The 137,506-nt window shown below is 42.7% G+C and overlaps 5 protein-coding genes and 5 pseudogenes across 5 annotated transcripts; 7 read left to right on the top strand and 3 right to left on the bottom strand.

The window, feature by feature from the left end:
* Window positions 1–3,106: 3,106 nt before the first annotated feature.
* Window positions 3,107–4,089, bottom strand: LOC101559213 (olfactory receptor 148-like; annotated as a pseudogene).
* A 5,730-nt stretch (window positions 4,090–9,819) lies between these two features.
* On the bottom strand, window positions 9,820–10,747 carry LOC101558951 (olfactory receptor 148-like; annotated as a pseudogene).
* Window positions 10,748–28,620: 17,873 nt separating this feature from the next.
* Window positions 28,621–42,268, top strand: LOC101558413 (von Willebrand factor A domain-containing protein 5A-like). The gene is made up of 17 exons (XM_055132187.1): window positions 28,621–28,700; window positions 28,781–28,983; window positions 29,192–29,414; window positions 29,491–29,666; window positions 30,015–30,129; window positions 31,774–31,940; window positions 32,173–32,261; window positions 32,694–32,838; window positions 32,940–33,019; window positions 33,699–33,813; window positions 34,370–34,534; window positions 34,707–34,807; window positions 34,888–35,141; window positions 37,904–37,936; window positions 39,041–39,171; window positions 39,785–39,911; window positions 41,614–42,268. The coding sequence occupies exons 1-17, from the start codon at window positions 28,658–28,660 to the stop codon at window positions 41,691–41,693; spliced, it is 2,247 nt and encodes a 748-aa protein (XP_054988162.1). The 5' UTR covers window positions 28,621–28,657; the 3' UTR covers window positions 41,694–42,268.
* Window positions 42,269–49,823: 7,555 nt separating this feature from the next.
* Window positions 49,824–50,807, top strand: LOC101558681 (olfactory receptor 8G1-like; annotated as a pseudogene).
* A 4,366-nt stretch (window positions 50,808–55,173) lies between these two features.
* Window positions 55,174–68,504, bottom strand: LOC101557328 (von Willebrand factor A domain-containing protein 5A-like). Its single transcript, XM_055132186.1, has 17 exons — window positions 68,416–68,504; window positions 68,133–68,335; window positions 67,700–67,922; window positions 67,448–67,623; window positions 66,967–67,081; window positions 65,076–65,242; window positions 64,755–64,843; window positions 64,222–64,366; window positions 64,046–64,125; window positions 63,254–63,368; window positions 62,534–62,698; window positions 62,261–62,361; window positions 61,927–62,180; window positions 60,069–60,248; window positions 58,804–58,934; window positions 58,065–58,191; window positions 55,174–56,353 (listed from the first exon to the last, which is right to left on the bottom strand). Exons 1-17 carry the CDS (start codon window positions 68,456–68,458, stop codon window positions 56,274–56,276), a joined length of 2,394 nt encoding a protein of 797 aa, XP_054988161.1. The 5' UTR covers window positions 68,459–68,504; the 3' UTR covers window positions 55,174–56,273.
* Window positions 68,505–81,112: 12,608 nt separating this feature from the next.
* LOC101558142 (olfactory receptor 148-like) lies at window positions 81,113–82,045 on the top strand. The gene has a single exon (XM_004605116.2). It carries the CDS (start codon window positions 81,113–81,115, stop codon window positions 82,043–82,045), a length of 933 nt encoding a protein of 310 aa, XP_004605173.2.
* Window positions 82,046–100,015: 17,970 nt separating this feature from the next.
* Window positions 100,016–100,948, top strand: LOC101557868 (olfactory receptor 148-like). Its single transcript, XM_004605115.2, has one exon. The coding sequence runs from the start codon at window positions 100,016–100,018 to the stop codon at window positions 100,946–100,948; it is 933 nt and encodes a 310-aa protein (XP_004605172.2).
* Window positions 100,949–105,332: 4,384 nt separating this feature from the next.
* On the top strand, window positions 105,333–106,263 carry LOC101557600 (olfactory receptor 148-like; annotated as a pseudogene).
* Window positions 106,264–124,617: 18,354 nt separating this feature from the next.
* LOC101557330 (olfactory receptor 148-like) lies at window positions 124,618–125,550 on the top strand. Its single transcript, XM_004605114.2, has one exon. It carries the CDS (start codon window positions 124,618–124,620, stop codon window positions 125,548–125,550), a length of 933 nt encoding a protein of 310 aa, XP_004605171.2.
* A 9,433-nt stretch (window positions 125,551–134,983) lies between these two features.
* Window positions 134,984–135,916, top strand: LOC101557051 (olfactory receptor 148-like; annotated as a pseudogene).
* Window positions 135,917–137,506: the final 1,590 nt, after the last annotated feature.

Raw genomic sequence — 137,506 nt, 5'->3', positions numbered from 1 at the left:
AGGTTCGGAAGAATTCACTAGTAAATCCATCTGGGCCAGGACTTTTGTGCTTGGGGAGACTTTTTTACCATTTCAATTTCCTTGATGGTGATAGGTCTGTTCAGGTATACCAGGTCTTCTTGGTTAAGCCTTGGGAGGCTATACAAGTCTAGGAATTATCCATTTCCTCGAGGTTTTCAAGTTTCATGGCATAAAGATTCTCAAAGTAATCTCTGCGAATCCTTTGACTGTAATTTCTGTTATAATGTCTCCCTTTTCATTACTAATTTGGTTTATTAGGGTTTTCTCTCTCCTTTTTTGTGAGTCTTGCTAGAGGTTTATCGATCTTGTTTATTTTCCCAAAGAACCAGCCCTTGGTTTCATTGATCTTTCAGATTGTTTTTTTGATTTCCATCTTTTTTTGCTCTGAGTTTTATTATTTCCTTCACCTATTCGGATTGGGCTCTTTGTGTTGGTCATTCTCCAAGCTCTTAAGCTGTGAGGTTAGGTTACTTATGTGGGCTCGCTCCTCCTTCCTGAGGAATGCTTGTAGAGCTATGAACTTCCCTCTTAACACAGCTTTTGCTGTGTCCCATAGGTTTTGGTAACTCGTGTTCTTATTGTTGTTTGTTTCCAGGAATCTTTTGATTTCATCTTTGATTTCCTTTCTAAGCCACTCATTGTACAATAGTAAGCTGATTAATTTCCAGGTATTTGATTTAGTTTTCTGTTTGTGTGTGTGATTTATTTCTAATTTCAGCACATTGTGGTCTGAGAAGATCGTTGATACAATCTCTATTTTTTTCATTTTATGGAGGTATGTTTTATGGTTCAGCATGTGGTCTATCTTGGAGAATGTACCATGCACACTTGAGAAGATTGTATATTCAGCTTTTTGAGGATGAAGTGTTCTGTATATATCTACTAAATCCGTTTCTTCCATTTCTTCCCTCAGATGCTCTATGTCCTTGCTAAGCTTGAGTCTGGTTGATCTATCAAGAGGTGATAAAGCAGTGTTGAAGTCTCTCACTAGTATTTTGTTGCTATCGATGTTTTTCTTCAAGTCTATGAGTAGTTGTTTTAAGTACTTTGCTGGTCCTTCATTAGGTGCATATATATTTAGTATTATTAGTGGTCTGATACTGGATGACTACCCCAGATTTTTTATAGTTGTTCTCCTGTAGGATTGTTTTCCAGCCTTTGACTTTGAGCCTGAGTTTCCTCTGACTGTTGAGATGTGTTTCTTGCAAGCAGCAGAATGTTGGGTTCACTTTTTTAATCCATCCTGCCACTCTGTGTCTTTTAATTGGTGCGTTTAACCCATATACATTGAGAGAGATTATTGTTATGGGGTTTTGTCTAATTTTTCTGCTGAAGTTTGGTGCATTTGAGGGTCCTGTCTTGTCTTACAGTAGCCCATTCAGTTGTTCGTGTAACCATGGTGTCGAGTCTATGAAGTGTCTGAGCTATTTTTTATCTGTGAAACTGTGTGTTTTTCCTTGTTATGAATGAGAGTCTAGATGGGTAAAGTATTTTTGATGAGGCATTTATGTCATTGGGTTTTTTCACTATAACCCACCACTATTTTCGGGCCGTGAGGGTTTTATCAGACAAGTCGGCTATGAATCTTAAGGATGCTCCTTTATAGGCAATTTCTTTCTTTTGATCTTGCTGCTTTCAGGATTTTGTTTCTATCTAAGGTTTTGGTCATTTTGATCAGGATGTGTCTTGGGGTATTTTTATTTGGATTTCTTCTAGCTGGTACCCTTTGGGCCTCCTGAATGCCGTCACATGTTTTCTTCAGCTCTGGGAACATCGTAGCAATGATGTCTTTGACAGTTTCTTCTTCATCAGGGTTTTTTTCCTGTCCCTCTGGGACTCCAATAATTCTTATGTTACTCCTTTTGGCTTCAATCCTCTCTTGTCATCTGTTCCTGGATTGTCAGTTTCTTTTCCAATTTCCGTTGTTTTCTAGAGTATCTGGACTTCATCTTCGAGCTCACTGATTCTGTCCTCAGCAGCTGTTACTCTGCTGCTGAGGCTGTCGACTGAGTTTTTTAATTTGCCTACCAGGTTTTTCAGGTCAGACATTTCCGTTTTTATTTTCTGCATCTCTACCTTCAAATCTTCTTGTATTTTATTGGTATTGCTTTCCATTGTTTCTTTTAGCTCCCTAAACATCCTCAGTAGCTCCTTTCTAAATTCCTTGTCAGAGAGGTTGTATAGCACTTCATTGCTGTTGGGGTCTACTGGGCTAGCCTCTTCAACAAATAAGCTTGGTGAGGATCTGCATTGCTTTACCATTGTGACCTATGTGGATCAGCCCTTCTCACTGACTGAAACTCTTCTGTTATGATGCAATATTAATTTAGGTGGGCTTAATGAGATATTGGCTAATGTGTTTCTGTTGGTTAAAAGCTAACATAGTGAAAGTTCTAGCTAAAAGGGTAACTTCTGGTTCTTGTGGGATATGGAGGGAAGACAAAAACTCATGGCCCTGTAAGTGTCGCGGCTCCGGATAGGAGCCCCGACCCGGGCTGGTACCTGATTTGAGTGTCGAGAGTGTGCGGAAGTATTCAGCTTTGGATGCAGCACGGTGTCCTTCAATTCCCATCCCCAAAAGACCCGGGGTGAAAACCGGCTTTCCAGGGAACCCGGTAAAAATTCGGCTCTGGGCAGGAGCCCCGACCCGGGCTGGTACCTGAATTGGGAGCAGAGAGTGCATGGAATGATTCTATCATGTTATATTTGATTAGAATTTATTATCGGGAGATTAAAGAAAACCTTGATAAGCATGGAACTAGTGTTGATGAGGGTCTCCATGCTGGTTTTCAAACAGCTCTTGCTCTTTACCATATATACCATGTAGTGCTGATTTCTTTTCATCCTTCTTGCTATGCCACTTTGCTTTCAAACCCAGTAATAATGCGATGAGAATAATATTCTTTACAGATATATTGTCAGTTCCCAAGGAGAGTAGAAAACACAAATGTAGATTATCTGAGCCAAACCAAAACCCCAAAACTTCAGAGGAAACATTTTAAATTATTTACTAATTTCCATAAGGAGAGGGAAAAGGAAGATGATATTAAAAAACAATTTCAAAAGTTGTTACAAAATCCATAGTTTATTCTTGAGGAGTAAATCTTATTTTGCGAAGCACTCTTCTTAGGGAACTCTTTACTTCTTCGTTTCTCAAAGAAAATGTTAGTGTGTTCAGCATGGGGGAGCCAATGTTAGTAAAGATCTGCACGATGGCATCGAGCAAGGGGTTGGGCTCGGGCTGCAGATAGATGATGATTTCAGGCCCAACGTAACAGCACAACATCGAGGTCGGCACTGCTGGTAGAGAAGGCTTTCTTCCTGCCCTCTGTGGACCAGATCTTCAAAATAGCAATCCCGATGCGCATGTAAGAGAGGCAAATAGTGAACCAAAATAGTAGAGCCAGAAAGACAACAGCTGCGGAGCCCACAGTTTGGGCCAGTGAGGAATCAACAAAGCCAAGGGCAAGACAGCAGGGATGTCACAGAAGAAGAAATCCACCTGATTCGGACCACAGTAGGTCAGTCTAAAAGTGAAGGAGATCAGGATGGAGCCATTAACACAGCCCAGCAGCCAGGTCACAGGAGATCCTGTTCATGTCTGTGTGTGAGTGTGGACCCACAACTTAATGTGTGGGTCCAACCCCACGACCAACCCCACACAGACTTCAGGTCTCATGATGAGTGAATACCTCAGGGGGTAATAGATGGCCACAAAGCGGTCATACGACATCACAGAGTTTCAGCAGACCCCAGCAGGTGGTAGAAGAAGAGCTGTGTGGCGCAGCCCTCGTAAGAAATGGCCCGGCTCTGACCAGAGAGATAGAACAGCATCTTGGGACAGGTCACAGCGGGCAAAACGATATCAAAAGTGGCCAGCAGTCCTAAGAAGAAGTACATGGGGGTGTGAAGGGCAGGGGAGGAAAGGATTGCTATGAGGATGAGTAAATTGCCAACCAGGGTGAAGAGGTAAATGAATAAGAAGACGACAAAGAGCACAGTCTCCACTCCCTGGGTCTGAGGGATTCCCAGCAGAATGAACTCCCTGATCTCCATGTGGTTCCTCATGTTCCTGAAGAGCATGGTCTGGGGAGAGACAAAAACTCGTGAAAGCATGAACATGACAGCTGTTTTGAGACACAGTATGATAACATGGATCATTTTTACCATTGTTCTTTGTTCAAACATTAAAAAATTAGAAATTCCAGAGTCTTTTATGTGTCGGTAGCGCAAATCTATGCCTTCAGGTCACAGGAGATCCTGTTCATGTCTGTATGTGAGTGTGGACCCACAACTTAATGACGCATAGCACAGGTATGTCACGCTGTGAATGCTGTGAATAAAGTTGTGCACAGCTTAACCGCCACCCATCACCACTGATAACACCGTGACCTAAAATTGAGCGATCTGACGTCTGTGTCCTGGTTTCTTTGAGAACATTTCTATGTGACAGAGCATGTAGATTATGTTGTCTGTTACACTATAGATCCCCCAGCAGCAGAATTTGATACCCATATCTCCAATGAAATTTTGACTGGAGAGAGTGCAGCATACCTTAGGATTTGGGTCCTATTTTTCTGATTACATTGGATACATACATTTCTGTGAAGATATTTATAAGTGACAGTTTTTATCTCTAAAACAATTATAGTTGGATATTATCATCTATTTTAATACTGTTTTCAGGTTAAGTTATATAGGTGGCATATTTTTATTTAATTTATGCAGTAAACAGACCTTTAATATCTAATCTTTGTTAACAATTGTCATTTTTCAATCTTGTGCAGTTTTCATTTTTATTTACTCTTTTAATTTTTTTCTGATTCAAAAATATTTTTCTGGGGCCGGAGCAATAGCACAGCAGGTAGGGCGTTTGCCTTGCACGCGGCCGACCCGGGTTCGATCCCCGGCATCCCATATGGTCCCCCAAGCACTGCCAGGAGTAATTCCTGAGTGCAAAGCCAGGAGTAACCCCTGAGTATCGCTGGGTGTGACCCAAAAAGCAAAAAAAAAAAATATTTTTCTTCTTATATGAAAACTTATATTAGATCTACCCTACAATATTTTAAGTGGATAATATATAGTTTCTTGTAGACATTCTGCTTCAGTATATCCTGAAATTATTAGATGAATAGTAACACTTGGATCACTTGTCATCCCGTTGCTCATCAATTTGCTTGAGCAGGCGCCAGTAACGTCTCCATTCTTCCCTGTCACATGCTAGTGTAGCCCAATGGTGTCTGCTAGCTCCAGGAACACGAAGGGCATCAAACCTCTCTTTCAGGGTCTTGATGAAGTCTAACCACCTCATAGGCGGGTGTCACATGTTCTTTTGACGTCCCGTGGAATCCAGTAGGTAATGCTCTAATCCAGCAGTCATGTCCAAATCGCATTACATGTCTGGCCCATCTGATTTTCGACACCTTGCCAAACAAGACAGTGTCCCTGATTCTTGATCATCGAGGGATGTCAGAACTCAGGATTTCTTCTCTCACTTGAGTGAAACATGATACTCCACACATAGCTCTTTGGATTCCTCTTTGGGAGACCTGAATAGTGTTCTCATCCTGTTTTCATAGGGCCCAGGTCTCTGAGGCATATGTTAGTGCAGGAATAGCTGTGGAGTCGAAAAGATGTGCCTGGATCCAAAGATTTTTTGTCCTCTTAACAACTTCTTCGACAATCTTGAAAGCATTCCAAGCTGGTCTCTTCCTCCTGCTCAGTTCCGGCGCCAAGTCGTTTGTCAGGTTGAGTTCTCGGTCCAGGTACACATTGGGTACAAACCACTGGGTACTCCATTCTTTATGCCAAAAACAGTAACAGTAACAATAATGGTTACATTCATTAGATGAATTAGTGACTTTAAAACTGAATAGCAACACCCACTTTCCTCTTACATTTCCTAGCAAATGCCATAGATGAGAATTGGAAATTCTTTAATTTAAAATAAGCCACCCTAAAGTGAATGTCAGAGAACTTGTAACTGCTTTGAGGCATTAGCAGTCAGTCTCTGCCATAAAGCTTGGCTTTAGGGAATATAGTGAATTGCCAGTTCTCCTTCCTACTCTCCTTCCTTCCTTCATTCCTTCCCTTCCAACCTGCCTGCTTTGTACCTTCTCCCCCCTAAGTGCTGTACTGCCGAGCCTCATCCCCAGCCTCTTAATTTTTCTCAGTGACAGCACCACCATTGGCCAGGTTCTTATCAGTTCATCTAAAAGGCAAAAATAACAAGAATAGTGAATTTTGGGGCCAAAGAGATAATATAGAGGGTAGAGTGTTTATCTTGCTGCATCCAACCCAGAGAATTCAATCCCCAGCTTCACATATTTTGCCCAAGCCCTGCTAGGAATAATTCCTGAGCATAGAGCCTAAGAAAGTCCTAATCATACCAGCTGTGGCCCAAACAAAATAAAACAAAATGAAACAAAACCAAAAAACAATCTGTATCTGTATCTATATCTATCTATCTTTGTACACACACACATATATGCATAGTGAATTGTGGAAAGGAGTGCTTTTATTTTATTTTTCAGTATTCCAAGTATAATTCCTGGTTAATTCAGATTTTATACAGATTTTATGTTGATAATTTTATCTCATAAAAATAATTGAATTTGGATATATTGCTAAGTACATTGAACTGAGGTAATTATGATGGAATAAAACTTGGGTTTTATTAGATTTCAAGATCCCTGAAAGCAATACAGACATCTGTGATTAAATTAGTAATGTTATAGAAACCCAAAAAACAATCTGAAAGATCAATGAAACTAAGAGCTGGTTCTTTGAGAAAATAAACAATATTGATAAAACACAAGCAAGACTCACAAAGAAAGAGAGAGAGAAGCCTAATAAACCAATTCAGAAATGAAAACTGAAACAAAGAAGATTTGGAATACCTGAATAGACCTATCACTATCAAGGACATTAAAAATTTAATCAAAAGTCTTCCCCAAAACAAAAGCCCAGGTCCAGATAGATTCAGTAGCAAATTCTTCCAATCATTTAAAGAGGACCTACTGCCAGTTCATCTCAAGCTTTTCCAGGAAATTGAAGAAGCAGAAACTCTCCCAAACAGTTTCTATGAGGCACATATCTCCCTAATACCAAAAGCAAACAAAGACAGCACAAAAAAAGAAAACTACAGGCTGAAATCCCCGAAGAACACAGATGCGAAGATCCTCAACAAAATATTAACAAATAGAATCCAACAACTCATCAAAAAGATCATACACCACATCCAAGTGGGATTCATCCCGAAGATGCAAGGATGGTTTGACATTCGGAAATCAATCAACACAATCCATCATATCAACAAAGAAAAGATAAAAACCATATGATTAGATCAATAGATGCAGAGAAAGCATTTGACAAGAGCCAGCACCCGTTTATGATGAAAACTCTCAACAAATTGGGTTTTGAAGGAACTTTCTTCAATATAGTCAAAGTCATCTAACCACAAGCCTATGGCAAGCATTGTTATCCTCAATGGGGAAAAATTAAGAACCTTTCCTCTAAAATCAGTGACAAGACAAGGTTGCTCACTCTCACCACTTCTGTTCTAAGATTTAAAATTTGTTATTGATGCTGGAAACAGAACATTTATTATTTTAAATGAGTTCCAGTAATCTTTACTTTTTCTAGTGAAAAGTTCCCTTTATCCATTAAATTTTTTATCCTTTTTTAACTGAAAAGTGAACTGTATTGCTTTTACTCTTTATTTTATCCATCCCAATTTTTAATAGTTTAGGGTTTTGATTTTGTATTTAAGATCTCTTTGGTTGTTCATTGTTTGGTTTAAATGCTAGTAATTAAAAAAAGATTAAGCCTCATGCCACTGAATTGAGAAAAAATATTTAGATCTCAGGGATCTTTTCATCATAATAGCCTATTCTGTATAAAATTAACTTTTTTAAATTGGTAAGGATTCAACATCATCAATCTAATGATAAAGTGAAACAAATAAGTGGTTTATTTTTAATATTAACTTGTAACACATGGGATAAATGTCAAACTTTATTAAATTGTGCAACACAGATATAGAGGAGTGTTGGTGGTATACAAATGACATGAATCAGAATTTTGTTGTTTTCTGAACAGCGCATAACTATTATGAAACTGAGGCCAGAACTGAGCTGCTGAAAGGAAAAAGAAATAAAACCTATGGTCTATCCATTGATTTCATTTTTGGAGACTCATTCATAAATTTTTTATAGTTGTTACCCCTTATATGGCAAGGTATCCTTACCAGTTTTCCAAAGTTGGCAACCTTGAGCTTACCCACACCTCTCCCTTTTTATACTTGTAATGCTTCTGAATTCCCCAAATTGTATTTCATTATGGTTAATTATGAGCAGTTCAGAAAAAAAATGACACATAAAAAATTGGTATTTGATGACAACCTTTATTCTAGTTTGAAAACAGCTGTTAGTTATAGTATGTCAAATACTTAGCACAGGTTTCTGTATCTTCCTATTTGCTATATCCCTTGATTTTCTTTTTTTTTTCACTCTCCACCCCCCACTTTATTTAAACATTGTGGTTTACAAAGTTGTTCACGATCATTTGAAACAGGTATTCAATAGTCCAACACCAATCCCACCACCATTGTCATCTTCCCTTCACCAAAATTCTCCATTTTCCCAGACATCCTTCAAGCCAGCCCCAGTAGTAGACCCACAGAGATTTATTTTATATAGTTTGTTTTCCATAACTGGCTAATAGAATGATCAAAAAATATTTCATTGGAATAAAATTTGTGAAAATTGTCGAATCTCACCATGAGGATGTTAAGGCCTTGACCGAGGGTTTACTAAGCTCTCTTGCAAGTTAAACCTTCTGTGTTAATGTTTCTTTGTTTTAAATTTTTTGACCCTTACAAAGCTTTTCATGATTAGGCTTTAGCCATACAGTGTTCCAAAACCCATCTCTCCCCGGGTGTATGTTTCCCAGCACCAGTGTCCCCAGTTTCCCTCCCACAGCGCCCCTCCCCCAGCCTGCCTCTATGGTTCCAGTTCCCAAGGAATACAGAACAACAAGAACATAAATCATACTGGATTTTATCATTGCTCTGATTTTCCACCTTACTACTTACCACAGGAATTTTAACAGCATGAAATTTTGAGTAATTATGGAAATCAAAGTAAAAGAAGGCTGATATAAATATTTCAATATTTGTTTTGTTTTTGCTTTTGTGTTTTTGGGTCACACAAGGTGATGCTTAGGGTTACTCCTGGCTCTGAACTTGGGAAGTTTTCCTGGCAGTGCTCAGGGGACCCTCTGGGAGTCCAGAATGGAACCTTGATCAGCCACGAGCAAGACAAATGCCCTACCCACTGTGCCATTGCTCTCACCCCAAATATTTAAGTGTTTAAGGAAACAAAATTAATGATGTAACTGTAGGGAATTGAAAGTTTGAAATATTTTTAGAAACCTAATAAATCATGTATGCATAAAAAATATAAATCATCTTAGTCAAACAATAAAGAACTCCTTGGAGGGAGCATTTTATTATTATTATTATTATTATTATTTGCTTTTTGGGTCACATCCGGCAATGCTCAGGGGTTACTCCTGGCTCTGCACTCAGGAACTACTCCTAGCATTGCTCAGGGGACCATATGGGATGCTGGGAATCAAACCCGGGTCAGCTGCATGCAAGGCAAACGCCCTACCTGCTGTGCTATTGCTCCAGCCCTTGGAGGGGGCGTTTTAAATTATTTGCTAATATATTAAGAAGACAGAATAAGAGGATGATATTAGGAAGCAATTTCCAAAATCCATTACAAAATTTATAATTTATTCTTCAGAAGAAAGAATTACTCTCTGAAACACTCTTTTCAGCGATGCTTTCACTTCTTTGTTTCTTAAGGAATAGATGAGTGAGTTCAGCATTGGCAAAACGATATGAGTAAATATTTGAACTATGGCATCAACCAAGTGGTTGGGTGTGGGCTGCAGATAGATGATTATTGGTCCAGGGGCACAGAGGATGGCAGTGAGGTGGGCACTGCAGGTGGAGAAGGCTTTCTTCCTGCCCTCTGTGGACCGGATCCTCAAAATGGCAATCCCAATGCGCAGGTAGGAGAGGCAAATAGTGCACCAATACAGTAGAGCCAGAAAGCTGACGGCTATGGAACCTACTGTCTGGGCCTTCGAGTTGTCGTCACAAGCCAGCAGAAGGACAGCCAGGATGTCGCAGAAGAAGTAGTCCACCTGATTCGGGCCACAGTAGTTGAGTCTAAAAGTGAAGGAGGTCAGGATGGAGACGTGAACACAGCCCAGCGACCAGGCTCCTATAACCAAACCCACGCAGACTTCAGGTCTCATGATGAGTGTATACCTCAGGGGGTGGCAGATGGCCACAAAGCGGTCATAGGACATCATAGAATAAAGGCAGCCTTCAGTAGCTCCCAGGAAATGGTAGAAGAAGATCTGTGTGGCACAGCCCTTGTAAGAAATGGTCCGGCTCTGGCCAGAGTGATAGAACAGCATCTTGGGACAGGTCACTGTTGGCAATACTGTATCAAAAATGGACAACAGTCCTAATAAGTACATGGGGGGTGTGAAGGGCAGAGGAGGAAAGGATTACTATGAGGATGAGTAAATTGGCGACCAGGGTGAAGAGGTAAATGAACAAGAAGAGGACGAAGAGCACAGTCTCCACTCCCTGTGTCTGAGGGATTCCCAGCAGGATGAACTCACTCAGCTCTGTGTAGTTCCTCATGTTCCTGCAGGGCTAGTCAGGGGAGAGACAAACTCTGAAAGCATGAACGTGGAGGCCGAACATTGACAGACACAATATGACACATTGACTATCCAATCATATGTTCATGTCGGTGGTGTCTGTATAAACAGAAACAATGAGGCCATCTACCAAAGTTAGTTACAGGTCCAGAGGCTTGTAACTACCGTCATTTGTTAGATATCCTATTCTTTTATGAATTTAGACCCAAAATAAAATTAAATATAGTGCTACTATATTTGATATAGTGTCTACTGCATGAGTTAAATTAAGGTCTGAAAATCTCTTCATCCAATTTAGTTCTGCTACCAATGATGTCACAGCTCTAATCTGGAAGCATGGTTTTGGTTTCTTTATAGTTTGTTTCCCTGACCGTGGATGTCAAAGATGTGATCCTCTGCTCTCTCCATCCCTCTATTCTACACTCAGGTTTATACACACACAAATCTAGAGATATGGGTTAGTGAAGGTGTAATGATCCTTAGATATAGATTATATTTCAGTGGTTGTGTTTGGTAAATTTTTGCTGTGTGAATTTTATTAATAGTAATGTTCATCAAAAACTTTACAGCAATATAATTGGATATGGTGATGAATTTCATTATTTAAAGGTGAATTTGTGCTATGTAGATGGTCAGTTTTCATTGAATATAATATCTGCATATTTAGGTAGGGGACATTTAACATTTTTTAATAATTCAATTTTTGGATCATTAGCTCAATTAAATCTTTTAATTCTGTAACTTTGCTGGTTTTGTTTTAGATAATAATATTTAGGGGCTGTAGAGATAGTACAGCTGGCAGGACATTTGACTTGCATGCGGCTGGCCTGGGTTTAGTCCAGGGCACCCCAAATGGCTCTTCTGAGCATGGCTAAGAATAATCTCTGAGCTCAGAGCCAGAAGTAAGTGCCAAGCACAGCCAGCTGTACCTTCAAAACAAAACAATTAATTTTTTAAGATATACCTTCTTAAATTTTAAGGATTAGCTGTAGGCACTGTTTTGCAGCTGATCTCCCAAAGTTATTCATTTTGTACCGGGAGCCAATGCCTGGGAACAGCCAGGAACCAATGCCTGGGAACCACTATGTCAGTACAAACTGGCCTGTAACTAAGGAACAGCTGCTTCTTGGGAAAAATATCAAAGTAGCTTTTGAAAGTTGCATAACAATACCCAGGGTAACTGCCATCAGGGCCCACATCCAGTTTTGTTAAACGTTTGCATTCTGTGCTTTTCTCCCATTCTCCCCACTTCCTCATATAATCAATTATAAAAGACTAGCTTAAGAGAAATAAAACTGGAGCTTGATCCCATTCTTCATGTTTCTGTCTCATTCTTGTGTGTCTGTCTGTGTCTGTCTCTTTCTTCTTGAGTCTGTCTCCTTTTCACTCGAACACCCTCTCCCAGCTACCCACATTAACCAAGTCCCATGGGATGGGACAGTTTTACATTACTGTCTTTATACTCTTTAATTAGAAACCTCCATTCTAGATTCTACTCCTGTAGAGTAGAATGGCATCCTGTGAGAATGCCATTCTACTCTTGTGAGTTTGAAGTTATTTTTTTTTCTGAAGGATTTCTCTCTACTCTGAATGGATTGACTCTAAAATGCTCTGTGGTCTGCAGTGACCTTCTCTGTTACAGGCTGAATTGAAAGAATGTTGTGAATTGTCAAAAATAAATTTTTACTTAAATTTTTAATTTGCATGATTTTTGAGGTGAAAAGTATATGAACATTTCTATTTACAATCACCTGGCTTCTAAATATATTCTGACCAGTTTCAGATCCTTCTACTAGAAATAATGGAAGTTATACCTTTAAAAAGTAGTTGTTGTTGCAGCAACTACCAGCATTTACCAGCAAATAAAAAATTCTGATGGAATGGATTTTGCTTCTATTAGAGTGCAAACCCCCTTGGAAAAATGTACAGAGATCAGTGATTGAATCTGTGGTGATCACAGTGCCTGCCATTACCTGGCAGGTTAACACTGTTCCATAAAATAAACAGTGTTCCATGAACAGACCTGTTATTATGACCAGTTTATCTCCAGGAATAAGAAATATTTAACACCAAGTAAATATATTCACTCGAATAGAAATTTAGGATTTTCTGAAAAAATTCTAAAATTGCCTTATATGGAGGCCTGCCTCATGAGCTGGGGGAGAAGGCAACTGGAATCGAAAAAGGGATCACTAAGACAATGATCATTGGAGGGATTTCTCGGGATGGGAGATGTGTGCTGAAAGTAGATAAAAGACCAAACATGACGGCCTCTCAGTAGCTGTGTTGCAAACCATAGTGCCCCAAAGGAGAGAAAGAGGAAGAGGGAAATTGTCTTCCATAGAGTTAGTGGGAGTGGTGGGATGGAAATGGGGTATGCATACTGGGGACATTGATGTGGAAAATGTACACTTGTGGAGGGAGGGATGGGTGTTTGATCATTGTATGACTGAAACTCAAACATTAACAACTCAAACATTTGTAAGTGTATCTCATGGTGATGCAAAACATAATCTATTGTCACAGAAAAAAGAAACTTCCTTAGAAAGTGATGATTATAGTGAACCTATTTTCAGCTTGACCTTACGTGCCTCATGAAAGGGACTTAACATTGTGTAACTGCTAAGAATGAATCACTTATACTTGAAGTGAAGGAAATTATGGATGGAGAATGGGCCCCCTCCCCTCTGCCGTGCAGAAGAATATTCATAATTAATAGAAAATGCACCAGATAATCCCCTCATGGCCACCCTCCAGATCTCAATAGCTGCTCCTCCCAGACAGGAGTATAAAATGAAGCCCCCATAGCCATGCCAGCAGACTCTGCACCAGGCTTTTTTACTCAGGGAGCCCCAGAGCAGGGCGGATGAGAACCCTCCCTACCCCAAGGGACCCAGCCCCGGCAGGGGACCCCTAGTACCCCACCGCCACCATGCGCCAGGCTGTTTTTGGACACATTATAAGAAACTTTCCTACCCATTTTCCATAATTAACACGCCATATTTGACAGTAGGCAACAAATCATATACCTCTCAGAGAGCCTGGCAAGCTACCTAGAGTATCCTGCCCACACGGTCAGAGCCTGGCAAGGTACCTGTGGTGTATTCAATATGCCAAAAACAGTAATAATAGGTCTCATTCCCCTGACCTTGAAAGAGCCTCCAATACTTGGGAAAGACAAGTAAGGAGAAGCTGATAAAATCTCAGGGCTGGGAGGAATAGAGATATTATTGGTGCCTACTTGAGTAAATCGATGAACAACGGGATGATAGTGATACAGTGATACAGCTGTAAGAAAATGACACATAAAACATAAAAATATCACTAGGCTAATTGCAGCCATAGGTTTTCAACTGAGGTCATGCATGTGAATTCTTGGGAGAATGAGGACTGGAACCATCTCCTCAAAACTATTGATTCACTTTGCAGTTATGCTTGGATATATCTAAAGAGGTTTTACTTGTTTTATTGGGTTCTTAGAGTCTTGTGGGGCTGGAGTGATAGCATAGAAGGTAGGGCGCTTGCCTTGCATGCAGCCAACATGGGTTCAATTCCTTTGCCCCTCTCGGAGGCAAGCTAATGAGAGTATCTAGCCCACAGGGCAGAGCCTGGCAAACTACCCGTGGCGTATTTGATATGCCAAAAACAGTAACAACAAGTCTCACAATGGAGACATTACTGGTGACCACTTGAGCAAATTGATGAGCAACGGGATGACAGTGACAGTGACAGAGTCTGGGGATCCCTTGGGATTCATGTTGGGACATAACTAGTTTTCATCTTTTCACCAGGTTCCTTTAATCTGCTTTCAGGGGTTCTGGGACTCAAACTGGAGACTCAGTTTGTGCTTGTGTGAGCGTGTTGAGGAGGGAGCATGGCTGAGTGCCATGGTCTGCATTAGCGTCTCTCTCCTGGGGATCCTCATGGGCTCAGCACAGATTCAGTCAGACTCAGGGGAGAGGGTACTGTGGGGTAACTTCCGTAGGGGCGTGGGTGGTGATGCTGAAGAAAGGAAAGGGTTTTCTCATCAGTCAGTTTTATTTTGAGTGTAGACCCCTGCTTTCTCATTTTGTGACTTTGATGTGCTTCATTTTCTGTTTTTTAAAAGGGACATTATTGCAGTTGAAGGGTTGAGTAGATTTGACTGGAAAATGCAGTAGAGCACTTAAAAGGTGACATTTGTCATCTTGCAGGTACCAGGAACTGTTATTTGTTCTTTTGGGCATGTGTTTGAAGACCCTGTTAACCTTTAACAATAGTAGAAGGAGTGTCATAAATAGAAAATTTTTACAGTGTCTGGAGAGAGTGTTTGCAAATCCCCGTGTGGAACCATGGGAATCTCTTCTGGGTTATGCTAATCCCCAAAGACGCCTTGTTATGGAGGAATCAGAACCACAGCTTCATTAACTGTCTTCACTCCGCACCCTGCATGCCAGCCTGCAGCCCTCTGAACCATCCCAGGTGCTGTAAAACGTGAGCCCGCTTAGGAGCCTCTCAAGGGGACTCCAGGGGAATACCAGTCACTTTTCTATTCCTGTTGCAGGATGAGTCTCATTTCTCCTCGATTTAAAAAGTGAAAGCAAGGAGATAGGGGAAATATATCATGAAAAAAGCAGAAATTCAGATAGATTTTTTTTCCTTGTTTAAACAAACATGCCCCTTCTCCTTTCTAACATTTTAATATTACTATTTAGATTCCTAACCATCTTTGGACTAGCAGGCAGCAAGTTCCTTAGTCATCAGACATCATGAAACCTAGAATAAGAATTAAAATAAGAATAAATGTGTAGTAATAGGGTAATAAGGCAATAAAGTAATAACAGGGGCTGGAATGATAGTGCAGTGGCTAGGGCATTTGCCTTGCATGAGGTCGACTCATGTCTGATTCCCAGCAGCCCATATGGTCCCCTGATCACTGCCAAAAGTAATTCCTGAGTGCAAAGCCAGAAGTAACCCCTGTGCATTGCTGGACATGACCAAAAAAGCCAATAAATGAATAAATAATAAAATATTTATTACTTATAAGATTTTTATTACTAATAGAAAAATGTGTCTCTGATTCAAGGTTCAACTCAACTCCTGCCATATAATTTGTTGAGAAGTTACCATAAGACTATCACAGTAGATATCTTAAATCTACTGGTGGTCATGAGAAAAGGGAACAAGAGAAGTAAATGTGGCTTCAAACCAGACTTTGAGAAATATTCCACTTTTGGAAAGTAGCAGGGACATTAGCCATTGAAGATGAAATTAGCAATCTTCAGAGAATAGGAAGGGACCAGAAGAATGAATTTCATAGCTTTGTATACTAAGGTCATGTTTTCAATGAAGTAGAAGTAAATCTTCACCCTCCTGGGTCAGGGATATAACGAACTCATTTTGTGTTAGTTCCTGTTTTTGTGTCTATATATGTTGCTAGGAGGAAACACAGGATGCCGTGTGTCCTAGGCAGGTGCTCTGCCGCCACCCCACATCCCTACCGCCCAGTGAAAGTTTGAATAATACTTAGCTCTCTGGTGCCTAGACAGAAACAGATACAAAATAGTAGCTCAGAATACAAGTATAAATGAATGAACTTTTACGTGATTTGAACTCAGCAGACCTTCATTTGTTGCATAAAAAGCAGATGGAAGGGCCTAGTTTCCACGGTCCTGGCACCTTAGACTCGATTGGAGGGAAAAGTATAAGTTGAGAAAGAGAGCGATGCTCTGAGCACTCACGTGGCCCACGGGCTCTTGACTGGCTTCAGGAAGGCAAAGCAGCGTTTTTCCTCCTTTGACCTGCAGATTCTCTATGTTTCATCTTTAGCTCCTGGGGGCCAGGGAATTTGGCTTGGTTTAAGAACTCCAGACTCCAACTGTCTTCTTTTTCAGTCGAAAAACTCAGTGAAAGGATGCTGTTCATCTGATCTCTGTCTTCTCACCTGGCACGATTTGTCAGCATTTAGAAGCAAAAATCTTTTCTCTCTCTGATTTTTTGCAGGATTTTCAATGATCTCATCATCTCTCTAGGGCTTATCCTTGATTTATCCCAGGATGCCGAGAGCAGGTGCTTTCTGGGTATAGGGAACAATCAAGTGTCAGATATTCAGGGAACTCAGGGATGGCATGATAGTACACAGTACGCTTGAGTGTCAGCGGAACATACTGGGAATCTCTGAGGTTCAGTCCTGCCAACCAGCCTGTTTTTGCCAGTGGACATAAACCTTAGGCACACTGACTTTCTGGCCATGTTCAGGGTGGCTGTTACCTGCCATCTTTCAACTGTCAAACTCTCTCCTACCCTCACCTTTCGTGGAAGAAGCCGTAGCCTTATTGAGAGGGCCACCCCTGAGGACAGGAAGGTTCTGCTCTGAAGTTCTGTCTTCCTCATCGGCTCTGTTGTCCCAAGCATTTCCCTGGTCTTGTCTGGATTAATATCATAGTCTGTGAGTGGAAATATGTACACGGGAAAACATCAACTAACAATATTGAAATCACACAGTAGATAAATAATTAATAACTTTTAAGTAAAGAAAAAATAAATGGCATTGTAATTGTATTACAGAGAAAATGCGAAAATTTATGAGATAATGTTTATAAACTCCCTGACATTTTCTATTATGGTATTTATTACTTTTTGAAGGTGGAGGAAGTACACATTTACCATATATCTTTTTTTTGGTTTTTGGGTCACACCCGGCGATGCACAGGGGTTACTCCTGGCTCTTCACTCAGGAATTACCCCTGGCAGTGCTCAGGGGACCACATGGGATGTTGGGATTAGAACCCGGGTCGGCTGCGTGCAAGGCAAACGCCCCACCCGCTGTGCCATTGCTCCAGCCCCTACCATATATCTTTTAAGAGACACTGTTTTCAGAAGTCATTACTTCTCCTCCATTACCTGATATTCTTTATAGTTTTACAATGAGTTAGGGGTTTTTGTTAAGTAGCTTTGCTCTTGGGGTTGTTCAATGTTTACTTTAACTGCTGATAATAATAGGGGAATTTCTGATAATGATTACATGAGAGTAAAATATCATTAAAAAGTTAATAAAATATCATTAACTTTTTCTTAATAATAGCCAATTGCATGTGAACTCTAAATGACACACATTGTGTGTACTCAGCCTCATCAGTTATGAGGAGGAAGAATTGGGGGTCCACTTGTGAGAGAGGATGTAATGTGTAATTTTGCCAAAATTCTACAACTTGACAGTTCTACAAGGAGTATACAAACTCACAAATATAGATTATATCAGTTCGTCCAAAAAGGACACATCAGAGAAAGCATTTTCTAAAGTTTTTGTACTTAAGAAGAGTGAACAGGAGAGGATGAATATTAAGAAACATAATTTTTTAATTCCATTATAAAACCCATAATCAACACCACTCTGTGAATTACTCTGCTGTGGGACTTTCTTAGAATAGATTAGGGGGCTGGAGCGATAGCACAGCAGGTAGGGCATTTGCCTTGCACACGGCCAACCAGGGTTCAATTCCCAGCATCCCATATGGTCCCCTGAGCAATGCCAGGAGTAGTTCCTGAGTGCAGAGCCAGGAGTAACCTCTGAGCATCACTGGGTGTGACCCAAAAAGCAAAAAAAAATTAGATTAGGGAGTTGAGCATGGGAGAGGCAAATGTTATTTCATATCTGCACTATGGCACCAAACCCACACAGACTCCAGGTCTCATGATGAGTGTATATCTCAGGGGGTGGCAGATGGCCACAAAGTGATCATAGGCCATCACTGAGTAGAGGCAGCTTTCCATAGATCTCAGGAAGTGGTAGAAGAAGAGCTGGTAGAAGAACAGCCTTCGTAAGAAATGGCCCGGCTCTGGTCAGAGAGATAGAACAGCATGTTGGGACAGGTCACGGAAGGAAGAACATGTCGGATATAGGCAAAAGTCCCAAGAAGAGTACATGGGGGTGGGGGAGAAAAGGATTGCTATGAGGATGAGTAAATTGCCGACCAGGGTCAAGAGGTAAATAAACAAGATGAAACATGCACAATCTCCACTCCCTGGGTCTGAGGATTCCCAGCAGGATGAACTCACTCAGCTCCATGTGGTTCCTCCTGTTCCTGCAGGGTTGGTGTGGGGAGAGACAAAATTTATGAAAGTGTGAACGTGGAGGCTAACCATTGACAGACACAATATGACAAATGATGTCTCATGCCTCATATTATGTCTGTCAATATGAGGCACTCCCATTCCTCTGTGTTTATCTTCAACCTCTGCTTCTCCTATCTGTTAATCCCTGTTAATCATTTATTGTTTAAATATGAAGTGATAATGCAATGAAGAACTCAGAATTTGATTAGACACTTAAGTTTTAGTAAAAACATATACTGGCTTCAAATTTCAATGTATAATTTTTATTTTTTATTTATTTATTTATTTTGCTTTTTGGGTCACACCCAGTGCTGCTCAGGGATTACTCCTGGCTCTGCACTCAGGAATTACTCCTGGCAGTTTTTGGGGGACCATATGAGATATCTGGGACTGAGCCTGGGTCGGCCGTGTGCAAGGCAAACACCCTACCTGATGTTCAATCACTTCGGCCCTCAATGTGTTTTGTGTTTTTTTCATTGTAAATATGAACCCAAACAAAATAAATGTCTGTATGATTCAATATGGGAGAGGTAAAAGAGCAAAGATTATTCAGTATATGAATGTAGTTAATGTTCACAACCAATTTTATGCAACAATACTCTAAAATACACAAATCTGGAAGCCTTGTCACAGCATGATCATGATGAAAAATAGTCCAATGTTCCACATATCTGCCAGAGTTTGTGCAAACCCTACTCTGATGAGAAGAATAGGTTACAATTCACTGGTGTGGCAATTCACTGCAATTCATTGGCATTTCTATAGGCATCTGCTTCTGTTCTATTGTTTGGAAATATTTCTTTATTTTTGGATACTTTTAATGTGGCTTTATTTTCCTAACTGTGGATGGTGGATCATGGACTCTCACACATATTTGTATTTAATTGAGTTACTGTTAGATAACACTGGTTTGTCCTTTCTCCTTTCGCTGCAAGTGAGTTTATTGGGCTACACCCATCACAATGCTCCCAAGGCACTCCCATTCCTCTGTTTCTCTTTAACCTCTCCTTTGTGCTCTGCTTCCCCTATCTGATGATTACTTACATTCCCAAATCAGACCCTGTGGCTTGTAAAGACAGATTCTTCTGAAGACTCTAGATTTTGTATATGCAAGTGAAATATTGTTTTACTATTTCTTTATGTCCTCTGCATCATATACTTTAGAGCAATATCCTTTCTGTGTAGAGACAGGAAGACAATTCATGCTATGCTTTTGTAACTTGGGAGTTAACTGACTCCAAATAAAATTTACTCCTTGGCACCTGTCGTATTTACTCAACCTAACCCTCAGTTGCTCTTAATTCCTAACACCTCAAAAGGAGGGTCCCACCAAGGGACTTCGATGGACCCAGGGCATCGAAAAGAGATGAACTGTAAGCTACCCTGGCATCAAAAGGTAAAGGTCAAGCGCCATAGAACGTATAATAAGTTAAGAGCACAGTTAGGGACAAACTCTGCAATGACTCCAAAATAAATAACTGGATAAGGATCCTACTGTGGTTAGGAAAGACTAACCTGGACAGAGGAAGATTATCTGGGATACATAGCAATATGCTCACAGAAAGAGCCACCTTTATGTTTAATATATTACTTACTGTGTCCATATAAAATGACTAGAAATATTATTAAGAAACAAATTTAAGATTTGCTTTTAAATTTTAAGTGTCTATAAACTAAGGAAAGGAGAATATGCCCTTAAATGGAATTCTGCCCTTGGGTGGATCGCCTACTAGGATGAGATTCTGCCCTAGAAGAGCTAATCCTGAAGGAAGGGCTTTACATCTCTTCATTGTGCCACAGCACATGGGTGTAAATGCTACCCCAAACTCCTTAGGATTTGGTCTATAACTAAGGCTGTGGGATGGCACAAGGAGACTGGAATAAACTGATGACCAACCAGCCTGAAGCCTGGCTCTCTCACGCGCAGTTTGCTGTTGGTTGTCTGGGGTGGGGAGGTGACTCTTGGCCATGGAACTCATGTATCATTCACTCACATTCTGAACTCACAAGTTAATATTCACTTCCCATGAGCCTTTGGTATACATATGTGATTGCTCATAAAAGATTGTGTTACATAGTACTTGCTATATATGATTTATTATATTTCCTGTAGAGACATCCAGGTAACGTATGAAGTATTTACCTGAATGAAGATGCCAGCTGCTGATGGGGGTTACATGGAAAAGCGGGGATGTGTAGGACTGGAGACCAAAGCTAAAGAGATGCTTTAGTTTAGGGAAAAAGAAGAGAGCGAAGCAGCTGAAGATAAAACTCATATATTCTCCTAGGATATCACAAGAGACTCTGGAGAATGTGTTTTATAAGTCTCTGCTTCATGGAGATGATTGTATTCTCTGCGTCATAAAATTACATTGCTCCACATCAGAGAATAAAACTAAGTTTCTAATTGTAAGGAACAGATGTGTGGTACAAGGCATGTGACAGATGCTGAACTATGATTAAGACTAAGAAACAAAGAATAAGTGAGTGAGTTTCAACATTCTATTTCATAGAGGGAATGAATAAAGAATTCCAGTCTGCACATGAAATTCAAAGGAAGCCCTTCTCTGATCACTTCCTTGGTGAAAGGTCATGCTTGGGTCCAAGAATTAAATCAGACATTTCTCTCTCCTCTGCTCTTCTGCAGAATTCCGGGGCTCTCCATCCCAATGCTGGACTTCTCTCAGCTTCATGGAATTGGTCTTGGGGTCTCTAACCACTGCGCTTTTCCATGCATAGTCACACACTGCAGAGGTGCTGTTGTAATCTCATATCTCTGCCCTGTCACGTGGGGTGGCTTCCTCAGCGGCTGCAGAATAAGACCATTTCCTGCCGGTGCAGGATTCTGAATGAGTTCACAGTCTGTTCTGAATGAGTCTGCACTCCCTCAGAAGTCACACCCATCATATAGCCCAGGACACAGCCCCTGAGCAGAGGGAGCACTGAGTGCTGCCTGAGCAGGAGGAGAGAGAACATACGCCGGTGAAGCCTCCTTCTGAGATCCCGGGAATCGGTGAGCTAGTGAGCCCCAAGGCTGCTGTTTTCCATGCTCTGCATAGGCATCCCAGGGACCACTTTTGTTCTTTGTGGATCATAGGATTTGACTCAATTTTCTACCTAGTCTGTTATCTCTACCTATTTCCTTACTTCTTGCGTGTGGAAGAAATTGTAACATCGTGGGGAAAGTGTGGCATTGGGTTCGGAAGTTTCAATATGAAAGAGAAAATTTCTCATTGATTATATGTCTGGTTCTATTGGTCCTTAATATTTATTTCAATGTCAGATTTTTTTTGCATAATATAGGGTGATCGTGACATTTAAAGCAGTAGAACTGTTTTCTAACACATTTTAGTGAAATAAAATGAATGAGATTGCTTTTTAGTGTTAGATTTTTTTTTTTACCTTTCTAAGTCAAAGAATTTTTTGTTTCTGTTATGCTACCTTTTGGGTCCTACCTAGAGGTAATTATGGGCAAAGAGATTGTGAGACAAAAATAATACTTAAGTAATTTGAACAATGGATAAGAAATACAAGGATCCTTTATGGTTTTTTCTTTCTTTTTTGAGGAAGTGGTTGGGCCATGCCTGGCAGTGCTCAGGGGTTACCCCTGGCTCTGTGCACATAGATCACTCCTGATGGTGCTCAGGGACCATATGGGATGCTGGCAATTGAACACAAGAGGACTGAGTACAAGGCCAGCACCGTACCTGCTGTATTATACTTCCAGCTTCAACACTCCACCCCCGACCCTGCATCTCCACTTAATTTTTTTATAGTTTTTTGCCAAACATCCAGCTGTGCCCAGGGCTTACTCCTGGCTCTGCACTCAGGGGTCATTCTGGAGGGGCAGAGGGGGTGCTAGGGATCAAACTTGGGTCATCTGTATAAGAGGTAAGTACCCTCCTCACTGTGCTATCACTCCGGCCTCCAAGGTTCTTTCCTTGGTAGTCTTTGTTCTTTTTGAAATCTAAATAGCATGAGATTTTCCAAATTCTTGGGATATATTCAGATCAATTCAAGAAAGCAAAAGTGAAGTCTGGAGAGAGTACAGGGGCTAAAACGCTTGGTTTGGATGTGATTTGATCCCCTCAATATATATATACATATATATGTATATATATACACATATATATATACATATATATGTAAAAATCCCTGAGCACTGGCAGGGATGATTCCCTGAGTACAGAGCCAGGAATAAACTGGAATAACACTTTGGCTCTGGCCTAAGCTCACATCCTCCCAACCCCACCCTAAAAGAGAGAGAGAGAGAGAGAGAGAGAGAGAGAGAGAGAGAGAGAGAGAGAGAGAGAGAGACCAGTTCCATTTTTGAGAACAACCCAGGGAAATGAGTATGTTTAATATCCCCATTTTATGGGGAAGTCCAGAGATGCAGAGAGCGTGGGAGGCTGCAGTGGGCCCATGGCTGAGACCCCAGCCCAGCTGGCTCTTCACACATCCCACCCTCTCCCTAAACAGATTCTCAACAGTGGTGTTCTTTTGGAAGCCTCAGCTTTCATAGATCACTTTGAAATAAGGCAAGTAGGAAATGCAGTTTCCTTTACCACTTCACCCAGGAAGGGAGCTCACGTTTCAGGGTCCGGGTTTCTCCCTTGCTGTGGAGACAGTTAGGAAAAATGACTCAAAGCAGAGTTGAGGACTCAAGATCACAGCTAATCTCCACAGGGTTCCCTGATGACAGTGCAAAGTATTATTAGCAGGGACCCAGGACACAGCAAGCATCTCTTGCATAAGAAGCTGGTTTTTGATGCTATTGTTTAAATTGTTTTGGCATTTTCTCTGCTGGTGAGGGTGTATGACGGTCCTTCTCTTTTCCCATCTCGGCTCTGATTTTTCCTTGGCCGAGGCGGGGCAAAGGCAGGACAGTGAACATTCTAGCACTGGAGAGTTCTGGCTCACCCAGCGAAAGTGAAAGTATAATAGCTTCAGAATTTCTCACCGATCCCTTGATCACAGAATCGCTACTTTAGAGTTGGTCCCTAGAAGAGGGTGGGGTATTCCCAGAACAACTGACATCCCTTGTTTCTCTTGGCTGTGGCAGAGCTGGTGGCTGCAGGAGAGGGTAGGTGAACTGCTAGCCTCCCTTGTCCAATTCCCTGCTCTCTCCACACTGGATTGTTGGGTTTGTTGACCCCACCCCCAGCTGTGCTTAGGTCTGCAGTTCCACTTCAGTACCAAGGCCCAGAAGGATAAGCCATTGGGTCCGACAGTGCTCAGGATGCCTGGGACACTTTCTCCAGGGTGGCACCCAGGGCTGCTCTGGGGGGGCCATGTGATGCCAGGAACTAAACCCTGGTCAGATACATGACTGGTATGCACGAACAATTGTACTATCCTTCGTACCTCTCTTATTTTCACTGCAAGTTCCAGGGCAGGGATTTGGGTGCTGTTGAGCGTTCACTCAGCTGGAGATTCCTACAAGCATGGCAGTTAGGGCATCTTGTGAGATGGAAGAGGAACCCCGCCATGGCCTAGTCATCTCTCTGTCCCTCTTCCTATTTTCAACTGCAAAATTAATGCTTCTCTTTCTCTTTCCCTCCCTCTCTCCATCTCCCTCTTTAGCAGGGCCTCACCCGCAGTGTTCAAGATCACTCTAAGGCTTGGGGAAACATTTGTGGTTTCAGAGATCAAACCCTGGGCTGCCAAAGGCAGAAAAAGTGCCTGACCTTGCTCTCGGACCCTTGCTTTCTTGGTCTATGTCAGGAGATGATGCTTCAAGAACCACCAGCCCTGTTGGGTGAAGCCCCTAAATCCTTCTAGAGAGAACGACCAGGGTCTGCCCCGCCCGCTTCCATTATGGTCACTCCTTGAGGGTTCCACCTGTTTCTCCAGAGCTCCAGTGTCCCACCGCGCCCACACAGCCTCCTTCTTGGGGTCCCTCTTCTCCTGGGCTGCTGGCTGGCTACTCCTGCTCCCCCCAAGTGGCTGAGCCCTGCAGTGGCCTTCTGGGAGTTCCCAAGAAGCTACTGAACAGCCACTTCACTGGGGATTTTTTCCAACTGTGTCAGATTCAAGGCTTGAAATGTGGTTGCAAGTCTGGGCCATGTTGTGGTTTTATTTGTTTATTTTCAATGATAGAAGATCAGCAGCTGCCTGGTACTTTAAGCTCAACTCACAGCTGGCTGCCTGCTAGGTTGTACATATGGGGGTATCACCCCAGGGAGGCATGCAGAGGAGGGCCCTGATGTGGGCTTGCAATCAGGGAGCTGGAGACCCCCCCCCGGGGACCTTGTCCGCTGGAGGCCAGCCCAGTGAGGGGCCCGACAGTCCTGCTGCTCTGTGCTCCCAGCTGATGCCGATGTGATTCTGGCACACGATGGCCACCCACGTCTAATGCCAGCCTCTCCCTCAGCCTCCACCGCCCTCTGCTGAGTCTCACCACGAGCCTTTTGGTCAGCTCAGTTTTATTTATTTTTTAGTGAATCAGCAGGCTGGAGCGATAGCACCAGGCTGGAGCAACAGCATAGCGGGTAGGGCGTTAGCCTTGCATTCCTCTGCCCCTCTCTGAGAGCCCAGCAGGCTACCGAGAGTATCTTGCCCGCAAGGTAGAGCCTGGTAAGCAGCCTGTGGCCTATTCAATATACCATAAACAGTAACAACAGGTCTCACAATGGAGATGTTACTGGTGCCTGCTCGAGCAAATCGATGAGCAACTGGATGATAGTGACAATGACAGTGACAATGAATCACCATGAGATATTTACAGACCTACAAACTTTCATGATTATGTCCCAGTCATACAATTATTTAGTACCCATCCCGAGACCAGTGCCCTTTCTTTACCATCATGTTCCCAATATATCTCCCACTACCCCATCCCTTCCCACCCCCTGCCTCTGTGGCAGGCACATTCCCTCTTTCTCTTTCTCTTTTTGTGTGTTGTGGTTTGCAATACAGGCAGGAAGTGGCCATCATGTTTGGTCTATAGCCTACTTTCATCACGCATCTCCCATCCTGAGATGCCCTCCAAGCATCATTCACTTAGTGGTCAGCTCAGTTTTAACCCAGTGCACAGAAGAAAAAGCACAGACAGGAAAAAAGTTCCTTTTTCTGGTGCAGATTTGAGGGGCGTGGATGTAAGAAATGGCTTTTCTTGGGGACTGAAGAGGTCACACAGGGGTTAGCGCATGCCTGGCATGTGGCCATTTCTTTTTTTTTTAGCATGAAAGCATGTGCTCTAATTGCTATATTATAACCCTAGCCCCTCACATTTGGTTTTTAAGTCATTAAAACTGCAATTTCCACAGTCAAGAATTACAGTATAGTTTGTGATCTTCTTTAAATCTGTTTCTTTTTTTAATTAATTTATTCTTTTATTCAATCACCATGTGGAAAGTTACAAAGCTTTCAGGTTTAAGTCTCAGTTATACAATGCTCGAACACCCATCCCTTCACCAGTGCACATATTCCACCACCAAGAATCACAGTATACCTCCCACTTCCCCCAACTACCCAGCCCCCCACTCCGCCTGTGTAACTGATAATTTCACTGTAATTTCACTTTACTTTGATTACATTCAATATTTCGACAAAAAACTCACTGTTATTGATTTGGAGTTTCTCCCCCATAAAGTTGGACCTGCTGAAAAGGAAGCATTTGATAATTTGTTTTCCATTGCTGAGAATGAAGAGATATGAGGTCAAGTGGCCGCACTAGCGGCCACACAGTTTTGGATTTCAGTATTTTAGTATTTTAGTAACTAAGTCCAGAGAAATATTTGACAGAAATTGCTTGTACCTCTCAGCTACTTTATATTCCACATATGAGTGCAATTTTTCTATGTCTGTCTCTTTCTTTCTGACTCATTTCACTCAGCATGATGCTTTCCATATTGATCCACTTATATGTAAATTTCATAATTCATGTTTTCTGACAGCTACATAGTATTCCATTGTGTAGATGTATCAGAGTTTCTTTAACCAGACATCTGTTTTGGGGCATTCTGGTTTTTTCCAGATTGTGGCTATTGTAAAGAGTGCTGCAACGAACATAGAAATGCAGATGTCATCTCTACTATACCTTTTTGGCTCTCCGAGATGTATTGCCAGGAGTGGTATTGCTGGGTCAAATGGGAGCTCAATTTCTAACTTTTTGAGAATTGTCCATATTGTTTTCCAAAAGGGCTGATCCAGTCGGCATTCCCACCAGCAGTGAAGGAGTCCCTTTCTCCCCACATCCACGCCAACACCAGTTGCTTTTGTTTTTGTGGATGTGGGCCAGTCTCTGTGGTGTGAGATGATATCTCATTGTTTTTTTGATCTGCATCTTCCTGATGATTAGTGATGTTGAACATTTTCTCATGTGCCTCTCAGCCATTCAGATTTCTTCTTTCGGAAAATTTCCGTTCATTTCATCACCCCATATTTTGATCGGGTTGGAAGTTTGCTTCTTGTGGAGTTCAACCAATGCATTGTATATCCTTGATATCAACCCTTTATCAGATGGGTACTGTGTAAATATCCTTTCCCATTCTGTAGATTGTCTTTCTATTTTGGTCACTGTTTCTTTTTTTTTTTTAAAGAAATATTTTATTGAACCACCGTGAAAACAAGAAAAAAATACAAAGCTTTCAGGTTCAAGTCACAGTCAAATACTGATTAAACCACCATCCCTTCACCAGTGCACCCGTTCCACCACCAAGAACCCCAATACACCCCCCTCCCACCCCACCCCCTATTTAAGTAGCTAATGATATTCCCATTATTCTCTATATATATTGAGTACATTTCATATTTCCATACAGAACTCACTATTATTCATTGGAAAATTTCCCCAACAATCAGGCCTGCCGAATAGGCATCATCTAATAATTTCTCTTCATTGGTAAGAGTGAAGACTTTGAGTCCGCGCGGTTTTGGGTTTCTAATATTTTAGCTCAGTTCACAGTCAAAATGGATGGCTGCAAGCATCCGCTCTGGTGCCAAAATGGGTTAGGAGACCTCAGGATCACAGTCAATAGGCGCGGAGGCTCTGCTTCTCGTGCCGCGGCTCTCGGTTCATCTCTGGGCGGAAGGCGCGCCGGGAACACCCCCCCTCCCAGGACCACCTACAGGCTACGTCACTAAAGAAAGTCCTACCTCCTGGTGGAGGGGTATTAGAGGGTGGCTCTCACCGCGTGGCTGCTGCCGCTGCCGCCATTTTCGCTCATGTCACTGTTTCTTTTGAGGTGCAGAAGCTTCTTAGTTTGAGATAGTCCCATTTATTTATCTCTGTTTTCACTTGCTTAGCCAGTGGTGTGTCAGCTTTGAAGATACCATTGGCTTAAATGTCCTGGAGGGTTTTGCTGACCTTGTCTTCAATGTACCTTAGGGAAACTGGTCTGATATTGAGGTCTATAATCCATTTTGATCTGACTTTTGTACAAGGTGATAAGTGGAAGTCTAAGCCCATTTTTCTTGCATGTAGCTGTAAAGTTTTGCCAGCACAAATTGTTAAACATGCTTTCCTTGCTCCACTTCCATGTGGCCATTTCTGGTAAGATTCCTGGCATCAGAAGTCATCCTCTGAGCATCCTGACTACAGAACACTCCAAGCCCCTAATGTACCCGCAGCATCCTAGGACCCTTTCATTGAACCCTGGCTCATTTGAGAACTGCTACTTCAACCTGGGCCCTTCTGAGGACCCATTAGAGGCCCTTGCCCTCAGAACCCTTCTAGGGAAGCATGTGGGCACACCCCACTATGAGCTAAGGTCAAGGTGCTGGACCAAGATGTTTCTATGTCCCCAGTGACTTCTGGTGCTCATCTGCTGTTTCCACGGTAACCCGCCTCACCATGAATTGTCCCTGTGGCCTCCTCACCCTGAAGCAGGAACCAGGTAAGCCTGACCCCTGCTTCTCACTGGCCCCTGTGACAAAGGGCCTTTCCTGACATCAGCTGCGCCCCATCTCTCCCCAGTACCACTGAAGAGCATCGCCGTGAGCGTGTCCATCTTGGAGTTTGTGGCCGACGTGGCCGCCACGCTGAACTATGAGAATGAGGAGACAGTTCCGGTGGAGGCCTTCTTCGTGTTCCCCATGGATGAGAACTCCGCTGTCTACTCCTTTGAGGCCCTGGTGGATGGAAGGACAATCGTGGCGGAGCTGCGCGACAAGGAGAAGGTGCTGGGAATCAGTGCACCTGACCCCTCTCTTGCTCCCTCGAGGAACATTCTAGTGGGACTCAACCAAATACCGCTGCCTGGGACATGCTGGGGGCACGAGCTCCTCCCGCAGTGCTCCTTCTAACTGATGCGAGGTGTTCAGCGCGGCTGGGGGTGGGGGGAGGTGTGCTTGCCTGTGATGCTCCCTGTCCTCCCCTGACCCACAGGCCCATAGCGACTATGAAGACGCCCTGAGCCAGGGTCACCAGGCCTTCCTCCTGGAAGAGGATGCACTCTCGGGGGATATTTTCTGCTGCAGCGTGGGCAACCTGCCCCCGGGCTCACGCGCAGCCCTCACGCTCAAGTACGTGCGGGAGCTGGCCTTGGAGGCCGACGGGGCCCTGCGCTACGTGCTCCCGGCTGTCCTGAACCCGCGCTACCAGCTGTCAGGTGAGGGGCCTGCTCCAGGCGGTGGGGGTGCCAAGGCCATGGGGAGGGATGATGGTACCACGGCCACTGTTGGCAGGCTCGCCGGACAACAGCCTTCTCAGCATGCAGTTCCCCAAAGCCCCCGAGGGGTCTCCACCCTACACGCTCAGCCTGGCTGCCTCCATCCGCTCCCAGCACACGATTGACAGGATCCAGTCTAACTGCTCTTTAAGTGCCACCAAGTACCTTAGGGATGACAGGACTTCTGCTGAGGTAGGTCGGGGTGGGCTCGCTTGTGGCCAGCGCTGGGTCTTGGCCAGTCCTGGGTCCTGACCCGGACCCTCAGACTTTTCTAGAAGTTTCCTATTTTTTTGTTTTTTGGGTCACACCCAGTGATGCTCAGGGGTTACTGACTCTGCCCTCAGGAATCACTCCTGGTGGTGCTTGGGGGACCCCATGGGATGTTGGGGATTGAACTCAGGTTGCCCGAGTGCCACCTCCCTGGAAATTTCTTCTGACCCCTTATTAATGTGGGGAAGAAACTCATTGCCCTCAGCACCCACCATTGCCCTAAGTGATCAGAGAGGGTCCTATGTGACCTTTGGTCCTCTCCCACCTCAGGTTTCCCTGACTGATGGTCACAAGTTTGACCGAGATGTGGAACTACTGGTCTACTACCAGGAGGTGCATACCCCCAGTGTGACCGTGGAGATGGGAGATCCCAACGCCAAACCTGGTATTTCCTTCCTTCCTGTGGGGAACTCTCTGCCCTGTAACCAGCCATACGTCTTTTGTTTACCCAGCATATTGTATAAGTGATAAAGCTATTTACAAACATGTGACAAAGATCAATTTTGACAAACAAAAAGGAATGTGTGACATTGTCACAGAATTATCCGAGGTTCTCTCCTTTGCCCTGTGGGGCATTGTCATGCTAGTGATCTGCTTGATGCAAACATAACTTCTTTATATGTGTCAAAATGATGACTTGGTTGCGTTTTCTTTGGAGAATCTTACATATAAAACGAAATCTAAGAAAAATATGCACTGAGGATTTTCTCTGCCATTTTAATATCAAAGATTTTTTTTTCTTTTTAGGTCACACCCGGCAATGCACAGGGATCATTCCTGGCTCTGCACTCAGGAATTACCCCTAGCAGTGCTCAGGGGACCATATGGAATGCGGGGATTCGAACCTGGGTCGGCCGCGTGCAAGGCAAACGCCCTACCCGCTGTGCTATCACTCCAGCCCCTTAATATCAAAGATTAATGAGTGACCAAACTCTGACAGCAGTCATATTGACTCATAATGTTTTATCAGTGATGAACCAATATGACTGACTTATAATTTAGTAATGATACTGCCACTAAATTAAGGTACATTGACAGACTAAATAAAATGGGGGAGGAGATCTTTCAAAGAATGTTAAGAGAAAAAGTTGGACAAATCTTTTGAATTAATTTTATTAAAAACATTGTTATTTACAAAATTGTTTATCGTACAGTTGCTTCGTGCTCCTACCCCACCATTGTGACCTTCCCTCCACCAATATCCCTGGTTTCCTTCCCAGTTCCAACTTGCCCCTATAACACATTATAGATTTACTTTATATTTCTTATCTCAACAAAAGTTGAAGAATTGACAGATTAAATGATTACAACAATAAATCAGTAAGGGCCATTTAGTGATTATAATGTGATTTTGATCTATATACATAAGTTAAAACCATGTAATACAATATACAGAAATGTCAATTTTCACTTACATATAGACATTTTCAACTCTGGAATTAAAAGTATATTACATTAAATTTTATTTTATACTTGGATCTCACTATGGCAATAATCATGTCTCACCTGTCATTAATAACACTTTTAAAGCAATTCTGTTCATATAGTTTTGAGTTAACAAGGAACAGGTAAGGCCTAAATATGTAAAATTTTTCCCTTACACTGTGTAAACAGTGGTTTACTAAATTGTTCGTGATGATTTCTTAAAGTCATTCAGTGTAAATTGAACAAATTTAAGTTCAAGTACATTCAACTATATCAACTGTAAGTTCCAACTTTATTTTCTTGTGTAATGTGTTTTTCTCATTTGCCCGGCTGCTAGGAAAGTAACATGTACTTATGATGCTTTAGTTCTGCAGGTGCCCATTGTCCTGTCCTTGCATCTTTTCTGTGTGTCTATTCCTCTTTTCTGCCTCCTATTTCTATCACTCTTCTCAAACTACCTGCCCACAGGTAGAATATATGCTCAGGCAGTGTTTTCAGATGTGTTTCCTTAGCTCTCTTTGGGACAAATGACAATTGACTCTGGGTGGCCTTCAGGGGTCTTGAGTTCCTTTGTGTCTTATGGTGCCCCTCTGCTTTCCTGTAGATTCTCTGATGGGAGCTCCATCTGCAATGGTGAGTTTCTACCCAGATATCCCAGAGACTCAGACCTCAAAAGCCTGTGGAGAATTTGTCTTCCTCATGGACCGTTCAAGGAGCATGGGTTGCCGTATGAATAAGGATTCACCTCAGACACGCATTGAGGCAGCCAAGGTAAAGCAATTTCTTTCTTCTTCACATGCTCAAGGAAGAATAAATCTCAGGGGCCAGATTGGGATCTGTGGCCTCCCCTCGGGCTACAGCTTATACAACCACTCCGAAGCTTTGTATCACAGTCTGGTCACCAGAGGTGGTGAAGGCTGGCCCTCAGGAATGGCATTTTGAGCAGCAGACATTTCTGAAAAGACCTCGCTCTACCTGTCGCCCTCATGTTCTCTTCCTTTAGGAAACATTGATCTTGCTGCTGAAGAGTTTACCCTTGGGGTGTTATTTCAATATCCACGGATTTGGATTTTCCTATGAGGCATTCTTTCAGTAAGTTTCTAGAAATACCACAAGGTGTCTGAAAAAGAGATTTTGAAGGGGCCTGGAGAGATAGTACAGTGGGGAAGGCGCTTGCCTTGTACGTGGCCGAGCCAGCCAGGAGTAAGTGAAGAGAGCAGGGTAGAAGTGGCCCATAAAACACACACATAGAGAGGTGGGGGGAGATAGGAAGGTAAGGAGAGAGAGAGAGAGAGAGAGAGATGGAGGGAGGGGAGAGAGAGAGAGAGAGAGAGAGAGAGAGAGAGAGAGAGAGAGAGAGAGAGAGAGAGAGAGAGAGAGAAAGGAGAGGATTGATTGAGGATAGGACTTGGCTACTGTCCAAGTCAGGGGCTACTCCAGACCTGCCTGGGATTTCAGGAACAGGTGTTCAGGGGCAGGCATCTGAAGTCAGGGACCGACTGAACTGACAGGTGTTTTCCTCAGGAACAGTGTAGAGTACACACAAGAGACCATGAAAGAAGCCCTGAAGAGAGTAAAGCTTTTGAAAGCTGACCTGGGGGGCACGGAGATCCTGAGCCCACTCGAGATTATTTACCAAGCCCCTTCTGTCCCAGGCCACCCTCTCCAGGTAAAGGGGTGGAGAAGGAAACAGTTGTTACCCCACATCCCTGAACTTCCTTAAAACCAGAGGACTGATGAGCCTTTGTCTTTTTTTTTTCTCCCCTACAGCTTTTTGTCTTCACAGATGGAGAAGTTGCTGACACATCCAGGGTCATTGAGGAAGTCAGAAAAAACAGCTCAAAGCACAGGTAAGAAGAGAAGGTGGCTTCTCCGTAAGACCAGCCACAACCACACAACCCAGTCACCACCCCATGTTCCTGTGAATCCAGGAGGGAACCAATAAATAATACAAGTTAAAAACAGAAAAAAAAAAAAAAAAAAAAACAAGAAACCCTAAACATGCTGATAAAGTAAAACTTACTGTAAAGTCACAGCAGTTAGAAGTCTCTGCTGCATGAATGGTAAGGCCGCCCACAGCTCCTAGCAGGTGTGTGGGCCCACAAGGGTTTCTTCCGTCTACACTCCTGCCTTTCGGGGCTTCAATGAAGGCATTAAAAATCACAGCAAAAAACATTCTGAGAGAGAGTGTATGCTCGTTCAACGGTTCCGTTAGTCCTAGTGTCTGGAAAGTCAATCACCTTTAGGTATTTATTTATTTATTTATTTATTCATTTATTTTGGCTTTTGGGGTCACAGCACTGATGCTCAGGGGTTACTCCTGGCTCTGCATTCAGGAATCACTCTTGGAGGTGCTCAGGGGACCATATGGGATGTGGGGGACTGAACCTCGGTCGGCTGTGTCCAAGGCAAACACCCTACCTGCTCTACTATTGCTCTGGTCCCTCCTTTAGGTATTCTCAAACATGCTGTGGTTCTATCACCTCCCCCTAGGACCCACCTCTGACCACTGAGCTTTGCCTACTGCAGGTGTTTCTCATTCGGCATTGGTGAAGGCGCCTCCACCAGCCTCATAAAAGGCATCGCCCGGGCATCTGGTGGCGCTGCAGAGTTCATCACGGGCAAAGACAGAATGCAGTCCAAGGTAGGGGCTGTGTGTGTTCTCCACCAGGGTTCCCTCTGAGGCCCCATAAACTCTGTGGGAACACTCCTCTCCCTACACAGGGTCCACATGTGTCTAGGGCCTAGGGAAATGGCAGCGACACTCAGCACTGGGCTGTCCAGACAAGAGGTTTGGAGCTTTCTTTGAATAACTCCTTTTATGGCCCATTTGCATGAGAAGAAATCCTTTAAATTGAGAGCATCTGGGCACAGCTTGGCTTTGGGGTAAAACTCACTCAAGGGAAGACCTAGGGAGACTGGAGGAGGCATCTCCTGTCTGACTTCCCACCTCTGTATTATTTCCCAAGGTTCTAATCCAGAGGGTGGGGGCTGCAGTCAGAGATAAAGGCCGAGGAACCAGTCTAATCTGCGCTGGGGCATCCTTTCCTCCTGCTCTCAGACCTGTGGCTTCAGCTTCTGTGCCTGTAAAGCCATAGTGATGAGGACGGTGTCTCACTTGCTGCAGGGTTCCAGTGCAGAAAAAAGGTGCAGGGATAAACCAGCTTTATTTTCTCTGCTGCTTCTCTTTTTCCCACCAGGTTCTGAGGTCCCTGAAATGTGCTCTGCAGCCTGCTGTCGAGGGGGTCTCTCTGAGCTGGGATCTGCCCTCCGGACTGTCTGCTCAGCTGCTTTCCCCACCAGAGACGTCCGTCTTTCAGGGCCAGCAGTTAATCATCTATGCCCAGTTGTTGGGGACCATGCCGGTGAGTTTCCAGGCCAGAGGGGCGGGGGTGTCTCACTTTTCAGGAAGTGGTAACCCTTGCTTCCCGGCTCACCCACTCAGGCCTGGTCCTTGATTTCTCCTCACAAGCGTTTGTGCATGGGGCTGGGCAGCTGCTCTGATTCTAACGCCATTCCCTCTCTTCTCTCTTGTAGCCAGCGGAGGTGACGGGCAAGGTTTGCTTCAAGTACACATTCCAAGGCAAGAGTGTGGAGAATAAGGTGACGTTTCCTCTACAAAGCCAGCTGGACCCCAAGTGAGAACACCCCTTTCCTCCCCTCTCTCGTCTGTCCCCCCATCTCTGTCCTTGATTCTATAGCCATGTTTTCTTCTCAGCTTCACTGTCCACCGCCTGGCTGCCAAGGCCTTCATTCAGGCCAAGGACATGGGCCGCTGGAGAACAGACGAGGCAGACGTGAAAACCATCATCCAAGCCAGCCTGGAGTGTGGAGTCATGAGCTCCCACACTGCTTTCATTGCCATCGACAAGGCCCTCAACCAGCCAGTTCAGGGGCCTCTGGCTCAAAGGAACATCCCAACACCAATGCTCTTTAGTTACCCCATCACAAATTTATCCTTATTTCAAGTCGGTAAGTTTGATCCTATGCAGACTCAGATGGACTTGGGATCCAGGATGGCATATCATTTCATGGGAGAGTTTGTGAAAGGTCTTCTATGGCATTGCCCCTTCTCTGCCTTACAGCTAGGATTTCTGGCTGGTACAACAGCCTCATACAAAAGTATAAAAGTGTAGTAGAAAGCTCTATAGAGTTGAAAGCAAGCACACAACAAATAATAAAACACTGAGTTGTCCTGTAGTATAATTTTTTTTGGGGGTCACATCCGGCAATGCTTAGGAGTTAATCCTGGCTTTGCACTCAGGAATTACTCCTGGTGGTGCTCGGTTACCATAAGGGATGCTTGGAATCAAACCCGGGTTGGCTGCATGCAAGGCAAATGCCCTATCTGCTGTGCTATCACTCCAGCCCCTGTAGTATAAATTTGAAGCTGATTAATAGTGAACATTCTGGTGGTAGAGGGAAGAGAATGTGTGCTGACCGCCAGGATGGCACCAGTACAGGTCCCTGGGGACTCATATCAAGTGAGAAATTCCCTGGACTGGATCCTGAGGTTGGGTGATGTTAGTTCTAGCAAGGAGAGGCTAGATGGGGCACATAATGGTACCAATTTGAGTTTAAAAGTGTGTCTGTGTGTTTGTGTGGTTGCAGGAAGCAGAGAAATAGTACAGTGGGTAGGGCACTTGCTTTGCATGTGGCTAACCCAGGCATACCTTCCCCCCTCAATATTGGAGCTTAAAGGATCCTATATTGAAGTATTTTTGAGTATTTTTAATTTAACATGCTTATAGAATATGCATATGAACTGTAGACATACGTGTTTGGTATTGGAAGAGCAGTCAGAAGGAAAATAAACATTTGATCCTATTTACATCAAGGTCATGACTAGTCATCTGGAGGAATGAAACTATTCAGAGGGGAAGTATAAAGTGAGATAAAAAGGAGGAAAAATATATTGTAGCTAGGAAGGGGTCTCCAAGGACCATGGGGCCAGAAATATAGTGGGAAAAGTATAGGCTATATATTTTATACATAGATAGACATAAGGATGTTTTTATGTGTGGAGGAGCCTGATTTGCTCCCTGGCAATCCCTTAGACATTTTTTTGGAATAGAACTGTTGTGTCTCTGGAGATCCCTTAGACAATGCTAAGTGTGACACCACTCCTCCACCCCCTTTCCAAGAAAAAAGGATGAAGTAGAAAGAAAAGTGAGTGAATATTCACAGAAGACATCTGTGACAGAATAAAGGGGCAAAAGAATCAGAGTCTACAGAGAAGTCAAAGGGGGAATGGGTTCTTGGTTAATAATCATCACTGTATCACTGTAACACTGTCATCCTGTTAGTCATGGATTTACTGGAGCCAGTGCCTGTAACAGCTCCATTTGTCCCAGTTCTGATATTTTAGAAGCCTCTCCTTACTCATCTTTCTGAATGATTGCAGGCTCTTTCAGGGCCATGGGAATGAGACCCATTATTGATACTGCTGTTGGCATATCGAATATGCCATGGGTAGCTTGCCAGACTCTGCTGTAGAGTCAGCAGTAGGCTCTGAAAATGGTCAGATCGTTAATAATCATAATAATGATTTTTTAAAAGGCCCTACCAAATCTAATCGAGCCATTTGGCTCAGATCAAGAAGAAATCTCTAGACCCACCATCAATGGAAAAGGAGCAGGCACGCTTGCTCACCTGGAGATGAGGCTGCCGTTGTGTGTCTTGGCTCTGTAGACTGTTAATAGGAATGTCCACACAGAGGGCTCAGACTGCTGGTGACCAGATGGAGGCTGATGAGGAAGAAAGGGTGAGGTCCAGGCCCGGGTCTGCTTATGAGACTTAGGACAGTCTCCCCAGCTCCCAGCCCCCATCCAACAAAAAGCTTGAAATGAATTCTTAGATGGAAGGGTAAGTTTTTGCGATTCTCATAGTCTGAGTGACTGAGTCAGATATGAAAATGACAGCAGGGACTCTGAGGCAGAGCTAGATGAGCATCTGTGGGCACAGACCTTCATGAGGTCCCATGATTCCAGCCCCTCTCTGGCACAGTTCGGGGTGAGAATGGAGTCGAAAGTTGGCCCACGTAACTCATATTTGGGCTTTGGCCTGGTGGATGAGAGGGAAAGGAATCTAGCAATGTGAAACTGAAGATTCTGATGGAGAGGGGAAAAGTCAAGAGCAAAGAAGAAAGACCATGTGCTCCAAGGTAGCACATCTCTGAATTAGACAACTGAAGAACCAGACTTTGTGTTCACAAGGGGATTCGGATTGGCACAGGTGATCTGCCTGAGCTTCAATTTCTCTTTTTATGCCATACCTCATGATGAGAGAGGTCTCACCTTCATGGCCACACACAGCAATGTGCAGGGGGGAACAGTTGTTGGCGACAGAAGATTTAGTTTGAAATTAAGAGAAACTGCTGGAAGAAGTTTCCCATCATGAGTCACAGATTCCAGAGAGCACTGTGAGATGAGCTCCACTGTGCTCAGGGTGGGAGAAAGGGCATGGAGGCTGCCATGGATTGGGGACTGTGCATTTTGGATGGGCGGGTTCTAACCCATCGAATACCAATGGACCATCCAGGGGAGCAGCTTTCCAGGGACTTTTCTCACCAATGTCTGCCCTTCACAGAGTACCCCCACCAAAGCTTTCTGGTAATGTCTGTAAAGGGTTTCTTAAAGCATTTTATGCTCTGAGGAGGATCAAATCTAGCCGTTCATACATAATCGAGGAGAAAGACCCTCCAATATTTACACTTGGTTGTCTGTCTTCTCCAGGATGTGTAGTGTTTGAAGAACAAGATGCACAAGGTGAGTCTCACATGCGCTCCCAGTCCTCTCAGCCCAGTCAGGCCCTGGACACTTAAGCCACCACTCTGCACCCTCTGAATGGGCTCACCGATGTGGTGAATGCTTTCATGCCACTGTTTGGACAGGGCCAGTTTAGTTCCTGTACATCCCTCTCAGAACCAGTCTTTGTGGTCTCCAACTCACAAAGTGGCGATTCCTACGAATGATGACATTTTGAGTAACAGCTGAGATTTAAATTAAGGCAGTTGAGGGCCGGGTGTTGGCTTGGCCTCAGGCTGAGCCGTGTTCGAGCCCAACACCCTGTATAGTCCCTTGAGCCCCAGCAGTCGTGGCCCCAAAACAAATAGATAAATGTTTACTTCAGAGCAGTCTCTTTACCCATGAAAACAGAAATGTTTTTATCCTCTCGACTTCTCTTGCCTACTGATTTCTACTCCACCATCCCATTTGAGATGGAAGTTTCTGTGAAAATATAAGCAATTTTCTTTGTGGCACAGACTACGTGGAGGGCTTCCTTTGAATCTACTTTCCTTGGAAAGTTTTTTGGGTTTTTCATTTGTTTTGGGGCCACACCCTGCTCTGCTCAGGGGTTATTCCTGGCTCTGCACATAGGGTTTACTCCGGGCAGTGCTCAGAGGCCCATGTGATGCTGGACACTGAACTCAGACTGGCCATCTGCAAGGGTGGCTCCCTCCCTGCTGTCTCTCCAGCCCCTCATTGGATGTCCTGAAAATCGAGACTCTATTTCTCTAGAAAGTTAAGGTACCAGAATCCCTGACTGCACTGGGTGGGATTCCCCCCAAAGCATTGTCCTGTAGGTTCCCTGAAAACCATGTACCACAGGAGGCTTCTAGAGTCCCAGTGAGGTACTCTCTGTGGAAGGGCTGAAATGAGGCCCTAGTTGACAGGCTGGCCTGGGCGTGTTCCGCCAGAAATGGTCATTGTTGCCACAATGTTGTGTTAGCTTTCGTTTGGTGCCCGATGGAGAGAGCACAGCTTACAGTGTTGGCGCCAACATGCAGTACCCACTTGAGCCCTATCTGGTGCCAGCCAGGTCGAAGGCCAGGACTCCTCCTTCTCACCCTGCTCTCTTCCTCCCCACAGAGCCTGAGACTGATCAGCTCCTGGAGTTGATTATGCTCCAGAAGGCCAATGGCTCCTGGGAGCTAGATGACCAACTGGCCGCTATCCTCGGAGTGAGTCTGCCAGACATGCAGACAGCACTGACTGTCAAGGTAAGATTCTGAAGAGGGGGAGGTGGAGTGATTGTGATTTTGAGATACTGGAGTCAGAAATGAGAACCGGGGTGAGTCACAACCTACTTGTGGAAGGAGAGCATTCGAGACTAGGGTCTAAATTTCTGCAAAGTATGGGATGGAGCGATAGCACAGCTGGTTTAGCACTTGTCTTGCACATGCCGATTCAATCCCTGGCATCCCCTATAGTCTCCAAGCACCGCCAAGAGTGATTTCTGACTGCAAAACCAGGATTAATAAATTTCTGCAAAGTAGAGGCTAATGGGGATTTCTGGGGAAATTAGAGCAAAAAGAACAAGCTACAAGGGGTAAGGTAGAAGCCAATGATTTAAGGGTGATGGTCCAGAAGAAGGGGGTAGAATACTTTTACTCCCCCCTCCCCCCAATCACTCCAGATAGAATTAATTTTACGGAACAGTTACCTGGTACTAAGCACTGAACGTACAAAGAGCAGAGAGTTGCTGCCCTGAGATTGAGGCTCAGGCCTGGCATTGTGGCGCCCCTGTGGTAAAGTGACTAGAAAATCCCATGTGGCAGTTTGGAGGGAGTCACCAAGGACCAAGAGTTCCAGCAAAGTCTGTTTGCCATGCAGGACGTGGAGCCTTCCTGCTGGGCCACAATCCTGGCATTGACCTGGCTGAACACGAACGGTCAGGGCCGGAAGTGTGAGTGGGAGCTTCTGGAAAGGAAGGCGGTGGCCTGGATTCACAGCCACTCAGGTAGGAGCACTGTCCTGAGACTCCTGCTGCTTGGTGAGAAGAGGGGGTGGGAGGTGTTGGATATCCCTAAGTGCTTTAGGTTTTATCCGTGAATTGCCCCTTTCTTTCTCCCAGAGAAGCTTACCATGTCCTTGCTAACATCCTTAATTTAGTCAAAGTCTATCTTCAACTTCCCCTTTGTGTTGGATATTAACCCTAAGTGCTCTAGGCTTTATCAGTGAATTGTCCCCTTTCTTCCTCCTAGAGAAATTTAACATACCCTTGCTAGCATCCTTAATTTAGTTAAAGTTTATTTGTAACATTTCCCTTGTATTTTATATCTCACTGGCACATTTCCCCATGTCAATCTTGATTGCTTGTAAAACAAAACTTTCTGGTAATTCTGAACTTGTATTGATACGCTTTGTATTTGAAGTGCTATATATTTGTACTTGCCTTCAGTTTCCCCTATAGCCTTTGTATACATTACCATAGAGCAATGTTCTTTGATTAAACACAGAAAGACCATTAGTGCTATGCTCCTAATATTTGGGAGTTGATTGACTCTGAAATATATCTGCTCCTGGGCATAATTACTTGGTCATAACTACTTAATTCAGGCTTCAGTTTCTGTACTTCCTAACAGCCCGAAGGGGTGGTCCCGCTGTGAGACTGGGATGGTCCTGGGGTGAGTGGCAAGACTACCTGGCAGCGAAATGGGACATTCTAGAAGGCATAAATGCATGGTTTTCATGCAAACTATTACAACTTTAGAGACAGGACAACCCCCCCCCACACACACACTCCTCCCTGGGAAGGACTAGCTGAACTGGCTTGAGGACTTAGTCTGGGATTTACGGTAAAAGCCTTGCTTGCTCTCAGAGCCCAGGCAACCAAGTGTTAAAAGCCTTGTTTGCTCTCAGCCCAGAGGATTAATATTGGGATCTTTGTCTCTTACTGTGTTTACCCAAACAACTGAAAGTATTGATAACTTATACAATTAGAGGGAAATATAAAAGCAATGTAGCTGTCTCTGGGAGACAGGTCTACTTGAGTTGATCTCCCTAAAAGAATTTCCTCTGCCAAATGCTTATCTATGTAAATGACCAACCACACCTGTGCTTACCTCAACCCCCCTTCAGATGTTCTATAAGTATGCCAGTAACTCTACATTAAATGGGCCATTCTCACCATCAGATGGTGGTCCCCAGCCTCCCCATCTCCCCATCTCTTTGTGTCTCTGTTGGGGAGCCCTGGGGAGGTGGGGAGGTGGAAAGGCATCTCAGGGCCACTGAAAGAACACACATGTCCAGCAGCAGCAGAGCCCCCGAGGATAATTTTTTGTGTTTACACAGGGGGGCACATCTGTTCTCCCCATCTCAGTGTCAGCTGTGCCATGGAAGGGTTGTGTCTGCAGAGTGGCCCGCTATGGAACCACAGCTGAGCATTGTGGGGACTAGAGAAGCCAGGGATGACAAGGGAGGTTTAATGGAGATGGAGAGTAGAGCGGTTGTTCCCATTATTATTTAAGAAGAATCTCAACTTTTTTTTTTTTTAATTTTGGGCCCCTCTTGTTGGTTTTCAGGGGTCATTCCTGGCGGGCCTTAGTGGACCATAGGGTGTGAGGGATTGATCCTGGGTTGGCCACATACGAAGAGAGTGCCCTACCCACTGTACTATCCTTCTGGCCCCCAGAGGCTCAAATCTTGTTTTCTTAACACAGGCTCTGTCTTGCAAACACTTGTGGAAGCTGCCGCTGCTTTCCTGAAGTCATCGGTGGATGTGGCTGTCTTTGCCCTCTGAGCACACTGGGCAAGACCCCGTCCACTTCAGCGTGTCTTCATGCCTGACATCTACCTAGCCTGTCTCTTGTCATCAAAGTGCTGCCCCATACTGCCTCGCTCCTGGTTCCCTCCAGAGAAAATCCTCCTGTCCCCAGCAGGAACCCTCTGCCAAATGTTAGTGGGTGGAAGTTCTGGAACAGATACAAGGAAGTCCAATTAGATAGCTATTTGCAACAAAATTGTGCAAGTGCTGGGAAGAGTAATTAGCAAAGAAAAAGCCATCAAAGGAATCCAAATTGCAAAGGAAATAGAGAACTACTGCTATTTACCAGGGAATGACAGTAACCAACAGTATTCTAGAAAACCCTAAAGACACCACAAAATATCACTTCAAGTGTCAAGGTAAAAAAAGTTACATTTCTATAGGCAAACAATGTGATAGAAGAAAGAAAATAATCATCCTTTTTCATCACACTAAAACATGAAATACCTGGCAATAAAACCTAACAAAAAGGGTGAAAGACCTGTACATTGAAAACTGTATGATGCCACTAAAAGAAAATGATGACCTATAGAAATAGAAAATTGCTTTTCTGCAGCCGCGCGAGATCGACCCCGGAGGCAACTGAACCACTTTGGACACGAGCAGCGCCCCCAAAATGCCTCCAAACTGTGTGCTCGGAGCTACTGACCCAGGCACCGCCAGCGAGTGATGCAATTACCAAAAGAATTTTCCCTGGACTTCATATAGAAATCCAAAACAATAGCAGCCGCGCGACCTAATATCTCTTGATTGTCAGCAACGTGTAAATGTTCCTTTTTAGCAGGGCTTACCGTGGGGGGAAACTCCAAACAATAGTACTGAGTTTTTTGTTGAAGGGTAAAAGATTGTAGCGATAGAATTTTAGGCAGAATTTTCCCTGGACTTTATATAGAAACCCAAAAACGCGCGGTCGCAGCAGCGGCCACTCGACCTAATGTCATCTAATCATTAGCAATATGAAATGGTTCCTTTGTAACGGGTTGGACTTTGGGGGGACCATAGTAGGGTTAAATTTTGTAGTGACATGTAATTTCTGGCTGTACTTTCCCTGGACTTTATACAGGAATTCAAAGCCGCGAGGCCGCTGCCATGGCCGCGCGACCTAATGTCATTTATTTCATCACCAATATGAAATGGTTCCTTTTTAACGGGTCGGACTTTGGTGGGAAATCCTAACAAGAATAGTAAGTCTTTTGCTGAAATATTGAAGGCAATCAAAGTGGTAGCCATCTCTATAGACTGAAGTAAGCCATATCCCCACATGTTGGATATCATTGGTTTGTCCTTTCCCCCTTGCCACTAGGAGCTTAGGTTTATCAGTCACACCCATCAAAGTGCTCCCGAGTCACTCCCATTCTTTTGTTTATCTGTAACCAATTCTACCAGTTTATCTGCTCTTCCCTTAATCAAACTCTGTTAATTGGTAAGGTCAGAACTTCCTAGGACACTGAATATTATAACATTGCCTTTCTCTCCTCTTTATGCCTTTTGAATAATTTACTTTAAAGCTATGTCTTTTTTGTATAGACACAAGAAGACAATATTATGTTTTTATAACTTAAGACTTAATTGGCCTCGATATTCCCTCCTGGGCATCTGCTTTCTCCACTTAAGCCTCAGTTGCCCTCAGTTCCTAGCACCCCAAAGGAGGGTCCCCGACGTGGGACGGGAAGGATCCAGGGCAAGCGGTGAGTTATGTGCTACCCTGGCATCGAGATGGGCCTGGCCAAAGTGCCTAATTCTTAATTATAAGTTAAGAGCTTGATCATAGACAAATGCTGTCATGATCCAATAGTAATTATGAGACTGGGACCCTGCCAGGGATAGGAAAGACTGATCTGGCCTGAGCACTGTAGTCTGAGATTGAGATGGCCCCAGGAGAGCAATTCTATAAGCTTTAATGCATCTCTTATTGTGTCCATACAAAATAATTAATATTATGAATTCTTATATGTTTGCTGGCTGAGGAGAAGAGAAACACATTCATGGGACTCTGCCCTTGGGTGGATCCTCCTGCTGAAAGAGAATTAAGTCCTAGGAGAAGCATCCCCTGAGGGAAAGGAACCTTACCCTATTGCTGACCACACCTATGTGTATGCCCCAACCCCCTCATGGTGTGGAGATTTAACTAGGCTGTAAGAGTGGGTTGGGGGCCAGAGCCAGACCCACGGAGCCAGATCCACGGCGCCAGATCCACCGGGGCCAGATCCATGGGAGCCAGATCCACGGGGGCCAGATCCACGGGGCCAGATCCACAGATCGAGAGAGAGACCGAGAGCCGGGAGAGAGGCAGAGAGAGAGAGAATGAAGTAGGATGGGGGAGAAAGAAGCAGAAGGAGAATCAGAGGAGAATGGAGATGGACATGAAATAAACCGATCGAGCAACCAGTTTGGCCTTCTTCCTTCCTTCGCCTGCCTCGCCACCTGCGCGCCCTTTCTTTTTCTTTTAATTTTTACACACCCACACCGGCTGAGAAGAAATATCCTTCTTTCTCGGGAAGAAACGTGGTGTGGCGTTAACCATAGTATGATGTACATTAAGCTGACATGGACCTGGTGGCGTGGGAATGGGATACAAGGGAATAAATTATTATGTACTTGGAACAGCGGGACGCTGGTGGAATCTCAAGCCGGGGCCGATACCAGCGTATTACTTTTGGTTCCAGAAACTGCTTGCAGACATTCTACCAGACTATCAACTAAGCCAGAGCCCCAGGCCAGCTGATGACGGGAAATAACCATCTTTTTCATTTTTTTTTCCCTTTGTCAGGCAGGGTGGTGATTACTAAACAGGCGTGAACTCGGTGGCGCGGGACGAGGGCTGAAAAAAATAGAAAAGTATGTAACAAACAGCGGGACTTAATATCTCTACATTCTCAGCAATGGAGAGCTATCAAATGCTTCCTTGACAGTAGGACTGTCTTTTCTTTTTTGGGGGGAAACCCTAGCAACAATAGTGAGTTATGTGTTGAAACATGGAATGTAACCAAGATAAAGCGTAAACAAAGTGAAACTTATCACTTACAAGGGCGGGGACTGGGGGGGCGGGAGGGGGCGGGAGGTATAATGGGGTGGTTGGTGATGGAATATGGGCACTGGTGAAGAGAAGGGTGTTTGAGTATTGTATAACTGACATAATCCTGAGAACTATGTAACCCTCCACATGGTGATTCAATAAAATTTTTAAAAAAAGAAATAGAAGATGATCTGTATTTGTGGGTCAGAAGAATAAGCATTAAATTTATTATCTGAAACCTTCCAGAATTGCATGTCCTTCTCTCCAGGAAGGGAACATAACATGACACATGCCGTAACCATGCCTCTGACCCCTGCATAAAGCTATTTCATTCGGGGTGCCCCAGAGTGGGGAGTGAGACCCTTCCCCATGCCAGGGACCCAGCTCCTGCTGCCAAAAACCTCCAGAACCCAACCGCCGCCATGCTCACGGCCACTATCCACAAGCTCAAGCCAACCCTCACTCACGAGTGAACCCTACCCATACCCCAAGATTACCACACCACATTGACAGAGTTAAAAGTAGGAGGCAGCTGCCACTGCCGAGATGTGACCCCGGGGGCCGCATGCATGTGCGGCCCCTCCGCAGCTGCACGAGCGTGAATCCAGACCCAGCTAAACCACTTTCAACATGGGCAGCTACTTGCAGAATGTCTCCAGCCTGAGAACTAAGCCACGACCCCATGCCCGCCCAGGAGGGGAAAGGTATTTCTCTCTCTTGCCTGTCCCTTCCTGGGGATGAAGTGCGTGGGGACCGCCATGTTGTGAGGACCACAGATGGGGTTTACAAGCTTGCAATGACCCAATATCCGGAAGAAATCTCCCTGGACTTAGTTGTTAAAGTAGATAAATCTAAAACCTCATTTCTCTTCACAACAGGTCTGACTCTAGTGGGGTACTCCTAACAACAATAGTGAGGTTTGTGTTGAAATGTTGTATGTAACCAAAGTAAATGGAAGGTAAAGTGAAGTTTATCAGTTACAAGGCGGGGTGGGGGGGTGCGGGGATGGGAGGGATGGGAGGTGTACTGTGGTTTTTTTTTCAGTGGTGGGATATGGGCATTGGTGAAGGGATGGTTGTTTCAGCATTGTATGACTAAGACTTAAGCCTGAAAGCATTGTAATTTTCCACATGGTGATTCAATAAAATAAAATTCTTATTTAAAAAAAAAGTAGGAGGCAACTAATCTTAGAGGGAAATTTTTTAATAGATAATATATATGTATATATATATATTTATATTTGTATACATATATATACAAGCACAACGGCTCAACCTTTAACAACATGTTAGTGATCTCTTATTAGAAAGGCTTAATGGCCCCCAGGTGAAATACAACAATCTTTACACTCTTTTCCCCAAGGAAACGTTTTTGTAGCATTTTCAGCGGTTTTTCATAACAAATAATACAAAAATATTTATTTCAGATCTGCTTTGGGGCAGGGGTTGGGGTACAAGATAAAAACATCCAAAATATGGTGGTGGGAAGGTGTCATGGTGGTGGGATTGGTGTTTGAATATTAAATGTAATCAAATACTGTGAACTACATAAAATTAAAAAATTTTAAAAAGTCACTGAGGATTTACTGAGCTGTTTAGTGATAGTTGAGACTTCTGTGTTATTGCTTTCACTCACTGAGTTAAGTGGACTTCTATGGTGGTGTGTGGTGGCCGATGACGAGTTTATCTGGCACCAGCCTGAAGTGACTTATGGGCATGACTGCTGAGATGCTGGAGACAGGGGGATATGGGTGGTGGATCCCCATTCCTGGTCCCGTTGAACCCAGACTTCTCAGTCACAAAGTCACGCAAACCAATCCTCAGTGACCTTAATAACACTATTGTGAGAGATATATTGTAACACTCTATATGAAGTAAATTATTTTGTGCCTGCTAAGGGGGCTGAGTCTCTTGCCCACGCGCTGGCAGTCTTCCCCCGGGACACTTAGACGGGGTGAGCTCCCGCTTCCCTCCCCAGGTCGAGCAGAGCTTCTGCGGCCAAAAATCTCCAGAGCCTAGCACAGCCATGCTCAAGGCCCCTCTCCACATGTTTGGATGAGCCTTACGCATGAAGCTACCAGCAGAGGAACCTACGTGTGAAGGACCTGGGGCTGAGACTTCCAAGCCTGCTCCGATCAGGACTGGGCCTCTTTCTCCCAGATTTCCTAGTTTCCAGTTGCTAGGCGTTCACACCCAGGGACTGCCCCCAGCATCATGTAATCCCTCCAGCGGCCAACATCAGGAGACTTAAAACCAAGCTCCCAGCCTGCCGCTGAGATGTGATCCCGGGGGCCGCACGTGTGTGCGGCCTCTCCACAGCTGCACGAGCGTGACTCCAGATGCCAACTAAACTACTTTTGGTATGGGCAGCTCCTCGCAGAATGTCTCCAGCCTGAGAACTAAGCCTCGGCCCCATGCCCGCCCAGGAGGGGAAAGGTATTTCTCTCGCCTCTTCCTTGCCGGGGGTGAAGGGCGTGGTGACCGCCATATTATGACGACCACAGATGGGGTTTACAAGCTTGCAATGATCCAATATCTGGAAGAAATCTCCCTGGACTTAGTTGCTAAAATACAAAAATCCAAAACCGCTCGACCTCATATCTCTTCACAACAGGTCTGACTCTAGTGGGGTACTCCTAACAACAATAGTGAGGTTTGTGTTGAAATATTAAATGTAACCAAAGTAATTAGAAAGTAAAGTGAAATTTATCAGTTATATGGTGGGGGGGGTGCTGGAGGGCGGGATGGGAGGTATACTGTTGTTGTTTATTTTTTTGGTGGTGGAATATGGGCACTGGTGAAGGGATGGTTGTTTCAGCATTGTATAACTGAGACTTAAGCCTGAAAGCATTGTAATTTTCCACATGGTGATTCAATAAAATAAAATTCTTTAAAAAAAACTGTCATTCCCCCCCAAAAAAAATGTCTGACTTGGTGAAAATTATGATGGTCACCACAAGAAAAGGGAGGAGTAGAAGCAAGAAAAGGGAGGAGTACAAGGAGAAATGGGAAGTTCATCTTGGTGGAATGACACTGGAACCTTAGTGACACATCCATCATTAAATGATATTTACCATCACAAATGATATACACATGTAAAGATGTAAAGTTAAATTTCTCAAATTCAACAATATTATAAATGCATGATAAATCAATAATAAAAATCAGAAATATGACTAATGTTATGATTTAAAAAGAACTCAACTGAAGACACTTAGAAGGCCTAAAGAAAATAAAATCTCTCTGTTAAAAAAAATATCCTTTATGTACTTTTAATGGATGGGAGGGAACATGGGGACACTGGTGCTGGGAAATGTACACTGGTGGAGGGATGGGTGTCAAAACACTGTATGACTGAAATCCAATCATGAACAGCTTTGTAACGGTCTATCTCACAGTGATTCAATAAAAAAAAGTTAAATTAATAAATAAAATAGAACTCAAAAAGAAAATAAAGACTATGAATTTAAAAAAATGAAACAAAACCTTTTGCCAGGGATCAGACCCCAGTGAACAGGCCTAAAGCAACTATGCCTGTGAGGATTAAGAAAAGAGATAGATCACACAAGTGAGTCTAATCATTCTACATCTATCTCATTTCACTTACCATGGTAAACATAATGTGAGACCAATACTCAAGGACAAGGGCCCAGGAGGATTGGTCCATGGTTGGAAGTCTGCCTCAAATGCTGGAGGAGAAGGAAGTTGGGATGGAGAAGAGAGCACTATGATAAAGAGAGTTGGAAATAATCACTCTGGATAGGAACTGTGTGCCTAAAACATGTACCAGAACAGGTAATCTCTCAGTACCTGTATTGTAAACCATAATGCACCAGAGGGGGCTTGGGGGGGAGAGACAGACAGACAGACAGACAGACAGAGAGACAGACACAGACAAAGACAAAGACATACAGACAGACAGACAGACAGACAGATACAGAGAGACAGAGAGAGAAGGAAACTGCCTGCCATAGAGACAGGCTGAAGGGAGGGTGGGGGAGGGAAAACACGGACATTGGTGGTGGGAAGTATACACTTGTGGAGAGACAGGTGTTGGAATAATGTGTGACTGAAACCTGACCATGAACAGCTTTGTAACTGTGTGTCTCAGAGTGACTCTAAATAAATAAATCAATAAATAAAGTAAGCACCAGTTCTCAGTTACAAAAAAGAAAGGAAAAAAAGAGATAAAATAAGAGAAAGACTTGTGGTGTAAGGAGGCTCACTGTCTCCTGGACAGTAAGTGCAGCGCTTACTGCCTAGACATCACGCAAAGGAGAGCAACAACATTCTTTTTTGATGCCTGACTATCTTAGACTTTGTCACACTTAAGGGCCTTAATTTCTGGTAATTATAAATCACATCTTTGTAAAAGGCCTACATGACCAGGAAGGACTTTGTAAAAGATTTTCATAAAAGGAAGTTCTTCCAAGGGAGGGAAACAAATAGAACAGATCCAGGACCCCTGTCTGGGCCAGCGTTCACCTCCGGCTCTTGCTTCTGGACTGAGAGCTCCCACAAACTGCCCTTACTGTCTCCTTTAGCTAGATAGTTCCCAACAAGGAAGCCATTTTTATTTAATTTTTTTATTTTGGACCACATCTGGCTGAGCTCAGGGCTTACTCATGGCTCTTCACTAATGAATTACTCCTGGTGGGTTTGGGGTTCTAGCACTTCCCATGTGCTGAGGATTGAGCCCAGTTTGACCCTGTGCAAGGCAAGCACCTTACCTGCTGGACTATCTCTCCAGTCCAGGAAGCTGTTTTAAAAAATAGATTCTTAACTATCAGACATGAATTTTTCAATTTGCCTTCTAAGTCTTGGGAAGTTCTTTTAATTCTGAATCAGTGATAGAAAAGTTCTGTTCAGAACATGAGCAATACTAAGATTCATCCTTTAGTAAAGAGCTAAGAAGGATAGAGTTTCATCTGATATTTATTACACATCCTGCACTACTGAGATCTGAGATCTTCACTGGGAGTGACTTGCTTGGAAGAACTTGAGGTCTGTTACACATTTGAGTGCAGAATGGAACAATTACCCCATCTTGCCATCTTCTCCTCTCTTCGTACATAAAATTCTCAGAGGAATATGTCAACAGGAAATGATTCCACAGTGACTGAGTTCATCCTCGTGGGACTGGCGGTACGTCCTGAGCTCCAACTCCCACTCTTCCTCCTCTTCCTCAGAATCTTGTGGTCACCGTGGTGGGGAACCTGGGCATGATCACACACGTAGATCTCAGCACCCACCTCCACACCCCTATGTACTATTTCCTCTGCAGCTTGTCTCTCATTGACCTGTCAATCCACTATCATTTACCCCCAAAATGCTGGTGAATTTTGTGGCTGAGAAGAACACCACCTCCTACCCGGAATGCATGACTCAGCTCTACTATTTCCTTGTTTTTGGTATTGCAGAGTGTCACATGTCAGCTGCCAAGGCATATGACCACTATGTTGCCATATGTAATCCCTTGCTTTACAACATCACCATGTCCTATCAGGTCTGCTCTTGGCTGGTTATCGGGGTGTACAGCATGGGTGTCATTGGAGCTACAGCTCATACAGGCTGTATGCTAAGGCTACACTTTTGCAAAGTTGATAGAATCAACCATTACTTCAGTGACCTTTGCCCACTACTGGAACTCTCCTGCACCAGCACTTATATCAATGAGGTGATGGTTTTGTGCTTCGGTGCTTACAATATTTTTGCTCCGGTGCTTACAATATTTTTGCTCCTACCCTGGCCATTCTTGGCTCCTACATCTTCATCATTGCCAGAATCCTCCGGCATTCACTCCACAGAAGGCCCAAAGCCTTCAGCACCTTCAGCTCCCACATCTCAGCCGTGTCTGTCTTCTTTGGCTCTGCCACCTTCATGTACCTGCAGCTGTCATCTGTGAGCTGCAGGTACATGAAGGTGGCATGTACCACCATCATGGACCAAGGGAAAGTGTCCTCTGTGTTTTATACCATAGTCATGCCCATGCTGAACCCCCTGATCTACAGTGTCAAGAATCAAGATGTCAAAGTTGCCCTGAATAAGATTCTTAAAAAGAGGTGTACCCAGTGAAAAAAAATTATTTATAATTTTCTGAGAAATTTTGGTAAAGATACTGAATGATCACAATGAACGAGATTGTTACTACTTCTGGTTACTTGGAGAAAAGAGCAAAAGCAAGATGAGTATCACAGTGTAGACACAGTGAGAGCAGCCGGGTTCTGAGATACCAGAGTCCATCTGCCTTTAGCAGCCCTATCCCGTTCATTTTCTAAGTATTCCTTTAATCCTCCAAAGCTTTCATCAGACTCCGCATACCTAGTATGCATGTTGTTTATTGCATTAGACTTGTTGTCTTGATTCATGAAATAAATCCTTCTGGTCAGTATCTTTTTTTTTTTTTAGTTTGATTCCTCCGCCCCTCTCGAAGAGACCAGCAAGCTATTGAGAGTATGGAGCCCACATGACAGACTTAGCAAGCTACCTGTGCGTATTGGATATGCAAAAAACAGTAACAATAAGTCTCTCGATGAGAGACGTTACTGGTGCCCGCTCGAACAAATCGATGAGCAACGGGATGATAGTGACCATGATTTGGGTCACATCAGTGTTGCACAGGGGTTACTCCTGTTTATGCACTCAGGAATTAGTCCTGGCAGTGCTCGGGGAACCATATGGGATGTTGGGAATTGAACCCAGGTGAGCTGCATGCAAGCAAACGCCCTACCCACTATGTTATCACTCCAGCCCAGGTCAGTATCTTTTTATATTCCCAAATCTTATATGCCTGACCTTGTTCAATGATAGTGAGCAATAACAATATTTATAAAAGTACAGTCTCTAATATTAATCATTTTTAGCTGTTACAAATCTACACAATTTATTAAATCATTAATACCAAGTGCACAGATTAATTTAGAGAATGTTGGGACATATGAAGAATAATAAGGTAGCACTTTGCACTGTAGCACTGTAGTCCCATTGTTCATCAATTTGCTCTGTGGGCACCAGTAATGTCTCCATTGTGAGACTTGTTGTTACTGTTTTTGGCATATCGAATACGCCATGGGGAGCTTGCCAGGCTCTGCCTTGCGGGTGGGATACACTCTCAGTAGCTTGCCGGGCTCTCTGAGAGGAACGGAGGAATCAAACCTGGGTCAGCCACCTGCAAGGCAAATGCCCTACCCCCTGTGCTATTGCTCCAGTCCCAATAATAAGGTATTATTATCATTTTATATTACTATATCACAAGTGGTTACACTGGTGGAGAAGAGCCTGGTCTAATAAACAGCCCAGGATGCATTATGTGCATCTGAATATATATGTGTTTTTGTTGTGGGTACTACACTTAGCAGTGCGTGGGTGAACTGATGGTGCTGATGTTCTCACATGTGACATTTCAAGAACAGGGGATACAGTACAGGGATTTAAGGTACTTGCCCTACATACCATCAACCATGATTTGATCCAGGTACTACATATGGTTACCTGAGCCCTGCCAGGAGCAACCCCTGAGCAGAGTCAGGAGTACCCCCTGTGCACTGCCAGTTTGGGCCCCAAAAATCAAAAACCCAAATAAAACCACAATATAGGACACCTCAGTGGCAGCCTTTATCTCGCTCCATCAAAGCAGAACTTAAGGTGAGGGAGGGGAGGCCATTCTTCTCCGTGAAAGTGACAGGAAATGTCCTTCTTGACTTTCTAGATAATATTGGGTTAATCTTCCATGGAAACATTACTGTAGTGGATGGATCTGTCTCCAGTGCTCATAGGTATGCACATTTTCAGGTGACTTACATGCACATGTGCTTTATACCAATATCCACTTTATTATCTCAATGTTTTTCCAGGTTTATATGTAACTTTCCTTTCTAGCATTGAAAAAACATCTACTACATTTTGTATTGTATTTATGGCCGGGAGACAAAATAACTATTTGAGAATATTTGGTAATGAAAGCACTCCTTTGTCAACAGTAACTATTAAAAAGGATAAAAAAAAAAACATCTCTATGGGAGTCAGAGTGATGGGACAGTGGGTAGGGTGCTTGCATCACACTGGCTGACCTAGGTTTGATCCCCAGCATCCCCTATAGCCCCCTAAGCACCACCAGGAGTGATCCCTGGCACAGAGCCAGGAGAAAGCTCTGAGCACTGCCAATGTGCCCAAAGGCCAAAAATCATACAAATTCAAAACAAAAAGAAAACATCTGCACCATCTGTCATCATTGAGAATTGGAAAAGACTTGCTATAAAAATATTATAATAAGTCTTAGATATATTTCAAAATAGAGCTGGAACTCTATGATCTGTCCCCTTAGATCAATCTGTTTTGTTCCTGAACTACAATGATGTAAGGTTGTATAAGTCAATAATGAAATGCCTAAACTTTTCTCTCTCTCTTTCTTTGGTTCCTAAGAACATCTTTTATTCTTTTCAAATTAAGAATATTGCCTTTAATCTGTAGGGTTGTTTTAGGGTTAGGGTTTCAGAACATCATCATCATCATCATCATCATCATCATCATCATCATCACCTGTTGATCTTCAAATTTCTCGAGCATTCTCAGAAATGTCTCCATTCGACCTAGTCCTGAGATTTTTAAAATTTTTTATTTTTAAATTTTATTGAATCACCGTGAGATAATTACAAGCTTTCATGTTTGGGTTTCAATCTCACAGTGATCAAACACCCATCCCTTCAACAGTGCACATTCCCCACCACAAATGTCACCAGTATACCCCCCACTTTTCCCACCCTCTCCCTGCCTCCATGGCAGACAATATTCCCCATACTCTCTCTACTGTTGGGCATTATGGCTTTGAACACAGACACTGAGAGGTCATCATGTTTGGTCCATTATCTGCTTTTCTCATGCATCTCCCATCCCAACTGGTTCCTCCAGCCATCATTTTCTTAGTGATCCCTTCTCTATTGCATCTTCCTTTTGCCCTCCGCTCATGAAGTAGTCTTCCAGCTATGGGGCAATCCTCCTGGTCCTTGTATCTACTGTCTTTCGGTGTCAGTCTCATATGATGTTATTCTATACTCCACAAATGAGTGCAGTCCTTGTATGTCTGTCCCTCTCTTTCTGACTCATTTCACTTAGCATGATACGCTCCATGTCTATCTATTTATAAGCAAATTTCATGACTTCATCTCTCCTAACAGATGCATAGTATTCCATTGTGTAGATGTACCAAAGTTTCTTTAACCAATCATCTGTTTTAGGGCACTAGGGTTGTTTCCAGATTTTGGCTATTGTGAACAGTATCCTGAGGATGCAAAAGAGCACCGTAGAAATGACATCTGTACCTACATATTCATTGCATCTCTGCTCACAATAGCCCTGAGATTTTAGAAGCCTCTCTTTACTCGTCATTCCCAAAGATGCCGCATTGGAGGCTCTTTCGCTGTCAGGGGAATGAGACCCAGCATTGTTACTGGTTTTGGCATATGAATACACCATGGGGAGTTTGCCAGGCTCTCCCATGTGGGCAGGAAACTCTCGGTAGCTTGCAGGGTTCTCCCAGAGGGAGAAGTAGGCTATGACATGCTTCTGGGAGTTTGATTTTAAGTCTCTGGATGTTGGCCACTGGAGGGATTACACGATGCCTGAGGCAGTCCCTGGGTGTGAACGCCTAGCAACTGTAAAATGGGAAATCTGGGCGGAAGAGGCCAGTCCCGATCAGAGCAGGCTTGGATGTCTCATCCCCGGGTCCCACATACCTGGGTTCCTCTGCTGGTACCTTCATGAGAGAGGGTCGTCCAAACGTGTGAAGATGGGTCTTGAGCATGGCTGTGTTAGGCTCCGGAGGTCTTCGGCCGAGGGACCTCTGCTTGGGGTGGGGAGGGAAGCTGGAGCCCTTCCCCGAAGGGCCCTGGGGAAGACTGTCAGGTGCGTGGGCAAGAGACTCAACCCCCTTAGCAGGCACAAAATAATTTACTTTATATAGTGTTATAATATATCTCTCACAATAGTGTTATTAAAGTCACTGAGGATTGGTTTGCATGACTTTGTGACTGAGAAGTCTGGGTTCAACGGGACCAGGAATGGGGATCCACCACCCATTTCCCCCTGTCTCCAGCATCTCAGTAGTCATGCCCATAAGCCACCTCAGGCTGGTGCCAGATAATCTCATCATCGGCCACCACCCACTACCCACCACCATAGATGTCCACTTAGATCAGCGAGTGAAAACAATAACACAGAAGGCTCAACTAGCACTAAACAGCTCAGTAAATTCTAAGTGGCATTTTTAAATTATTTTTTAATTCATAAAGTAGTTCACAATATTTGATTACATTTAATATTCAAACACCAATCCCATCACCATGACACCTTCCCACCACCATATTTCAGATGTTTCCATCCTGTACCCCAACCCCTGCCCCAGAGCAGAACAGAAATAAATATTTTGTATTGTTTGTTGTGAAAAACCACTAAAATGCTACAAAAACGTATCAGTGGAGAAAAGAGTGCAAAGATTGTTGTATTTCACCTGGGGGCCTTTAAGTCCTTCTAATAAGAGATCACTAACATGTTAAAGGTTGAGCCGTGTGTGTTTGTATATATATGTATGCAAATATATATATGTGTGTATATATATTTATCTGTAAAAAAACAATTCACTCTAAAATTGGTTGCCTCCTACTTTTAACTCTGTCAATGTGGTGCGGTAATCTTGGAGTATGGGTAGGGTTCACTCTTGAGCTTGTGGAGAGTGGCCGTGAGTATGGTGGTGGTTGGGTTCTGGAGGTTTTTGGCTACAGGAGCTGGGTCCCTGGCATGGGGAGGGGTCTCACTCCCCCCTCTGGGGCACCCCAAATGAAATAGCCTTATGCAGGGGTTGGAGGCATGGTTTTGGTGGATGTCATGTTAAGCTCCCTTCCTGGAGAGAAGGACATACAATTCTGGAAGGTTTCAGATAATAAATTTAATGCTTATTCTTCTGACCCACAAATATAGATCATCTTCTATTTCTATAGGTCTTCATTTTCTTTTAGTGGCATCATACAGTTTTCAATGTACAGGTCTTTCACCTTTTTTGTTAGGTTTTATTGCCAGGTATTTCATGTTTTAGTGTGATGAAAAAGGATGATTATTTTCTTTCTTCTATCACATTGTTTGCCTATAGAAATGTAACTTTTTTTACCTTGACACTTGAAGTGATATTTTGTGGTGTCTTTAGGGTTTTCTAGAATACTGTCGGTTACTGTCATTCCCTGGTAAATAGCAGTAGTTCTCTATTTCCTTTGCAATTTGGATTCCTTTGATGGCTTTTTCTTTGCTAATTACTCTTCCTAGCACTTGCACAATTTTGTTGCAAATAGCTATCTAATTGGACTTCCTTGTATCTGTTCCAGAACTTCCACCCACTAACATTTGGCAGAGGGTTCCTGCTGGGGACAGGAGGATTTTCTCTGGAGGGAACCAGGAGCGAGGCAGTATGGGGCAGCACTTTGATGACAAGAGACAGGCTAGGTAGATGTCAGGCATGAAGACACGCTGAAGTGGACGGGGTCTTGCCCAGTGTGCTCAGAGGGCAAAGACAGCCACATCCACCGATGACTTCAGGAAAGCAGCGGCAGCTTCCACAAGTGTTTGCAAGACAGAGCCTGTGTTAAGAAAACAAGATTTGAGCCTCTGGGGGCCAGAAGGATAGTACAGTGGGTAGGGCACTCTCTTCGTATGTGGCCAACCCAGGATCAATCCCTCACACCCTATGGTCCACTAAGGCCCACCAGGAATGACCCCTGAAAACCAACAAGAGGGGCCCAAAATTAAAAAAAAAAAAAAAAGTTGAGATTCTTCTTAAATAATAATGGGAACAACCGCTCTACTCTCCATCTCCATTAAACCTCCCTTGTCATCCCTGGCTTCTCTAGTCCCCACAATGCTCAGCTGTGGTTCCATAGTGGGCTGCTCTGCAGACAGAACCCTTCCATGGCACGGCTGACACTGAGATGGGGAGAACAGATGTGCCCCCCTGTGTAAACACAAAAAATTATCCTCGGGGGCTCTGCTGCTGCTGGACATGTGTGTTCTTTCAGTGGCCCTGAGATGCCTTTCCACCTCCCCACCTCCCCAGGGCTCCCCAACAGAGACACAAAGAGATGGGGAGTTGGGGAGGCTGGGGACCACCATCTGATGGTGAGAATGGCCCATTTAATGTAGAGTTACTGGCATACTTATAGAACATCTGAAGGGGGGGTTGAGGTAAGCACAGGTGTGGTTGGTCATTTACATAGATAAGCATTTGGCAGAGGAAATTCTTTTAGGGAGATCAACTCAAGTAGACCTGTCTCCCAGAGACAACTACATTGCTTTTATGTTTCCCTCTAATTGTATAAGTTATCAATACTTTCAGTTGTTTGGGTAAACACAGTAAGAGACAAAGATCCCAATATTAATCCTCTGGGCTGAGAGCAAACAAGGCTTTTAACACTTGGTTGCCTGGGCTCTGAGAGCAAGCAAGGCTTTTACCGTAAATCCCAGACTAAGTCCTCAAGCCAGTTCAGCTAGTCCTTCCCAGGGAGGAGTGTGTGTGTGTGGGGGGGGGGGGTTGTCCTGTCTCTAAAGTTGTAATAGTTTGCATGAAAACCATGCATTTATGCCTTCTAGAATGTCCCATTTCACTGCCGGGTAGTCTTGCCACTCACCCCAGGACCATCCCAGTCTCACAGCGGGACCACCCCTTCGGGCTGTTAGGAAGTACAGAAACTGAAGCCTGAGTTAAGTAGTTATGACCAAGTAATTATGCCCAGGAGCAGATATATTTCAGAGTCAATCAACACCCAAATATTAGGAGCATAGCACTAATGGTCTTTCTGTGTTTAATCAAAGAACATTGCTCTATGGTAATGTATACAAAGGCTATAGGGGAAACTGAAGGCAAGTACAAATATATAGCACTTCAAATACAAAGCGTATCAATACAAGTTCAGAATTACCAGAAAGTTTTGTTTTACAAGCAATCAAGATTGACATGGGGAAATGTGCCAGTGAGATATAAAATACAAGGGAAATGTTACAAATAAACTTTAACTAAATTAAGGATGCTAGCAAGGGTATGTTACATTTCTATAGGAGGAAGAAAGGGGACAATTCACTGATAAAGCCTAGAGCACTTAGGGTTAATATCCAACACAAAGGGGAAGTTGAAGATAGACTTTGACTAAATTAAGGATGTTAGCAAGGACATGGTAAGCTTCTCTGGGAGAAAGAAAGGGGCAATTCACGGATAAAACCTAAAGCACTTAGGGATATCCAACACCTCCCACCCCCTCTTCTCACCAAGCAGCAGGAGTCTCAGGACAGTGCTCCTACCTGAGTGGCTGTGAATCCAGGCCACCGCCTTCCTTTCCAGAAGCTCCCACTCACACTTCCGGCCCTGACCATTCGTGTTCAGCCAGGTCACTGCCAGGATTGTGGCCCAGCAGGAAGGCTCCACGTCCTGCATGGCAAACAGACTTTGCTGGAACTCTTGGTCCTTGGTGACTCCCTCCAAACTGCCACATGGGATTTTCTAGTCACTTTACCACAGGGGCACCACAATGCCAGGCCTGAGCCTCAACCTCAGGGCAGCAACTCTCTGCTCTTTGTACGTTCAGTGCTTAGTACCAGGTAACTGTTCCGTAAAATTAATTCTATCTGAAGTGATTGGGGGGGGGGGGAGTAAAAGTATTCTACCCCCTTCTTCTGGACCATCACCCTTAAATCATTGGCTTCTACCTTACCACTTGTAGCTTGTTCTTTTTGCTCTAATTTCCCCAGAAATCCCCATTAGCCTCTACTTTGCAGAAATTTATTAATCCTGGCTTTGCAGTCAGAAATCACTCTTGGCGGTGCTTAGAGACTATAGGGGATGCCAGGGATTGAATCGGCATGTGCAAGACAAGTGCTAAACCAGCTGTGCTATCGCTCCATCCCATACTTTGCAGAAATTTAGACCCTAGTCTCGGATGCTCTCCTTCCACAAGTAGGTTGTGACTCACCCCGGTTCTCATTTCTGACTCCACTATCTCAAAATCACAATCACTCCACCTCCCCCTCTTCAGAATCTTACCTTAACAGTCAGTGCTGTCTGCATGTCCGGCAGACTCACTCCGAGGATAGCGGCCAGTTGGTCATCTAGCTCCCAGGAGCCATTGGCCTTCTGGAGCATAATCAACTCCAGGAGCTGATCAGTCTCAGGCTCTGTGGGGAGGAAGAGAGCAGGGTGAGAAGGAGGAGTCCTGGCCTTCGACCTGGCTGGCACCAGATTGGCTCAAGTGGGCACTGCATGTTGGCGCCAACACTGTAAGCTGTGCTCTCTCCATCGGGCGCCAAAGGAAAGCTAACACGACATTGTGGCAACAATGACCATTTCTGGCAGAACACACCCAGGCCAGCCTGTCAACTAGGGCCTCATTTCAGCCCTTCCACAGAGAGTACCTCACTGGGACTCTAGAAGCCTCCTGTTGTGCGTGGTTTTCAGGGAACCCACAGTACAATGCTTTGGGGGATCCCACCCAGTGCAGTCAGGGTTTCTGGTACCTTAACTTTCTAGAGAAATAGAGTCTCAAATTTCAGGACATCCAATGAGGGGCTGGAGAGACAGCAGGGAGGGTGCCTCCTTTGCAGATGGCTAGTCTGAGTTCAGTGTCCAGCATCACATGGGCCTCTGAGCACTGCCCGGAGTAAATGCTATGTGCAGAGCCAGGAATAACCCCTGAGCAGAGCAGGGTGTGACCCCCAAGACAAATGAAAAAAAACCAAAAAACTTTCCAAGGAAAGTAGATTCAAAGAAAGCCCTCCACGTAGTCTGTGCCACAAAAAGATAAGAAAGAAAATTGCTTATATTTTCATAGAAACTTCCATCTCAATATCAAATGGGATTATGTAGTGACATAAAAATCAGTAGGCAAGAAAATTCAAGAGGATAAGAACACTTCTATTTTCACGGGAAAGAGACTGCTCTGAAGTAAACATTTATCTATTTGTTTTGGGGCCACACCCGCTGGGGCTAGGGTGTTGGGCTCGAACACGGCTCAGCCTGGGTCCAAGTCAACACCTGGCCCTCAACTGCCTTAATTTAAAGCTCAGCTGTTATTCAAAATGTCATCATCCATAGGAATCGCCACTTTGTAATTGGGGATGACAAAGACTGGTTCTGAGAGGGATGTACAGGACCTAAACTGGCCCTGTCCAAAGGGTGGCATGAAGGCATCCACCACATCGGTGAGCCCATTCAGAGGGTGCAGAGTGGTGGCTTAAGTGACCAGGCTCTCCGAAGGGCATTGTCAAGGGCCTGTCTGGGCTGAGAGGACAGGGAGAGCTTGTGAGACTCACCTTCTTCATCTTGTTCTTCCAACAGGTCATCTTCTGGGGAAGACCTACGACCAAGCCGACCAAGCCAGTTCATTGGAGCTTCTTCATCCTCGTATAAAAAGCTAGAATTTTTCCTCCCCGTAGCAGCAAAGTTCATCAAAAAATTCTCACCAAATTGATCAGAAAGCGTTGGTTCAAGTCCTGTGTGAAGGGCAGACATTGATGAGAAAAGTCCCTGGAAAGCTGCTCCCATTGATGGTCCATTGGTATTTGATGGGTTAGAACCCGCCCATCCAAAATGCACAGTCTCCATCTATGGCAGCCTCCATGCCTTTTCTACCACCCTGAGCACAGTGGAGCTCATTCCACAGTGCTCTCTGGAATCTGTGACTCATGATGGAAAACTTCTTTCAGCAGTTTCTCTTAATTTCAAACTAAATCTTCTGTCACCAACAACTGTGTCCCATGGCAGAATGCTGTGTGTGGCCATGAAGCTGAGACCTCTCTCATCACGAGGTATGGCATAAAAAGAGGATTTGAAGCTCAGGCAGATCACCTGCGCCAACCCAAATCCCCTCGTGAACACAAAGTCTGGTTCTTCAGTTGTCTAATTCAGAGATGTGCTACCTCGGAGCACATGGCCTTTCTGCTTTGCTCTTGACTTTACCCCTCAGATTCACATTGCTAGATTCCTTTCCCTCTCATCCACCCAGCCAAAGCCCAAGCGTGAGTTATGTGAGCCAAAGCTTGGCTCCATTCTCACCCCAAACTGCCCTATAGAGCGGCTGAAATCATGAGACCCCGTGAGGGCCTGGGCCCACAGCTGCTCATCTGGTTCTGCCTCAGAGTCCCTGCTGCCATTTTCACATCTGACTCAGTCACTCAGACTGTGAGAATCGCAAAAACTTACCCCTCCATTAAGAATTCATTTCAAGTTTTTCGTTGGATAGGGGCTGGGAGGTGGGGAGGCTGTCCTAAGTCTCATAAGCAGACCCGGGCCTGGACCTCACCCTCTCTTCCTCAGCAGCCTCCATCTGGTCACCAGCAGTCTGAGCCCTCTGTGTGGACATTCCTATTAACAGTCTACAGAGCCAAGACACACAACGGCAGCCTCATCTCCAGGTGAGCAAGCGTGCCGTGCCTGCCCCTTTTCAGATTTCCCCCAGTCATTGACAGTGGGACTAGAGATTTCTTCTTGATCTGAGCCAAATGGTTCGATTAGATTAGCTAGGGCCTTTTAAAAAAACATTATTATGATTATTAATGACATGACCATTTTCAGAGGTAGGAGCTTGATAGGAGCATTTAAGCTCCAATATTGAGGGTGGGAGGGTATGCCTGGGTTTGCAACATGCAAATCAAGCGCCCTACCCACTGTACTATTGCTCTGCTTTCCCCCACCCTCACACACACACACACACACACACACACACACACCACATACTTTTAAACTCAAATTGGTACCATTATGTGCCCCATCTAACCTCTCCTTGCTAGAACTAACGTCTCTCAGCCTCAGGATCCTGCCCAGGGAATTTCTCACTTGATATGAGTCCCCAGGGACCTGTCCTGGTGCCATCCTGGTGGTCAGCACACATTTTCTACCGTCCGCCACCAGAATGCTCGGCTTTAAATTTATGCTACAGGACAACTCAGTGGCTAATTATATGTGTGTGTGTGTGTGCTTTCTGCTTCATGCTGTATAGAACTTTGTATTACATTTTTATACTTTTGTACTAGGCTTTTGAACCAGCCAGAAATCCTAGCTGCAAGGCAGAGAAGGGGCAATGCCATAGAGAACCTTTCACAAGCTCTCCCATAAAATGATATGCCATCCTGGACCCCGAGTCCATCTGAGTCTGTGTGGGATCAAACTCACCAGCTAAAAAGCATACTGCTTGTGGGGTGGGGCAACTAAAGAACATTGGTGTTGGGATGTTCCTTTGAGCCAGAGATCCCTGAACTGGCTGGTTGAGGGCCTTGTCGATGGCGATGAAAGCAGTGTGGGAGCTCATGACTCCACACTCCAGGCTGGCTTGGATGATGGTTTTCACGTCTGCCTCGTTCATCCTCCAGCGGCCTGTGTCCTTGGCCTGGATGAAGGCCTTGGCAGCCAGGCGGTGGACAGTGAAGCTGAGAGGAAAACATGGCTATAGAATCGAGGACAGAGATGGGGGCACAGACGAGAGAGGGGAGGAAAGGGGTGTTCTCACTTGGGGTCCAGCTGGCTTTGTAGAGGAAATGTCACCTTATTCTCCACACTCTTGCCTTGGAATGTGTACTTGAAGCAAACCTTGCCCATCACCTCCGCGGGCTACAAGAGAGAAGAGGGGGAATGGCGTTAGAATCAAAGCAGCTGCCCAGCCCCATGCACGAACACTTGTGAGGAGAAATCAAGGACCAGGCCTGAGTGGGTGAGCCGGGAAGCAAGGGTTACCACTTCCTGAAAAGTGAGACACCCCCACCCCCCTGGCCTGGAAACTCACTGGCATAGTCCCCAACAATTGGGCATAGATGATTAACCGCTGGCCCTGATAGACAGACGTCTCTGGTGGGGAAAGCAGCTGAGCAGACAGTCCGGAGGGCAGATCCCAGCTCAGAGAGACCCCCTCGACAGCAGGCTGCAGAGCACATTTCAGGGACCTCAGAGCCTGGTGGGAAAAAGAGAAGCAGCAGAGAAGATAAAGCCAGTTTATCCCTGTGCCTTTTTTCTGCACTGGAACCCTGCAGCAAGTGAGACACCGTCCTCATCACTATGGCTTTACAGGCACAGAAGCTAAAGCCACAGGTCTGAGAGCAGGAGGAAAGGATGCCCCAGCGCAGATTAGACTGGTTCCTCGGCCTTTATCTCTGACTGCAGCCCCCACCCTCTGGATTAGAACCTTGGGAAATAATACAGAGGTGGGAAGTCAGACAGGAGATGCCTCCTCCAGTCTCCCTAGGTCTTCCCTTGAGTGAGTTTTACCCCAAAGCCAAGCTGTGCCCAGATGCTCTCAATTTAAAGGATTTCTTCTCATGCAAATGGGCCATAAAAGGAGTTATTCAAAGAAAGCTCCAAACCTCTTGTCTGGACAGCCCAGTGCTGAGTGTCGCTGCCATTTCCCTAGGCCCTAGACACATGTGGACCCTGTGTAGGGAGAGGAGTGTTCCCACAGAGTTATGGGACCTCAGGGGGAACCCTGGCTGAGAACACACACAGCCCCTACCTTGGACTGCATTCTGTCTTTGCCCGTGATGAACTCTGCAGCGCCACCAGATGCCCGGGCGATGCCTTTTATGAGGCTGGTGGAGGCGCCTTCACCAATGCCGAATGAGAAACACCTGCAGTAGGCAAAGCTCAGTGGTCAGAGATGGGTCCTAGGGGGAGGTGATAGAACCACAGCATGTTTGAGAATACCTAAAGGAGGGGCCAGAGCAATCGCACAACAGGTAGGGCATTTGCTTTGGATGCGGCCGACCCGGGTTTGGTCCCCGACATCCCATATGGCCCCCTGAGCACCTCCAAGAGTGATTCCTGAGTGCAGAGCCAGGAGTAACCCCTGAGCATCACAGGTGTGACCCAAAAGGCCAAACAAAATAAATAAATAAATACCTAAAGGTGTTTGACTTTCCAGACTTTAGGCCTAACGGAACCCCTGAACAAGCAACCACTCTCTCTCAGAATGTTTTTCCTGTGTCTCTTATTGCCTTCATAGAAGCCCTGAAAGTTAGGCTCCTGCTTCATTTCACAGAGAATTGAGGACGAAAGAAACCTGTGTGGGCCCACACACCTGCTAGGAGCTGAGGGAGGGCTGACCACTCATGCAGCTGAGACTTCTGACTGCTGTGACTTTACGGTACATTTTATTTTCATCAGCATTTTTAGGGTTTCTTGTTTTTGTTTTTTTTTTTCAGTTGTATCGTTTACTGGTTCCCTAGTGAATTCAGGGGAGCATGGGGTGGTGACTGGGTCGTGTGTTTGTGGCTGGTCTTACGGAGAAGCCACCTTCTCTTCTTACCTGTGCTTTGAGCTGTTTTTTCTGACTTCCTCAATGACCCTGGATGTGTCAGTAACTTCTCCATCTGTGAAGACAAAAAGCTGTAGGGGAGAAAAAAAGACAAAGGCTCATCAGTCTTCTGGTGCTAAGGAAGTTCAGGGATGGGGGTATCAACTGTGTACTTCTCCACCCTTTACCTGGAGAGGGTGGCCTGGGACAGAAGGGGCTCGGTAAATAATCTCGAGTGGGCTCAGGATCTCCGTGCCCCCCAGGTCGGCTTTCAAAAGCTCCACTCTCTTCAGGGCTTCTTTCATGGTCTCTTGTGTGTACTCTACACTGTTCCTGAGGAAAACACCTGTCAGATCAGTCTGTCCCTGACTTCAGATGCCTGCCCCTGAACACCTGTTCCTGAAATCCCAGCCAGTTCTGGAGTAGGCCCTGACAATCAATCCTCTCCTCTCTCTCTCCTCTCTCTCTCTCTCTCTCTCTCTTTCTCTCTCTCTCTCTCTCTCTCTCTCTCTCTCTCTCTCTCTCTCTCTCTCTCTCTCTCTCTCTCTCTCTCTCTCTCTCTCTCTCTCTCTCTCTCTCTCTCTTTGCTTTTGGGCCACTTCTACCCTGCTCTCTTCACTTATTCCTGGCTGGCTCGCCACATACAAGGCAAGCGCCTTCCCCACTGTACTATCTCTCCAGGTCCCTTCAAAGTCTCTTTTGCAGACATGTTGTGGCTTACTGAAAGAATGCCTCATAGGAAGATCCAAATCCATGGATATTGAAGTAACACCCCAAGGGCAAACTCTTTAGCAGCAAGATCAGTGTTTCCTAAAGGAAGAGAACATGGGGGCAACAGGTAGAGCGAGGTCTTTTCAGAAATGTCTGCTGCTCAAAATGCCATTCCTGAGGGCCAGCCTTCACCACCTCTGGTGACCAGACTGTGATACAAAGCTTCAGAGTGGTTGTATATGCTGTAGCCAGTGGGGAGGCCACAGACCCCAATCTGGCCCCTGAGATTTATTCTTCCTTGAGCATGTGAAGAAGAAAGAAATTGCTTTACCTTGGCTGCCTCAATGCGTGTCTGAGGTGAATCCTTATTCATACGGCAATCCATGCTCCCTGAACGGTCCATGAGGAAGACAAATTCTCCACAGGCTTTTGAGGTCTGAGTCTCTGGGATATCTGGGTAGAAACTCACCATTGCAGATGGAGCTCCCATCAGAGAATCTACAGGAAAGCAGAGGGGCACCATAAGACACAAAGGAACTCAAGACCCCTGAAGGCCACCCAGAGTAAATTGTCATTTGTTCCACAGAGAGCTAAGAAACGCATCTGAAAACACCGCCTGAGCATATGTTCTATCTGTGGACAGGTGGTTTGAGAAGATTGATAGAAATAGGAGGCAGAAAAGAGGAACAGACAAAAAGGAAAGACACAAGGACAGGACAATGGGCACGTGCAGAACAAAAGCATCATAAGTACAGGTAACTTTCCTAGCAGCTGAGAAAATGAGGAAAACACATTACACAAGAAAAAGAAGTTGGAATTTACAGTTGATATAGTTGAATATACTTGAACTTAAATTTGTCCAATTTATACAGAATGCCTTTAATCAATCATCACAAACAATTTAGTAAACCAGTGTTTACACAGTGTAAGGGAGAGAATTTACATATATAGGCCTTACCTGTTCCTTGTTAACTCAAAACTATATGAACAGAATTGATTTAAAAGTGTTATTAATGACAGGTGAGACATGATTATTGCCATAGTGAGATCCAAGTACAAAATAAAACTTAATGTAATATACTTTAGTTTCCAAAGTTGAAAATGTCTATATGTGAGAATTGACATTTCTTTATATTGTATTAAATTGTTTTAACTTATGTATATAGATCAAAATCACATAGTAATCACCAAATGGCCCTTACTGACTTATTTTTCTAATCATTTAATTTGTCAATTCTTCAGTTTTGTTGGGATAAGTAATATAAAGTAAATCTGTTATGTGCTATAGGAGCAGGTTGAAATTGGGAGGGAAACTAGGGATATTGGTGGAGGGATGCCATACTGTTGGGGTTGGAACACTAAACAACTATATGATGAACAACCTTGTAAATAACAATGGTTTTAATAAAATTAATTCAAAAAATTGTACAAATTTTTCTCTTAACTTTCTTTGAAAGCCCCCTCCCTCATTTAATTTAGTTTGTCAATGTACCTTAATTTAGTGGCAGTATCATTAAAAATTATGAGTCGTATTGATTCATCATTGATAAAAGATTATGAGTCAATATGAATGCTGTGAGAGTTTGGTTGCTCATTAATCTTTGATATTAAAATGGCAAAAAAAATCAAAGTGAAAGTAAAGTGAAATTTATTAGTTACACAGGCGGGTGGGGGGGCTTAGGGTGGGGGGGCTAGGGGTGTGGGGGGGTTTGGGGTGTGAGGGGGCGGGGTGGAGCTATACTGGGATTCTTGGTGGTGGAATATGAGCACTGGTGAAGGGATGGGTATTCGAGCATTGTATAACTGAGCTTTAAACCTGAAAACTTTGTAACTTTGCACATGGTGACTCAATATAAAATTTAAAAAAATAAAAATAAAAATAAATAAAATGGCAAAAAAAATCCTCAGTGCATATTTTACTTAGATTTTGTTTTATATGTAAGATTCTCCAAAGAAAATGCAAACAAGTCATTATTTTGACACATATAAACAAGTTATGTTTACATCAAGCAGATCACTAGCGTGACAATGCCCCACAGGGCAAAGGAGCGAACCTCGGATAATTCTGTGACAATGTCACACATTCCTTTTTGTTTGTCAAAATTGATCTTTGTCACATGTTTGTAAATAGCTTTATCACATATAAAATATGCTGGGTATGATTGTAACGTAAGAGGTATGATTGGTTACAGGGGAGAGAGTTCCCCAAAGGAAGGAAATACCAGGTTTGGCGGTGGGATCTCCCATCTCCACAGTCACACTGGGGGTATGCACCTCCCTGTAGTAAACCAGTAGTTCCACATCTCGGTCAAACTTGTGACCATCAGCCAGGGAAACCTGAGGCGGGAGAGGAACAAAGGTCACATAGGACCCTCTCTGATCACTTAGGGCAGTGGTGGGTGCTGAGGACAAGGAGCTTCTTCCCCTTGTTAATAAGGGGTTGGAAGAAACTTCTAGGGAGGTGGCCCATGGATAACATGAGTTCAGTCCCCAGCATCCCATAGGGTCCCCTAAGCACTGCCAGGAGTGATTTCTGAGGGCAGAGTCAGTAACCCCTGAGCATCACTGGGTGTGACCCAAAAAACAAAACAACAACAACAACAAAAAAAAATAGGAAACATCTAGAAAAGTCCGAGGGTCTGGGTCAGGACCCAGGACTGGCAAAATCCAGCGCTGGCCACAAGCGAGCCCACCCCGACCTACCTCAGCAGAAGTCCTGTCATTCCCAAGGTACTTGGTGGCACTTAAAGAGCAGTTAGACTGGATCCTGTCGATGGTGTGCTGGGAGCGGATGGAGGCAGCCAGGCTGAGCGTGTAGGGCGGAGACCCCTCGGGGGCTTTGGGGCACTGCATGCTGAGAAGGCTGTTGTCCGGCGAGCCTGCCAACAGTGGCCATGGTCCCGTCAACCCTCCCCGCGTCCATGGCACCCCCACCACCTGGAGCAGGCCCCTCACCTGACAGCTGGTAGCGTGGGTTCAGGACAGCCGGGAGCACGTAGCGCAGGGCCCCATCGGCCTCCAAGGCCAGCTCCCGCACGTACTTGAGCGTGAGGGCTGCGCGTGAGCCCGGGGGCAGGTTGCCCACGCTGCAGCAGAAAATATCCCCCGAGAGCGCATCCTCTTCCAGGAGGAAGGCCTGGTGACCCTGGCTCAGGGCGTCCTCATACTCGCTGTGGGCCTGTGGGTCAGGGGAGGACAGGGAGCATCACAGGCAAGCACCACTCCCTCCCCCTCAACAGCCATGCTGAGCACCTCGCAGCAGTTAGAAGGAGCTCTGTGGGAGGAGCGCGTGCCCCCAGCATGACCCAGGCAGCGGTGTTTGTTTGAGCCCCACTAGAATGTTCCTCGAGGGGGCAAGAGAGGGGACAGGTGCACTGATTCCCAGCACCTTCTCCTTGTCGCGCAGCTCTGCCACGATTGTCCTTCCATCCACCAGGGCCTCAAAGGAATAGACGGCGGATTTCTCGTCCATGGGGAACACGAAGAAGGCCTCCACCGGAACTGTCTCCTCATTCTCATAGTTCAGCGTGGCGGCCACATCGGCCACAAACTCCAGGATGGACACGCTCACAGCGATGCTCTTCAGTGGTACTGGGGAGAGATGGGGCGCAGCTGATGTCATGAAAGGCCCCTTGTCACAGGGGCCAGTGAGAAGCAGGGGTCAGGCTTACCTGGTTCCTGCTTCAGGGTGAGGAGGCCACAGGGACAATTCATGGTGAGTCAGGTTACGTGGAACAGCAGATGAGCACCAGAAGCAACTGGGGACATAGGAACGTCTTGGTTCAGCACCCCGACCTCAGCCCATAGTGGTGTCTGCCCAATGCTTCCCCATACCACCAGAAGTGCTCTGGGGGCAGGGGGCTCTATGGGGCACTCAGAAGGGCCCAGGTTGCAGCAGCACTTCTCAAATGAGCCACAGTTCAATGCAAGGGTCCTAGGATGCTGCGGGCACATTAGGCACTTGGGCGGGGGGAGGGATCTGTAGCCAGGATGTTCGGAGGATGACTTCTGATGCCAGGAATCTTAGTAGAAATGGCCACATGCCAGACATGCGCTAACCCCTGTCTGACCTCTTCAGTCCCCAAGAAATGCCATTTCTTACAGCCACACCCCTCAAATCTGCACCAGCAAAAGGAACTTTTTTTCTGTCTGTGTTTTTTCTTCTGTGCACTGGGTAAAAACTGAGCTGACCACTAAGTGAATGATGCTTGGAGGGCATCTCAGGATGGGAGATGTGTGCTGAAAGGAGGCTATAGACCAAACATGATGGCCACTTACTACCTGCATTGCAAACCACAACACCCAAAAGGAGAAAGGGAAAGAGAATGTGCCTGACACAGAGTCCGGGGGTGGGAAGGGATGGGATGGTGGGAGGGATATTGGGAACATTGGTGGTGGAGAACGGGCAGTGGTGGGGGGACAGATACTCAATTATGTATGACTGAAACATAATCATGAAAGTTTGTAGGTCTGTAACTCTATCATATGGTGATTCCTTGTCACTGTCACTGTCACTGTCACTATCATCCCATTGCTCATCGATTTGCTCGAGCAGGCACCAGTAACATCTCCATTGTGAAACCTGTTGTTACTGTTTATGGCATATTGAATAGGCCACAGGCCGCTAACCAGGCTCTACCTTGCAGGCAAGATACTCTCGGTAGCCTGCTGGGCTCTCCGAGAGGGGCAGAGGAATGCAAGGCTAACGCCCTACCCGCTGTGCTGTTGCTCCAGCCTGGTGCTATCGCTCCAGCCTGCTGATTCATTAAAAAATAAACAAATAAAACTGAGCTGACCAAAAGGCTCATGGTGAGACACAGCAGAGGGCGGCAGGGGCTGAGGGAGAGGCTGGCATTAGACGTGGGCGGCCATCGAGTGCCAGGATCACATCGGCATCAGCTAGGAGCACAGAGCAGCGGGACTGTTGGGCCCCTCACTGGGCTGGCCTCCAGCGGACAAGGGCCCCGGGTGGGGTCTCCAGCTCCCTGATTGCAAGCCCACATCAGGGCCCTCCTCTGCATGCCTCACTGGGGTGATACCCCCACACGTACAACCTAGCAGGCAGCCAGCCATCTATGAGTTGAACTTAAAGTACCAGGCAGCTGCTGATCTTATATCATCGAAAATAAAAAATAAAAATAAAACCACAAAATGGCCCAGACTTGCAACCACATTTCAAGCTTCGAATCTCACTCAGCTGGAAAAAATCCCCAGTGAAGTGGCTGTTCAGTAGCTTCTTGGGAACTCCCAGAAAGCCACTGCAAGGCTCCGCCACTTGAGGGGAGCAGGAGGAGCCGTGCAGAAGCCCAGGAAAAGAGGGACCCCAAGAGGGAGACTGTGTGGGCGCGGTGGGACACTGGAGCTCTGGAGAAACAGGTGGAACCCTCAAGGAGTGACTGTAATGGAAGCGGGCGGGGCAGACCCTGGTCTTTCTCTCTAGAAGGATTTAGGGGCTTCACCCAACAGGGCTGGTGGTGCTTGAAGCGTCATCTCCCGACAGAGACCGAGAAAGGAGGGGTCTGAGTTCCAGGTCAGGCACTTGTTCTGCCTGTGGCAGCCCTGAATTTTATCTCTGGAACTACATATGGTCCCCCAAGCCTTAGAGTGATCTTGAATGCTGTGGGCGAGGACCTGCTAAAGAGAGAGAGGGAGAGAGGGAGGGAAAGAGAAAGAGAAGCATTTATTTTGCAGGTGAAAATAGGAAGGGGGACAGAGAGATGACTAGGCCATGGCGGGGTTCCTCTTCCATCTTACAAGATGCCCTAACTGCCATGCTTGTAGGAATCTCCAGCTGAGTGAACGTTCAACAGCACCCAAATCCCTGCCCTGGAACTTGCAGTGAAAATAAGAGAGGTACGAAGGATAGTACAATTGTTCGTGCATGCTAGTCATGTATCTGACCAGGGTTTAATTCCTGGCATCACATGGTCCCCCCAGAGCAGCCCTGGGTGCCACCCTGGAGGAAGTGTCCCGGGCATCCTGAGCACTGTCGCACCCAAATAGCCTATCCTTCTGGGCCTTGGTACTGAAGTGGAACTGCAGATTTGAGCACAGCTGGGGATGGGGTCAACAAACCCAACCATCCAGCCTGGAGAAAGCAGGGAACTGGACAAGGGAGGCTACAAGTTCACCTACCTTCTCCTGCAGCCACCAGCTCTGCCACAGCCAAGAGAAAACAAGGGAGGCCAGGAGTTCTGGGAATACCCCACCCTCTTCTAGGGACCAACTCTAAAGTAGCGACTCTGTGAACAAGGGATCTGTGAGAAATTCTGAAGCTATTATACTTTCACTTTCGCTGGGTGAGCCAGAACTCTCCAGAGCTAGAATGTTCACTGTCCTGCCTTTGCCCCGCCTCGGCCAAGGAAAAATCAGAGCCCAAACAGGAAAAGAGAAGGAGCCCTACACATTCCCCGACCCACAGAGAAAATGCCAAAACATTAGAAACAATAACATCAAAAACTAGCTTCTTGTGCAAGAGAGGCTTGCTGTGTCCTGGGTCCCTGCTAATAATACTTTGTGCTGTCATCAGGGAACCATGTGGGGAATAGCTGCAATCTCAAGTCCTCTTCTCTGCTTGGAGTCATTTATCCAAGCTGTCCCCATAGCAAGGAAGAAAGGATGAGGCATTGGCACAGAGGCCAAGTCTGTAGTCACACAAGACAGGGTGCCTGATGGCACTTCACCTGGACCCAGAAACGTGAGCTCCCTTCCTGGGTGAAGTGGTAAAGGAAACTGCATTTCCTACATGCCTTATTTCAAAGTGATCTATGAAAGCTGAGGCTTCCAAAAGATCACTGCTGTTGAGAATCTGTTTAGGGAGAAGGGGGTGGGATGTGTGAAGAGCCAGCTGGGCTGGAGTCTCAGCCATGGGCCCACTGCAGCCTCCCACGCTCTCTGCATCTCTGGACTTCCCTATAAAATGGGGATATTAAACATACTCATTTCCCTGGGTTGTTCTCAAAGATGGAACTGGTCTTTTCTCTCTCTCTCTCTCTCTCTCTCTCTCTCTCTCTCTCTCTCTCTCTCTCTCTCTCTCTCTCTCTCTCTCTCGCTCTCTCTCTCTCTCTCTCTCTCTCTCTCTCTTTTATGGTGGGGGTTGGGAGGATGTGAGTTTAGGTCAGAGCCACAGTGTTATTCCAGCTTATTCCTGGCTCTGTATTCAGGGATCATCTCTGCCAGTGCTCAGTAAATTATATCTGTCACTATCATTGTCATCCTGTTGCTCATCGATTTGCTTGAGCGGGCACCAGTCAGTAACTGTCCATTGTGAGACTTTCTGTTACTGTTTTTTGGCGTATCAAATATGCCATGGGTAGCTTACCAGGCTCTTCTATGTGGGTGAGATACTTTTGGTAGCTTGCCGAGATGTCCGAGAGGGGCAGAGGACTGGAACCAGGGTTGGCCACATGAAAGGCAAACGCCCTACCCGTGGTGCTATCGCTCCAGCCATATATATATATATATATATATATATATATATATATATACATATACATATATATATATATAGTGAGGGGATCAAATCACATACAAAGCAAGCATTTTAGCCCCTGTACTCTCCTGTACTCTCTCAAACCTTCACTTTTGCATTAAAAATGACCAAAAATAAAGAAATATTCCAAACAATAGGACAGAAGCAGACGCCTATAGAAATGCCAATGAATTGCAGTGAATTGCAACACCAGTGAATTGTAACCTATTCTTCTCATCAGAGTAGGGTTTGCACAAACTCTGGCAGATATGTGGAATATTGGACTATTTTTCATCATAGTCATGCTGTGACAAGGCTTCCAGATTTGTGTATTTTAGAGTATTGTTGCATAAAACTGGTTGTGAACATTAACTATATTCATATACTGAATAATTTTGCTCTTTTACCTATCCCATATTGAATCATGGAGACATTTATTTTGTTTGAGGTCATATTTAAAATGAAAAAAACACATTGAGGCCTGGAGTGTTAGAACAGCAGGTAGGGCGTTTGCCTTGTACACGGCCGACCCAGGTTCAGTTCCCAGCATCTCATATGGTCCCCCAGCACTGCCAGGAGTAATTCCTGAGTGAAGAGCCAGGAGTAACCCCTGAGCATCGCTGGGTGTGACCCAAAAAGGAAAACACGCGCGCACACACACACACACACACACACACACACACACGCACGCACACACACATACATTGAGATGTGAAGACTTTATATGTCTTTACTTAAACTTTATTGCACAGAACTTCACTCCAGAGTGGCCTGTGCTATTCTTTTAAGGGATGGATTTTCTTTATTTTGTGCAAAGCGACCATGCAACATCTTATAGCCTAGTTTACCCTCTCAGAGAACCTGGCAAGCTACAGAGACTTTCCTGCCGGCATGGGGGAGCCTGGCAAGCTTCCCATGGCGTATTTATATGCAAAAACCAGCAACAATGATGGATCTCATTCCCCTGACCCTGAAAGAGCCTCCAATGTGGCACCATTGGGAAGGATGAGTAGAGAGGCTTCAAAAATCTCAGGATTAGGGCAAATGGAGATGTTACTTAGACCACTAGAAAAAATCAGCGATCAACGGGATGATGATGATGATGAAAACTGAAACGCCTAGTCGAAGTCTGAGTTCTTCATTGCATTATGATTACATATTTAAACAATAAATGATTGACAGTGATTAACAGATAGGGGAAGCAGAGGCTGAAGATAAACACAAAGAAATGGGAGTGCCTCATATTGACAGACATAATATGAGGTGTGAGACAGCATTTGTCATATTGTGTCAGTCAATGTTCAGCCACCATGTTCACGCTTTCATGAATTTTGTCTCTCCCCACACTAGCCCTGCAGGAATATAAAGGACCACACGGAGCTGAGTGAGTTCATCCTGCTGGGAATCCTCAGACCCAGGGAGTGAGACTGTGCATGTGTCCTCTTCTTGTTCATTTACCTCTTCACCCTGGTCGGCAATTTACTCATCCTCATAGCAATCCTTTCCTCCCCCACCCCCATGTACTCTTCCTGGGACTTCTGCCTATATTCGACATGTTCTTCCTTCAGTGACCTGTCCCAGGATGCTGCTCTATCTCTCTGGCCAGAGCCGGGCTGTTTCTTACAAAGGCTGTTCTTCTACCAGCTCTTCTTCTGCCACTTCCTGAGATCTACAGAGGCTGCCTCTACTCAGTGATGGCCTATGACCACTTTCTCTGATGTGCCCTTTTTGGATGAACTGATATAATCTATATTTGTGAGTTTGTATACTCCTTGTAGAACTTTGGCAAAATTACACATTACATCATCTCTCACAAGCGGACCCCCCGTTCTTCCTCCTCATAACTGATGAGGCTGGGTACGCACAATGTGGAAAATTGTGTCATTTAGACTTAACATGCAATTGGCTATTATTAAGAAAAATTTAATGGTATTTTATTAACTTTTCAATGATATTTTATTCTCACACCATCATTATCAGAAATTCCCCTATAATTAACAGTTAAAACAAACAATGAACAACCCCCAAGAGCAAAGCTACTAAACAAAAGCCACTAACTCATTTTAAAACTGTAAAGAATATCAGAGTAATGGAGGAGGAATAATGACTTCTGAAAACAGTGTCTTTTAAAAGATACAAGGTATGTCGCACCAGGAGGGAAAGTGTTTTTCTCTCTTGGCTTTTTTTTTTTCCGGGCACGTATGGCGACCATCATTTTATGAGCACAAAAAGGAGGTATGAGCCTGTAGCAACGGGATGGGACGCGCGGGTGATCCCAGGACAGGGGTGGTACCGGCCCCGCCCTCTGCCGAGATATAGTGCAAAGGCCGCACATGTGCGGCCTTTCCGCTGCTGCACGAGCATGATCCCAGAGGCCAGCTAAACTACTTTGGACACCAGCAGCTTCTTGCAGAAATGTCTCTAGACTGTAAACTGAGCCACGGCCCTATGTCGCACCAGGAGGGGAAGGGTTTTTCTCTCTTGGCTTTTCCTTTCCGGGCACGGCATGGCGACCACCATTTTATGAGCACCACAAAAGGGAGGTGCAAGCTTGCAGTGATGCAATTTCTGGCAGAAATTTCCCTGGACTTACTTACTAAAATACAGAAATCCAAAACCTCATATCTCTTAATTGTCAGCAACGGAAAACAAATTATCAATTGCTTCCTTTTCATTCTGGTCTGAATTTGGGGGGGAAACTCCAAACAATAATAGTGAGTTTTTTGTTGAAATACTGAATGTAATCAAAGTAAAGTGAAATCTATCAGCTACACAGGTGGGGAGTGAGGGTGGGGATGGGGGAGAGGTATACTGGGGTTCCTGGTGGTGGAATATATGCACTGGTGAAGGGATGGGTGTTAAGCATTATATAACTGAGACTTAAGCCTGAAAGCTCTGTAACTTTCCACATGGTGATTCAATAAAAAAAATTAAATAAATAAATAAAGGATACATGATAAATGTGTACTCCCTCCACCTTCAAAAAATAATAAATTCCATAACAGAAAATGTCAGGGAATTTATAAACACTATCTCATAAAATTTCACTTTATTTTTCCTTTTTGGGTCACACCCAGAAATGCACAGGGGTCACTCCTGGCTCATGCACTCAGGAATCACCCCTGGCGGTGCTCAGGGGACCATATGGGATGCTGGGATTTGAACCCGGGTCGACCGCATGCAAGGCAAATGCCCTACCCGCTGTGCTATCACTCCAGCCCCAAATTTCACATTTTCTCTGTAATACAATTAAAGTGCCATTTATTTTTTTCTTTACTTAAAAGTTATTAATTATTATAGCAGAGCAGGCATTTACCTTGCACACAGTCGACCCGGGTTCAATTCCTCCCTCCCTCTCAGAGAGCCCAGCAAGCTACCGAGAGTATACTGCCTGCAAGGCAGAGCCTGGCAAGCTACCCATGGCATATTCAATATGCCAAAAACTGTAACAAGTCTCACAATGGAGACATTACTGGTGCCCGCTCCAGCAAATTGATGAACAATAGGATGACAGTGCTATAGTGCTATAGTGCTACTATGATTTAATATTGTTAAGTTATGGTTTCCTGTGTACATATTTCCATTCACGAACTATAACATTAATCCATACAAGACCATGGAGATGCTAGAGGCCAACGGAGCCAATGAGGAAGACAGAACTTCAGAGCAGAACCTTCCTGTCCTCAGGGGTGGCCCTCTCAATAAGGCTACAGTTTCTTCCACACAATGTGAGGGTAGGAGAGAGTTTGACAGTTGAAAGATGGCAGGTAACAGCCACCCTGAACATGGGAGAGAAAATAAATGGGCCTAAGGTTTATGTCCCATGGCAAAAACAGGCTGATTGGCAGGACTGAACTTCAGAGATTCCCAGTACGTTCCGCTGACTCTCCAGAGTACTGTGTACTACTATGCCATCCCTGAGATCCCTGAACAGCCAACACTTGATTGTTCCCTATACCCAAAAGCACCTGCTCCAGGCATCCTGGGATTAATCAAGGAAAAGCCTTAGAGAGATGATGAGATCATTTAAAATCCTGAAAAAAGCAGAGATAAAAGATTTAATGCTGACAAATCATGCCAGGTGAGAAGACAGACATCAGATGAACAGCATCCTTTTACTGAGTTTTTTGACTGAAAAAGAAGACAGCTGGCGTCTGGGTTCTCAAACCCAAGTCAAGTTCCCTGGGCCCCCAGGAGCTGAAGATGAACCACAGAGAATCTTCGGGTCAAAGGAGGGGAAATGCTGCTTTGCCTTCCAGGGGCCAGTCAAGAGCCCGTGGGCCACGTGAGTGCTCAGAGCATCGCTCTCTTTCTCAACTTATACTTTTCCCTCCAATCGAGTCTAAGGTGCCAGGACCGTGGAAACTAGGCCATTCCATATGCTTTTTATGCAACGAATGAAGGTCTGCTGAGTTCAAATCACATAAAAATTCATTCATTTATATTTGTATTCTGAGCTACTATTTTGTATCTGTTTCTGTCTAGGCACCGGAGAGCTAAGTTTTATTCAAACTTACACTGGGCAGTAGGAATGTGGGGTGGGGTCAGAACACCTGACTAGGGCACCTGACACCCTGCGTTTCCTCCTAGCAACATGTATACACACACAAACAGGAACCAACACAAAATGAGTTCGTTATATCCCTGACCCCGGAGGGTGAAGATTTACTTCTACTTCATTGAAAACATGACCTTAGTATACAAAGCTATGAAATTCATTCTTCTGGTCCCTTCCTATTCTCTGAAGATTGCTAATTTCATCTTCAATGGCTAATGTCCCTGCTACTTTCCAAAAATGGAATATTTCTCAAAGTCTGGTTTGAAGCCACATTTACTTCTCTTGTTCCCTTTTCTCATGACCACCAGTAGATTTAAGATATCTACTGTGATAATCTTATGGTAACTGCTTGACAAATTATATGGCAGGATTGAGTTGAACCTTGATTCAGAGACACATTTTTCTAATAGAAATAAAAAATCTTATTAGTAATATAAATTCTATTATTACTTTATTGCCTTATTACCCTACTATTACACATTCATTATTACTTTAATTCTCATTTCAGGCTTCATGATGTCTGATGACTAAGGAGCTGGCTGCCAACATGGTAAGGGATCTAAATAGTAATATTAAAATGTTAGAAAGGATAAGAGGCATGTTTGTTAAAACAAGGACAAAAATCATCTGAATTTCTGCTTTTTTCATGATAAATTTCTTCTATCTCCTTGCTTTCACTTTTTAAATCAAGGAGAAATGAGACCTATACTGCAACAGTAACAGAAAAGTGACTGGTATTCCCCTGGTGTCCCCTTGACAGAACCCTAAGCGGGCTAACATTTTACAGCACCTGGGATGGTTCAGAGGGCTTCAGGCTAGCATGCAGGGTGTGGGGTGCAAGACAGTTAGTGAAGCTGTGGTTCTGATTCCTCCATAACAAGGCATTTTCGGTGATTAGCATAACCCAGAAGAGATGCTCATGGTTGCACAAGGGGATTTACAAACACTCTCCCCAGGCCCCAGATACTGTAAGGATTTCCTATTCATGACTCTCCTGCTACTATTGTCAGAGGTTAACAGGGTCTTCTAACCGTGCCCAAAAGAACAAATAGCAGTTGGTGGTACCTGCAAGATGACAAATGTCATCTTTTAAGTGCTCTCTCTGCATTTTCCAGTCAAATCTACTCAATAACCCTTCTAATACATTACTGTCCCTTCTAAAAAAAAAAAAACAGAAAATGAAAGATAGCAAAGTCACAAAATGAGAAATCAGGGGTCTACACTCAAAATCAAACTGACTGATAAGAAAGTTACCCCACAGTACCCTCTCCCCTGAGTCTGACTGAATCTGTGCTGAGCCCACGAGGATGCCCAGGAGAGAGACGCTAATGCAGACCGTGGGCACTCAGCCATGTCCGTTTCTCATCACGCTCACACAAACTGAGTCTCCAGTTTGAGTCCCAGAAACCCTGAAAGCAGATTAAAGAACCTGGTGAAAATATGAAAACTAGTTATGTTCCAACATGAATCCCAAGAGATACCCAGACTCTGTCACTGTTAATGTCACCCCGTTGCTCATCGATGTGCTCGAGCGGGCACCAGTAACGTCTCCATTGTGAGACCTGTTGTTACTGGTTTTGGCATATCGAATACCCACGGGTAGCTTGCCAGGCTCTGCTCAGGTGGGCAGGATACTCTAGGTATCTTGCCAGGCTCTCTGAGAGGTATATGATTTGTTGCCTACTGTAAAATATGGTGTGGTAATTATGGAAAATGAGTAGGAAAGTGTCTTATAATGTGTCCAAAAACAGCTTGGAGTGTGGCGGCCGTTGGGTATTAGAGGTCGGCTGCCGGGGCTGGGTTCCTTGGGGTAGGGAGGGTTCTCACCTGCCCCACTCTGTGGCGCCCCGAGTGAAAACAGCCTGGTGTGGAGCTTGCTGGTATGGCTATGGGGGCCTCATTTTATACTCATGTCTGAGAGGAGCAGCCATTGAGATATGGAGGGTAACCATGAGGGGATTATCTGGTGCATTTTCTATTAATTATGAATATTCTTCTACACAGCAGAGGAAAGGGGGCCCATTCTCCATCCTTAATTTCCTTCACTTCAAGTACAAGTGATTCATTCCCAGAAATTACACAATGGTCAAAATTTATCTTGCCACTCCTAGTTCAGGAATTATTTACTCTACCTCTGAAGGAACAGTTAAGTGCCTTTCATGAGGCATGGAAATTCAAGCTGAAAATAGGTTCACTATAATCATCACTTTCTGAGGCATTCTTTTTCTGACAATAGATTATGTTTTGCATCACCATGAGGTACACTTACAAATGTTTGAGTTGTTCATGTTTGAGTTTCAGTCATACAATGATCAAACACCCATCCCTCTCCACAAGTGTACATTTTCCACATCAATGTCCCCATTATGCATACCCCATTTCCATCCCACCACTCCCACTAACTCTATAGAAGATAATTTCCCTATTACTCTCTCTCTCCTTTTGGGCACTATAGTTTGCAACACAGATACTGAGAGGCCGTCATATTTGGTCCTTTATTTATTTTCACCACACATTTGCCATCCCGAGAAATCCCTCCAGTGATCATTGTCTTAGTGATCCCTTTTTGATTCCAGATGCCTTCTCCCCCAGCTCATGAGGCAGGCTTCCAAATAAGGCAATTTTAGAATATTTTCAGAAAATCCTAAATTTCTATTCAAGTGAATATATTTACTGGGTGTTAAATTTTCCTAATGCCTGGAGATAAACTGGTCCTGATAACAGGTCTGTTCATGGAACACTGCTTATTTTATGAAACAGTATTAACTTGCCAGGTAATGGCAGGCACTGTGAACACCACAGATTCAATCACTGATCTCTGTGCTTTTTTCCAGGGAGTTTGCACTCTAATCGAAGCAAAATTCATTCCATCAGAATTTTTTATTGGCTAGTTAATGCCATTGCTGCAGCAACAACTAATTTTTAAAGGTAAAACTTCCATTATTTCTAATAGGAAGATCTGAAATTGGTCAGAATATATTTAGAAGTCAGGTGATCATAAATAGAAATGTACATATACTTTGCATCTCAAAAAATCATGCAAATTAAAATTTTAAGTAAAAATTTATTTTTGACAATTCACAACATTCTTTCAATTCAGCCTTGTAATAGAGAAGGTCACTGCAGACCACAGAGCATTTTAAGTCAAACCATTCAGTGTATATAGAAATCCTTCAGAGAAAAACTAATTTCAAACTCACAGGAGTAAAATGGCATTGCTTAGTCTAGGGAGGGAGAATGGACGTTCCTAATGAAAGAGTATAAAGACAGTAATGCAAAATGAGTAAGTTTGGGAGATCAGATGCAAAACAGTGCCTAGAGCTAATCCTTAGAATTTAAGAAGGTATATCTTAAAAAAATTATATATACCTTTTGTTTTGTTTTGGAAGTACAGCTGGCTGTGCTTGGCGCTTACTTCTGGCTCTGTGCTCAGAGATCATTCTTAGCTATGCTCAGAAGAGCCATTTGGGGTGCCCTGGACTAAACCCAGGCCAGATGCATGCAAATCAAATGTCCTGCCACTTGTACTATCTCTACAGCCACTAAATATTATTATTTAAAACAAAAAACAGCAAAGGTACAGAATTAAAAGATTTAATTGAACTAATGATCCAAAAATAAAATTATCAAAAAATATTAAATGTCCCCTACCTATATCTGCAGATATTATATTCAATGAAAACTGACCACCTACATAGCACAAATTCACCTTTAAATAATGAAATTCATCACCATATCCAATTATATTTCTGTAAATATTTTGATGAACATTGCCATTAATAAAATTCTCACAGCAAAAATTTACCAAACACAACCACTGAAATGTAATCCATATCTAAGGATCATTACACCTTCAACAACCCATCTCTCTAGATGTGTGTGTATAAACCTGAGTGTAGAATGGAGGGATGGAGAGAGCAGAGGATCACATCTTTGACATCCACGGTCAGGGAAACAAACTCTAAAGAAACTATAACCATGCTTCCAGGTTGGAACTGTGACATCATTGGTAGCAGAACTGAATTGGATGAATAAATTATCAGACCTTAATTTAATCCATGCAGTAGACACTATATCAAATATAGGAGCACTATATTTAATTTCATTTGGGGTCCAAATTCATAAAACAAATGGGATATCTAAGAATGAAGGTACTTACAAGTCTCTGGACCTGTAATTAACTTTGGTAGATGGCCTCATTGTTTTTGTTTACACAGACACCACCAATATGAACGTATTGATTGGATAGTCAACGTGTCATATTGTGTCTGTCAATGTTCGGCCTCCACGTTCACGCTTTCACAAGTTTTGTCTCTCCCCTGACTAGCCCTACAGGAACATGAGGAACCACACAGAGCTGAGTGAGTTCATCCTGCTGGGAATCCCTCAGACCCAGGGAGTGGAGACTATGCTCTTTGTCCTCTTCTTGTTCATTTACCTCTTCACGCTGGTCGGCAATTTACTCATCCTCATAGCAATCCTTTCCTCCTCTGCCCTTCACACCCCCATGTACTTCTTCTTAGGACTGTTGTCCATTTTTGATATAGTATTGCCAACAGTGACCTGTCCCAAGATGCTGTTCTATCTCTCTGGCCAGAGCCGGGCCATTTCTTACAAGGGCTGTGCCACACAGATCTTCTTCTACCATTTCCTGGGAGCTACTGAAGGCTGCCTTTATTCTATGATGTCCTATGACCGCTTTGTGGCCATCTGCCACCCCCTGAGGTATACACTCATCATGAGACCTGAAGTCTGCGTGGGTTTGGTTATAGGAGCCTGGTCACTGGGCTGTGTTCATGCCTCCATCCTGACCTCCTTCACTTTTAGACTCAACTACTGTGGCCCGAATCAGGTGGACTACTTCTTCTGCGACATCCCGGCTGTCCTTCCGCTGGCTTGTGACGACACCTCGAAGGCCCAGACAGTAGGTTCCATAGCCGTCAGCTTTCTGGCTCTACTGTATTGGTGCACTATTTGCCTCTCCTACCTGCGCATTGGGATTGCCATTTTGAGGATCCGGTCCACAGAGGGCAGGAAGAAAGCCTTCTCCACCTGCAGTGCCCACCTCGCTGCCATCCTCTGTGCCCTTGGACCAATAATCATCATCTATCTGCAGCCCACACCCAACCACTTGGTTGATGCCATAGTTCAAATATTTACTAATATCGTTTCGCCCATGCTGAACTCACTCATCTATTCCTTAAGAAACAAAGAAGTGAAAACATCACTGAAAAGAGTGTTTCAGAGAGTAATGCTTTCTTCTGAAGAATAAATTCTAGATTTTGCAATGGATTTTGGAAATTGCTCCCTAATATCATCATCTTATTCTGTCCTCTTAATATACTAGCAAATAATTTAAAACACTCCCTCCAGGGGCTGAAGCAATATCACACAGCAGGTAGGGCATTTGCCTTGCACACGACCAACCTGGGTTTGATTCCCAGCATCCCGTATGGTCCCCTGAGCACCACCAGGAGTGGTTCTTGAATGCAGAGCCAGGAGTAACCCCTGAGCATCACCAGGTGTGACCCAAAAAGCAAAAAAATAAATAAAAATAAATAAATAAATGAAATGCTTCCTCCAAAGAGTTCTTTATTGTTTGACTAAGATGATTTATATTTTTGTTGTTCTGTATTCCTTGGGAACTGGGACCATAGAGGCAGGCTGGGGGAGGGGCGCTGTGGGAGGGAAACTGGGGACACTGGTGCTGGGAAACATACACCCGTGGAGAGACGAGTGTTGGAACACTGTATGGCTAAAGTCTAATCATGAAAAGCTTTGTAAGGGTAAAAAATTAAAAAACAAAGAAACATTAACACAGAAGGTTTAACAAGAGAGCTTAGTAACCCTCGGTCAAGGCCTTAATGTCCTCATGGTGAGATTCGACAATTTTCACAAATTTTATTCTATAGAAATATTTTTTGATCATTCCATTAGCCAGTTATGGAAAACAAACAATATAAAATAAATCTCTGTGGGTCTACTACTAAGACTGGTTTGAAAAATGTCTGGAAAAATGGAGAATTTTGGTGAAGGGAAGAAGACAATGGTGGTGGGATTAGTGTTGGACTATTGAATACCTGTTACAAATTATCATGAACAACTTTGTAAACCACGATGTTTACATAAAGTGGGGGGGAGAGCGAAAAAAAAAAGAAAATCAAAAGATATATCAAGTAGTAAGATACAGAAACCTGTGCTAAGTATTGGACATGCTATAATAAACATCTGTTTTCAAACTAGAATGAAGATTGCCATCAAATACCAATTTTTTATGTGTCAAAATTTTTTATGAGCTGCTGATAGTTAATCATAATGAATTACAATTTGGGGTATTCAGAAGTATTGCCAGTATAAAAAGGGAGAGGTGTGGGTAAGCTCAAGTTTGACAACTTTGGAAAACTGGTAAGAGTACCTTGCCATGTAAGGGGTAACACAGACAAAAAGTTTATGAATGAGTCTCTAAAAAATGAAATCAACCTGGATATACCATAGATTTTAGTTTTTTTTTCTTTCAGAAGCTCAGTTCTGGCCTCAGCTTCATAATAGTCATGCACTGTTCAGAAAACAACAAAATTCTGATTCATGTCATTTGTATACCACCAACACCCCTCTATGTCCATGTTGCACAATTTAATAGTTTGACATTTATCCCATGTGTCACAAGCTGATATTACAAATAACCCACTTCTTTGTTTCACTTTATCATTATTAGATTGATGATGTTGAATCCTTACCAATTTTGAAAATAATGTTAATTTTATATAGAATAGGCTATTATGATGAAAAGATTCCTGAGATCCAAATATTTTTCTCAATTCAGTAGCGTGAGGCTTAATCTTTTTTAATTACTAGCATTTAAACCAAACAATGAACAACCAAAGAGATAAAAAATACAAAATCAAAACCCTAAACTATTAAAAATTGGGATGGATAAAATAAAGAGTAAAAACAATACAGCTCACTCTTCAATTAAAAAAGGATAAAAAAAATTTAATACATAAAGGGAACTTTTCACTAAAGAAGTAAAGATTACTGGAACTCATTTAAAATGATAAAATTTGGGGCTGGGGTGATAGCACAGTGGGTAGGGAGTTTGCCTTGCACGCGGCCAACCCAGGTTCAATTCCCAGCATCTGTCTCATATGGTCCCCTGAGCACCGCCAGTGGTAATTCCTGAGTGCAGAGCCAGGAGTGACCCCTGTGCATTGCTGGATGTGACCTAAAAAGCAAAATAAATAAATAAATAAAGTGATAAATGTTCTGTTTCCGGCATCAATAAAAAAATTTTAAATCTTAGGAGAAAAATATCAGGAAGTTTATAAACTGACTCGGGAGTTGAATTCGGCTGTGAAATACTGTTGCATTCGATTTACATATTGTAATATTAATTCGGAGAAAACCAGGAAGCTAATTTAGGCTGTAGAACTAATGAGGAATAACTTCAAATTTTCAACAGAGTCTCTCATTTCCAAGGTAGGCACTTTCAGTAAGGCTACAGCGTCTTATCCACCTAGAAAGTGAAGGAAAGAGTATGAAAGACGAAAAATGGCAGATAAGCAGCCCAATCTCTGGGTATAGAGAGAAAGAACATTATGAGATGTGTCCTCAGAACAGAAAAACAGGCCAGGGATGGGGCCAGGGTGATGCACAACTTCAGCAATTCCCAACACATTTTACGGATTCTCCTGAGTAATGTGCAACGAACCCCACCCTGAGCTCTCTCAGCTGCTAGCAATTAATGATTCCCTATACCCAGAAGACTCCTGCTTCTGTGTCTTGGGATATACCATGGGTTATACTCCAGAGAGATGATGAGATCATTTTAAATCCTGCAAAGATCAAGAGACTTCTAACTCTGAGGAAATCACCCAGGAGAGAGGACAGAGAGCAGATTACAGCATCCTTTCTCTGTATCATTTGACCAAGACAGAAGACAGTCAGGGTCTATAGTTCTAAAACCCAATCCAAAGTCCATGGCCCCTGGGAGGCTGGAGATGAGAGCTCCATGGCACCACAGAGAATCTGCAGCTCTAAGAAGGGGAAATTCTGTGTTGTCCTCCCTGAGCCGGCCATGAACCCGTGGACCAGGTGAGTGCTCAGAGCATCTCTCTGTTTTTCAACCTTAATTTTTCTCTTTGTTTTGGCAGCCTAGCTCAGCCCTGAGATTTTAACAGCCTCTCCTTGCTCATCCTTCTCAATGCTTCCATACTGGGGGCTCTTCCAGGGTCAGGGGAATGAGGTTCAGGGGAATGAGGCCCATTTTTGTTACTGTTTTTAGCATATCGAATACGCCAAGGGTAGCTTGCCATGCTCTGCCGTGTGGGTGGCATGTTTGTTCAGGGTCTTCCTCAAGACCCTTAACAGACAGTTTGAGGCTCTTCACGTTCCCGGAGTGAGCAGATGCCATTGGGCTACAATAGCACGTGACAAGGATGAATGGATATGTTACTGGCACCCACTCATGACAAGTGATATAATTTTTCTCTTCACTCTAGAGTCCTGCGGTGCAAAGACTGAAGGAAGAACTCGCAAATGTCTCAGTATCTGTATTTCAAACCATAATGCCCCAAAATATATAGAGTACGAGGGAAATTGTCTGCCATAGAAGCAGAGGGAGAGGTGGGATGGGGGGATACTGGGGACATTGGTGGTGGAGAATGTGCACTGGTGGAGGGATAGGTGCTCGATCATTTTATGACCAAAATTCAAATATGAAAGATTTGTAAGTGTATCTCATGGTGATTCAATTTAAAAAAAAAGGTCGACTATATCAGAAAATAAACAACCCTCGAAACTATGGGAAGAGATCTTTGCTCCATTAACTGTGTCAGTGTTTCATCACCACACACACACACACACACACACACACACACACACACACACACATGCATACACACACGATTTCCATGTAGAATATATCTCTGACTTGAAGAAAACATAACTTCAATATCATGGAGAAAATTACCTTTAAGATCTGGTAGCATACTCCACCCAATAATGAGCAGATTTGTAACTGTTTATCTCACAGTGATTCAGTAAAAAAAAAAAAAAAGAAAAGAACTGGGGCGGGAGAGATAGTATAGCAGATAAGGCTCTTACCTTGATGCTCTACCCCCAGAACCCCATAAGGTCCCAGAGTCCTCCTGGCATAGTCTCTGAATACAAAATGAGGAGCATGCATTGAGCACAGCTGGGTGTGGCACATTCTCCTCCCCCCTGAAAAAAATATCAGAAAAAAATCAACAAATGATGAAGAGAAAGCATTGGAAATACATTCATCTGGTCTCATCAAATTTTCTGAAGAATGCTTATTTCTTCTGGAATAGCCTGTGCTCCCTCTCCTTTCCCCAAAATGAAATATTTCTCAAGGTCTGATTTCATCTCTCTTTGTTTTCTCTTTCCCCTTTCTCTCTTACAACCTCCATCAAGCTTAAAATACTGACAGTCATTTCCCTCTAAGTCATTTCCCTCCTAAGTTCTTTGCAAACAACACCCCAGAACAAATATTGTTAAGCATGAGATCAATTCTTTCATGAGCACCATAACATTAATCTTGGGAGCCATTCTGTCAAGAATTTACCATCTCAAACAAAATAAACATACAATGAGCCCCCCCCCACCCCCCACCCCATGCTCTACCAAGCACAAATACAAGAAGAGCACATATTTTCTGGGAACACGACTGAAGTGGTGCAAGTCTTAATTCAGATTTGAAAGACATAGGGAAGCAAAATCAAAGATTCTCTGTCATTTGGCAGCTTATACCATTGCCATTTTACCTCTTTTTCCTACCATAATTACTTTAGCATTTGACTAAAACTGTAGTGGTAGGCATGAAAATTTTAACTCATTAGTTAAGATGACTAGATGAGGCTCACCAGCTTAGATCTCCATACATTAAATCCAAGTTCTTTTCTATATGCTATGTTGTGTCTTTCTCAGATGAACATTTAAGTCAAGCGGGTATTTTCTGCTCCGTTCAGCAGAGATGCATGGATTTCTAATATGAGTGTAACCTTTCTTATTTTAACTTTCATTCTAAGGTTCCATGATGTTTGCTAACTATGGAATTGGCTGGCAGCCAATTTCAAGATGGTGAGGAGCTTAAAAGCTTTGTATTAAAAATGAAAACTTAAATTATAAGGGACATGTTTTTTAAATAGTAAAATTCATCTGAATTTGAGCTTTTGCCAAATTTGTGCTAATTTCCACAATTTTATCACTAATGCAGCTTTTATTTAAGAGAAAGAAACCAGAAACAATGGAAATGTGACTGAGGTTTCCCCTGGGATGTCACTGACACATCACTGGCACAAAGATGAGCAGGATGCATATTTTACTGCTCTGAATGCTTTAGAGGGCTGGGGGCTGGCTTGTAGGATGTGGGTAACAAGAAGATAATAGATCTGTGGTTCCTATTTCTTCATTACATTTTTCTTGGCAGATTAGCATAATCCAGAAGAGATGAACATGGTTCCGCATAGTATTTTCCAAACACCCTCCCCAAACTGTAGATTACCCACATCAGCGCTACAATGGAATCAGAGATTATATAAAAATGTTTAACTCTTGCTCAGACAAAGGCACAAGAGTTTCCGGTACCTGCAAGATGACAAATGTCACCTTTGATGTTCTCTCTGCATTTTCCTATCAAATTTGAGAAATAATACAGCAGGTAGGGCGCTTGCCTTTCGTGCAGCTGAACTGGGTTCAATTCCTGGCATCCCATGTGGTTCGCCAAGCACCACCAGGAGTAACTCCTGAGTACAGAGCTAGGAGTAACTTTTGAGTATTACCGGGTGTGACAAAAAAACAAAACCGACACCCAGATCTACTCAACAACCATTTAAAAGCAGTACCGTCCTTTTTTAGAGATAGGGAAACAGAAAATAGCAAAGTCTCAAAATGAGAAAGCAGGGGTCTACACTCAAAATCAAACAGACTGATAAGAAAGCCTTCTCCTTTCTTCGCACCACTGCCCACGCCCCTCCAGGAGCTCCCCACAGTGCCCTCTCCCCTGAGTCTGACACTGTGCCAAGCCCACAGGATGCCAGGAGAGAGACACTAATGCAGACAAGGACACTCAGCCATGCCTGCTCCTCAACACGCTCACACAAGCACAAACTGAGTCTCCACTTTGAGTCCCCAAATCCCTGAAAGCAGACTAAGGGAACCCGGTGAAAAGATGAAAACTGGCTATGCCCCAACATGAACCCCAAGGGACCCCAAGACTCTAGGAACCTGGTAAAGCAGAATCTCTACCAAAAGTTGAGATTTTAAGATAACAGTGGAAAAGTGAATCAACTGCATCAGATGTTACTGTAAAGCTATTTTAATTTGAATTCTCCCCAATACAGATACATGTTCTCAGTCTAAAGCCTATGGCTGCATGGAATCTTGTGTCATTTTCTAATTCTCATTTATATCTGTTTTCAGTCACAATATTTTCTATTAATTATAACTTTCCCTTCCATTCCTTCCAGGCCATCCCATTGTCCATTTTTAACTTACATTCTATAATTTCTCTAATAACAATAAACAACCAGCTGGCAGAAATAATGAAAATAAAGGTTCATTCTATCTTTTCTAGTGGAGAAATTATTTACCTCAAAGAATACTTAAGTTCAGGGGCTGGAGCAATAGTCCAGCAAGGAGAGTGTCTGCCTTGCATGCGTCCAAGCTGGGTTTGATCCTGGAATCCATATGGTTTGCTGAGCACTGGGGATGTAGTGCTGAATGAATTACTCCAGGAGTAATTCCTGAGTTCAGAGCAAGGAGGAAGCCCTGAGCATCATCATGTGTGACCCTCCCCCCAAAATATTCAAATTCATTGCATTAGGTCTTGGAGCTCAAGCCAAAAAATGAACTATTATAATTGCTACTTTTAGGAAAAAATGAAAAAAGTGGATTGAAATAGTCTTAACAGAATCTTTTCAGAAAATTCTAATAATTTTTTCAAAAAGCACATTTATTGAGAGCTAAAATTTCCTAATGCCTAGAGATAAGGTGGTCATAACAATAGGTCTCTTCATGGAGCAAAATTGAACCATATCCAACAAATTAATTTCCAAATTAAAATTCACTTATTTACATGGCAAATATCTAATTGCCAGCTATTCACAGGCAATGGGAATAACATCACTAATTTATTTATTTATTTATTTATTTATTCTTTTTTATTTATTTATTTTTCCTGTAACTGTTTTGGATTTTTTTTTCAATGAATCACCATAGAGGTAAGTTACAGATTCACAAACTTTTGTGCTTACGTTACAGCCATACAATGATCGAGTACCCATCCTGCTACCAGTGCCCATTCTCCACCACCAATAATCCCAGTATCTCTCCCACCACCCCCACCCCATCCTCCCACTCCACTCCGCCTCTGTGACAGGGCATTCCCTTTTGGTCACTCTCTCCTTTTGGGTGTTGTGGTTTGCAATATAGGTATTGAGTGGCCATCATGTTCAGTCTACAATCTACTGTAGTTTACATCTCCCATCCTGAGCGGGCCCTCCAAATACCCTTTACTTGGTGGTCCCTTCTCTATATGAGCTGCCTATTCCCCAAGCATGTGCGGCCGGCTTCCAAGCCAAGGAGCAATCCTCCTGGTACACATCTCTACTATTCTTGGGTGTAAGTCTCCCATTCTGCTACTTCATATTCCACAAATGAGTGCAATCTTTCTGTGTCTGTCCCTCTCTTTCTGACTCATTTCACATAACATGATACTTTCCATGTTGATCCACTTATATGCAAAGCTCATGACTTCATCTTTTCTAACAGCTACATAGTGTTCCATTGTGTAGATGTACTAAAGTTTCTTTAACCAGTCATCTGTTCTTGGGCACTCCGTTTTTTCCAGATTCTGGCTATTGCAAACATGCTGTAATGAATATACGAGTGCAGATGTCATTTCTACTATACTTTTTTGCATCTCCAAGATATAGTCCCAGAAGTGGTATTAGTGGGTCAAATGGGAGTTCAATTTCTAATTTTTTTTTTTTTTGCTTTTTGGGTCACACCCTTCGATGCACAGGGGTTACTCCTGGCTCTGCAGTCAGGAATTACCACTGGCAGTGCTCAGGGGACCATAAGGGATGCTGGGAATCAAATCCGGGTTGGCCGCGTGCAAGGCAAACTCCCTACCCACTCTGCTATTGCTCCAGCTCCCTCAATTCCTAATTTTTTTGAGGAGCGACCATACTGTTTTCCAAAACATCTGAAACAGTCATTATTCCCACCAGCAGTGAAGGAGAATCTTTCTCCCCACATCCTCACTAACACAGGTTACTTTTTCTCTTTTGGATGTGTGTCAGTCTTTGTGGTGTGAGATAATATCTCATTGGTGTTTTGATTTGCATCTCCCTGATGATTAGTGATGAAGAGCATTTTTTCATGTGCCTTTTGGCCATTTGGATTTCTTCTTTGAAAGAGTTTATATTCATTTCCCCATCCCATTTACGGATTGGGTTGGATGTTTTCTTCTTGCAGAGTTCAACCAGTGCCTATTACATCCTTGATATCAACCCCTTATGAGAAGGGTATTGCGTGAACATCCTTTCCCATTCTGTAGATTGTCTTTGTATTTTGATAACAGTATCTTTTGAGGTGCAGAAGCTTCTAGTTTAAGATAGTTCCATTTGTTTATCTCTGTTTCCACTTGCTTGGTCAATGGAGTGTCACATTTGAAGATAGCTTTAGCTTAAATGTTGTGGAGAGTTTTGCCGACCTTTTCTTCAATGTACCTGATGGATTCTGGTCTGATGTTGAGATCTTAAATCCATTATGATCTGACTTTTGTACATGGTGTTAGGCAGAGGTCTGAGCCCATTTTTTTTTCATGTAGCTATCCAGTTTTGCCAGCACCATTTGTAAAAGAGGCTTTCTTTTTTTGCTCTACTTTACACTTCTTGCTCCCACATCAAAGATTAGATGATCATATATTTGAGGGTGTGTGTAAGGATATTCAACTCTGTTCCATTGGTCTGCGGCTCTGCCTTTGTTCCAGTACCATGCTGTTTTAATTATTAATGCTTTGTAGTAGAGGTTGAGAATGAGGAAGGTGATGCCTCCCATCATCTTTTTCCCAAGAATTGCTTTAGCTATTCGTGGGGGGTTGTTGTTCCATATGAATGTCAGGAGTTTTAGATTCATTTCTTTGAAGAATTTCATAGGTATCCATATAGGGATTGCATTGAATCTGTATAATTCTGTGGGAAGTTTTGTTATTTTGACAATATTAATTCTCCCAATCCATGAACAGGGGATATGTTTCCATTTCCTCATGTCCTCTTTTATTTCATGAAGTAGCGTTTTGTATTTTTCTTTGTACAGGTCCCTTACCTCCTTAGTTAAAGTGGTTCTGAGGTACTTAATTTTCTGAGGCATGATTGTGAATGGGATTGATTTTTTTATGTCGCTTTCTTCTCTCTCATTATTTGCATATAGGAAAGCCATGGACTTTTGCGTGTTGATTTTATAGCTACAACTTTCCTATACAAGTTTGTTGTTTCTAAGAGCTTGTTGGTAGAGGCTTTAGGATTCTCTAAATATAGTATCATACCATCTGCAAACAGTGAAAGCTTTATTTCTTCTATTCCTATCTGGATTCCCTTATATCTTTTTCTTTTTTTATTTCTTTTGGGGTTACGCCTGGCAATGCACAGGGGTTACTCCTGACTCTGCACTCAGGAATTACTCCTGCCGGTGCTCAGAGGACTATATGGGATGCTGGGAATCGAACCCGGGTCGGCCGTGTGCAAGGCAAACGCCCTACCCGTTCTGCTATCGCTCTAGCTCCTAATATCTTTTTCTTGCCTAACTACTATTGCTAGTACTTCCAGTACTATATTGAACAGAAGTGGTGAGAGTGGGCAACCTTGTCGTGTCCCTGATTTTAGAGGGAAGGCTCTTAGTTTTTCCCCATTGAGGATAATGCTTGCCATAGGCTTGTGGTTAGATGACTTTAACTATATTGAATAAAGTTCCTTCAAAACCCATTTTGGTGAGAGTTTTCATCATAAACTGGTGCTAGATCTTGTCAAATACTTTCTCTGCATCTATTGATATGATCATACGGTTTTTATCTTTTCTTTTGTTGATATGGTGGATTGTGTTGATTGATTTCCGAATGCTGCACCATCCTTAAATCCCTGGGATGAATCCCACTTGGTCGTGGTGTATGATCTTTTTGATGAGTTGTTGGATTCTATTTGCTAATATTTTTTGAGGATCTTTGCATCTGTGTTCATCAGGGATTTTGGTCTGTAGTTTTCTTTTTTTGTGTTGTCTTTGTTTGCTTTTGGTATTAGGGAGATATGTGCCTCATAGAAACTGGGAGAGTTTCTGTTTCTTCAATTTCCGGGAAAACTTGAGAACTGCCACTAGGTCCTCTTGAAATGTTTGGAAGAATTTGCTAGTTAAACCATCTGTACCTGGGGTTTTGTTTTGAGGAAGACTTTCAATTACAGTTTTAATTTCCTTGATAGTGATAGCTCTATTCAGGCATTCCAAATCTTTTTGGTTCAGTTTTGGGAGAGTATAGAATCCAGAAATTTATCCATTTCTTCTGGTTTCTCTTGTTTTCTGGCATACAGACTTTCAAAGTAGTCTCTGATGATCTTTTCAATTTCTTTCGTTTCTGATGTGATGTCCCTCTTTTCATTTCTGATTTGGTGTGTTAGGGTTCTCTCTCTCTTTCTTTGTGAGAATTGCTAGTGTTTAATCAGTCTTGTTTCTTTTCTCAAAGAACCAGCTCTTAGTTTCATTGATCTTTTGAATTGTTTTTTGGGTTTCCATAACATTACTAATTTAGTCACAAATGTCTGTATTGTTTTCAGGGGTCTTTAAACCTAATAAAACCCAAGTTCTATTCCATCACAATTACCTCTGTTCAATGTACTAAGCAATATATCCAAATTCAATTATTTTCATGAGATAAAATTATCAACATGAAATCTGTATAAAATCTGAATTGACCAGGAGTTATAATTGGAAGGCTGAAAAATAAAATAAAAGCACTCCTTTCCACAGTTCACTATACATATATGTGTGTGTGCATGCTTGTACAAAGATAGATAGATATAGATAAAGGCACAGATTGTTTTTTGGTTTTGTTTCATTTTGTTTTATTTTGTTTGGGCCACACCTGGTATAATTAGGACTTCCTTAGGCTCTATGCTCAGGAATTACTCCTAGCAGGGTTGGGGCAAAATATGTGAAGCTGGGGATTGAATTCCTTGGGTTGGATGCATGCAAGACAAACACTCTACCCTCTGTACTATCACTATAGCCCAAAAATTCACTAACTTGTTATTTTTGCCTTTTAGATGAACTGATCAGAGCCTGTCCGATGGTGGTGCTGTGGCTGAGAAAAATAAAGAGGCCGGGGATGAGACTTGGCAGTACAGCACTTAGTGGGAAGGAGGAACAAAGCAGGCAAAAGGGAAAGGAAGGAGTGAAGGAAGGAAGGAGAGTAGGAAGGAGAACAGGCATGTCACTCTATTCCCTAATGCCAAGCTTTATGACAGAGACTGACAGCTAATGCTTCAAAGTAGTTACAAGTTCTCTGACATTCATTTAAGGTGGTTTATTTTAAATTAAATAACTTCAAATTCACATCTATGGCATTTGCTAGGAAATGTAAGAGGAAAGTGGGTGTTGCTATTCAGTTTTAAAGTCACTAATTCAACTAATGAACAAGGACCATTATTGTTATTGTTACTTTTTTTGGCATAACAAATGCAGCACCCAATGGGTTGTATCCAACGTGTACCTGGGAACTCAACATGATAAACTACTTGGCACCAGAACTGCGCAGAAATAAGAGAGTGGTGTGGAATGCCTTCAGAAAAAAAATAGAAGAGTAAATAAAAGCCAAGACTGAACAAGATAAAAAGAAAAGGACAATTGTTAACAAAGATTAGATATTTTGAGGATCCAGTCTGCAGTGTTTACTGCAAAAATTAACTAAAAAACATATACCACCTATATAACTTAACCTGAACACAGTATTAAAATAGATGAAAATATCCAGCTATAATTGTTTTAGAGATAAAAACTGTCACTTATAAATATGCTCACAGAAAAATATGTATCCAAAGTAATCAGAAAAACAGGACCCAAATCCTAAGGTATGTTACACTCTCTCCAAACGAAATTTCAATGGAGATATGGATATCAAATCCTGCTGCTGAGGGATCTATAGGGTATCAGACAACATAATCTACATGATCTGTCACATAAAAATGTTCTCAAAGAACCAGGGCATATACTTCAGGTCACTCAAGTTAAAGACACAGTGTTAGGACTGGTGATGGGTGGCCATTTTTTAAAAATTTTTAAAATTTTATTGAATCACCGTGAGATAGTTACAAGTTTTCATGTTTGGGTTACAATTTCACAATGATCAAACACCCATCCCTCCACCAGTGCACATTCCCCACCACCAATATCCAAAGTATATACCCCCTTTCCCACCCTTCCCCTGCCTCTATGGCAGACAATATTCCCCATACTCTCTCTCCACTTTTGGGCATTATGGCTTGCAACACAGACACTGAGAGGTCATCATGTTTGGTTCATGATCTACTTTTAGCATGCATCTCCCATCCCAATTGATTACTCCAGCCATCATTTTCTTAGTGATGCCTTCTCTATTCCATCTGCCTTATCCCCTCCGCTCATGAAGCAGTCTTCCTGCTATGGGGCAATCCTCCTGGCCCTTGTATCTACTGTCCTTGAGTGTCAGCTTCATGTGGTTATTTTATACTCCACAAATGAGTGCAGTACTTCTATGTCTGTTCCTCTCTTTCTGACTTATTTCACTTAGCATGATATTCTCCATGTCTATCCATTTATAAACAAATTTCATGACTTCATCTCTCCTAACAGCTGCATAGTATTCCATTGTGTAGATGTAACAAAGTTTCTTTTGTATTAGGGCACTCGGGTTGTTTCCAGATTTGGGCTTTTGTGAACAGTGCTGCAATGAATGTATAGGTACAGATGTCATTTCTACTGTGCTTTTATGCATCCTCTGGATATATTGCCAGAAGTGGTATTGCAGGGTCATATGGAAGCTCAATGTCTAGTTTTTGAAGGACTGTCCATATTGTTTTCCAGAAAGGCTGGACCAGTTGGCATTCCTATCAACAGTGAAAGAACATCCCTCTTCCCCCACATCCATGCCAGCACTGGTTGTTTTTGTTCTTTTGAATGTGTGCCAGTCTCTGTGGTGTGAGATGATATCTCATTGTTGTTTTGATTTGCATCTCCCTGATGACTAGTGATGTGGAGCATTTTTTCATGTGCCTTTTGGCCATTTGTATTTCTTTTTTGAGGAAACTTCTGTAGATTTCTTCTCCCCATATTTTGATGGTGTTGGATGTTTTTTCTTACACAATTCTACTAGTGTCTTGTATATCCTTGATATTAATCCCTTATCAGATGGGTATTGGATAAATATTCTTTCCCATTCTATGGGCTCTTTCTATATTTTTGTCACTGTTTCTTTTGAAGTGCAGAAACTTCTTAGTTTGATGTAGACCCAATTTGTTTATGTTTGCTTCCATTTGCATGGTCAGTGCTGTTTCATCCTTAAAGATGCTTTTAGCTTCAATGTCATGGAGAGTTCTGCCTACATTTTCTTCTATGAATGTTATAGATTCATGTCTGTTATTGAGGTCTTTAATCTACTTTGATCTTACTTATATGCCTGGCATTAGACAGAGGTCAGAGTTCATTTTTTTGCAGGCAGCTATCCAGTTTTCCCAGCACCACTTGTTTAAGAGGCTTTCCTTGTTCCACTTTGCATTTCTTGTCCCTTTGTCAAAGATTAAGTGGCCATATAATTGGGGCCTGTGACAGGATATTCAACTCTGTTCCATTGGTCTGCACCTCTGTTTTTATCCCAATACCATGCTGTTTTAATTACTATGGCTTTGTAAAAGAGTTTGAAGTTGGGGAAGATAACACCACCCATCTTTTTTCCAAGGATTGCTTTAGCTATTCGTGGGGATTTATTGTTCCATATAAATATGAGGAGTGTTTTGCCTATTTATTTGAAAAATGTCATGGGTATCCTGATAGGGACTGCATTAAACCTGCATACTGCTTTGGGCAGTATTGCCATTTTAGTAATGTTAATTCTTCCTATCCATGAGGAGGGGATGTGTCTCCATTTCCTTAGTGTCCTCCTTTATTTCTTGAAGTAGTGTTTTGTAATTTTCCTTGTATAGGTCCTTTACCACTTTGGTTAAGCTGATTCCAAGGTACTTGATTTTCTGAGGTCCTATTGTGAATGGGATTGTTTTTTTAATGTCTATTTCTTCTCTTTCATTATTTGTATGCAAGAAAGCCATAGAATTTTGGGTGTTGATTTTGTAGCCTGCCACTTTACTATATAGACTTATTGTTTCTAGGAGCTTTTCTGTAGTGTCTTTAGTTTTGTTTTCTGTAGTGTCTTTAGGGTTTTCCAAGTATAGTAACTTATAATTTGCAAATAGTGATAACTTGACCTCTTCCTTTCCTATCTGTATGCCTTTGATATCTTTTTCTTGTCTAGCTGCTATGGCCAGGATTTCCAGTTCTATATTGAATACGAGTGGCAAAAGCCAGCAATCTTGCCTTGTGCCCGATCTTAGAGGGAAGGCTTTCAGTTTTTCCCTATTGAGAATGATACTTGCCATGGGCTTTTGGTAGATTGCTTTGACTATATTAAGGAAAGTTCCTTCAATGCCCATTCTGCTGAGAGTTTTCATCATAATCAGGTGCTGAATCTTGTCAAATGCTTTCTCTGCATCTATTGATATGATCATATGGTTTTTATTATTTCTTTTATTAATATGATGAATTATGTTGATTGACTTGCGAATGTTAAACCATCCTTGCATCCCTGGGATGAATGCTACTTGCTCATGGTGTATGATCTTTTTGATGAGTCCTTGGATTCTATTTGCTAATATTTTGTTGAGGATCTTTGCATATGTTCATCAGGGATATCAGTCTGCAATTCTCTTTCTTGGTAGTATCTTTGTCTGCTTTTGGTATCAGGGTGATCTTTGCTTCATAGAAACTGTTTGGAACTGTTTTTGATACTTCAATTTCCTGGAAAAGCTTAAAGAGGATTGGGAGTAAGTCCTCTTTAAAGGTTTGAAAGAATTCACTAGTGAATCCATCAGGGCCAGGACTTTTGTGCTTGGGGAGACTTTTTATTACCATTTCAATTTCCTTGATGGTGATAGGTCTGTTCAGGTATTCCAGTTCTTCTCGGTTCAGCCTTGGGAGGCTTTAGGAGTCTAGGAATTTATCCATTTTCTCGAGGTTTTCATGTTTCGTGGCATAAAGATTCTCAAAGTAATCTCTGAGGATCCTTTGAATGTCTGTAATTTCCGTTGTAATGTCCCCCTTTTCATTTCTAATTCAGTTTATTAGGGTTTTCTCTCTCCCTTTCTTTGTGAGTCTTGCTAGAGGTTTATCAATCTTGTTTACTTTCTCAAAGAACCAGCTCTTAGTTTCATTGATCTTTCAGATTGTTTTTTTGGTTTCCATCTCATTAATTTCTGCTCTGAGTTTTATTATTTCCTTCTCCAAGCTCTTAAGCTGTGAGGTTAGGTTACATATGCAGGCTCACTCCTTCTTCCTGAGGAATGCTTGTAGCACTATAAACTTTCCTCTTAATACAGCTTTTGCTGTGTCCCATAGGTTTTGGTAAATCGTGTCCTTATTGTCATTTGTTTCCAGGAATCTTTTGATTTCCTCTTTGATTACCTTACTAATTGTCCAACAGTGAGCTGTTTAATTTCCAGGTTTTTTATTTCATTTTCTGTTTGTGTGTGTGATTTATTTCTAATTTCAGCACATCGTGGTCTGAGAAGATCGTTGATACAATCTTTATCTTCTTAATTTTATGGAGGTATGTTTTGTGGCTCAGCATGTGGTCTATCTTGGACAATGTTCCATGCACACTTGAGTAGAATGTAAATTCAGCTTTTTCAGGATGAAGTGTCCTGTATATATCTACTAAATCCCTTTATTCCATTTCTTCCCTCAGATGCTGTATGTCCTTGCTATGCTTGAGTCTGGTTGATCTATCAAGAGGTGATAAAGCAGTGTTGATTCAGTCTCCAACTAGTATTGTGTCGCTATCGATGTCTTTCTTCAAGTCTATGAGTAGTTGTTTTAAGTACTTTGCTGGTCCTTCATTGGGTGCATATATATTTAGTATTGTTAGTTCTTCCTGTTGTACAGATCCCTTTATCAATAAGAAATGACCTTCACTGTCTCTTGTGACCTTCTTCAATCTGAAATCAATGTAGTCTGATACTAGGATGGCTACCCCAGCTATTTTATGGGAGTTGTTCTCCTGTAGGATTGTTTTCCAGCCTTTGACTTGGAGCCTATTTATGCTCTGACTGTTGAGATGTGTTTCTTGCAGGCAACAGAATGTTGGGTTCACTTTTCTAATACATTCTGCCACTCTGTGTCTTTTAATTGGTGCATTTAACCCATTGATGTTGGGAGAGATTATTGTTTTGCGGTTTTGTCCCATTTTTCTGCTGAAGTTTGGTGTATTTGAGGGCCTTCTTGTCTTACAGTAGCCGATTCAGTTGTTCTCGTGGTTTTGAGTGTATGAAGATTCTGAGAAGTTGTTTATCTGTGAAACTGTGTGCTGTTCCTTCTGTTATGAATGAGAGTCTAGCTGGGTAAAGTATTTTTGGTGAGGCATTTATTTTATTGAGTTTTTTCACTATATCCCACCACTGTTTTTGGGCCGTGAGGATTTTATCAGACAAGTCGGCTGTGAATATTAAGGATGCTCCTTTATAGGCAATTTTTTTCTTTGATCTTGCTGCTATCAGGATTTTGTCTCTATCTAAGGTTTTGATCATTTTGATCAGGATGTATCTTGGGGTATTTCTATTTGGATTTCTTCTAGCTGGTACCCTTCGGGCCTCCTGAATGTCATCACATGTTTTCTTCAGCTCTGGGAACATCATAGCAATGATGTCTTTGACAGTTTTTTCTTCATCAGGGTTTTCTTCCTGTCCCTCTGGGACTCCAATAATTCTTATATTACTCCTCTTGGCTTCCTCGAAATCTTCTCTTGCCATCTGTTCCCAGATTGTCAGTCTCTTTTCCATTTTCTGTTGTTTTCTAGAGGGTCTTTGGACTTCATCTTCGAGCTCACTGATTCTGTCCTCAGCAGCTGTTACTCTGCTGCTGAGGCTGTCCAGTGAGTTTTTTAATTCGCCTACTAGGTTTTTCAGGTCAGACATTTTCATTTTTATTTTCCGCATTTCTACCTTCAACTCTTCTTTTATTTTATTGGTATTGCTTTCCATTGTTTCTTTTAGCTCCCTAAACATCCTCAGTAGCTCCTTTCTAAATTCCTTGTCAGAGAGGTTGTATAGCACTTCATTGCTGTTGGGGTCTACTGGGCTAGCCTCTTCAACAAATAAGCTTGGTGGGGATCTGCATTGCTTTACCATTGTGACCTATGTGTCTCAGCCCTTCACACTCACTGTTACTATTCTGCTTATGATGCAATATTAATTTAGGTGGACTTAATGAGATATTGGCTAATGTGTTTCTGTTGGTTAATCTAATCTGGTGAAAATTCCAGCTAAGAGCGTAACTTCCAGTTCTTGTGGGACATGGAGAGGAGAGAATAACTCGAAGCCGTGTTCCCCGAAGACCAAGGGTGAAAACCGGCTTCCTTGGGAACTGGGTAAAAATGGGGCTCTGGGCAGGAGCCCTGACCCGGGCTGGTACCTGGATAGGGTGGCAAAGAGTGCACGGAACATTTCAGCTTTGGATGCAGCATGGTGTCCCTCAATTCCCGTCCCCCCAAGACCAAGGGTGAAAACCGGCTTCCCTGAGAACTGGGTTAAAACGTGGATCCAGGAAGGAGCCCTGACTTGGGCTGGAACCTGGATAGGGTGGCAGAGAGTGATGGATGGCCATTAAGCTGTGCACAACTTTATTCACAACAGGTCACCCTGTGCTACGCATAATTAAGTTGTGGGTCCACACTCATGAAGGAACAGGATCTCCTGTGATGTGAAGGATGGATTTTCACTACTGATTCATAAAAGACTTTGGAATTTCTAATTTTTTATTTTTGAACAAAGAAAAGTGGTAAGAATGATCCATGTTATCATGCTGTGTCTCAAAACAGCTGTCATGTTCATGCTTTCACCAGTTTTGTCTCTCCCCAGACCAGCCCTGCAGGAACATGAGGAACCAAACAGAGCTGAGGGAGTTCATCCTGCTGGGAATCCCTCAGACCCAGGGAGTGGAGACTTTGCTCTTTGCCATCTTCTTGTTCATTTACCTCTTTGCCCTGGTCGGCAATTTACTCATCCTCATAGCAATCCTTTCCTCCTCTGCCCTTCACACCCCCATGTACTTCTTCTTAGGGCTACTGGCCATTTTTGATATCATTTTGCCCGCTGTGACTTGTCCCAAGATGCTGTTCTATCTCTCTGGCCAGAGCCGAGCCATTTCTTACAAGGGCTGTGCAACACAGCTCTTCTTCTACCACCTGCTGGGGTCTTCTGAAGCTTGCCTCTACTCTGTGATGTCCTATGACCGTTTTGTGGCCATCTGTTACCCCCTGAGGTATTCACTCATCATGAGACCCGAAGTCTGTGTGGGTTTGGTCATGGGTGCCTGGTCAGTGGGCTGCGTTCACGCCTCCATTGTAACCTCCTTCACTTTTAGACTGACCTACTGTGGCCCAAATCAGGTGGATTTCTTCTTCTGTGACATCCCTGCTGTCTTGCCCCTGGCTTGTGATGATTCCTCACTGGCCCAGACTGTGGGCTCCGCAGCTGTTGGCTTTCTGGCTCTACTATTTTGGTTCACTATTTGCCTCTCTTACATGCGCATCGGGATTGCTATTTTGAAGATCCGGTCCGCAGAGGGCAGGAAGAAAGCCTTCTCCACCTGCAGTGCCCACCTTGCTGCTGTGCTCTGTTATGTTGGGCCCGTAATCATCATCTATTTGCAGCCCGCTCCTAATCCCTTGCTCGATGCTATTGTGCAGATCCTTACTAACATTGGCTCCCCCATGCTGAACTCTCTGATATTTTCTTTGAGAAACAAGGAAGTAAAGAGTTCCCTAAGAAGAGTGCTTCACAAAATAAGACTTACTCCTCAGGAATAAACTATGGATTTTGTAACAACTTTTGAAATTGTTTTTTAGTATAATCTTCCTTTTCCCTCTCCTTATGGAAATCAGCAAATAATTTAAAATGTTTCCTCTGAAGTGTTGAGGTTTTGTTTTGGCTCAGATAACCTACATTTGTGTTTTCTACTCTCCTTGGGAACTGACAATAAATCTGTAAAGAATATTATTCTCATCGCATTATTACTAGATTAGAAAGCAAAGTGGCACAGCAAAAAGAACGAAGAGAAATCAGTGCTACATGGTATATACGGTAAAATCAAGAGCTGTTTGAAACCAGCATGGAGACCCTCATCGACACCAGTTCCCTGCTTGTCAAGGTTTTCTTTAATCTCCCGATAATAAATTCTAAGCAAATATAACATGATCTAATAAGAAGCGTTAATCAACTAAGAAAAGAGAGGGAGGGTTAGGGTCTAGGTTGCAAGTGTTTCAAGAGCTGGTAGAGGCATCTTAACATCTACAGAGTTAGGAATTGAAAAATAATTCTGAAACAATGTGTGAAAATAATCAACTTGGAGATGCTAGAGTTTCAGTCTGCATTCATGCATTCAGTTCATGGCACCATTCCAACTCTTCATTATATATTCCTAGGAATAATCAATTCTCTGATTCACTGTTTTTGCTAACACCCATCTTGAATTCACGTTGAAGAATTGTAAAAGATTAAACTTTTACAACATACATAAAAGTACAACATCCATAAAACATCCAGAAAAATAAGCTCAACTTTTCTCATTATTGGGCTGATTAAGCTGAACACAGATCTTGAAAATTGCTACCAAATATTTCACAGAGGATAGGCTATTATTATTCAAATGTTCCTGAGATAAAACAATTTTTCTGGCTCCAAAAGTGACAGATTTTTCCCTTTAGCAGTTAAAGAATGAACAACCAAACAGATCAAAAACATATACACAAAACCCATAAATCTTTATAAATTGAGATGAATAAGACAGAGAAAAAAAGGTAGGATTATGAGAACATATTTTCAATGAGAAATATATATTATCCTCAACATCAATAAATAATAAAACTTTTAGAAAAAAATTTCTGCTAGCTTATAAATGTTTCCCCATCCAAAACTCACTTTTACCTGTGAAATATTACTGAAACCTGATTTTCTAAATTACAGTGTTATTTCATAGAAAAAGGGAAAATCTTTAAGAATAGTAGAGCAAGTGAGAAATTATATGAGTTTCATAGTGGAACCTTCTCTTCTCCAAGGTGGTCCACTCTCAGTAATGGTACAATTCCCTCAATAACCATAAGAAGGAAGAAAACAATTTCACAGTCCAAAAATGACAGAGAGTAGTTTCACTTCCCAAGGTATACAAGCGACAAAATGGGAAGTGTCCCCAGGACCAAAGTCAGAGTGGGTGGGAATTCACAACTTGAAAAAGTCCCAATTAATCTAGTGGTTCTTCTAAGTACTGTGCACGTATACCCCTGAGCTCTCTCAGCTGCCAGCATTTAATTTTTCCCTATACTATACTCAGAAGTTTCCTGCTCCCTGTGTCTTGGGATAAACTATGATTAAAGCTCCGGAGAGACTATGAGATAATTTTAAAAGCTGCAAAGATCAGGAGAGACTTTCACTTCTCACTCTGAGCAAATCGCCCAGGAGAGAGGACAGAGAGCAGATTACAGCATCCTTTCTCTCAGTGATTTGACCAAAACAAGATAGTCTGGGTCTGTTGTTCTAAAACCTCAACCAAAGTCCATGGCCCCTGGGAGGCTGGGGATGAGATCTCCACAGAACCACAGAGAATCTGCAGATGGAAGGAGGGGAAATTCTTTGTTGACCTCCCTGAGCCAGCCATGAACCCATTGACCAGGTGAGTGCTCAGAGCATTGCTGTTTCTCATTTTTACTTTCCCCTTCAGAGTGAATCAACGATTATGGGAGAGCTTGCAGAGAAGTAATCCTTCTTGTTTTACACAATGGAAAAAGAGGACTTTGCTCCTGTCCCCATATCAGACAACCTGCAGACATTTACTCCTTTACACTTAGCCTCTAAATTATTAATTCAGCATCTCTCTCTATCTGAGCACCACGGAATCACACAGTTACTAATAAAATTTTCACTCCGGGCCATCAGGAATGGGTCTCAGTGGTAGACTACCTGCCTTACATGTGTGAAGTGCTGGATTCCAGCTGAAGAAGACACATGTACATACATACTAACCAACACAGGTCAGATAGTTCCCCAGTGGGGAGAAAATACGTTTCTATTTCTTAGGAAAAGAGGGCCTTTAAGATGCACAAATATGGAAGTACATTCTTTTTGTCTCTTCTCATTCTCTGAAGTTTATGCATTTTAGACAGTAATGATAGTACATTGGATAGCACACTTACTTTACACAAGGCCAATGATGGTTCAATCCCTGGTACTATATGTGGTCCCCTAAGTACAGAGCCAGGAGTAAGCTGTGACCATAGCCAGGTATGGGCAAAAACTGATACGAAACAGTCTAAAGACCAACAGAAGCATTTCAGAAAGCTCTAAACATTTTATTAAACAAATGAACACATTTATTGGGTGCTAAAATTTCATAATACCGAAAGATAAGATAGTCACAATACTAGGTTACTTTATGGAACATAATCATAATATGTTCATAATAAATTCCCATTTTAATTTTCTTATTTACATAAGAAGCCACCTAATTGCCAACTATTCCAAGACAGTGTGAATAACATTACTGAGTCAATCACAGATGTCTGTGTTTCCTGTAAGAGATCTTTCAAGTATAAAAACACCCAAACTCAATTTTGAAAGAATTTTTTTTGTTAGATGTCACAAACCAATATTTTCAGATTCAATCTTTCTTACAAGATAAAAAGTACAATTAGTATTAAATCTTGTTAAGAATCTGAATTAGCTTGTAATCATACTTCAAGAAGGCAGAATATTCATAACAAAACAATTTTCATATGCTTTGGCTCGAAAAAAATTACAGAAATAAAGAAAATGAAACAAAAACACTATTTTACATAAGTCACTATTTTTTTTAATCAAGACATATAGGGGTGGGATAGTAGGGATATGGTATTTGCCTTCCATGCAGCTTACTCTGGTTCCATCGCTGGTACTATATGTGCTTCACCAAGCACAGCCAGGGGTGACCCTGGAACTCAGAACCAGTAATAAGCACTGAACACCGCTGGATATGGTCCAGAAGCCCAATAAATATGATAAGAATAGAATAAAGTCAAACAATATAATGGAAACTAATCCCATATTAGTTTAAACCCTTTGACATTCACTTTAGGTTGACAAAAAAAAATTAGCTAATAGGCTAAAGACTTTTGTTAAAATTATAGAGTGAAACAGTATGACTAATCAAAGGGGTATAAAGTCAATAATGCAAGATGAAAATGTTCCAGATATATGCTCAGCAGAATGCCTACAGGTAATATTGTAGTATCCACTTTAAAGTTAATAGGGTAGATCTAACTTGTTTAAAAAGTAAAAGCATTTAATTACATTTAAAAATCAGAAAAAAATATTTAAATTTACAAACAAAAAAAGTTTGCATATCTAAAAATCTAATTGCACCAATGATTCAAAAATTACAATGAACAAAGATCAAATATCACTGATTGGAATGCGCATTCATCACTTAATTTACTAAAAAGTAACATGTATATGATACAACTAAACCTATAAACAATGTTGAAATTAAAGATAATATCCAATTACACCACTGCTAATTTTTAAATTATTTTTGGCAGGGTTTGGGTCACACAAGGCAGTGCTCAAAGATCACTCTTGGTGATGCTTGGGGAACCATATGCGGTACCATGAATCAAACCAGGGTTGATCACATGCACGGCAAGTGCATTAATTCTGGTACTGTCACTCTGTCCCTAGTTTTAAAAATGAACATTGAAGTAGTCAACGCAGAGTAAGAAATTTACCAAATAAGATCACAAACACATGAACAAAACCTCAAATTCTTTGTACTCTCCAATCCAGATATCAATAGAGGTGCAGGGGTCCCAAAGTCTGTGGTGGAGGGAGATGGGTAAAGTCTGGGACATCTGAATTCAATGTCACATAAACATGTGCTAAAGAAACCAAGAGTACAAGGATTCTAAGTAAATATTATTTCAAATAGTTTTGGATCCACATTCAGGAGAAAAATAAGATTATCGTGAAGTACACAGTCATGGATTTGCATTTCTCTCCTGAAAATGACTTTAGCAGCAACCCTATTTTCTTGTATCGCTATAAAGACCAGTCATATGAATTGATTGGTTGGATGATCAATATGCCCATTTTCTGTCTGTCAATTTTCAGTCTCCATGTTCATGCTTTTACAAGTTTTGTCTCTCCCCAGACAAGTCCTGGAGGAACATGAGGAATCACACAGCTGAGGGAGTTCATCCTGCTGGGAATCCCTCAGACCCAGGAAGTGGAGACTGTGCTCTTTGTCGTCTTCTTATTCATTTACGTCTTTACCCTGGTCGGCAATTTACTCATCCTCATAGCAATTCTTTCCTCCTCTGCCCTTCACACTCCCATGTACTTCTTCTTAGGGCTGCTGGCCACTTTTGATATCGTTTTGCCCGCTGTGACCTGTCCCAAGATGTTGTTCTATCTCTCTGGCCAGAGCCGGGCCATTTCTTACAAGGGCTGCGCCACACAGCTCTTCTTCTACCACTTCCTGGGGGCTACTGAAGCTTGCCTCTACTCTGTGATGTCCTATGACCGCTTTGTGGCCATCTGTTACCCCCTGAGGTATTCACTCATCATGAGACCCGAAGTCTGTGTGGGGTTGGTCGTGGGAGCCTGGCTGCTGGGCTGTGTTCACGGCTCCATCCTGACCTCCTTCACTTTTAGACTGACCTACTGTGGTCCGAATCAGGTGGATTTCTTCTTCTGTGATGTGCCTGCTGTCTTGTCCCTGGCTTGTGAAGATACCTCGCTGGCCCAAACCGTGAGTTCTGCAGCCGTTACCTTTTTTGGTTTATTATTTTGGTTCACTATTTGTTTCTCTTACATGCACATCGGGATTGCCATTTTGAGGATCAGGTCTGCAGAGGGCAGGAAGAAAGCCTTCTCCACCTGCAGTGCCCACCTCGCTGCTGTGCTCTGTTACCTTGCACCTGTAATCATCGTCTACCTGCAGCCCAAACGCAACCACTTGGTTGATGCCGCTGTGCAAATATTTACTAATATTGTCTCTCCTATGCTGAACTCATTGATCTTTTCCTTAAGAAACAAAGAAGTAAAGAGTTCCTTGAAAAGAGCATATCACAAAGTGATATTTGTATCTCGAGAATAAATTATGGATTTTATAATTGACCTAGAAAATTTGTCTCATAACATTATCTTTCTGGTTCCTCTTCTTAAGTAAATAAGCAGCACTGTAGAACTGTAGCACTGTAGCCCCATTGTTCATCAATTTGCTCGAGCTGGCACCAGTAACGTCTCTATTGTGAGACTTGTTATTATTGCTTTTTTTTTGAGATATCAAATACACCATGGGTATCTTGCCAGGCTCTGCTGTGTGGGCGGGATACTCTCGGTAGCTTGCCGAGCTCTCCAAGAAGGATGGAGGAATCGAACCCAGGTTAGCCGCATGCAAGGCAAACGCCCTACCTACTGTGCTACCACTCTAGTCCAAGTAAATAAGTAAATAAACATATAATTGAAAAGGCTTTGTTCAATGTGTTTCTTTATTTAAAAAAAAAACACTGGTTAAGAAAACTCTATGCTTGTTTTTCTCTACCCCATGGGAACCAATTAATACCCTATAACTATTATAATTCTAACTGTCTTACTAATGAGTAAGAATTCTAAATGATATAGAAAATATCAGATACTAAACTAGTGTTATATTTCACATAGCAAAATCAAACACATTTTTCCGGATCAAAATAAAGAATTTCAAAACAGTGCCAATTCCTTGTTTGTAAATAATTTGAGTACTGGTAATCAACTATAAGGAAACTTTAAAAAAAAAAAACTAGAGGCATTCAACAGTGTAAAGGGGACAGGCTGAGTTAAAACAGAGGTTATAATTTTCAAAAATTTATTCTTATTGCCCTCCAACATACCCTTCCCACATCCATGTCTGTGTCTCAGACCCAGACCATCCCAGCCGCCCACTCCCCAGCCCCAGACCGCTGCCCTGGCTGGCGGCACACTGATCCCAGCACCACAGCCATTTTCTCTTACAGCCTAGGTGTGTGACGTCCCCTGACCCGCCCTTTCCGTATCCCAGAGGGCCTCTGGGACTCAGCTATAGTGTGGCAAGCAGTGTGGCCTAATCCGCAGGGGCGTGGTGTTGGCCACAGTGGGTATGGCCTCTTTTGGGGCCGACAGCCACTCACTCGGCCACAGTTATTTTCTTGTTTTTTTTTTCTTATCTATTTATTTATTTTTATTTTTTATTAAATCACCTTATGGAAAGTTACAAAGCTTTCAGGCTTATGTCTCAGTTACACAATGTTCAAAAACCCATCCCTTCACAAGTGCACATATCCCACCACCAAGAACCACAGTAAACTACCCCCCACCCCGAGGCCCCCCAGCTCCCACCCCACCTGTGTAGCTGATAAATTTCACTTTACTTTCTCTTTACTTTTATTACATTGAATATTTCAACAAGAAACTCACTATTATTGTCTCCAGTTTCCACCCCCCAAAATCAGACCTACTGGAAAGGAAGAATTTGATAATTTGTTTTTTATTGCTGAGATTGAAGAGATACGAGGTCGTGTGGCTACAATACTGGCTGTGAGGTTTTGGATTTCTGTATTTTATTATTTTAGTAACTAAGTTCAGAAAAATTTCTGCCAGAAGTTGCATCATTGCTAGCTCGTACCTCCCTGCTACATTATATTCCACATATCAGTGCAATCTTTCCATGTCTGTCTCTTTCTTTCTGACTCATTTCACTCAACATGATACTATCCATATTGATCCACTTATATGCAAATTTCATGATTTCATCTTTTCTAACAGCTGCATAGTATTCCATTGTGTAGATGTAACAAAGTTTCTTTAAGCAGTCATCTGTTCTCGGGCATTAGGGTGTTTTCCAGATTCTGCCTACTGTAAACAGTGCTGCGATGAACATACAGGTGCAGATGTTATTTCAACTGTACTTTTTTGCCTCTCTGGGATATATTCCCAGAAGTGGTATTGCTGGGTCAAATAGGAGCTCAATTTCTAATTTTTTGAGAATTGTCCATATTGTTTTCTAAAAGGGCTGAACAAGTCGGCATTCCCCACATCCATGCCAACACCAGTTGTTTTTGTTTTTTTGGATGTGGGCCAGTCTCTGTGGTGTGAGATGATATCTCATTGTTGTTTTGAAATACCCTGATGATTAGTGATGTCAAGCATTTTCTCATGTGCCTGTCAGCCATTTGGATTTCTTCTTTGGGGACGTTTCTGTTCATTTTATCACCCCATTTTTTGATTGGGTTGGCAGTTATCTTCTTATGGAGTTCAACCAGTGCATTGTATATCCTTGATATCAGCCCCCTATCTGATGGGTATTGGGTAAATATTTTTCCCATTCTGTAGGCTGTTTTTGTACTTTGGTCACAGTATCTTTTGAGGTGCAGAATCTTCTTAGCTTAAGGTAGCCCCATTTATTTATCTCTGTTTTCACTTGCTTGGCCAGTGGCGTATCATCTTTGAAGATAACATTGGCTACAATGTCCTGGAGGTTTTGCCGACCTTGTCTTCAATGTACCTTAGGGATTCTGGTCTGATGTTGAGGTCTTTAATCCATTTTGGTCTGACTTTTGTACATGGTGATAGGTGGAGATCTGAGTCCATTTTTTTTGCATGTAGCTGTCCAGTTTTGCCAGCCCAATTTGTTAAACATTTCCTTGCTCCATTTCACATTTCTTGCTCCCTTGTCAAAGACTAGATGATCATATATTTGGGGTGGTGTGTCAGAATATTCAACCCTGTTCCATTGGTCTGCAGCTCTGCCTTTGTTCCAATACCATGCTGTTTTAATTACTACCACTTTGTAGTAGAGTTTGAAGTTGCGGAGGTTGATTCCTCCCATTTTCTTTTTCCCAAGAATTGATTTACTATTCATGGGTGTTTATTGTTCCATAGGAATTTCAGGAGTGCTTGCTCCATTTCTTTGAAGAATGTCAAGGGTATCTTTATAGGGATTGCATTGAATTTGTACAATGCTTTGGGGAGTATTGCCATTTTGATAATATTAATTCTTCCAATCCATGAGCAGGAGATATCTTTCCATTTCCTCATGACCTCTTTTTTTTCCTGAAGTAGCGTTTTGTAGTTTTCATTATACAAGTCCTTTACCTCTATAGTTAAGTTGATTCTGAGGTATTTGATCATTTGAGGCACAATTGTGAATGGGATTGCTTTTATCATGTCGTTTACTTGTCTCTCATTATTTGCGTATAGGAAAGCCATGGACTTTTGGGTGTCGATTTTATAGCCTGCAACTTTACTATACAAGTCTATTGTTTCTAAGAGTTTCTTGGTAGAGGTTTTAGGGTTTTCTAAATACAGTATCCTATCGTCTGCAAAGAGTGAGAGTTTGATTTCTTCCCTTCCTACCTGAATGCCCTTAATACCTTTTTCTTACCTAACCGCTAGTACAAGTACTTCCAGTACTATATTGAACAGGAGTGGAGAGAGTGGGCATCATTGTCTCATCCCTGATCTCAGAGGGAAGTCTCTTAGTTTTTACCCATTGAGGATGATGCTTGCCATAGGCTTGTGGTAGATGGCTTTCATTATATTGAGGAAAGCCCCTTCTATACCCGTTTTGGCGAGAGTTTTCATCATAAATGGGTGCTGGATCTTGTCAAATGTTTTCGCTGCATCTATTGATATGATCATATGGTTCTTATCTTTTCTTTTGTTGATATGATGGATTATGTTAATTGATTTCTGAATGTTAAACCATCCTTGCATCCCCAGGATGAATCCTACTTGGTCGTGGTGTATGATCTTTTTGATGAATTGTTGATTTCTGTTCACTAATATTTTGTTGAGAATCTTTGCATCCGTGTTCATCAGAGATATCGGACTTTACATTTCTTTTTTTCTGGTGTCTTTGTTTGCTTTTGGTATTAGGGAGATATGAGCCTTGTTCGAGAGGGTTTCTGATTTTTCAATTTACGGGAAAAGCTTGAGAAGAACTGGCAACAGGTCCTCTTTAAATATTAGGCAGAATTCGCTAGTGAATCCATCTGGACTTGGGCTTTTGTTTTGGGGAAGACTTTTGATTACAGTTTCAATTTCCTTGATATTAATAGGACTGTTCAAGTATTCCTGGTCTTCTTGATTCAGCCTTGGGAGATTATAGCAATCCAGGAATTTGTCCATTTCTTCTAGATTCTGTTGTTTCGTGGCACACAGCTTTTCAAAGTAGTCTCTGATGTCGTTTATTTCTGCCCTAATTTTAATTATCTCTTTCCTTCTGCCTGGTTTGGGCTCCTTTTGTTGGTCCTTTTCTAAAATCTTAAGCTGTGAAGTCAAGTTATTTATGTGGGCCCTTTCTTCCTTCCTGAGGAATGCTTGCAGAGCTATAAATTTTCCGCTTAACATGGCTTTAGCTGTGTCCCACAGGTTCTGGTAGCTCATTTCTTCATTCTCATTTGTTTCCAGGTACCTTTTGATTTTCTTCCTTGATTTCCTTCCTGACCCACTCATTGTTCAACATCGAGTTGTTGAATTTCCAGGTGTTTGAGTTGGTTTTCTGCATCTGTGTGTGATTAACTTCTATCTTCAATGCATCATGGTCTGAAAAGATAGCTGATACAATGTCTAACTTCTTGATTCTGTTGAGGTATGTTGTGTGGCCCAGCACATGGCCACATGTGCCTATTCTGGAATATGTTCCATGTGCACTGGAAAAGAATGTGTATTCCCTTTATTTGGAATATAAAGACCTGTAAAGATCTATCAGCCCTATCTCTTTTATTTCTTCCTCCAAAGCCAGTATTTCTTGGAGGGTTTTAATCTTGTTCTATCCAGGGGTGATAGGGCAGTGTTGAAGTCTCCAATTACTATTGTGTTGCTCAAGATGTCCTTCTTAAGGTCTGTTAATAGTTGTTGTAGGAATTTGGCTGGTCCCTCATTGGGTGCGTACATGTTTAGGAGTGAGATTTCTTCCTGCTCTACGTATCCCTTCATTAATAAAAAATGACCTTCCCTATAATTTCTAATCTTTTTCAACCTGAAATCTATGTTGCCCGATACTAGTAAGGCCACCCCAGCTTTTTTGAGAGAGTTGTTTGCTTGCAGGATTATTTTCCATCCCTTGACTTTGAGTCTGTGTTTGTTCTGGTTATTGAGATGTGTTTCTTGCAGGCTGCAAAATGTTAAGTTGAGTCTCTGAATTCATTTTGCCACTCTGTGTCTCTTAATTGGTGAATTTAGACCATTGACATTAAGAGAGATTATTGTTATGGGATTTTGCACCATCTTTGTGTAAGGGTTTGTTGTGCTTGTAGGGGTTCTTCTTGTCTTACAATAGCCCCTTTAGTTTTTCTTTTAGGTTTGGTTTTGAGTCTATGAAGTTCCTGAGCTGTTGTTTATCCCCAAAATAGTGTATCATTCCTTCGAGTTTGAATGAGAATTTAGCTGGATAAAGTATTCTTAGTGAAGCTTTCATTTAATTGATTTTTTTCACTATATCCCACCACTGCCTTCTGGCTTGGAGGGTTTCCTCTGCTAGGTCTGCTGTGAATCTAAGGGATGCTCCTTTGCATGCGACTTCCTTCTTAGACCTTGCTGCTTGCAGTATAGTGTCTCTATCCATGACGCCCATCATTCTAACTATGATATATCTTGGGGTTTTTCTGTTAGGGTCTCCTTTAGCTGACACCCTTCAGGCACCTTGGATCTGGATGCCTGCATTCTCCAGCTCTGGGAACTTTTTAGCAATGATTTGTTGGACTGTAGCTTTTTCGTTGGGGTTGGTTCCCTGTCCTTCTGGTACTCCAGTGATTCTAATGTTATTCCTCTTGAAATCATCCCCTAGGTCTCTAAGTCGCCCTAGAGCTATTTGGAGGTTTCTTCTTATTGTTTGCTGTTGCCTGTAGGCTTCCTGCAGCTCATCTTCAAGCTCACTGATTCTGTCTTCCACTGTAGTCATTCTATTGTTGAGGGCAGCCAGAGAGTTTTTTTTATTTCATCTACCGAATCCTTCATTTATTTTGTAGGATTTTTACTTCTGCTCTCATTTCTTCCCGTATTTTCTCGGCTGTCTGTTGTACTGTTTCTGTCAGGTCCTCCTTTAAGTTGTCAATCTTTCCATTGAGTCATTGAACATGTTGTAGCGGTGGTATGGAAAAGGGAACTTCAATATCAGTATCCCTGTTCCCTCTTGTTGCGAAAATGGATTCTGGATGGGCTCAGTCAATGGTGGTTGACTTTTTGTTTTCCCCTTCTTGAACATGCCTCCCACTCAGATGTTCCTCTAATCCTTATGTGAAGTCTTGTGTTTTGTTGTCCTACTGTTTACGGATAGCTAGGATGTTACTCTTGGACATGACATAGGTAATGAAGGCTGAGATGAAACAATATATTGATGGATTTTAGGAGAATATCTGCGGCCTGAAAAGAGGCCACATCCACTTTTGCTTAGGTCATGCCCCTGATGATTAGGCCACGCCCCTTTCCCCACAATAGCACACACCTGTGCCGGAAGAGACAACCGGGGGTAGTGTGCTGACCACTAGTGCGGCTGTCTAGGGGGGGTGGGGGGAAGGATGGCTGGGATCCTAGGGGTCTGAGGAACAGGCTGGGACACGAGAGCGCAGTTATTTTCTTGACACCCAACAATTTGTCACTTCTCAAAAAATTAGAAATTGAGCTCCTATTTGACCCAGCAATACCACTTCTGGGAATATATTCCAAAGAGGCAAAAAAGTACAGTTGAAATGACATCTGCACCTGTATGTTCATCGCAGCACTATTTGCAATAGGCAGAATCTGGAAAACACCCTAATGCCCGAGAACAGATGACTGCTTAAAGAAACTTTGGTACATCTACACAACGGAATACTATGCAGCTGTCAGAACAGATGAAGTCATAAACTTTACATATAAGTGGATCAATATGGAAAGTATCATGCTAAGTGAAATGAGTCAGAAAGAAAGAGACAGACATAGAAAAATTGCACTCATTTGCAGAATATAAAACAACAGAATGGGAGACTAACACCCAAGAATAGTAGCAATAAGTACCAGGAGGCCTGCTCCACAGCTTGGAAGCTGACCTCACATGCTGGGGGAGAGGGCAGCTCAGATAGAGAAGGGAATACCAACTAAAGTGTAGTGGAGGATCCACTCAGGATGGGAGAGTCGGGTTGAAAGCAGACTATAGATTGAACACGATAGCTACCCAGTATCTCCATTGCAAACCATAACACCCAAAAGGAGAGAGAGAACAATAAGGAATTCCCTGTCGTGGGGGGTGGGGGGGAGACAGCATGGGTGGGAGGGACCCTGGGGCCATTGGTGGAGAAAAATGGGCACTTGTGGAGGGATGTATAACTGTAACACAGGCACAAAATTCTGCAACTGCACCCTCATGGTGACTCAGTAATAAAAAAAAAGAAAGAAACTTCGGTACATCTATACAATGGAATACTATGCAGCTGTTAGAAAAGATGAAGTCATGAGCTTTGCATATAAGTGGATCAACATAGAAAGTATCATGCTGAGTGAAATAAGTCAGAAAGAGAGGGACAGACATAGAAAGATTGCACTTATATGTGGAATATAAAATAGCAGAGTAGGAGACTAACACCCAAGAATAGTAGTATATAATACCAGGAGATTGGCTCCATGACTTGGAAGCTGGCCTCACATGCTGTGGGAAAGGCAGCCCGGAGAAGGGAACACCAAGTAAAATGTGGTTGGAGATCTTGCGCAGGAAGGGAGATGCGTGCTGAAAGTAGACTAGAGACTGAACATGATGGCCACTCAATACCCCCATTGCAAACCACAACACCCAAGAGGAAAGAGAGAACAAAAGGGAATACCCTGCCACCGATGCAGGTGAGGGGGGGGGGAATGGGATTGGTGGGTGGGAGAGATACTGGGTCCATTGGTGGTGGAGAATGGACACTGGTAGAGGGATGGGCTCTCGAACATTGTATGAGGGAAACACAAGCACAAAAATGTATAAATCTGTAACAGTACTCTCACGGTGACTCACTAAATAAAAATAAATTAATTAAAAAAAGAAATATAGATAGAAAAAATGAAAGAAAGGAAGAAGAAGGAAAAAGAGAAACAGAACATAGAAATATAGATAGAAGGAAAGGAAGAAGAAGAAAAAGAAAGGGAATAAAAGAGATAGAAAGAAAGAAAGAAAGAAAGAAAGAAAGAAAGAAAGAAAGAAAGAAAGAAAGAAAGAAAGAAAGAAGGGAAGAAAGAGAAGAAAAAGAGAAAGATAGGGAATGAAGAAATATCGATAGAAAAGAAGAAGAAAAGGAGAAAGGGAAAAAAGAAATATAGATAGAAAGGAAGGAAGGAAGAAGAAGAAAAAGAGAAAGAAAATAAAGAATTATAGATAGAAGGGAATAAAAGAGAGAGAGAAAGAAAGAAAGAAAGAAAGAAAGAAAGAAAGAAAGAAAGAAAGAAAGAAAGAAAGAAAGAAAGAAAGAAAGAAAGAAAGAAAGAAAGAAAGAAAGAAAGAAAGAAAGAAAGAGAAGGAAGGAAGGAAGGAAGGAAGGAAGGAAGGAAGGAAGGAAGGAAGGAAGGAAGGAAGGAAGGAAGGAAGGAAGGAAGAAGAAAAAGAGAAAGAAAGGGAGAAAGAAATAAAGAATAAATAAAGGAAGAAAAGGAAAAAGAATGACCTGTAATTCTGTAACATCACAGCAGGATACCTATGTTGACACCCTAAACTCTCTAACAAAAGCAGCTGGTCTGCCTTTAAAGGAACAGATAAAGCTACCCCTCCTTGAGAGGGTAAAAAGATATTGTCATTTGTTTAAGCAAAAAGATAGAGAACAATTTAATTTAAAACTATGGAAAAACGTAAGAGAAAAGTTGCGTCATGCACAAGTTTTCAAAGCAACTTACAGAGAAACTCCTGTGTTAAAAGAGAAGAGTGGGGAAGAATCTGATTCAGCCTAAATTTTGTGCTAAGCCAACAGCATCTATATTATCTGGTGATTCATATCAAATTGATGATTCACCTGCCCACTCTGAGTCTGACAGATTTGAGTCAGATACAGAGAATTCGGTTTTAAAAGAGGTTGTAAACGCCCAAGAGTTGAGAAAAGTTAATAAAAAATTAGATAAATTAATTAGACAAATGAAGGACCTTAGGATGCACTGCCATTCTGAAAGAAGGATAATGCCTGCTGTATAGGGTATCACTGATCCTGACACTTTGGCAGTTCCTTCCCCTCAATGATATAAGAATAGGGAAGAAGAATCTCTGTGTTGCCATTTTAAGCTTACTCCTGAGTTGCATTCTCTGATGCAAAAATATGAAGCTCCTTTATATAAAGCAAAATTGAGTCAACAGCCTGCTCAGTTTATGGCTTTTCCAGTCGTTTGTAATCCTGATGTGCAAAGAAAAGGTCAGGCAGGAGAATATGAGCCTGTTCCTTTTAAGTTTCTTTCCTCGCTGAAGCAAGCTGTGACCACCTATAGTGTTACTTCTAACTATGTGATGGCCCTTCTAGAAAATTTTGCAGAAGCTAATACTGTAATTCCACTTGATTGGCAAACTCTTGCGAAGGCAGTGTTAGAAAATTCTTAATATGTACAATTTAAATTTTGGTGGAGAGAAGAGGCTGAGAAATTTGCTAGAATTAAAACACCAAAACAAGTTGATATCACTGTGAACCAGATTTTAGGCACTGGCAAGTGGGCTTTAGCAGAAGAACAAGTCCGTTTGGAGGCAAACATTTTAGAAGCTGTTAATAAAACCTGCCTAAAGGCATGGCGTTATCTTGAGACCTCTGCAAAACGTGCTATGTCATTCACAAAGATCTTTCAGGAAGTAAATGAACTTTACACAGACTTTATTGCCAGACTCCAAGACTCTCTTGAAAAGGCTATACCTGATGAAGGCCTTCATGAAATACTTATGCTAACTTAATGGTGGAAAATGCTACAGCAGATTGCCAAAAGGCAATTCAAACTGCTAAGCTAATGGGAAAAAAACTCCCTGGATGATTTTATTAAAGTATGTAGGGAAGTGGGAACACCAACACATCAGGCGCAAGTAATAGCCGCTGCTTTTAAAAGAGTAAACCAGGTAAAATGTTACGGCTGTGGAGCTCTAGACGAGATTGTACTAGTATTGAGTCTGGGATGGGGAAAGAACCAGGTGTCTGTAGATGATGTGGGAAGGAAAAGCATTGGGCTAATAAATGCCATTACAGAAGAGAAAAATTTAGAAAAGCTAATGAGCCATCGGGAAACAGGAGTCAGGGCTTGACCCGGAGTCCCTTCAACAATACGTTGAATCGTCAATAAAACCTCAAATTAAATTAAAAAGTTTTTAATCCCCTACCACTATAATAGTCAATAAGCCCAAGAGCATTGGCAAAAACTGTTTTATATTGACCTTATGAGATCAGCGGAAGGAAGTGTAACCGCTGATATTTCAGTTTTACAGGATTTTTTTTGACTTCTAATAAAATTTATGAAATCCCAACTAATGTTTATGGCCCCCTTCCAAAAGGAACAGCAGGATTAATCCTTGGGAGAAGCAGTATGACTTTGCGAGGTGTTAATGTAAAAGTGGGACTCATTGACAGTGATTTTGTGAATGAAATATCAATTATAGTCACTGTTCAAGTGGATATCAAAATATTTAAAGGGGAATGTATTGCTCAACTGCTTTTGCTTCCATGCATACTAGGAAAAAATTCAGGCATGAAAAGAAAAGGTGATTTGGGAAGCACTAGTGCAGAAATATTTGGGGCAAAAAAGATTACTGATGATAAGCCTACTTTGGTTATGACCTTTGAGGATGGAACAAAACTAGAGGGTATGTTAGATTTAGGTGCTGATGTTACTGTTGTTGCCTCTCATCATTGGCCTATGGTTTGGCAAAAGCATTGTGTGGACATTACTTTTTCTGGTATGGGTGTGGTCACTGATGTTCAACAGAGTGTGCAACCTCTTCATTGTAGTGATCCTGATGGAGACATAGCAGTCATCCAGCCATATATTGTTCCAATAGCTATAACCCTATGGGCATGAGATTTGTTGCAAAAACTTGGTGTGAAATATATGTTAAAAAAAAACGAGGTGTCTCAGAAATCGCCTTTTTAATTTGGGCCGCTGCTCGAAGAACAGCTCTCCCAGTAGTCTGGAAAAAGGTTCAGCCTGTTTGGGTTGAGCAGTGGCCCTTAACAAAAGAAAAGCTTAAGGCTTTAAATGAATTAGTTACAGAACAGTTTGAATTGGGACATATTGTTTTTAGCTCTAGTCCCTGGAATTCACCAGTATTTGTTATCAAGAAAAAGACTGGTAAATGGAGAATGTTAAGTGATCTAAGAAAAGTTAATGACTGCATGGAACCAATGGGCCCTTTGCAAATGGGCCTACCTAATTTGGCCATTATTCTGAAACAATGGAATATTATTATAATTGATCTAAAGGATTGTTTCTATACCATTCCTTTGAGAGAAGAGGATAGAGAAAAATTTGTCTTTACTGTGCCTTCCTTAAATAGTGAAACTCCTGCTAAAAGGTATTACTGGACTGTTTTGCCTCAAGGGATGATGAATAGTCCCATGATGTGTCAATATTTTGTTAACCAACTATTGGATATAATTCTGGCACAGTACCCTGAAGTCAAAATTATTCACTATATGGATGATATTCTAATCACTGCTCCACCTCAAATAAATTTGCAGAAAGTTTATGTAGCTATAACTTACGAACTAGAGTCATGGGGTTTAAAAATTGCACAGGACAAAATTCAATGTCAGGTTCCTTGGGAATTTTGAGGACAAATAATATGGGAGAGTAAAATTACACCTCAAATGATCCAAATTCGGAGAGATAAATTAAAAACTTTAAATGACTTTCAAAAACTATTAGGAAATATAAATTGGTTATGGCCTTCCTTGGGTATTCCAACCTATGCCCTACAAAATTTGTTTCAAACATTAGAAGGTGATCCCTCTTTAAATAGTCCAAGGCAACTTAGCCCAGCAGCTGAAAAAGAATTAGAAATAATTGAGGAGATCGTTAATAAGGCTCAGCTGATAAAATTGACTCTTCAGAAAGTTTAAATCTGATAGTGTTGTGTACTTCACATTCTCCTACTGGGATTTTGGTATAAGGAACTAATATTGTGTGTTAGGGCTGGACTAAGCTATCAGGGTGAGCCCATGTATATGTACCGTACTACAGACAGGAATATAGGGACCCATGAAAATGGGCGAGATTTCTCGTGTGTCCTGATTGGTTTGGATGAAGCTGAACATTTTCCCCCTTCAAGCTGCTTTCAGAAAATAATTTCAGTATATTGAAAAGAGCAGTTTTCCTTCTCTCACAGAAGCCTGGCTGGTCTTTGACATGCAGATCTCCCGTGTTAGCCAGGTCTGACCTGTGAGATTGAAAAAATGCAGGCTCTGGCCCAGCCTAGTCTTTGGGATGTAGATTTCAGATGCCTACCCAGTTTGTATTTGAAATGGCAAGCACAGCCTAGTCTTTGGGATGTAAATCCAGGTGCCTGTAGCCCAAGAAACGTTTCAGTTTTGGTTTTGTATCTTTTCCTTCTCAGTTCTGTATCTTTTTCCCCTGAGGCTACAGGCCTACAGGTACAGGAAAACAATATGGTTCCACTGTCTGAATGCTCTCCCTGTAACTTTTTTTGATGCCTTTGGTGACGTCAGTGTATTGCGCCCTTTAGAGGTACCATGATCAATAAAAGGAGATCACGGGGTTCTCTACCTTTGCCAAGAGCCAGAGAGAGCCTTGGACCTCCATAAGACATATTTCTTCCGTGTTCCTTATCTCAGCACCTCCGACCGCATGAACGTTCACGCAACAAGTAATTAAGATATGTTTTTCCAGACTGTTCTTTTCATCTAGCTAAGATAGATATCTGTGTTTCTATAAATGAACTGATATATAGAACTCTACAATATTCCCTCATTGCATAACTATTGGGTAAAGAATTTATCAGACACATCAAGCTGTGGGAAGACAGAAACTTGTGCTATGCTTTTTTCAGACAGAAATAATGCCAGTTGGCTGGAACGATAGCACAGAGGATAGGGCATTTACCTTGCACGCGGCTGACCTGGGTTGGAATCCCACCATCCCATATGGTCCCCGAACACCTCCAGGAGTTATTCCTGAGTACAGAGCCAGGAGTAACACCTGTGCATTGCCGGGTGTGACCCAAAAGCAGGACAAAAAGGAAAGAATACCAATTATTACACGGTCATCACAACACCAATTTCTTGAATCCTAGCAATTTCTTAGAGTTGAACATCAACTACAAGCAAGTATATTTTGGGGGTCTGTGTGGAGCATAAGGCCCATGTTTTACAACAGGCTGACCCTGTTATATCATGGAATCATGTGATCCACAAGGGTCACCAAGTGGTCCAAGCTATCTCCACACCACAAGGATGTATCACTGAATCCTTAGGCCCTTGCACTGTATTGCTTCTTGCTTAGCCAAATATCAGTGAGGTTGAGGGAGCCATGGACCCCTTGAACACCACTTGGGAGGCCCCTTAACAAGCACATATATGACAAACCAGATTAGGTGAGAAGAAGCTCTAGGGTGACAATTTTTGACACTGGAAAGGTATACCTTGATAGACGTCAATATTTGTATAGAATATTAAAAATATTTGTGTAAAATATCATGTGTGTAACATTATCGACTTGGCTCTGCTTTACATATCATTTTTTATTGTTTTATTTTATTTTATTTTTAAAATTTATTTTATTGAATCACCATGTGGAAAGTTACAAAGTTCTCAGGTTTATTCTCATACAATACTCAAACACCCATCCCTTCACCAGTGCCCTTCTTCCACCACCAAAAACCCCAGTATACCTCCATCCCCCTGCTCCCCCACCCCCGCCTGCATAACTGATAAATTTCACTTCATTTTCTCTTTACCTTAATTACATTCCATATTTCAACACAAAATTCACTATTGTTGTTGGAGTTTCCCACAGCCCTACTGCCAAGGAGGCATTTGATAATTAGTTTTTCATTGCTGAGAATGAGGAGATATGAAGTCCCGCTGTTCCAACTACATAACTCTTTTTTTCCTCCTTCCCGTGCCACCAAGTTTGTGCCTGCTTAACAGTCCTCATAATATGGCTGACACCATGCCGCCTGACAAAGAAAAAAAAAGAAAGAAAGAAGGATATTTCCCGTCCTCGGCCCACGTGGGGCTATGGCTTAGTTCACAGTCTAGAGACATGGCTGCAAGCAGTTTCTGGAACCAAAAGTAGTCTAGTTGGCCTCCGGATTCTGGTAGATCAGTAGCAAAGTGGCCGCACAAAAGTGTGGCCACCCGGGTGGAATCTCGGCACAGCGTGCGCTGGTATCAGTCCCGGTCCGAGACTGCCCAAGTGTCCCACTGTTCCAAGTACATAATTTTTTTTTTCGCCTTCCCGCGCCACCAAGTTCATGCCTGCTTAATAGACCTCATAATATGGCTGACGCTACACCACGTTTCTTCCCAAAAAGGGAAAAGAACCAAGAAACAAGAATATTTCCGCTCCTTGGCCGGCGTGGGGCTATGGCTTAGTTCACAGTCTAGAGAAATGGCTGCTACTCTGATTACCTTCAATACTTCAACAAAAAACTCACTATTATTGTTTGGAGTTTTCCCCCCAAAGTCAGACCTGCTAAAAAGGAACCGTTTCACATTGCTGACAATTAAGAGATATTAGGTTTTGGATTTCTGTATGAAGTCCAGGGAAAATTCTGCCAGAAATTGCATCACTGCAATCTTTTACTTCCCTTTTGTGGTGCTCATAAGATGGAAAAGCCTGGAGAGAGAAACCCTTCCCCGCTGGCGCCGCATGGGTCAGTGGCTCAGTTCACAGTCTGGAGGCATTTCTGTGGGCTACTCGTGTTCAAAGTAGTTCAGTTGGCCACCGGGATCGTGCTCGTGCAGCAGCAGCAGCAGAAAGGCCACACACCTGTGGCCACTGGGCTTAAATATTGGCAGAGGGCGGGACTGGTACCCCCCCACCCCCTGGGATCTCCCGCGCGTCCTGCCGCAGCTGGGCTGGTTACCTCCATTTTGTGCTTAAAAAGTGGCGATCGCCATGCTGTGCCCAGGAAGGAAGGGTTGAGAGAGAGAAATCCTGCCCCACTGGTGCCGCATGGGGCAGTGGCTCAGTTCATAGTCTGGAGGCATTTCTGTGGGCTGCTCATGTCCAAAGTAGTTCAGTTGGCCTCCAGGATCGTGCTTGTGCAGCAGCAGCAGCGGAAAGCTAGATATCATTTTAAGTTCTGTTAGGGGTTCTATTTCTGTCTCTAGGACATGAGTTATGTCATCTTGGAAAATTAATCGCCTGCTGCATGTCATCATTTGTAAAGCATACTAATATCTACTCTATACTCACGCTTAAAATTTTGACTAAAATAAGACATTAGAGAAGTCATCACAGTAGGCCTTGTGGTTCACACATGCCAATTTATGGATGGATGAGGCTCTCTGTGTAGAAGCTGGAAATGATGGTAGTGAGAGTTTACATAGAATAGACCAGTATTATGAAGAAGCTTTTGTGATTTCAATTATCTTTATTCTCTCTCATACTTATCCGTTTTTTCAAACTTAATTATGAGTAGCTCACAATAAACAACTAACTACACCAAAAAATACAAAAAAATAATTAAATCTTTTAAAACTGGGGTAAATAATAAAAAAGGTAAATGGATTGATTATATCAAATATGTAGTACATTTGAAATGACAAAGGCCTGCTCCTTCCAATATCCAGAAAGAAGATAAATTTCTTAAGAGAAAATAGTACGTCATAGGGAGTTACTCAACATCTCATTCAGAGCTCACATACGTCCCATGAAACACAGGTAAAACTCAATCTTACAAATTACAGTATAAATTCAAAGGAAAAAAGGAAAGGACTAAAGCGCATGGAGCTAATGAGAAAATGAACTTGACAGCAGAACCTCCTCCACCTTCTCCACCTCATAACCTTCCCGAGCCAGCACTATCAAGAATGCTACAACAGGGAGCTGGAATGATAGCACAGCGGGTAGGGTAGGGCATTTGCCTTGCATGCTACAGACCCAGGTTCAATTCCCAGTATCCCACATGATTCTCTGAGCACTGCCAGGAGTGATTTCTGAGTGTATAGCCAAGAGTAATCCATGTGCATCGCCCAGTGTAACCCAAAGCAAATAAAAAAAAAAGAATGCTCCAACATCCCCCACAGTTATGATAAATAAGGAGTTTGAAAATGAAAAAGTGACAGAGAACGAGACTCAGGCCCTAAGGACACAGTAGAAAAATCTGTGTCTGTGGGATGTGTCCCGAAAGCAGGAAAACAGTAGCTGAGTGGTCCACAGTGACCAAGATTCCCACTAGCTTTGACTGGGTCCCCTGAAAACTGTGTGCTACTCTGCCATCCCTGGGCTCTCTTAACATCCAGCTTTTAATTGTTCCCTATACTCAAAAGTATGCTTCGTTCTGTATCTTGGGATAAATGATGGATAATGGTTCCAGAGAGACTATAAGATCATTTAAAATCCTCCAAAGATCAGAGAGGGTTTCACTTCTACCTCTGAGAAAATCAACTGGAGAGAAAACAGTAGATGAACAGCATCCTTTCTCTGAGTCATTCTACTAAATCAGAAGACAGTGGGGATCTGTAGCTCTAAAACCCAAGCCAAAGTCCATGGCCCCTGGAAGGCTGGGGATGAGAGCTCCACAGCACCACAGAGAATCTGCAGCTCGAAGGAGGGAAAACGCTGCTTTGCCCTCTCTGAGCAAGTCATGAACCTGTCGACCATGTGAGTGCTCAGAGCACTGCTCTATTTCTACATTTTTACTTTTTCCTTCACTCTCAGAGACTCTTGTGAAATGTGGAGGGTGCTGAGAGATGGTACAGCAGGTAGGACTTTCTTTACAACAGCCAAGCGGGTTTAATCTCTGACACCCCATATTGTCCACTGAGTCCTCCAGAAATGGTCGCTGAATGCAGAGCCAGGAATAAGTCCCAAGCTTTGCTTGGTGTGGCCCAATGAATAGAAACTTAAAAGAGGAAGAAATGTGAAAAACATGCAACGGAGTGATTCTTTGTAGTCTACTGAAGAACTTTGCTTCATTCACTGTATCAAACAAGCATACATAGATCAGTTACCATCTTGCCATAATTATTAATTCAGCATCTATGTAAGGATAAGCAGCAGAAAGTTATTTACTGTTTAAAATTATGCCAATGGACAAGCATGTGTCTCAGTGAGAGAGCACCTGCTTTGCATGTATGAGGCCCTGGATTCCACCTGGGCAACACTGACACAAACATACATACACACACATACACATACACACACATACCTGCATATTCACAAATTTTAGTTAGCAAATCAAATGCTATGAAGTTTCTGTAATGCAAGAATAACAATTCTTAGGTATCTGTAATGAACTGTGCAGGAGTTAAATATAAAAGTATAGATCTTACATTCACTGTATCACTGTCACTGTCATCTGTTGCTCATCAATGTGCTCGAGAGGGCACCAGTAATGTTTCCAACGCCTAGAAACTTGTTACTGTTTTTGGCATATCGAATATGCCAAGGGTAGCGTGCCAGGCTCTGCCATGCAGGCAGGATACTCTCAGTAGCTTGCCAGTATCTTCGAGAGGGATGGAGGAATCGAATCAGGTCAGCTGCATGCAAAGCAAATGCCCTACCAGCTGTGCTATTGCTCCAGCCTGATCTTACATTAAATTTGGTCATCAAAATCATTTTTGAGGAATAAAAAACAAAACTTGAACAACTGAAATAACAAAATTACAGCTATTCAATATGTATCAGTGTAAAAATTAAAAATAGCCCATGCCTCTATTTGCATGTATGTCATAAAAGCAGGGGGTGGAAATCTGTCTTCTATAAAAACACAATAAATTATGAAAAAATAATTTATGGATATACCAAACGATGTTACTTCATTTTTTCAAATGAACAAGGCCATCAAGAATGTGCTAATAGCAAGAAATAATGAGGTAACCACTAAGGAAACACAAGTCATAATCAAAATCCTCATTACACTCTCTTGGAGGTATGGGCGTGCAAATTTTGCTGTGTGGACCATGCTGGGCTTGCTGTGTCATGTGGACAAGGTATCAAGAAACCAGCCTGGCCTGACTTCTAGGCATCATGGGTGTCAACGGCCATTAAACTGCTCATTTGTGCAGAGCTGAGATCTTTGTTCTCTGAACTCATGAGCAGGTTAAAGTACTATGTTTCCTTTAGTTCTTAGTCCTCATTCACTAAAGAATGGAATATCTTGAAATATGAAGGCATTGATTTTTTATTAGCCCACAGATGTCCTTGGAAGAATTTCTATTTGACTGAACAAAAAAAACAGTGATCTGAATGATCAATGTCTCATACTGTGTCTGTCTCAAACCAGCTGCCATGTTCATGCATTCACAAATTATGTCTCTCCCCAGACCAGCCCTGCAGAAACATGAGGAACCACACGAAGCTGAGTGAGTTCATCCTGCTGGGAATCCCTCAGACCCAGGGAGTGGAGATTGTGCTCTTTGTCTTCTTCTTATTCATTTACCTCTTCACCCTGGTCGGCAATTTACTCATCCTCATAGCAATCCTTTCCTCCTCTGCCCTTCACACTCCCATGTACTTCTTCTTAGGGCTGCTGGCCATTTTTGATATCATCATGCCCGCTGTGACCTGTCCCAAGATGCTGTTCTATCTCTCTGGCCAGAGCCGGGCCATTTCTTACGAGGGCTGCGCTACACAGCTCTTCTTCTACCAATTTCTGGGGCCTACTGAAGGCTGCCTCTACACTGTGATGTCCTATGACCGTTTTGTGGCCATCTGTTACCCCCTGAGGTATTCACTCATCATGAGACCCGAAGTCTGTGTGGGGTTGGTCGTGGGAGCCTGGCTGCTGGGCTGTGTTCACGGCTCCATCCTGACCTCCTTCACTTTTAGACTAACCTACTGTGGTCCGAATCAGGTGGATTTCTTCTTCTGTGATGTGCCTGCTGTCTTGTCCCTGGCTTGTGAAGATACCTCACTGGCCCAAACCGTGAGTTCCGCAGCTGTTAGCTTTCTTGGTTTATTATTTTGGTTCACTATTTGCTTCTTGTACATGCACATCGGGATTGCCATTTTGAGGATCCGGTCCACAGAGGGCAGGAAGAAAGCCTTCTCCACCTGCAGTGCCCACCTTGCTGCTGTGCTCTGTTACCTTGGACCAATACTCATCATCTACCTGCAGCCCACACACAACCACTTGCTTGATGCCACTGTGCAAATATTTACTAATATTGTCTCTCCTATGCTGAACTCATTGATCTTTTCCTTAAGAAACAAAGAAGTAAAGAGTTCCTTGAAAAAAGCATTTCACAAAGTGATACTTTTGTCTCGAGAATAAGTTATGGATTTTATAATTGACTTTGAAAATGTTTGTCTCCTTACATTATCCTTTTGGTTAATCTTATTAAGTAAATAAGTAGCACTGTATCACTGTAGTCCCGTTGTTCATTGATATGCTTGAGCTGGCACCAGTAACGTCTCCATTGTGAAACTTGTTGTTACTGCTTTTTTTATTTTGACATATCAAATACACCATGGGTATCTTGCCAGTCTCCGCCATGTGGGCGGGATACTCTCCGTAGCTTGCCGGGCTCTCCGAGAGGGATGGAGGAATCAAACCCAGGTCAGCCACATGCAAGACAAATGCCCTACCCACTGTGCTACCGCTCATTTCCAAGTAAATAAGTAAATAAACATATAATTGAAAAGGCTTTTCAATTTTTTTATTTAAAAAAAACACTGGTTAAGAAAACTCTATGCTTGTTTTTCTCTACCCCATGGGAACCAATTAATAACCCTATAACTATTATAATTCTAACTGTATTACAAATGGGTAAGAATTCTAAATGGTATAGAAAATATCAGACACTAAACAAGTGTTATATATTTCACAAGGAAAAATCAACCACATTTTCCAGATCAAAATAAAGAATTTCAAAATAGTGCCAATTCCTTGTTTGTAAATAATTTGAGTTACTGGTAATCAACTATAAGGAAACTTTAAAAAAAAAATACAAACTAGAGGCATTCAACAGTTTAAAGGGGACAGACTGAGTTAAAACAGAGGTTATAATTTTCAAAAATTTATTCTTATTGCCCCCCTGATCCGCCCTTCCCCATCCCACTCTGCGTCTCTGATCAAGACCATCCCAGCCGCCCCTCTCCGCAGCCCCAGACTGCCGCCCTGGCTAGCGGCACACTGATTTCCTTTTATATTCCAGCCCAGGTGTGTGACATCCCCCAATCTGCCCTTCCCATGTCCCAGACAGCCTCTGGGACTCAGCTATAGTGTGGCAAGGGGCATGGCCTAATCCTCAGGATCGTGCCTTGGCCACAATGGGTGTGCCCTCTTTTGGGGCCTGCAGCCACTATCGCAGCCGCTATTATTTTCTTGACACCCAGCAATCTGTAATTACATCTCAGCCTTCATTACCTATGTCCATGAGTAACATCCTAGCTATCCAAAAACCAGTAGGACAACAGACCACTAGTCTATCCTAATTTCACCCAAACGCCAAAAAATACAAGGACAACTAGTCTATCCTAATTTCACTCAAATGCCAAAAAATACAAGGACCTGTGCAAAGCCCAATGTAAAAAAGCACATTCTCCGAAAGCATCACTTTAAGGATTAGAGAACATCTGAGAGGAAGGACATGTTCTAAAAGGGGAAAATAAAAAGGCAACCACCAATGACCAAGACCACTCAGAATCCTTTTTTGCAACAAGAAGGAACAGGGATAGTGAGCTTAAAGGTCCCTCTTCCATACCACCACCACAACATGAAGAAACAGCGCAGATCTCACCACGAGAGGATGATGAAAGGAATCCAGAAGCTTCAATAGGAGTTTCCTTCAAACTTGAGCTCTCCGATAAAGAATTCAGAGTTGAAATGCTGAATATGTTCAATTAACTCAAAGTAAAGATTGAAAAGGTATCCATTAAATTAAAAGAGGACCTGAGGGAAAATGTAGAACAGATAGCTGAGAAAATTGGGGAAGAAGTGAGAGCAGTAATGAAAAAGGTACAAAAGAAATGTCATGAATGAACGATTAGGTAGATGAAATGAAAAACTGAGTGGGTGCCCTCAAAAGTAGACTGGCGACAGCAGATGTTGGTGTACAACATCGCATAATCTCAGGCCTACCTAGGCTTGGATGTAAACATTATTTTTCTTTTACTGTTACTTTAGCTGACTATACTTCCAGTTATGTAACAGACTTTGATACTGTTTCCGTTGACAAAGTTAATTTGCAAATTCTGCCTATGTGGCTGAATATTATTGGTTAAAACATCAAGCTAGTTGATAAAAGGGGGCTGAACTGACTGTTCTTCATACAGCACAGCACAACTCCGGAGATAGTGATCCTCCCAGAAAAGAATTACTTTCGCGTGCATGTCTTAATACCTCAGACCGTCTAACCAAACCTTACTGCAATATATGTTGCAACAGCAGAAGACAGAATCAGTGAGCATGAAAATGAGCTACAAAAAGCCTACAGGCAACAACAAACAATAGAAAGAGACCTCAAAATAGCTATAGGAAAAATCAGAGTCCTAGGGATGATTTCAAGAGAAACAACATTATAACCATTGGAGTACCAGAAGGACAGGGAAGCAACCCCAGTGAAAAAGCCACAGTCAAAGAAATCACTGCTGGAAAGTTCCCAGAGCTGGAAAATGCAGGCATCCAGATTCAACGATCCAGAAGGGTGCCAGCTAAAAGAAACCCTAACAGAAAAACTCTAAGACATATCATAGTTAGAATGATGGACGTCATGGATAGAGTCACAATACTGCAATCAGCAAGGTCAACGAAGGAAATCACATACAAAGAAATCCAAACAATCATCAGAGACTACTTTGAAAATCTGTATGCCACCAACAAGAGAACCTAGAAGAAATGGACAAATTCCTGGATTGCTATAATCTCCCAAGGCTGAATCAAGAAGACCTGGAATACCTGAACAGTCCTATTAATATCAAGAACATTGAAACTGTAATTAAATGTCTTCCCCAAAACAAAAGCCTGGGTCCAGAAGGATTCACTGTTAATACTTCCAAACATTTAAAGAGGACCTATTGCCAGTTCTCAAGATTTTCCAGGAAATTAAAGAAACAAAAACCTTCCAAAACAGTTTCTATAAGGCTCATATCTCCCTAATACCAGAAGCAAACTAAGACACCACAAAAAAAAAGAAAACTACAGGCCAATATCCCTCATAAACATGGATGCAAAGATTCTCAACAAAATATTAGCAAACAAAATTCAACAACTCATCAAAAAGATCATATACCACGACCAAGTGGGATTCATACTGGGGATGCAAGGATGGTTTAACATTCGGAAATCAATCAACATAATCCATCATATCAATAAAAGAAAAGAACCATATGATCATATCAATAGATGCAGAGAAAGCATTTGACAAATCCAGCACCCATTTTTGATGAAAACTCTCACCAAGTGGGTATAGAAGCGACTTTCCTCAATATAGTCAAAGCCATCTACTACAAGCCTAAGACAAGCATCATCCTCAATAGGGAACAAATAAGAGCCTTCGCTCTAAGATCAGGAATGGTACAAGGATGCCCACTCTCACCACTTCTGTTCAATATAGTATTGGAAGTACTTGCAATAGCAGTTAGGCAAAAAAAGGTATTAAGTACATTCAGGTAGGAAAGGAAGAAATCAAGCTCTCACTATTTTCAGATGATATGATACTATACTTAGAGAACCCTAAAACCTCTACCAAGAAACTCTTAGAGGGGCTGGAGTGATAGCACAGCTGGTAGGGCATTTTGCCTTGCATGCGGCCGACCCGGGTTCAAATCCCAGCATCCCATATGGTCCCCTGAGCACTGCCAGGAGTAATTCCTGAGTGCAGAGCCAGGAGTAACCCCTGTGCATGGCCGGGTGTGACCCAAAAAGCAAAAAAAAAAAAAAAGAAACTCTTAGAAACAATAGACTTGTATAGGAAAGTTGCAGGCTATAAAATCAATACTCAAAAGTCCATGTCTTTGCTATATGCAAATAACGAGAGAGAAAAAAGTGATATGAAAAAAGCAATCCCGTTCACAATCGTGCCTCAGAAAATCAAGTACCTCAGAATCAGCGTAACTAAGGAGGTAAAGGACTTGTACAAAGAAAACTACAAAACACTACTTCAAGAAATAATAGAGGACACAAGGAAATGGAAAGATGTCCCCTGATCAAGGATTGGGAGAATTAACATTGTCAAAATGGCAATACTCCCCAAAGCATTGTACACATTCAATGCGATCCCTATAAGGATACCTATGATAATCAAAAAATGGAGCAAAAACTCCTGCAATTCATATGGAACAATAAGCCTCAAAGAATAGCTAAAGCATCTCTTGGAAAAAAGAATATGGGAGGAATCACCCTCCTCAACCTCAATGTCTATTACAAAGTATTAATTATTAAAACAGCATGGTACTGGAACAAAGGCAGAGCCACAGACCAATGGAACAGGGTTGAATATCCTGACACACACCCTCAAATATATGATCATCTAATCTTTAGTAAGGGAGCAAAAAATGTGAACTGGAGCAAAGAAATCCCCTTCAACAAATGGTGCAGGCAAAACTGGACAGCTACATGAAAAAGAATGGGCTCAGATCCCTACCTAACACCATGTACAAAAGTCAGGTCAAAGTGGATTAAAGATGTAAGTATCAGACCAGAATCCATAAGGTAGATGGAAGACAAGGTTGTCAAAACCCTCCATGACATTGAAGCTAAAGGTATTTTCAAAGATGGCACGCCACAGGCAAGCAGTGAAAACAGAGATAAACAAATGGGACTACCTTAAACTAAGAAGCTTATGCACCTCAAAAGAAACAGTGACCAAAATACAAAGAGAGTCTACAGAATGGGAAAGGATATTCACCCAATACCTATCTGATATGGGGTGGTTGATATCAAAGATATACAAGGCACTGGTTGAACTCCACAATAAGAAAACTTCCAACCCCATCAAAAAATGGGTGATGGAAATGAACAGAAATTTTTTCAAGAAGAAATCCGAATGGCTAAAAGATACCTGAGAAAATGCTCTATGTCAATATTCATCAGGGAGATCCAGATTAAAACAACAATGAGATATCATTTCACACCACAGAGCCTGGCCCACATCCAAAATAACAAAAGCAACCGGTGTTGGTGTGGATGAGGAAAGGGACTCTCCTTCACTGCTGGTGGGAATGCTGACTGGTTCATCCCTTTTGGAAAACAATATGGATGATTCCCATAACATTATAAATTGAGCTCCCATTTGACCCAGGAATAGCACTCCTGGGAATATATCATGGAGAGGCAAAAAGATATAGTAGAAATGACATCTGCATTTGTATGTTCATTGCAGCACTGTTTATAATAGCCAAAATCTGGGAAAAAACGGAGTGCCCAAAAACAGATGACTGGTTAAAGAAACTTTGGTACATCTACACAATGGAACACTATGCAGCTGTTAAAAAATGATGAAGTCATGAAATTTGCTTATAAGTGGATCAAATGGAAAGTATCATGTTAAGTGAAATGAGTCAGAAAGAGAGAGACAGACATAGAAATATCGCACTCATCTGTGGAATATAAAATAACAGAGTGCGAGACTAACACCCAAGAGTAGTAAAATAAGGACCATGAGGTCTGCCCCACAACTTGGAAACTAGTCTTACATGCTGGGGGAAAAGGCAGCTAAGATAGAGAAGGGAACACCAAGTAGAGGATGTTGGGAGGACCCATTCAGTTGGAAGTTGCGAATTGAAAGTAGACTATAGACCAAACACGAAGGGCACTCAATACCTCTCTTGCAAAGTACAACACCCAAAAGGAGAGAGAACAAAGGGGAATGCCCTGCCTCAGAGGCAGGGTGGAATGGTGGGGGATAGGGAGGGGGTGGTGAGAGGGATACTGGGATCATTGGTGGAGGTGAATGGGCACTGGAGGAGGGATGGGTGAACGATCACTGTATGAGTGAAATGCAAACACAAAAATTCATAAGTTTTTAACTGTACATCACAGTAATTCTCTAATAAAATTATTTAAAAAAATAAACTTAGCATTGAAAAAATTTATTCTTATTATTGTTCAGCTAGTATGGTTCAGCTAGTATGGTACTGTAGCACTGTCGTCCCATTGTTCATGGATTTGCTCAAGCAGACACCGGTAATGTCTCCATTCTGAGACTTATTGTTACTGTTTTTTTGGCATATAGAATACACCATGAGTAGCTTGCCAGAATCTGCCAAGTGGGCGGCATACTCTCGGTAGCTTGCCGGGCTCTCCAAGAGGGATGACGGAATCGAAGCTGAGTCGGCCATGTGCAAGGCAAACGCCCTACCCGCTGTGCTATTGCTCCAGTCCATGGTTACAATAGTGTTATCATTTAGAGTTTAATATACAAATTTATTGCACTCACCACTCCTAAATGACCCAAGAACTTCTACTACTGTTCCTATGGCACCTCTACTCCACTTTCTCCTAAACTCCTCCTTCCATCACAATCTTAGGTTTATAGTCCAAGTGTTTGCCATCATTTGATACCAACTATTCCCTTCTTTTATCTCGGTAGTCCAAAGATGGCATCATGTGGTATTTGTCCTTTCCCTCTCACTTATGGCATAACCACTGGGGTACTGGGGATTGAACCTGGGTTGGTGATGTGCAAAGCAACTGCTTTACCCACTGTATTATCTCTTCAGTAAAGGGACGTTACTGAGGCCTGCTCAAGCAAATCAATGAACAACAGGATGACAGTGCTACAGTGTTATCTCTCCAGACCCAAATCTTGAAGTCTTAGGTCCATTTTGAACTAACTCCTTTGCATGGAGCCGGCACTCTCAAGAATGCTACAACAGCGAGCTGGAGTCATAGTACAGTGGGTATGGTAGGGCATTTGCCTTGCACGTGACCGACCCAGGTTCAATTCCCAGCATCCGATATGGTCCCCCAAGCACTGCCAGGAGTAATTCCTGAGTGCATGAACCAGGAGTAACCCTGTGCATCTCAAGGGGTGACCCAAAAATCAAAAAAAAAAAAAGGAATGCTCCAACAACCTCAGAACTATGAAAAGAAGGGAAAGAGTTTGAAAATGAAAAAGTGACAGCGAATTAGACTCAGGTCATGAGGACACAGAAGAAATCCTGGGTCTGTGGGATATGTCCTAGATCAGGAAAATAGTAGCTGAGTGGTCCACAGTGACCAAGATTCCCACTAGCTTTGACTGGGTCCCCTGAGAACTGTGTGCTACTCTGCCATCCCTGGGCTCTCTTAACATCAGCTCTTAATTGTTCCCTATGCTCAAAAGTTTGCTTTTTTCTGTATCTTGAGATAAATCATGTATTATGGTTCCAGAGAGACTATAAGATCATTTAAAATCCTCCAAAGATCAGAGAGAGTTTCACTTCTACCTCTGAGAAAATCAACAGGAGAGAGAACAGTAGATGAACAGCATCCTTTCTCTGAGTCATTCTACTAAATCAGAAGACAGTGAGCATCTGTAGTTCTAAAACCCAAGCCAAAGTCCATGGCTCCTGAGAGGCTGGGGATGAGAGCTCCACGGCACCACAGAGAATCTGCAGATCGAAGGAGGGAAAATGCTGCTTTGCTCTCTCTGAGCCAGTCATGAAACTCTGGACCATGTGAGTGCTCAGAGCACTGCTCTATTTCTATATTTTTACTTTCTCCTTCACTCTCAGAGACTCTTGTGGGGTAAGAAATGTGGAGGGTGTGGAGAGATGGTACAGCAGGTAGGGCTTTCTTTGCAACAGCCAAATGGGGTTCAATCTCCGACACCCGATATGGACGTCTGAGTCCTCCAGAAGTGATCCCTGATTGCAGAGCCAGGAATAAGTCCTGAGCTTCATTTGGTGTGGTCCAATGAACAGAAACGTAAACGAGGAAGAAGTGTGAAAAACATGCAACGGAGTGATTCTTTGTAGTCTACTGGAGACTTTTACTTCATTCACTGTATCAAACAAGTGTAGAGAAATCAGTTACCACCTTAACATAATTATTAATTCAGCATCTATCTCAGGATAACCAGCACAAAGTTCTTTACTGTTTGAAACTATGCCAATGGACAGGCATTTGTCTCAGTGACAGAGCACCTGCTTTGCAAGTATGAGGCCCTGGATTCCACATTGGCAGCACAGACACACACATACACACAGAAACACACACACACACCAGCACATTCACAAATTTTAGTTAGCAAATCAAATGGTATGAAGTTTCTGTAATGCAACAATAACAAATCTTAGGCATCTGCAATTGAACTCTGCGACAGTTAAATCTAAAAGTATAGATCTTACATTCACTGTATCACTGTCACTGTCATCCCGATGCTCATCAATTTGCTCGAGAGGGCATCAGTAATATCTCCATTGTGAGAGTTGTTGTTGCTGTTTTGGCATATCGAATATGCCATGGGTAGCTTGCCAGGCTCTGCCATCCAGGAAGGATACTCTCGGTAGCTGGCCAGAATCTCTAGAGGGCCAGAGTAATCAAACCCAGGTCACCCTCATGCAAGGTAAATGCCCTAGCAGCTGTGCTATCACTCCATCCCAATCTTATATTAAATTTGGCTATCAAAATCAAAGTAAATGTTCATTTTGAGGCATAAAAAAAGCAAAAGACTAAGAACTAAAATACCAAAATTGCAGCTATTCAAATTGTCACTGTCTTCTTGGTGGTGGAATATGTGCACTGGTGAAGGGATGGGTGTTTGAGCATTGTATAACTGAGACTTAAACCTGAAAGCTTTGTAACTTTCCACATGGTGATTCAATAAAAGAATAAAAAATTAAAAAATGTCACTGTCACTGTCATCCCGTTGCTCATCGATTTGTTCAAGCGGGCACCAATAACGTCTCTCATTGAGAGACTTATTATTACTGTTTTTGGCATATCCAATACTAACAGGTAGCTTGCCAGGCTCTGTTGTGTGGGCTCCATACTCTAGGTGGCTTGCCAGGCTCTCCAAGAGGGGCGGAGGAATCGAACACAGGTCGGACGCGTGAAAGGCGAACGCCCAACCGTGTGCTAGCGATCCAGCCCATTCAAAATGTATCAGTGTAAAAATGATGAAATAGCACATGCCTCTATTTGCATATATGTCATTAAGGCAGGGGGTGGAAATCTGCCGTTTATAAGAAAACTAAAGAGTCAACCTATAAAAAATTAATTTCTGGATTTACCAAACTACGTTACTTCTTTTTTTTTTTTCAAATGAACAAGGCCATCAAGAATATGCTAATAGCAAGAAATAATGAGGTAACCACTCAGGAAACCCAAGTCCTAATCCGAATCCTCATTGCACTCTCTCCAGGAGGTATGGGTGTGCAAATTTTGCGTGTGGACCATGCTGGGCTTGCTGTGTCATGTGGACAAGGTATCAAGAAACCAGCCTGGCCTGACTTCTAGGCATCATGGGTGTCAACGGCCACTAAACTGCTCCTCTGTGCAGAGCTGAGATCTTTATTCTCTGAACTCATGAGCAGGTTACAGTACTACGTTTCCTTTAGTTCTTAATCCTCATTCACTAAAGGATAGAATATCTTGAAATAAGAAAATACAGGGTTTTTTTATTAGCCCGCAGATGTCTTTGGAAGAATTTCTATTTGACTGAACAAAAAAAAAAATGTGTTCTGAATGGTCAATATCTCATACTGTGTCCGTCACAATACAGCTGCCACATTCACACTTTCACAAATTTTGTCTCTCCCCAGACCAGCCCTGCAGGAACATGAGGAACCACACAAAGCTGAGTGAGTTCATCCTGCTGGGAATCCCTCAGACCCAGGGAGTAGAGACTGTGCTCTTTGTCGTCTTTTTATTTATTTATCTCTTCACTTTAGTTGGCAATTTACTCATCCTCATAGCAATCCTTTCCTCCCCTGCCCTTCACACCCCCATGTACTTCTTCTTAGGGCTGCTGGCCATTTTTGATATCATCATGCCCGCTGTGACCTGTCCCAAGATGCTGCTCTATCTCTCTGGCCAGAGCCGGGCCATTTCTTACGAGGGCTGCGCCACACAGATCTTCTTCTACCACTTCCTGGGGTCAGCGGAAGCTTGCCTCTATGCTGTGATGTCCTATGACCGCTATGTGGCCATCTGTTACCCCCTGAGGTATTCACTCATCATGAGACCCGAAGTCTGTGTGGGGTTGGTCGTGGGAGCCTGGCTGCTGGGCTGTGTTCACGGCTCCATCCTGACCTCCTTCACTTTTACACTGACCTACTGTGGCTCCAATCGCGTGAACTACTTCTTCTGCGACATCCCTGCTGTCTTGCCCCTGGCCTGTGAAGATACCTCACTGGCCCAGATCGTAATTTCCTCAGCCGTTAGCTTTCTTGGTTTATTATTTTGGTTCACTATTTGCTTCTCTTACACGCACATCGGGATTGCCATTTTGAGGATCAGGTCCGCAGAGGGCAGGAAGAAAGCCTTCTCCACCTGCAGTGCCCACCTCACTGCGGTGCTCTTTTACACTGCACCTGTACTCATCACCTACCTGCAGCCCACACGTAACCACTTGGTTGATGCCACTGTGTAAATATTTACTAATATTGTCTCTCCTATGCTGAACTCATTGATCTTTTCCTTAAGAAACAAAGAAGTAAAGAGTTCCTTGAAAAGAGCATATCACAAAGTAATGCTTGCATCTCAAGAATAAATTATAGATTTTAAAATGGACTTAGAAAATGTAATGTCTCCTAAAATTGTCCTTCTGGTTCCTCTTATTAAGTAAATAAGTAAATAAACATAATTGAAAATGCTTTGTTCAATGTGTTTCTTTCTTTTAAAAAACTGGTTAAGAAAAATCTATGCTTTTTTTTCTATACCCATGAGAACCAATTAATAACCCTATAACTATTATACTTCTAACTGTATACTAATGGGTAAGAATTCTAAAGGGTATAGAAAATATTAAATACTAAACAAGTGCTATATATTTCACATGGCAAAATCAATTACATTTTCCAGATCAAAATAAAGAGTTTCATAACAGTGCCAATTCATTGTTTGTAAATAATTTGAGTTACTGGTAATCAACTATAAGGAAACTTTTTTAAAAAAGCAAACTAGAGTTATTCAACAGTGTCAAGGAGACAGGCACTGTTAAAACAGAAGTTATAATTTTCTTAAATTTATTTGTAGTATTGTTCAGGTAGTATGGACACAATAGTGTTATCATTCAGAGTTTGATGTACAAAGTTACTGCACCTCACCACCCCTATATAACCCAAGTTTTCTACTATTGTTGCTATGGCACCTCTACTCCACTTCCTCCTAAACTCCTCCTTCCCTCACAATCTTAGGTTTACAGTCCAAGTGTTTGCCATCATTTGATACCCTTCTTTTGTCAAGATAGACCGAAGATGAGTGGCATCATGTGGTATTTGTCCTTTCCCTCTCACTTATGGTGTAACCACTGGAGTACTGGGGATTGAACCTGGGTTAGTTATGTGCAAGGCAACTGCTTTACCCACTGTATTATCTCTCAAGTGAAGGGACATTACTGGGGCCTACTCGAGCAAATCGATGAATAACGGGACGACAGTACTATAGTGCTATCTCTCAAGACCCAAATCTTGAAGTCTTAAGTCAATTTTGAACTTAGTCCTTTGCATGGAGTGAAATATGGATCTAATTTTACTTTTTGCATATGCTTTCCAATATTTCCAGCACCATTTATTAAATTTATTTTTCTTTCTCTATTTCATGCACCCATTTCCTTTGTCATATAGTGTCCATAGATCTCAGAGTTTGTTTCTGGGCTTTCAATTCTATTTCACTTTTCTATCTTTATTCTAGTACAACACATATTATTATTACTATAGTTTCATCGTAAATTTAAGGTCAGTAAGACAAATACTCCTATTTTTTTCCCAGAATAGCTTTTCCTATTTGGGAATTTTTGTGATGTCATACAAAATGTAGTAGAGATTGTTCTAGGTCTATTTATACTTCTGAAGAGCACAGCCATAAATACTTGAAAAAGAGTGTTTATCACTCATCATCAGGGAAATACAAATAAAAATGACAATTAATATTATCTCATGTCAGTGACAATGGTATATATCAATAAAAGCCACTAGAAGCAGCCAGTATTGGCAAGGTGACAATTAAAAAAACCTCATAAAATTAGACTTTTTTTGAGCTATATATTTTTTATTGTGAAAAAGTTGGCATATATAAAAATAGAATTCTATGACGATCAATCAATGTTTTCAATAAATTTAATGTTTTGGCTACAGCCAAA

Source organism: Sorex araneus, chromosome 3, assembly GCF_027595985.1.
Source record: "Sorex araneus isolate mSorAra2 chromosome 3, mSorAra2.pri, whole genome shotgun sequence".
Classification (NCBI taxonomy): domain Eukaryota; kingdom Metazoa; phylum Chordata; class Mammalia; order Eulipotyphla; family Soricidae; genus Sorex; species Sorex araneus.
Note: the sequence above shows the minus strand (reverse complement) of the source record. Positions and strands in the feature narration are given on the sequence as shown.

What these genes read in the sequence shown, in the direction of transcription:
- LOC101558413 (XM_055132187.1), top strand. Translation starts at nt 28,658, where the DNA reads ATGAATTGTCCCTGTGGCCTCCTCACCCTGAAGCAGGAACCAG. An exon ending in AGCTGCGCGACAAGGAGAAG is followed by an intron (nt 28,984 to 29,191) that starts GTGCTGGGAATC and finishes CCTGACCCACAG; the next exon opens with GCCCATAGCGACTATGAAGA. An exon ending in TGAAGAACAAGATGCACAAG is followed by an intron (nt 37,937 to 39,040) that starts GTGAGTCTCACA and finishes TCCTCCCCACAG; the next exon opens with AGCCTGAGACTGATCAGCTC.
- LOC101557328 (XM_055132186.1), bottom strand. Translation starts at nt 68,458, where the DNA reads ATGAATTGTCCCTGTGGCCTCCTCACCCTGAAGCAGGAACCAG. An exon ending in AAGACAGAATGCAGTCCAAG is followed by an intron (nt 62,699 to 63,253) that starts GTAGGGGCTGTG and finishes TTTTCCCACCAG; the next exon opens with GCTCTGAGGTCCCTGAAATG. An exon ending in AGCAGTATGCTTTTTAGCTG is followed by an intron (nt 60,249 to 61,926) that starts GTGAGTTTGATC and finishes CCCTTCACACAG; the next exon opens with GACTTGAACCAACGCTTTCT.
- LOC101558142 (XM_004605116.2), top strand. Translation starts at nt 81,113, where the DNA reads ATGAGGAACCACACAGAGCTGAGTGAGTTCATCCTGCTGGGAATCCCT.
- LOC101557868 (XM_004605115.2), top strand. Translation starts at nt 100,016, where the DNA reads ATGAGGAACCAAACAGAGCTGAGGGAGTTCATCCTGCTGGGAATCCCT.
- LOC101557330 (XM_004605114.2), top strand. Translation starts at nt 124,618, where the DNA reads ATGAGGAACCACACGAAGCTGAGTGAGTTCATCCTGCTGGGAATCCCT.